The following is a 144,179-nucleotide window of genomic DNA, read 5'->3' on the forward strand; positions in this document are numbered from 1 at the left end:
TGGTGCTGAACCCAGGCCAACTTAATCCTAGTCTGCGAAGACAAGAACATACACGGGACGAGCTTACTGAGGACGTTAGTTCCCCAGGCCGAGCCTCCATTTAGATGGGTCAGTAACAGCCTAGTCTGCTTCAGGCCACAGTTACAGCAGATCCCTGTTCCATCCACCTTTCCAACAATTTTTTTTAATCTTCTGGGTGCTACTGTAAGTGCTGCACATACGAAGCCTTTGTTCTCAGGAAACTTCCGTTTACTCAGATAACCACAAGGTAATTTTGGAAGCACATCAGTGGGGCACCTAAAGGGAGTGGGGGGAAGTGAGTGGGTGGGAGGGAGGGTCAAGATTGGCTGGGCCACATGAGACAACCAGGGAGGAAGGGGGACCGAGGTGCAGTAGGGGAGAAACAGTCCAGCATGGATAATGACACACCAGCTGTGCCCTCCTTTTGGAGTAAAGTTTGAGGCTGGTGTGAAGGGAGAAGAAGGTGCATTCAGAAAAGGCTGGTTTTCTTTAGGTCCTTGGAGATCTGGTATGATTCTAATAGGCAGAGAAGAGAGAAGAAAGGACATTCCACTAGGGAGAAATGAAATGTATAAAGGTACCGAGGCAGGGATGTACAGGCTGTATTTAGGGAACAATTAAAGGGCAGTTTACCTAGAATGGCAATTTCAAACTACCTCTCCAGGCCGTTAACCATAATATCAGTGGGGCTTGAAGTACAAGAATTTTTTTCACCATTGCAGTTGGAGAAGGCATGGGTCACCCCCCAGGCACCAAAATTTACTGTATCGGTTAGTTATTGCTGTATAACAAATAGAAAACTTTGGTGGCATACAGCAGTAAAGATGTATTTTTGTTCACAAGCCTATGGGGTCAGCTGATGGGAGCTGGATGGTCTAGGATGGCCTTAGCTTGGATCCCTCTCACAGCCCTCGAAAAGGCTAGCCTGGGCACATTTTCACAGTGATGTCAGGGGTCCAAAAGGACTAGGGGAAACACATCAGTACTTTTTAAAGCTTCTACTTGCATCATGACTGCATGCCTTCTACAAGCATCCCTCAGATGAAAGCAAGACACATGGCCAAGTCCAAAAGCAAGAGATGGGTTAATGGACTCCATCTCTTTAGTGAAGGGAACAGCAAAGTGGCAAGGCAAAAGGAGAGGTAGAGAACGGGGGCCATCAATGCAATCAATCTGCTACGTGCACTGAAAAGAGAATTATTTTAGGAATAAGCATTGATCACAGAGACAATCATTGGCAATAATACAGAGGACGCTGTATTCCTGAAATACATACAACTAAGTAAATGCTATGCAAGTTCTCATTCTTGGCTGTTGCCAATTTTTTTTTTCTTTCTATTTTAGTGGCTCCATTTCTGCCAGAATTTAACATTGACAGGGTGATGTCGCTTCTTTTCTGGAGGGAAAAAAAAGCAGCTTTCTGTTATCAAGGGGAAAAGAAAAAAAGAAGAAAGAAAAAAATAGAGCCACTGAGAGAGACAGTTATTCTATTACCTTGGGAACCACTGCAGTGCATTGCAATTTTATCAGTTGAAAGGAATGTAAAAATAGAGTTCCTGATTCAGATGGAGGGAGAAGGCCAGTGCTGGACAAAGCAACACAAGGATGTACTAAAGAAAAAAAATCTTTTCTTAAGTTCCTAGAAGATTAATGAAAAGTGATGTATTTTTTTCAGGTTTGACATGCTCAAATATTAATTCCATAAAATTATATAAATTGCAAGTATCATGGATTCCTAAGCATTCAGGCCCAAGAAATATTTAAACGGGTACCTTTTACATGTCAGGTTCTGTGCAAGGCATTTTCACATATGCACTGTTATAGAATAACTCACATCACTATGTGATAGGTATTACTAATACCATTTTACAGGTGAGAAAACTGAGGCTCAGAGGAATCAACTAACCTAGCCAAGACTGTATGGCTAGGAAATGGGTGCATTCTATGGCTGCCTTCTTACTTGTGGCTCAGTGCTCTTTCTATTAGCTTGCCATTCGCAAGCTTTCAGAAGGCAGAATATGTAGGACAGTGAGTGACTGCAGGATGGAAAAGAAAACCCCGAAGGGGTCAGCAGGAAGCTGATCAGGATTTTGCCCCTTTTTCTACCTGAGCTCCTATAATTCAGGTCAAAGTGATCGATACCCCACAGGTGTGGGACTTGCCAAGGTGTAAGGAAGCCCTGGGGCTAAGCCTCGTTTCTCTATGTATGGAACACCAAGCAGTGACACCACAGGAAGGGATCACAGTGAGCTCAGTCAATCCCTCATAGAACAGTGGAAGAAACGGCGTCCTCAAGCGGGCCTGGTTACAACTTGGCCCACCAAGTTGTACTTCCCACCAGCCTGGCTGTACCAGGAGCTGACAGTTAGTTAACCAAGGCTAATAGCTTTTCCACGTGTGTGGTAACTCCTCCTGTCTGTGGGGAAAAGCCTCAACTAGATTCCTGTGGGCAGAAGCAAAGGCCAGAGCATGGGAAGAGGGGTAGAGTAGGAGGTGGGGACTAGAGGATGGTGGCAGCAGAGAAAGAGCAACAGATGGGATTCCTGGGCCATTTGCTGTTTCCGAATACTCCCTTGGGAAGAGCTACTTCTTAAATTCCCTATTAGGGAGAACTCTGATTTTAAAAAAAAGGAAGGGAGGGCTCAGAATAGGCCCCAAAGAAAAGAAGAAAGGAGAATAGGAAGTTCACTTTACCTGGGCTTCGGGTACAGGTGAACCCCTGAGATACAGTTGCCCCTTCATGGCTTCCTTGGCCCATAAAACAGCTCAGGTGCCTCCTACCCTATTAAATAGCCACACTTTCACCCTAGTTTCAAACCGCCTCCTCTTCCTTCCCCTCTTCAAATGTGTGACAGTTTCCCGGTGTTCTGTATTCTGCTTGGTTTCCTAACTTGCTGGCACTTCGGCCCACCACGATCTGGGCTTGGTTCCACCCAAACATCCAAGGTCACAGCGGCGGGCACTGCTCAGCTCTCCCTTGACTTGGTCCTTCTGGGGCACAAGGTAGGACTGACCATTGGCAAATCTGCTTGGAATTCTTTACTACCACCTCTGATACCACACTCTGGCCGGGATTTTCTCTCTCCCCTTTGGAAGTTCCTTCTTAGTCGTCTTCTCGGTGGACCCCTTCTCCAGGCTTCTGTCATCAGCCCTTTGCTCCCCTCGCTGCTTCTGCCTCTCATGCCCCACCTGTATAAGGTGGGGCATCTGTCTCCACCCCCAACTTCTCCCTTAAGCTCCAGGCCAATTATCTAGTTGTGTCGAACATTTCCTCTCGAAGGTCCTGCAGAAAACTTAAACTTGCATCCAAGGCTGAGATCACTGTTTCCTTCTTCACTGGTATTTTCCACTGTGGTGACTGCACCAGCATCCACCCAGACCCATGGCTGGCCTCCACACTCCATATCTAGTTATAAAGTCCTATCAGTTTTTCCTAAAATCCTTAATGAATTCATTCTACCTGCTGCTGTCGCAATTGAGAGCTGCGATTTTTCACCTGGATTAACGCAGTTCAGTTCATCTTCCAACCTTGTCTGCACCCCGGCCCCTTCCACCAGAGTAATCTAAAGTGCAAACAGAGCCATGCACTGTCCTGATTAAAGGTTTTCAATGGCTCCCCCAAACTTCTAGACGATCAAGTTCAAACTCCTTGACTTGACCTTTACGAGCTGACCCTTGAGAACTCTCTCCTACCACCTCACCCTTCAGACACAGAACCTCTGTATTTCTCTGAGCGTATCTTACCACCCTCTCTTTAACTTTGTATATGCTATCCCCTCTGCTTAGAGCCCGCTCTACCTGGTATATGCCTATTCATTAAAAAAGTTTTAAATCTAGGTTTGCACCTCCTATGCGAAACCTTTCTTGACACCTTAGAGAGTTCACCATTCCCTCTTCTATCTCTGTCAGTGAACTCCTATAATTTTACTTACTATATGTAATAAAATGAATTATTTACATGCCTCCCTTTCCTGCAAGACCACGAATTTCCTAAGGGCAGGGGCCAGTTCTTACTCATCTTTCTATCTCTTCAAAAAATACTGAATGGCTAAAATAGTCAGGCACTGTAGCTGGTATAGTGATTTAGAACATGTACAGACTTTGGAGTCAGAAAGACCTGCATTCAAATCTCGAGCAAATTAGTTTCTTTAAGTCTCAATTTCCTCATCTATAAGAATAGGGACAGTAACAGTAGAAACTCATAATTAGAGCTGTTAGTTGATCAATTAACAGAAAAGTCAGGTGAAGACAGGAATCATAAAAAGACACTTAAATTTCTTAACAGTTTTATTTTCACCTCAATCATATACATATATATTTGTTCACCGATCTCTTAACACAGGCCCAGGTCTTTCCTTTGAGTATAGGTCTGTTGTCTGGAGTCTCCTCACTTTTTTGCATAAAGCAAACCTATGTCTTTTGCTACAACTTTCAGGTTTGTTTTATTTTTTTAAATTTATTTATTTATTTTGCGGTACACGGGCCTCTTACTGTTGTGGCCTCTCCCATCGCGGAGCACAGGCTCTGGACACGCAGGCTCAGCGGCCGTGGCTCACGGGCCCAGCCGCTCCGCGGCATGTGGGATCCTCCCGGACCGGGGCACGAACCCGTGTCCCCTGCATCGGCAGGCGGACTCTCAACCACTGCGCCACCAGGGAAGCCCTGTTTTATTTTTTATTTTATTTTTTAAAGTCTTTATTGAATTTGTTACGATTTTGCTTCTGTTTACGTGTATTTATATTTGCTGAATGAAAACTGTGGTGTGTGCTTCGGTGAATGGAATTTCAGGCTCTCCCTGTGCACAGCCAGTGGGCGAAGGTCACCTTAAATGACTCTTTCTTCCCATTTGCCTGTTGATCCCCAAACCAGTTGCTTTTTTCCAGTTGCTTCCCAGGTGCCTGTACATAGTTTGTCTTTTTATCAGAGCACTCTGCTGTGTTCTGCTTTAACAGACAATGGCTGTATGAGGAAGACAGTATAAACAGAATACAAATTAAACTGGATTTCTATGGCCTAGGTTTTGTACATACAGAAACTGCATGGTATTTAAATTATTGTTCGTCTCCAATGATGTATGCAGTTTCTTTAAAAACAAACCCCCAAAAACGTCTTAAAAAAAACCCATTGCTTCTGTTTTACGTTTTGGTTTTTCTGCCGTGAGGCATGTGGGATCTTAGCTCCCCGACCAGGGACTGGACCCACACCCCCTGCACTGGAAGGTAAAGTCTTAACTACTGGACCGCCAGGGAAGTCCCCCAACTTTCAGGTCTGATTTCTTTAAAATGGAGTAAGAATTTTAAAAACACTTGTGAAGCCAATGGAGTACAGATCCTCCCATGTTTTCATGATTTGTCTCCCCTCAATCTTTTATAGTTGTTTTGCCTGGACCTAAACTGATAGCATTTAAAAAAAAAAATGCCTTTATCTAGTCCAGAGAATTCATCTTATTGTATCAACACCTCTTTCTTTGGCACTCATATTTCATTGGTTTGCATATTATTCAATGAAATGATGTAATCATAGTAACCAGTACTGGTGGCACAAATACGCTGGAGAATAAACAGAACAGAGAGGACCCAGATGAGCATCACCCCCCCGCCCCCCAACCCCAGTGGAGCTGAGCCACCCAGGTGTATAAGCCCCCAAGCAGTGAGTATATTAATCATGTCATTTTGTTTCTGGTTTTTGATGCTTTGACACCTAGGACCTTGCTGATCCTGGAGAGCCTGCCCCTCCCACGGCTGGCCAGTTCCTAGAGAAAGGAAATCATTCCGATTTGTCTGTAAGCACGCCTTCCATGTGCAAACCAGCCAATCTGGAGTCCACACACCCTCCACCCCCTCCATCAGGCTCTCATGCTCAGGACCACTGTTCCCTGCTCTGATCACCCCAAGGCCAGGAACCAGATGTGTTGGCGGGGTGGGGGAGAGGGGAATAGCTGGTATATTAAGAATATGCGGATTTTGACCTGCTGAACGAGGAGGCAACAGCCACCCACATGGGGTCAGCAAGCGGCTCCCTCAGCATCTGAACTCCCACCCTGAGGAAGTGAAACCCCCGGGTCATTTTGATTGAAGCCGCAATTTCAATAAACTCACACGAAGTCAAGTCACAAGATTTGTTACTTACAGATCCCAGAAACCAGGGTCGGGAGTGCCACTGAGCAGGGGGAAGGGCAGTGCTCCAACGTCCCAGGTGTCCAGCAAGCAGGAGATAAAGAGCAGGGTAACAAGCACCTATTACACATAAGATGGTTGGGGCAGAGGCTGCAGGCGCAACTCAAAGTGGTTATTTTAAAAGGTGCCCCAGGAAAAGCAAAGTGGGAACTTGGGGTGGGAATCCTAAGCTCAGGTCCTCTAAATGTCCAGGCTCTGGCTGTGAGCAGGGCTATTATACTGTAAAATCCTAGGCAGCAACTCAAAATAGCTGTTTTCTCATCACACCAGATAACTAGGGATACTCCCTATGCCCCAGAACCTGCTGAAATTATCCAAACTAGTCAATCCTAAGCCTGCTTACCCTGAGTTGCCCATTCCTTCCTGTGAAAGCCCCAACAAAGGCTATTGCCGATGCTTCACCCTTGCTCCCTCTGCTGCCTGAGGGACGCTGGTGCTTTCCCGTGTGGCCCCCTTTTGTGTGGCATGACCCTCCCTCCTGGGATCTGTGAGTGTAACAAACTGTCTTTTCAATGGCAGTCATCTCCCGATCTGCTGGCCCTGCCTCACCTAAATAACAATAAAACCTGTATTTTATTTTTTTTTTGCGGTACGCGGGCCTCTCACTGTTGTGGCCTCTCCCGTTGCGGAGCACAGGCTCCGGACGCGCAGGCCCAGCGGCCATGGCTCACGGGCCCAGCTGCTCCGCGGCATGTGGGATCTTCCCGGACTGGGACATGAACCCGTGTCCCCTGCACCGGCAGGCGGACTCTCAACCACTGCACCACCAGGGAAGCCCTAAAACCTGTATTTTAAAGCAGTGTGCCACACACACTGGTCTGTGGGTAAGAGGACATGGAGTGGCTGTTACTTGGAAGATCTAGTTACATGAAGAGCAGGTAAGAATTCTTCCGCTGTAGTCACCTCAGGGTGACCTGAGGCACGTGCCCAGGTGTACGGCACATCTAAGCATCCTAGTGTTAGTTAGCTATTATCACAGTGGTGAGGGGTCCCTGCCCTCGGGTCACTTTCAGACAACCAGAGCATCTGTCAGGGGTTCCTCTCCTAGCCTAGAGGGGCAGAAAAGGCTCCCTGGGACCTGAAGGAGAAGTAGAAGTTGGAACAGGTGGAAAGAGGTTTCTAGAACGAGCAAACAGCAGGTGCGAAGGCCTCTAGGAAAGGACATAAGTGGCAGGTTTTCTGTGCTTAGCACAATGCCTAGGCCACAGGAGGTGTGCAAGCAAATTTCTGTTTTCCTTTTAATATAAACTGAGGCAGGAACAGGCTCAGCAATAGGTATGGGACTGCTAAAGACCAGCTCTGACTGTGTCAGCATTTTGATGTGAACAGAGTCCTCCATCTTCATGGAGAAGGGTGTAGTGTCGGGCTATTCTCCCAGCAGAAGGTTAACCGTGCATTTATAAACCGCCAGTCCCTTCTATTATGCCTGGATCAGGGCCAAGGTTAGTACCCGGGACACAGACCCAGCCCCTGAAGACCTCGCAAGTGAGGTGGTCCCTGCCCGGGACACACACGGGGAAGCCCAGCCGAGGCTGAGCGGCTGCTCCAGGGGCCAGCAGGGAGGTGGGGCTCCCGGCACTTCCTCCTGTGCAAGTCCCTGAAGCCAGCCACCTGGGGAAAAAGCACTGTTTTTATATAATACGGGGACTAGCACCTTCTGGACTAGTTTGGCTCCAGACCGGGTCATGAGTCAGAAAAGCTGTTCTGTCCCAGGCACGATACGGTCACAGAACTTGGGTGTGTTTCCTCATCTGCAGAGAGGAACAACCTCTAACTTCTCTCTTTCCTGACGGGAGTCCTATAAGGTCATGGGAATTCACAGAAAGACCAAGAGACCATCCATCAGCGACAGGATCCTAGCCCTCACCTTTCCACTTGGTGGGAATCTCAATACTGATCCTGTTAAATCCATTTCTTCTTTTATCTTTGGTGAATATCTACAATGCTTTCATAGGATTCCAAGAGATCAGAAGGTGCCCGAGTTGCAACCGGAATTCAGTCACAGTCCTTCATGCGGAGGAGATAAAAGGGTAACAGAGGCGGAGATCAAGTGCCTCACACAACTTCAATTTAAATTAAACTTCGTTTAATGAAATAAAAAACAAATGGTGCATTGCATAATATTTTGTGGTCACAGTATAAAACAATACAATTAGTTCATATAACATTGGATATGGACAAAAATACACAGGACCCTTTCTTTGTCTACGTAAAATTCAGCAGATCCATATGTGCCACACTAAAAAAGAAAGAAAGTCAACTTTTTTCTCCTAGTTATCTGCACACAATATTTATCACTGAGAATTTGGTCAAACAGCGGAGGAGAACTTACCCAAATCCTAGTTCCCTTCTTCCTCTGTTGTCATCGGTGAAGCTAAAAAAAGTTTCTGAAAGTAGCAAGTTGTGTAGTATTGCTTATTATTCCTGCTAGAGAGGCTCAGTCTTTGGCTCACAGATGTCAGTGACAAAATCATGGCTGCAGGCAGTCTGCAAAGCAAGAAGCAAGAGCCACCAGGGAAAACAGACAAGGGTCTGGGCAGGAGGGGCCACCTTTACGAGGATCTTAGGGAAAGCCACGTGGATAGGAGGGGAGAAAACACACAAATAAATAAACTTCTAAATTAAGATTTAAATCCAGTTGGTGAGTCAGAGTTCCACCGTCCCAAGAAAAACCTGAAAAGTTGTTAAAAAGTCAGAGCTTGGATTTTCTTTTTTTAAAAAAGTGAGAAGTGTATGTAAACATTATAAAGTAAACAATTGAAAGTAATTTTGAGGCTTCTATCGGAACATAGCTTAGGCTCCTTCTGGGGATATTTTTATGATTAGAAAAAAAAAAAAAAGCCAAACTTTTTATCGTTTCTTTGTGTTAAGCAGTGCAATTTCATCTGTGTGAATCGTGGCTGCGTCCTTCCATTCATACCAGTGCTTCTGGCAGGAACCTTTTCCAGAAAAGCACTTATTGGGGGCCCTATTTGGAACAACAAAAGAGTACATCTCGCACTTTGAACGGGACACACATTCCAGCCAAGTTTATGCCCCTGGAAGGAAGGAGGCCCTTGGTACAATGCCCTGGGATTTCTCCCCACTTTGTACCAGCCCAGTGGACAGAGGGTGGGGCTAGGGGGGCGGTCAATGCCTTAACAGACCCAGCCTTGAACTGCAACAGCAGTTTGAAAGGAAAAGGTACAGTGTATGAGCACGTGTCACCTTTCCTGCCAATAAGTGTCAGTTGTGACCCATCCGTGGTTTTACGTACACCTGGGGCCACCTGGTCACGTCCAAAGCCAAGTACCCTTTCCTCCTACCAAGGGCCTGTACTACAACAATCCTGAATCTTCTTTTAGGAGGCATGATAACTGCAAGGGCTCAAAGGGCACTGGCTGTTCCTAACACAGCACCTGTTTCTACTTCCTGTTTGCACAATCACCTGTGACCCACCTCCTCTGGAGTGGCCCAGTTAGGAAATGACATGCAGGAAACACCCAAATCTAGTGCTATCAAGGCCTCCTTCCCTTCCTCTAGTCATCCGTGCTCTGGTGGGGCGGACCTGCTGCCCGTCTTCCCGCCACAGATGCTAGACCTGGAATTCATTTGTGCTGCTACCATTAGTGCAAAATCTAGTTTCTATTACGTGAGTGGTCCCCTCTGTGGGCAAAACTAAAAGGAAAAAATTCGGTGGAAACTTGCCTCCTGGGGGTGATTTGGTGATAAGTGCAGAATGAATCGTGGGTGACAGAGGGAGGGAAGTGGAGGGGAAGATGGTGAGCCCGAGGAGTTGGCTGTCTGGCCCATTGTGACAAAGAGCTGCACATGAATGGCCATCATTTTGTATTACTTTATTGCTCAAAACAAATGGATCTTTTTCCCCTTTGGAAGACAGAGCAGTATTAGATCCTTCAGAGCCAGGATAAAAGCACAGAGGATTGCAATGTGGGGCGTGAGTCACCAATGAGCCTCAGGAAACCCCACTGAGATGCTTCCGAAAAGCCAGCGCTGTGCAGGGGGAGACACTTCGGGGGGCGGAAGATCTCTTTGGGTCCATTGTCCTTCTGGTATGAGTGATCAGGCAAAACGGACTGTTCTCAGATCTACTTTGTAGGCTGTTCACATGGCAATATAAATTGCTGGGTTTCCTTTGTGTTCCTAATAGGAAAGCAAACATACCACAAAGCATACCCTTTCTCACTAACCCCCTGCAGGGGATTTTAAAAAGACTTGAAGGACTGAAAAGGTCATAGAAAATGCATGGTTCTTCCAGGTAATTTCTGATTCCGTGAAGTCAGTCTTGCAAGCAGCAATTCACCTCCACATTAAGGAGCCCACTCAGCCCACGAAGGTTGTGGGGTGTCCGTGGTTCCCCCTGCAGACGCACAAGGCCTTTGCCTCTCACAAAGGGCGGGACAGAGAATAGAGGTGGCTTCTTCCGCCTGACACACCCCTGGCACCACTGACCCTCCGGGCACAAGCTCCAGACATCTAACTCCCAGGATCCCCCTTCTGCAATCCCCAGGGCCCCCTGAGGCACGGTGGCCTCCGAACTACGGAAGTGACTGTCCATTCCTTTCCTTGTCCCCAACCTCCTCTTCCTTGCAGGCCTTCTTACTGCCCTGGACAGAGGTGGCTGTGCATTTTTCTTCATACGCATTCTTAAGGCTAAGGTGGCAAGATAAGGTGCTTGGTGGAGAGCCAAATTCTCGATTCCAGGGCCATTTCAGCACTCATACATAAAGCAGATATGAAAGAAATGGAAAAAGGGGGCAGAGAAGCAAAAAACCAAACCAGAACAAAATGCATCTGGGCTCGACAGGAAGTTACGGACTGCAGGTTTAGATTTCAAATGTGGTCTAAACCCCCTGAAAATAGGGGGTGGGGGAGGGTAGTAAAAGCCACACATTAGCCTTCGGCACTGGTCTGTGTTGACCCTCGGCAGGGGTGGAGGGTCGCCTTTAGCAGCTCTCTCAGCACGTGCCTCCGATTCAGAAGCCGGCCCTTCCATTCTCACCCGAGACAAAGAACTCTGAACGCCTTCACCCCTTCCTCACCACAACCCCTCGAAACAAAAGGTAGAAACACACACAAGCCAGAGATCTATAAACCAGTAGGAGAAAAAAATTAGACAGAGGTTAACCATTAAAAAGCCGCCGTCGGGAAAACACACACTCGATTGTTCTATCAGAAAGTGCCGTGGGAAGAAGAGCCGTGTGCTGGTAAACATGTCCGCGCTCAGAACTTGACATGCAGAAAAGAGAGAGCGCCGAGTCCCACCTGAGATTAGAGAGGACTGGTTTTTAGTGTAACACACATCACGTTAAAAGATCACTGTCCTCTTCTCGCCCAAACTGCTCCTCGAACGTCCCTGCATCCCGGCCTTTCCTGGCACCGGTTAGTCCATCTCCATGGACATGAGCCGGCGGCGCTCCCGCCTGGTCTCCTGGACCTCCTTCTTACAGCACCAGTGCGAGCTGCAGTACCCGATGAGGCAGGACAGGAGCCCGATGACCGTGGACAGGCCGACGCCGATCAGCAGCGGGTACTTGAAGGCGTTCAACACTGGGAGGGAAAGACCAGAGGGAACGGGTCAGTGATGCGAGGCGGGCCTCGGAGAAGACCGCCGCCTCCCCTCTCCATTGCCACGGCGTCTCCACCAGGGATCTGACCTCATGCATCCTGTACCCAGCACCTGGCATGGTGCTTGAGACAAGAGCAGCTCGGCCATACGTGTCCAAAAAATGAGCAAAAGTCTCCCCACCCAGTTCTGTGCAGGAAGGCAGCAGAAAGCCAGAAAAAAAAAAAAGATTCTCCTTCAATGTCTTTGAATGTCAACTTGCTTTTTAGGGTTTTGGCAGGAGATTGATTTTTAAAAGTCAGTATAAGGGCACCACACATTCGGCAGCAGATGCATCCTTAAAAAAACCATACATAAATCAATTCTATGCATCAGATAACTGAAGTGTACTAGGGGAGTTATTTTAAGTAACACTATAGTAAATTATCTAGCAAAGTGAATAATCACTCCCTACTTGTTTAGTAAATCTGGGTTTTCATATGGAGTGACTGCAAGCAAGACATTTCTAAGAGGCAAATATGGTATAAATGACTAAGTTGAGGGAATGTACAAATACTGTTTAGATCCCACACCCTCAAATCCCACGTCCCCATCCCCCAAAGTACCAGCACGCCTTGGGTGGAGGCTGGCACTGTGGTTGTTTGCCTGACATTTAATACAACAGCCCCAGGAGAGATTATTATCCCATTTAACAAGAGAGGAAACGAAGGATTAGAAAGGCTAAGTCACCTGTGGAAGAGCTGGGGTTCCAATTCCAGTCTCCGCCAAACTGACACATCATCAGGGGAACACACTCAAAGGCTCCTACTTAATCCTCGGTGGCACCTGGACTTGAATTCTCTCCATGAGTGTTTTCAGTTAACGTTTACTCTGACACTTTTTGCAGAGAAGACATGTTTCTCATTAACCAAGGAACAACTGCCCACACTCTGAGAGGCCAGGGAGCAGAGGCGTGGGAAGGGGGCCCGCTGACCATGGTGCTTTAGGCTGACTGTGGTGGTCAGTGTGGGCCAAGGCTGGGAGCTCCCCCTCCCATCCAGGAGGAACCCCCTTTACCAAGAAGCAGAACCGGTAGGAGGACAAGAGGGGCAGGAACCCACTTGCAGCCCCTCCTAGAGACCTGGACCCACTCTCCTGATCTGGTCTCTGCCCCTGCCTGGTAGTATCCGTGCCAACAAGAGGACACAGCAAAGTGGGTGTGTACAGAATTTAGAGAAAGCATCGAAAATCCTTCCAGTAAGTCTTAAAAATCATTTCCCGGTGGTAGCTCCAGCACACACGATACCAAAGCTGGGAAAACAGCAAGGGCTGTGTGTGCTCTTTCTGGGTACAGGCCCGGGCCAGGCTAGAGAGAAAGCAGGCACATTCCTCAAAGGGTGGGAACCTGGATACCGTCAGCAGCAGCAGAGCATGGAGAGAAGACATTCCCCAAACACCAAGAGGGTTATTTGCGTGTCATTCTTACCATCCATCTTCACAGTTATAAAGATGGGCTTGGACTGGATCTCTGCCTCTTTCTGCCAGGAACCGGTGGGTGACTTCACCCACGGAGTCACGGAACAGTAGTAGTTGCCAAAGTCCTGGTCCTCGGAGCCATGCACTTGCAGCAAGAACTCTAGCACGCTCACGCGCTCCAGGCTGAGGTCGCTCTTCCAGTCCCTCTGGGCCATGTTCACGATCCCCTTCCGATCCAGGGACGACAGGAGGACGGGAGCCTTGTCCAGGCCGAAGGAGTGCACCGCAAACCAGGCCACGTCAAAGGCCATGTCGTCTATGGATGACCAAGCCAAAACGCTGGGGTCAGTGCCACAGGCAGAAGTACCAAGTACGGCTAACATGCCTGTAACCTGACTGTGGGCCAGCACGGCTCTACGTGCCTTGGGTCTCCCCAAATCCTCTCAACAACACCCCATGATGAAGGTATTATCACACTTCCCACTCCGTGGCGGGACCAAATAACTGAGGTCACACAGCAAGGAAGTCACAGAGCACGTGGTTTAACCCAGGAGTCTAGCTCCGGAATGCACCCTCTTCACCACGCCACTGCCACTACCCAGCTGAAGGAGCACAGCCCCAAACTGTCTCCTCCAGAGAACACGGGATGAAAGGCCGGTGGTATGTGGTGACGTCGAACGCTCTGTCTCCCAAAGAAAGCAGGGTCCTTTGGCATTTTAGGCAGAAGGACCCACGACAGGAAGGACACGAAAGTCATAAGGAATGACGTGGACATAAAGCGAATCGTACAAAATGGAGAGTTGTAAACAGTTTAGATTTTATTGTTCACTGTGATTTTTTTTTCCCCCTGAAGTGCTTAAGTTCAAAACAAGAGGAAAAAAATGTCAAGCTGAGAAAATTGAACACAGTTTAACAGTCCCAGAGAGTAATGCTGCGGAATCGTAAAGTACTCTGCAAAATTAAGGTTCTAACAGCCTCACGTAAATAATATGGGCCTAAGAGAAAGACTGTTTTGGCACAAGTGGTAGTTCTCATAGAACGCGGAAATAGAGTGTACATGCTAAACCTCTGACCCCTTCTTTTGACTGCTACCAAGTGATACCAGCTGTGTCAGGTCTGAGAGTCACCCAGCAAGCAAGAAAGGACTGGGAGGCCATAAACACTGCTTTATCTTACAATCGCTTGACGGGGCTTTCTGTACACATGTTAAATAACATAATTTTTGTTAAACAAAAAGTAACATCCATTTAGTAAAAATACACTAATAACCTCAAAAAGCATATTATAAGGCAAATAAATTACATTCAGATTCTTACATATTAAAAAAAGAATATAAGCAAAACTAGAAGCAGGAATTTTTTTTTTTTGGCCACATCACATGGCTTGCGGAATCTTAGTTCCCCAAACCAGGGATCGAACCCTGCAGTGGAAACGTGGAGTCCTAACCACTGGACAGCCAGGGAATTCCCCAAAAGCAAGAATTTCTAAAAAATTATTCAAATGATAATTCCTTTTCAACTCAGTCTAAAAATGTTAAGGGCCACAGGCAAATCTCAACTCTACATATGTGATGTCAGCCCTCTACTCTGATGCACCAAAATATCATTTTTTCCTCCCCGTCGACCCACCGTGGCCCTTGAACACAACATTTGATTGTTCCGAGGGTGAGGGTCATCTCTTGCAAGAAGACCAACACCCTGGGGGCAGAGGGAGTGCGGTCAACGTCCTCACACCCTCACAGTGCCCAGGCAGAGTGGGCCCCCAGATCACTCCCAGGTTCTCAGTGAAAACTAGCTCAGTGTCGCTGTCACCTGCAGGCGCCGGGTGGTTACTGAAGGCAAAGAGTCACAGCTGTGTCCCCATTACTTGTGCCCAGACTCTGACCCCAGTCCCACTGTGCTGTACAGTGCGGTGGCCAGGCTGCAGGGTCAGGCTACCCGGGCTAGAATCCCAGCACTGGCTCTTGTTAGCCTAGTGACCTGGGTGAGTCACTTAAGTTCCCTGTGACTTAGTTTCCTCATCTGGAAAAGGAAATTACAATAGCACCCATAGTTAGCTAGCTTTATAAAATGCTTAGAACGGCACCTGGAATATAGTAAGCACTCAGTAATAGCTGGCCGCCATGAACATCCTTACCACCACAGTTCAACATACACGGTCTGTACTAAGAGATGCTGTAACAGGAAGGGTACTGCCGCCTGCAGCAGATGCTCGTGGTGCTCTGCCCCAAACAGCTGGATCGCTGGGCCCCCAGATGCTGCAGGTGCCGGCTGCTAAGCTCTCACACCGGTATCCTTCTCCAGAGGACTGGCCTTAGCTGACAGAAGCCACCTCCTGGAGAGCCACCCCCGTAGGTGAAGAAACACTACTCCTCCCCAGCCATTCCCTGTGGATAATGACTGACAAATTGGGGTGGTGGGGATATAAAAGCCCAGTCCCTTAGCTCAAGGAGGTCACACTCCGTAGTGCAACCCATGTTCTGGAGCTCCCCACAGGGAGTTAGACTTGTTTTGAAGATCTTTGCCTGGCTTCCTTCCCTGCTCTATCCTGACTCCCTCACTCCCTCATCGTTTCCTCCTGAGGGCACATCTTCAATTAATCACTCGCACGCTTGTCTCAGGCTTTGCTTCTAGGGAACCTGACCTAAGACACCACCTCTAAAGGGCCGTGGTCTCCCCCTGCCCCTCCCCCTGCCTTGGCACTCGGCCCACTTGGGCCACATGTCCTTCATAGCCCACAGGATGCGAGAGGAAAAACGAAATTACGACCTGTGTTTAATTATTCAGAATCTTCCACCCATGCAGTCTAAGAGTGCAAAGTTCTGGAAAATTGTGATCTGCAAGATAACAGCTACCTATAGCTTTTGCAATTACACTGGAGGAAAAGACTTATATTAAGGGCACAGTTGGTGACCCATCAATTTACTGAGAAAGAGCATTTAAATGATTTATTTTTGTCTATCTCTATAAATGAGCTTTTTAAATTTTTAAAAACTTTTTTTATAAATGAGCTTTAAGGGTAAAAATGGTATTACATTATTCCAACTTTTGAAAAGGATCTCCCCACCCACCCCCCCTTCCTGGCAGTCTCCACAGACGTGGTGGCTCAATCAAGACCTATAGGCTCCTCCTTCCTAAGCCCCAGGACAGAGCTGACCCCTCTGTTGTTTTGGATGGGTTGTTTTCTTTGCCTTTCCTTACATCTTCCACAAACTCTTCTCCTTTTTCCTACCTCTAAAGCTCAACCACGTTCAAGTCCCCTATGAGAGTCAATTTCGGTATCAATCAACTCGTCCAGGGGTCAGTAAACTACAGCCTGCAGGTCCAATCCAGCCTACCACGTGTTTTTGTAAATGAAGTTTCACTGGAGCACAGCCAGGCCCATCTGTTTACATTGCTAACCTTCAACTGGAGTCCCTGCAGTAGCCAGACCTCAGGGGGTGGTGGCCCGAGCCCCTCTGCTGTTGGTCACACCAGATCCAATACAGCCCAACCTCACTTCGCTGACAGCCTGCCCTTAACACAGAATGTAGACCTGCTTCCAGTTTCCACCCCAGGGCCACACATCCCGTGGGCTCTGCACAGAACTTAGTGAACCCTGCACAAGTTGGCCTTTTTGAGGCACAGATATGTGTGAGGCCACGGCTCTGCTTACGATGGGGTGGGCAGTACAAAGACACCCAAGGTCAGAGCACGGGCATCCCCCAGGCGGTGAGTCAGGGTATCCACGGGCGCTTTAGGAGAAGGCAGAGGTGAGGTACAGTCCTGCTCAGCAACAGAGACACACCTACATGCATTTAATGTTCTTTCAAACCCTGAGGGTCTACGAGTGAGAAGAACAGCACCGGGTACTAAGGGAGCCAAGGAGAAGAAGTGTAAGGCTGCTGGCCCACAACTGTTAGGTATCCTGTTGGCAGTACTAGTATTCTCTGCAAAGAAAAGATTTACAAAGATTTCCTAAGAATTTAAACTACAATAGCTCCCTGTGGTTACTTGCTACTCATTTCCTCTGCTCTGTATTTCTTCAGAGTGTTAATCGCTATCTGATATTATATCATATGGTGATTTCTTTCTTGTTTGTCTCCTTAACTAGGCTGCAAGCTCTATGAGGGCAGACATGGTGCATTTTGATCACTCCTCTATTTCCAGCAACTAGAACAGCACCTGTTTATAGGAGTTCAATAAATAGCTGAATGAATGGATGAATGAATGAAAGACAAAAAGCGAGGGAGCCAGACTCTGCCAGTGGGTTGCAAATGAGACTGAATCAGCCCCCGAAGTGGCCACTAGATCACCCTGAGAACACATTCAAATGTCTGGTTGTGTTTCCAAATCGTCAAACAGATAGTTGCATCCATTCAACACATCCTTATTAAACACCTACTGAATACTGCCGAGCTAGGCAGTTTGGGAATAAACAGCCAATCCAATCCCTGACCTCCACATCTGGGTAACATAGTGGGGATGATATGAGAAACACTCACAAAAAGAAATACGGGGAAGGGGAAGGATGGAGAAAAGTACCTGGATCCAGGGCTGCTCCTTCAACAGTGATGATACAAAACAATTTGATGAGATCTCCCCGGATGACTGATGGCGCGTCCGAGTGCACAGAGGCGTTAAATATAGGACCTGGAAGAAAGCAATGCCACTTCATGATCCTCTTTCACACTTCTGTTTAAATCCTGTTCTTGGTGTGCAAATGGGCATCTAAATGTGGGATCCCCTTCCTTGGAACTGAGCTAGAAATTCACAAAATAGGTGTCCTAAGATTGCTTTCCTTCTATTCAGAGAGACACGTGCATTAAGTATATGAGCTTCATCTTAAGATTACAACCATGGCCTCATTTGAAGGCCACCCACCTCCCACCCTGGTACAGCCTGGGCTGTTTCTGGCTGCACATGGTTCACTTCCAGGCCAGAGTGGCTCAGATGCCAGAGGGTTCAGGACTAAATCAGGGACGCTTTTGGTCCCGAAAGAGTGAGCAGCCTCATTGTATTGGGTGCTGGCGATGGGCCCTGCTATTAAGAGGCTGAAATCCAGTAATGCCAACAATGACGACATTTCTATAAAGCACGGTGGGAGCACTGAAGGCGATTCATTCCAATCTGCTGTGAGAAACTGAGGAAACGTGGAAACTCCTTTTAAAAACTACCCAGGGACTTCCCTGGTGGCGCAGTGGTTAAGAATCCACCTGCCAATGCAGGGGACACGGGTTCAAGCCCTGGCCTGGGAAGATCCCGCATGCTGCGGAGCAACTAAGCCCATGCCACAACTAATGAGCCTGCGCTCTAGAGCCTGCGAGCCACCATGACGGAGCCCGTGTGCCACAACTACTGAAGCCCGCGAGCCTAGAGCCCATGCTCTGCAACAAGAGAAGCCACCACAATGAGAAGCCCGCGCATCGCAACGAAGAGTAGCCCCCGCTCGCCGCAACCAGAGAAAGCCCGGGCACAGCAACAAAGACCCAACGCAGCCAAAAATAAAAATAAAAAATAAATAAATTTACAAAAATAAATAAGTAAAAATAAAAACTACTCAGATAGGATCTGTCTTGCATACCTTTCTGAAACTCTCCCTTGATACCCAGTTTACTTTTATAAAAGACCCCTTTCCTTCTTCCAAAGGCCAGAGGATGTTTCTACACAAACCATGCTGACTCCTCATTGTATCATCGACTCACTGCAAGGCAGAGTTGTTCCAAGTTTCTAAGTTGTAAGGCAATGAGCCTATGTATGAGCAAGAAAATGTGAAGAATTAAGTAAAAAGAATTTAGGGCTAGAAGTTAATAATGTTTACCATAGAGTCAGTTGGATGCATTTGACTGTAGGCATAATTATTATTGTGCTATTTCATAACTAGGCACAAATAAATGACTTAATAAATTAAAAAAAAAAATAGGTATGCCTTGTATGCAAGAAATCTGCAACTCCGATCCCCTCCTTAGGCAGAGAGAAGGGCTAGGTACTGCATTCTGTTTTTAACCCCTTTACAGCTCACTTTTAGGTGACAGTATTACATAGCTTTAGGCCAATCTGATCCTAAGAGCTTAATTTTTACCATATGCCAATTCCTAATGTCTAGGAATAGGCAAACCTGAAGAAGATTCCAGAACACCAACGCTAGGGGATTTCCCTTGGGTTTTCTGGAAAGCAAAGATAGATGGCCCTGGACAATGATTCTGAAACTCACTAGAAGCTAAGAATACAGGTGTAACTACCTTTAAAATCAGATTACCAGAAAGGAAAAGGTACTTTTTGTTTTAACATCCAAAAAAATGACTGTGAGAAAGAGAGTAAAAGGTCATATGAACCAATGAGGCAAAAAATTGAAAAGACTATACTTTCATTTCAACATGAGTAGTAAGATGAATTCATCAGATGGCTTTCTTAACACCGAGTCCATGAGTAATCCGTGTTTTGCTGGGAGAAGGGTGAAGGACGGTTGTAGAACATGGAAACCTTGAGGCATTAGGCAGCCCTGGGCAGGTTCTGCTGAGTACTCAGATTCAGTCTAGGGCATGGAGGACGTAACAGAATGGCAGTCCCAGGACATGGGGAAAGGGATGAAAGCAAAAAGGACAAGGAAACTTTACCTACTTCTAGACATCACATCCTTCAATTAACTCGGCTCAGCCATGGTTCCCTCAGGTCCTTACCCCCCTGGATTTGCTCTGTTTATAGCAGTGAGGTGAGAAAGGATTAAGCCAGTTGCTCTGAGTTGGCTCAGCGGTAATGACTGGGGGGACTTCATGCCATATATGGTCATCCATGAGGACAGGTTAGGAGCGACCATGGTGAGCAATGGGGACTGAATTTTTTTTCTCTGACTAGAAATTTCATGGTTATAAATAGAACTGTACTATGGGGCTTTCTTAAAGTATCCAGACCCCTTCTAAGAGAACACAGGATAATAAAACACAAGGAGATCCTCATAATGGATTTAGGTTCTTATTTACTTAATTTGAAACAGCAGAGAAATTTGGACATATTTCCTTTACCTTATTTGGACAAATTTCCTTACCTAATTTGGACAAATTTCACTTTCTTTTCTTTATATTTCCAAAAAAAATTCAAAATGCCTTCTAGGTCACAAGTTACTGTTCTCATTTCCCCTCATGGCCGTGGGAACAACAGAGCATTTGTGCCATGCTCACCATGCAGACAAGGACCAGGGAAAAAGCCTGCATTGTAAACTATTCACAGTAGTGGATTTCCTTCGAACGAAATGAACAACTCACTGTTAATGTGGGTCATTATCCCAGGCTTAGAAATATTTTTATTATGGTCAATTTCTGTGGTAATGCTGTTTTCTTGAGGGGATGTGTCTGGTTAACTTCACAGATGACAAACTACAGCACAGATAATTTAAGTGAACAACCAGAGTCACTACATGTCCCTGGATTCCTAGTCTGCAGAGTACATGGACCACTTAGCTTTTAAACACAAACATTGACACAAACCATGCTCCAACTCTCACCCCTAAAAAAAGGTTGTAAATGACAGTATTTTTGTGAAAGCCAAAACTACAGACTGTCTGCATGTCCATCAATAGGATAATGGTTAACCAAATTCTAGCAAGTGTAGTCATTAAAGTTGGTATTTACCTAGAATTTTTTATAACACAGAAAATGCTTATCTTATAATGGTGGGGGAGGGCAGAAAGCAGGTCATAAAATTGCATATACAGCCTGATTTCAAAGTTATGAAGAAAACATGCAAGGGAAAAATTCTAGGAAGACGAATACCACCAATTAACAGTCTCTGGTAAGATTATGGGTGATTCTTCCTTGTATTTTACTGTATTTTCAAACTTCTCTGTTAAGAAGAAAAACTTTATTATTATTCTTTTAAAAGGCCAAAGTCCTTCACATCATCACATTTAAACCATATTATTCCTCCTCATACTTTGAATCAGTAGAAGTTACAACTCAGTAGGACCCCTTGGGGAACACAGTCCGCATACCAAGAGGCAAGTGTCCTGAAAGCAGAGGACAGAAAGGTGGACACCAGGAAGGATCTCTTTGTTACATGCGTTTTACCGTGTGCCGCTAATTTTTAGGAAGGAAAGGCTCTCAGTATCAAGTCAATGTTTTCTTGGAGCTATTCGGGGCTATGGCATTGTGCTGGGTGCTGGATTTGATGGCAGCTCCTCTTAATTAAACTGTGAACTGGCCATGACAACTCCGTGGATTAAATAAAGCAAAAACCTGAGGCAGTCTATTCAACCTGTAAGCTACAGTGATTTCATGTTATGTTGAGATTTAAAGAACTGAGAAATAGATTCAATTTCCATTCCTCACCTAGAAATACATGCAAAAGATTTTATGTCTCCCCTCTTTCTAAAAATGGTTTTAAAGAAACATCAAATAACAAATGTAAAACAAATTGGAATAAAATCCTATAGGCAATAAAACAGATACACAGATAAAGGGCAAAAACCACACATAATCATCTGAACCTCAATAGTCACAGAAAAAGCGTTTGACAACACCCAACACTTCATCATGATAAAAACACTCAACAGATGAGGAATGAAAGAAAACTTCCTCAACTCAATATTTGGTGTCTATGAAAAACCCACAGTGACCATGATACTTAAGGGTAAAAGATACTTCATGGGGAAAGCTCCCCCTAAGATCAGGAACAAGAAAAGGATGTCCACTTGTGTCACTACTATTCACCACTGTACTAGATTCTAGCCAGGGCAATTAGGCAAGAAAAATAATTAGAAGGCATTTAGTAAAACTGAATAGAAGAAATAAAACCATCTCTATTTGTATCAATACATCACATGATCCTATATTTAAAAAGCCTAAGTAGGCCGGGGGGAAGGTGGCGGAAGAGTAAGACGCGGAGATCACCTTCCTCCCCACAGATACATCAGAAATACATCCACACGTGGAACAACTCCTACAGAACACCCACTGAACGCTGGCAGAAGACCTCAGACCTCCCAAAAGGCAAGAAACTCCCCACGTACCTGGGTAGGGCAAAAGAAAAAAGAATAAACAGAGATAAAAGAATAGGGACGGAACCTGCACCAGTGGGAAGGAGCTGTGAAGGAGAAAAGTTTCCACACGCTAGGAAGCTCCTTCGCGGGCGGAGACTGCGGGTGGCGGAGGGGGAAGCTTCAGAGCCGCGGAGGAGTGCACAGCAACAGGGGTGCGGAGGGCAAAGCGGGGAGATTCCCGCACAGAGGATCGGTGCCCACCAGCACTAACCAGCCCGAGAGGCTTGACTGCTCACCCGTCAGGGCAGGCGGGGCTGGGAGTTGGGGCTCAGGCTTCGGTCGGAGGGCCGAGAGAGGACTGGGGTTGGCGGCGTGAACACAGCCTGTAGGGGGTTAGTGCGCCACAGCTAGCTGGGAGGGAGCCCGGGGAAAAGTCTGGACCTGCCGAAGAGGCAAGAGACTTTTTCTTCCCTCTTTGTTTCCTGGTGCACGAGGAGAGGGGATTAAGAGCACCGCTTAAAGGAGCTCCAGAGACGGGCGCGAGCCGCGGCTAACAGCGGACCCCAGAGACGGGCATGAGATGCTAAGGCTGCTACTGCCGCCACCAAGAAGCCTGTGTGCGAGCACAGGTCACTATTCACACACCCCTTCCAGGGAGCCTGTGCAGCCCGCCACTGCCAGGGTCCCATGATCCAGGGACAACTTCCCCGGGAGAACGCACGGCGCACCTCAGGCTGGCGCAACGTCACGCCGGCCTCTGCCGCCGCAGGCTCGTCCCACATCGTGCCCCTCCCTCCCCCAACCTGAGTGAGCCGGAGTCCCCGAATCAGCGGCTCCTTTAACCCTGTCCTGTCTGAGCGAACAACAGACGCCCTCCGGCAACCTACACACAGAGGCAGTGCCAAATCCAAAGCTGAGCCCCTGGGAGCTGTGAGAACAAAGAAGAGAAAGGGAAATCTCTCCCAGCAGCCTCAGGAGCAGCGGATTAAAGCTCCACAATCAACTTGATGTACCCTGCATCTGTGGAACACCTGAATAGACAACGAACCATCCCAAATTGAGGAGGTGGACTTTGAGAGCAAGATTTATGATTTTTTCCCCTTTTCCTCTTTTTGTGAGTGTGTATATGTATGCTTCTGTGTGAGATTTTGTCTGTATAGCTTTGCTTTCACCATTTGTCCTAGGGGTCTATCCGTCCGATTTATTGTTGTTGTTTTTTTACTATTTAAAAAAATTTTTTCTTAATAATTATTTTTTATTTTATTTTATCTTACTTTCTTTTATTTTCTTTTATCCTCTTTCTTTCTCTCTTTCTACTTTTTCTCCCTTTTATTCTGAGCCGTGTGGATGAAAGGCTCTTGGTGCTGCAGGCAGGAGTCCGTGCTGCCTGTGCCTCTGAGGTGGGAGAGCGAGCTTCAGGACACTGGTCCACAAGAGACCTCCCAGCTCCACGTAATATCAAAGGGTGAAAATCTCCCAGAGATCTCCATCTCAACACCAGCACCCAGCTTCACTCAATGATCAGCAAGCTACAGTGCAGGACACCCTATGCCAAACAACTAGCAAGACAGGAATACAACCCCACCCATTAGCAGAGAGGCTGCCTGAAACATAATAAGTCCACAGACACCCCAAAACACAACACCAGACGTGGACCTGCCCACCAGAAAGACAAGATCCAGCCTCATCCACCAGAACACAGACACTAGTCCCCTCCACCAGGAAGCCTACACAACCCACTGAACCAACTTTTTAGCCACTGGGGACAGACACCAAAAACAACGGGAACTACGAACCTGCAGCCTGCAAAAAGGAGACCCCAAACACAGTAAGATAAGCAAAATGAGAAGACAGAGAAACACACAGCAGATGAAGGAGCAAGATAAAAACCCACCAGACCTAACTAATGAATAGGAAGTAGGCAGTCTACCTGAAAAAGAATTCAGAATAATGATAGTAAAGATGATCCAAAATCTTGGAAATAGAATAGAGAAAATACAAGAAACATTTAACAAGGACCTAGAAGAACTAAAGAGGAAACAAGCAACGATGAACAACACAATAAATGAAATTAAAAATACTCTAGAAGGGATCAATAGCAGAATAAATGAGGCAGAAGAACGGATAAGTGACCTGGAAGATAAAATAGTGGAAATAACTACTGCAGAGCAGAATAAAGAAAAAAGAATGAAGAGAACTGAGGACAGTCTCAGAGACCTCTGGGACAACATTAAACTCACCAACATTCGAATTATAGGGGTTCCAGAAGAAGAAGAGAAAAAGAAAGAGACTGAGAAAATATTTGAAGAGATTATAGTTGAAAACTTCCCTAATATGGGAAAGGAAATAGTTAATCAAGTCCAGGAAGCACAGAGAGTCCCATACAGGATAAATCCAAGGAGAAACACGCCAAGACCCATATTAATCAACATGTCAAAAATTAAATACAAAGAAAACATATTAAAAGCAGCAAGGGAAAAACAACAAATAACACACAAGGCAATCCCCATAAAGTTAACAGCTGATCTTTCAGCAGAAACTCTGCAAGCCAGAAGGGACTGGCAGGACATATTTAAAGTGATGAAGGAGAAAAACCTACAACCAAGATTACTCTACCCAGCAAGGATCTCATTCAGATTTGATAGAGAAATCAAAAGCTTTACAGACAAACAAAAGCTGAGAGAGTTCAGCACCACCAAACCAGCTTTACAACAAATACTAAAGGATCTTCTCTAGGCAAGAAACACAAGAGAAGGAAAAGACCTACAATAACAAACCCAAAACAATTAAGAAAATGGGAATAGGAACATACATATCGATAAGTACCTTAAATGTAAACGGATTAAATGCTCCCACCAAAAGACACAGATCGGCTGAATGGATATAAAAACAAGACACATATATATGCTGTCTACAAGAGACCCACTTCAGACCTAGAGACACATACAGACTGAAAGTGAGGGGATGGAAAAAGATATTCCATGCAAATGGAAACCAAAAGAAAGCTGGAGTAGCAATTCTCATATCAAACAAAATACACTTTAAAATAAAGACTATTAGAAGAGACAAAGAAGGACACTACATAATGATAAAGGGATTGATCCAAGAAGAAGATATAACAATTGTAAATATTTATGCACCCAAAATAGGAGCACCTCAATACATAAGGCAAATACTAACAGCCATAAAAGGGGAAATCGACAGTAACACAATCATAGAAGGGACTTTACCACCCCACTTTCACCAATGGACAGATCATCCAAAATGAAAATAAATAAGGAAACACAAGCTTTAAATGATACATTAAACAAGATGGCCTTAGTTGATATTTACAGGCCATTCCATCCAAAAACAACAGAACACACATTTTTTACAAGTGCTCATGGGACATTCTCCAGGAGAGATCATATCTCAGGTCACAAATCAAGCCTTGGTAAATTTAAGAAAATTGATATTGTATCAAGTATCTTTTCCAACCACAAGGCTATGAGACTAGATATCAATTACAGGAAAAGATCTGTAAAAAATACAAACACATGGAGGCTAAACAATACACTACTTAATTACTAAGTGATCACTGAAGGATTCAAAGAGGAAATAAAACAATACCTAGAAACAAATGACAATGGAGACACAACAACCCAAAACCTATGGGATGCAGCAAAAGCAGTTCTAAGAGGGAAGTTTATAGCAATACAATCCTACATTAAGAAACAGGAAACATCTCGAATAAACAACCTAAACTTGCACCTAAAGCAATTAGAGAAAGAAGAACAAAAAAACCCCAAAGTTAGCAGAAGGAAAGAAATCATAAAGATCAGATCAGAAATAAATGAAAAAGAAATGAAGGAAACGAAAGCAAAGATCAATAAAACTAAAAGCTGGTTCTTTGAGAAGATAAACAAAATTGATAAACCATTAGCCAGACTCATCAAGAAAAAAAGGGAGAAGACTCAAATCAATAGAATTAGAAATGAAAAAGGAGAAGTAACAACTGACACTGCAGAAATACAAAAGATCATGAGAGATTACTACAAGCAACTCTATGCCAATAAAATGGACAACCTGGAAGAAATGGACAAATTCTTAGAAATGCACAACCTGCCAAAACTGAATCAGGAAGAAATAGAAAGTATGAACAGACCAATCACAAGCACTGAAATTGAAACTGTGATTAAAAATCTTCCAACAAACAAAAGCCCAGGACCAGATGGCTTCACAGGCGAATTCTATGAAACATTTAGAGAAGAGCTAACACCTATCCTTCTCAAACTCTTCCAAAATATAGCAGAGGGAGGAACCCTCCCAAACTCATTCTACAAGACTACCATCACCCTGATACCAAAACCAGACAAGGATGTCACAAAGAAAGAAAACTACAGGCCAATATCACTGATGAACATAGATGCAAAACTCCTCAACAAAATACTAGCAAACAGAATCCAACAGCACATGAAGAGGATCATACATCATGATCAAGTGGGGTTTATTCCAGGAATGCAAGGATTCTTCAATATACGCAAATCAATCAATGTGATAAACCATATTAACAAATTGAAGGAGAAAAACCATATGGTCATCTCAATAGATGCAGAGAAAGCTCTCGACAAAATTCAACACCCATTTATGATAAAAACCCTCCAGAAAGTAGGCATAGAGGGAACTTTCCTCAACATAATAAAGGCCATATATGACAAACCCACAGCCAACATCGTCCTCAATGGTGAAAAACTGAAACCATTTCCACTAAGATCAGGAACAAGACAAGGTTGCCTACTCTCACCACTCTTATTCAACATAGTTTTCGAAGTCCTAGCCACAGCAATCAGAGAAGAAAAGGAAATAAAAGGAATCCAAATTGGAAAAGAAGAAGTAAAGCTGTCACTGTTTGCAGATGACATGATACTATACACAGAGAATCCTAAAGATGCTACCAGACAATTACTAGAGCTAATCAATGAATTTGGTAAAGTAGCAGGATACAAAATTAATGCACAGAAATCTCTGGCATTCCTATACACTAATGATGAAAAATCTGAAAGTGAAATCAAGAAAACACTCCCATTTACCACTGCAACAAAAAGAATAAAATATCTAGGAATACGGAGACAAAATACCTGTATGCAGAAAAGACAAGGAGACAAAAGCCCTGTATGCAGAAAATTATAAGACAATGATGAAAGAAATTAAAGATGATACAAATAGATGGAGAGATATACCATGTTCTTGGATTGGAAGAATCAACATTGTGAAAATGACTCTACTACCCAAAGCAATCTACAGATTCAATGCAACCCCTATCAAACTACCACTAGCATTTTTCACAGAACTAGAACAAAAAATTTTACTATTTGTATGGAAACACAAAAGACCCCGAATAGCCAAAGCAATCTTGAGAACAAAAAACAGAGCTGGAGGAATCAGGCTCCCTGACTTTAGACTATACTACAAAGCTACAGTAATCAAGACAGTATGGTACTGGCACAAAAACAGAAACATAGATCAATGGAACAGGATAGAAAGCCCAGAGATAAACCCACGCACATGTGGCCACCTTATCTTTGATAAATGAGGCAGGAATGTACAGTGGAGAAAGGACAGCCTCTTCAATAAGTGGTGCTGGGAAAACTGGACAGCTACATGTAAAAGTATAAGATTAGAACACTCCGTAACACCATACACAAAAATAATCTCAAAATGGATTAAAGACCTAAATGTAAGGCCAGGAACTATCAAACTCTTAGAGGAAAACATAGGCAGAACCCTCTTTGACATAAATCACAGCAAGATCCTTTTTGACCCACCTCCTAGAGAAATGGAAATAAAAACAAAAATAAACAAATGGGACCTAATGAAACTTCAAAGCTTTTGCACAGCAAAGGAACCCATAAACAAGACCAAAAGACAACCCTCAGAATGGGAGAAAATATTTGCAAATGAAGCAACTGACAAAGGATTAATCTCCAAAATTTACAAGCAGCTGAATAACAAAAAAACAAACAACCCAATCCAAAAATGGGCAGAAGACCTAAATAGACATTTTTCCAAAGAAGATACACAGACTGCCAACAAACACATGAAAGAATGCTCAACATCATTAATCATTAGAGAAATGCAAATCAAAACTACAATGAGATATCATCTTACACCGGTCAGAATGGCCATCATCAAAAAATCTAGAAACAGGGGCTTCCCTGGTGGCATAGTGGTTGAGAATCTGCCTGCCAATGCAGGGGACACGGGTTCGAGCCCTCGTCTGGGAAGATCCCACATGCCGCGGAGCAACTAGGCCCGTGAGCCACAATTACTGAGCCTGCGCGTCTGGAGCCTGTGCTCCGCAACAAGAGAGGCCGCGATAGTGAGAGGCCTGCGCACCGCGATGAAGAGTGGCCCCCACTTGCCGCAACTAGAGAAAGCCCTCGCACAGAAATGAAGACCCAACACAGCCATAAATAAATAAATAAATAATTTAAAAATATCTAGAAACAATAAATGCTGGAGAGGGTGTGGAGAAAAGGGAACACTCTTGCACTGCTGGTGGGAATGTGAATTGGTACAGCCACTATGGAGAACAGTATGGAGGTTCCTTAAAAAACTACAAATAGAACTACCATATGACCCAGCAAACCCACTACTGGGCATATACCCTGAGAAAACCATAATTCAAAAAGAGTCATGTACCAAAATGTTCACTGCAGCTCTATTTACAATAGCCAGGAGATGGAAACAACCTAAGTGTCCATCATCGGATGAATGGATAAAGAAGATGTGGCACATATATGCAATGGAATATTACTCAGCCATAAAAAGAAATGAAATTGAGTTATTTGTAGTGAGGTGGATGGACCTAGAGTCTGTCATACAGAGTGAAGTAAGTCAGAAAGAGAAAGACAAATACTGTATGCTAACACATATATATGGAATCTAAGAAAAAAAGAAAATGTCATGAAGAACCTAGGGGAAAGATGGGAATAAAGACACAGACCTACTAGAGAATGGACTTGAGGATATGGGGAGGGGGAAGGGTAAGCTGTGACAAAGTGAGAGAGTGGCATGGACATACATACACTACCAAATGTAAAATAGATAGCTAGTGGGAAGCAGCCGCATAGCACAGGGAGATCAACTCGGTGCTTTGTGACCACCTAGAGGGGTGGGATAGGGAGGGAGATGCAAGAGGGAAGAGATATGGGAACATATGTATATGTATAACTGATTCACTTTGTTATAAAGCAGAAACTAACACACCATTGTAAAAAAAAAAAAAAAAGAATACAATTACTTTAATTTAAAAAAAAAATGACCACACAAACAGTGTCCTCTGGGCTGATGGGACTCGCTATGTTTAAAAACACTGATTAGGGGACTTCCCTGGTGGCACAGTGGTTAAGAATCCACCTGCCAATGCAGGGCAAACGGGTTTGAGCCCTGGTCCGGAAGATCCCATATGCCACGGAGCAACTATGCCCGTGCGCCACAACTACTGAGCCTGCGCTGTAGAGCCCACGAGCCACAACTACTGAAGCCCACGAGCCTAGAGCCTGTGCTCCGCAACAAGGGAAGCCACCACAATGAGAAACCCTCACACCGCAACAAAGAGTAGCCCCTGCTCGCCGCAACTAGAGAAAGCCTGTGTGCAGGAACGAAGACCCAGTGCAGCCAAAAATAAATAAATAAATTTATATTTTAAAAACCCACAAGTACTAGTACTTCTAAAGAAATGTTTGAACTCCACTATAGGAGGAAGACTCCATCTAAATCTGGAGCAGACACGTGATGACTTGAGAATTTCTGAAACACCTGTCTATCTTTGAAAGAAGCACAAAATTTTAAAGTCTCAAGATTGGAAAGAATGTAATGGTCAAATACTGTGACCAATCAGCTTATGTTTTAAGTCCTTCTCTCTATATTCGCCCAATGTCACCACCAGCCTATGAGTCACGCCTCTGATGATAAGAAACTTGCTTCTTCCTCAAGCTCTAAGTGCTACACAGTCATTCCTTATAAAGACCAACTTGAATCCAAGGCTTTTTCTGTATTACAAGTGTTGTATTCATATTTGTATTCTTAGGACCTAGTAAAACATAGGAACACAAGTGCTCAGTGAAGTTGGTTGTATCAAATTGAAAAAATTTCCTTAGGTCATATATTACATTGCAGTCTAGTTAATTGTGCACAAATTTTATTTTCCCAACTGGATTGTAAACTCTGTGAGGAATGACATCTTGTTTTATACATCTTTGTATCCTCCGCATCCCCTAGTATGGTATTACGCACATAGAATGTCCCAAATAACTATTTGTTGAATTTAAAATGTGAATGAATGAATGAATAACTGAATGAATAAATCTTATTACTAAGCCATTTTCAGGGACATAGTTTTATACTGCTCTTCAAAGCTAAGGACAAACACTTATATTCCATTTCTAAGACTTAAAAGAATGACTTCAGTTACAATTTTCTTATACCTAGAAGTTTCTACACAAAGCAGCCTATTAGATTATGGAAGAAGACTGGTACTTACTCCTTGTTAATTTTTTTTTTTGCATTTTTTAAAATTGAAGTATAGTTGATTCACAATATTGTGAGTTTCAGGTGTACAACAAAGTGGTTCAGTTATATATGTTTTCTTCAGATTCTTTTCCATTATAGGTTATTACAAAATATTGAATATAGTTCCCTATGCTATATAATAAATCATTGTTGCTTATCTATTTTATGTATAATATCAATAGTTTGTATCTATTAATTGTATACTCCTAATTTATCCCTCCCCCTCTCCCTTTCCTCTTTGGTAAACATAAGTTTGTTTTCTATGTCTGTGAGTCTGTTTCTGTTTTATATATAGATTCATTTGTATTATTTTTTAGATTCCACATATAAATGATATCATAAAAAAAAAGCCTAAGTAGTCAACAACAACAAAAAACTATTAGAACTAATAAACAAGTGCAGCAAGGTTGGAGGATACAAGACCAATTTATAAAAGTCGATTGTGTTTCTATACACTTGCAATGAACAAATTGAAAAGGAAATTAGGAAAGCAATTAATTTATGATAGCATCAAAAAGAATAAAATACCTAGGATAAATTTAATGAAAGAAGTTCAACATCTGTACATTGAAAACTACAAACACCACTGACAGCAATTTTAAAAGATCCAAATAAATGGAAAGACATCTCATGCTCATGGATTAGAAAACAATACTGTTAAATAGTAATACTCTCCAAACTGATCTACAGATTCAACACAATCCCTATCAAGGTCCCAGCTGTCTTTTCTGCAGAAATTAATGAACTGATCCTAAAATTCATCTGGAAATGCAAGGGACCCAGAATAGCCAAAACAATTTTGAAAAAGAACAAAGCTGGAAGGCTCACACTGATTTCAAAACTTGCTAGAAAGCTATAGCAATTTAACAATGTGGTTCTGGTATAGGAAAAGACATAAGGATCAACAGAATAGAAGTGAGAGTCCAGGAATAAACCCTTATATTCCTGGTTAAATGATTTTTGACAAGTGTACCAAGACAAGTCAATGGGGGAAAGAACAGACTTTTCAACAAATGGTGCCAGGACAACTAGGCATTCCCACGCAAAAGAATAAAGCTGAATCCCTTCTTCATACCACACACAAAAATTAACTCAAAATGGATCACAGCCCTAAATGTAAGAGCTGAAACTGTAAAACTCTTAAAGGAAACCATAGGTATAAATCTTCACAACCTTGGGTTAGGCAATGTTTTCTTAGATATGACACCAAAAACACAAGCAACACAAAGAAAAAATAGATAAATTGGACTTCATCAAAATTAAAAACTTGGGTGCTTCAAAGGACACAATTAAGAAAGTGAAAAGACTACAGAGTAGGAGAAGATATTTTCAAATCACATATGTTGTTAAGGGACTTTTGTATTCAAACTATGAAAAGCTCTACTAGCCAACAATAAAAAGACAAATCAATTTAAAAACGGGCGAATGGTTTGAATAGACATTTCTCCAGAGAGGATACACATATGACCAATAACTATATGAAAAGCTGCTAAACATCAACAGTCTTTAAGGAAATGCAAATTAAAACCACAATGAAATACTACTTCACATCCACTAGGTTGGCTATAATAAAAATGATGGAAAATAATAACTAGTAAGAATGTGGAGAAATTGGAACCCTTACACACTGCTGGTGGGAATGTAAAATGGTGCAGCTGGTTTGGAAATCAAATTGGCAGTTCCTCAAAGAATTAAAGAGAGCTACCATATGATCCAGCATCACTCCTAGGTGAGAAATGAAAACTTATGTCCACACAAAAACTTGTACGCTAATGTTTATGTCAGCATATTATTATTCATAATCGCCAAAAGGTGGAAACAATCTAAAGGTCTATCAACTGATGAACAGCTAAAAAAAGTGTGGTATATCCTCACACTGGAATATTATTCAGCCATAAAAAGGAATGAAGGATTGATACATGATATAATGTGATGGACCTTGAAAACATTTTGCTAAGCAAAAAAGCCAGTCACAAAAGCCCACGTATATGCTTCAAATCATATGAAATGTCCAAAAAGGCAAATCTATAAAGATACAAAGGAGATTAGTGGTTGCCAGGGGCTAGGAATAGAGAGTAGAGGGAGTGACTACTAACGGGTACAGAATTTGCTTTCGGAAGTGATTAAAAAGTTCTAGAATTAGATAATACTGATGGTTGTACAATATATATCTGTGAATATACTAAAAACCACTGAATTGACACTTTAAATGGGTGAATTTTATGGTATGTTAACCATATCTCAATAAAGCTATTATTAGAAAACAAGCAGACAGATACACAACAAAAGAAGCGTGTGTTTCCTCTGCTCTTTCCAAATCTAAGGGTTTAAATCAATATTTACTCTTAATCTACACATTAAGAGATTATTAGATGCCAGAAGATTATTTCATTACACACTATGAAAAGTTATAATAATACAAAATATTAATAGAAAACAAACTTTACTAAGGTATAGTTTACCTTTAATATAAACGGTAATAATTAAATTCAACAAATATCTTGCATTCATTGTATTGATCAGTTAATACCTGAATCTTTACAGGTGAGTATGAATTTACATATTCAGAAACTTCTAACTGGAACCCAAGGCACATTTAGTGAAAACATTCAGTATTAAACTCAAAAGTGATGATCCTTCACTTTGATATTCTAAATAAGATTGGGAATCAAAACCTTTTAAATCTCTACCTGCTGAAACACAGATACACACACAGATTTGTCAAAGGAGCTTAATGAATTTCACAGATAAACATTTCCATTTCAGAATATGTATGTATGCTATTAAAAAAAAGTGGAACTTTCCACCTTATAGCATAAAAACATTTTACTTACCAAAGATAAAATCATTCAGAATGGACACCAAAATGCTCATTTTAATTAACCCTCCCATAGGTGAACACCACTAACAGTTATTCTTAAAAAAACAGGTTGACAGATATATTCACCCATACCACCACAGCTCTGGAGACTGGACTAATTGGAAATATTTTTCTAGTCCAAAAGCAAGGTAAAGCATAGCCCAAAAGGTTGGGATACTCATCCCCTGTATGGAAATACTGCTCTGATAAGTTGGGCCAAGAACAGTACCCATCACCTTCAGTCCTAGGGACCTCAAAGAGTGAAAGCCACAGGCTGGATAAGACTTGGGTCTTAGCTTTGAATCTTCCACTCTTGGCAAGTCATTTAACCCCTCTGGAGGCTCAATTCCTTCTTATCTTTATACTCCATCCACCATGTTCCTTGAAGGATTTGATACAGGTGTGTGTCAGCTGATCTATTTTTAAAAATGAGGGTAGTATGTTCACACAAAAACTTGTACACAAATGTTCACAGCAGCATTATTCATAATAGTCAAGAATTGGAAACACTCAAATGTCCATTAGCTGATGAATGGATAAATAAAATGTGGTATATCCACACAATGGAATATTATTCAGTCATAAAAATGATGTGCTAATGAGAATTTATTTTGCGTTAAATGCTACAGTACAAAAAGAAGGGGATATGTGGTTTTTTGGTGTTTGATTTTCTTAAAAAACAGTAAGTAGTACTTGTAGTTGTGAGTTACATAGGTTTATGTGGAGAGAGCACAGTTTGCTATAGCCACCAAAAAAAAAAAAAAAAAAGAAAAAAAATTGTCTTGCCAACACGTCCCAATCACTTTGGGATTCCTAAACTTATTTTCTGATATAGAAAATATGATATTTACTGGCATTTTTTTGCACTTCTCAAGACAAAAATGTCATTAAGTAAAAGTTACATGTAAATTTGATTCACAGGTACTTAAAAACTTAAAAGCTGCAACTGAAAGAAAAGGTCCCCAGTATTCAAATAATTATATTTTCTTTTTCTGACTACATTATGGAGTTTATACCTCATTTATTTCATATATGTTTTCTTTAAAGCACTGTTCCTTTTGACATTAAAGTTTTCATTGTACTACATTTTTCATGTAACACCAAATCCAGGACTACATTTTACAGTGCTTTTTCCCTCACACTGCTGCCTAAAAAAACAGCTAGCACTGTGAATTTATAACATGTCAAAGATGACACAGAAACTACATTTATTTTTGTTCTTTTTAAAACGCTGTGAGCAACATTTATCAAGATATTGTGTTAAATTACGGGCATTCTCTCGGTACTAAATAAAAGGCTGCAACTCTCTAACATTAAAGCATATATATGTATACACATGCATATATATATAACAACAAAAAATTAAAAATAAATTTAAAAAAAGAATGAAGTACTGATACATGTTGCAACATGGATAACTCTTGAAAACATCATGCTAAAGTGAAAAACGAGGGGATGTAGCAAAAGCAGTTCTAAGAGGGAAGTTTACAGCAATACAATCCTACCTCAAGAAACAAGAAACATCTCAAATAAACAATCTAACCTTACACCTGAAGCAATTAGAGAAAGAAGAACAAAAAAACCCCGGGCTTCCCTGGTGGCGCAGTGGTTGAGAGTCCGCCTGCCGATGCAGGGGACACGGGTTCGTGCCCCGGTCCGGGAAGATCCCACATGCCGCGGAGCGGCTGGGCCCGTGAGCCATGGCCGCTGAGCCTGCGCGTCCGGAGCCTGTGCTCTGCAGCGGGAGAGGCCACAACAGTGAGAGGCCCAAGCACCGCAAAAAAAAAAATAAATAAAACCCAAAGTTAGCAGAAGGAAAGAAATCATAAAGATCAGATCAGAAATAAATGAAAAAGAAATGAAGGAAACAATAGCAAAGATCAATAAAACTAAAAGCTGGTTCTTTGAGAAGATAAACAAAATTGATAAACCATTAGTCAGACTTATCAAGAAAAAAAGGGAGAAAACTCAAATCAATAGAATTAGAAATGAAAAAGGAGAAGTAACAACTGACACTGCAGAAATACAAAGGATCATGAGAGATTACTACAAGCAACTCTATGCCAATAAAATGGACAACCTGGAAGAAATGGACAAGTTCTTAGAAAAGCACAACCTTCCGAGACTGAACCAGGAAGAAATAGAAAATATAAACAGACAAATCACAAGCACTGAAGTTGAAACTGTGATTAAAAATCTTCCGACAAGGGCTTCCCTGGTGGCACAGTGGTTGAGAGTCCGCCTGCCGGTGCAGGGGACACGGGTTCGTGCCCTGGTCCAGGAAGATCCCACATGCTGCGGAGTGGCTGGGCCGGTGAGCCATGGCCACTGAGCCTGCGCGTCTGGAGCCTGTACTCCGCAACGGGAGAGGCCCGTGTACCGCAAAAAAAAAAATCTTCCAACAAACAAAAGCCCAGGACCAGATGGCTTCACAGGTGAATTCTATCAAACATTTCTAGAAGAGCTAACATCTATCCTTCTCAAACTCTTCCAAAATATAGCAGAGGGAGGAACACTCCCAAACTCATTCTACGAGACTACCATCACCCTGATACCAAAACCAGACAAAGAGTCACAAAGAAAGAAAACTACAGGCCAATATCACTGATGAACATAGATGCAAAAATCCTCAACAAAATACTAGCAAACAGAATCTAACAGCACATTAAAAGGATCATCCACCATGATCAAGTGAGGTTTATCCCAGGAATGCAAGGTTTCTTCAATATACGCAAATCAATCAATGTGATAAACCATAGTAACAAATTGAAGGAGAAAAACCATATGATCATCTCAATAGATGCAGAAAAAGCTTTTGACAAAATTGAACACCCATTTATGATAAAAACCCTCCACTAAGTTGGCACAGAGGGAACTTACCTCAACATGATAAGGGCCATATATGAGAAACCCACTCTCAATGGTGAAAAACTGAAACCATTTCCTCTAAGATCAGGAAGAAGACAAGGTTGTCCAGTCTCACCACTATTTGAAATTTTTCTTGTTTCTTGATGTAGGCTTGTATTGTTATAAACTTCTCTCTTAGAACCGCTTTTGCTGCATCCCATAGGTTTTGGATCGTTGTGTTTTTATTGTCATTTGTCTCTAGGTATTTTCTGATTTCCTCTTTGATTCCTTCAGTGATCTCTTGCTTATTTAGTAATGCACTGTTTAGCTTCCATGTGTTTGTATTTTTTACGTTTTTTTCCCTGTAACTGATTTCTAATCTCATAGCGCTGTGGTCTGAAAAGATGCTTGATATGATTTCAATTTTCTTAAATTTACTGAGGCTTGATTTGTGACCTAAGATGTGATCTATCCTGGAGAATGTTCCGTGTGCACCTGAGAACAAAGTGTAATCTGCTGTTTTGGAATGTCCTATAAATATCCATTAAATCTATCTGGTCTGTTGTGTCATTTAAAGCTTCTGTTTCCTTATTTATTTTCATTTTGGATGATCTGTCCATTGGTGTAAGTGAGGTATTAAAGTCCCCCACTATTATTGTGTTACTGTCGATTTCCTCTTTTATAGCTGTTAGCAGTTGCCTTGCGTACTGAGATACTCCTATGTTCAGAGCGTATATATTTATGATGTTATATCTTCTTCTTGGATTGATCCCTTGATCATTAAGTAGTATACTTCCTTATCTCTTGTAACATTCTTTATTTTAAAGTCTATTTTATCTGATATGAGTATTGCTACTCCAGCTTTCTTTTGATTTCCATTTGCATGAAATATCTTTTTCCATCCCCTCACTTTCAGCCTGAATGTGTACCTAGGTCTGAAGTGGGTCTCTTGTAGACAGCATATATATGGGTCTTGTTTCTGTATCCATTCAGCGAGCCTCTGTCTTTTGGTTGGAGCACTTAACCGTTCATATTTAAGGTAATTATCGATATGTATGTTCCTATTACCATTTTCTTAATTGTTATGGGTTTCTTTTTGTAGGTCTTTTTCTTCTCTTGTGTTTCCCACTTAGAGAAGTTCCTTTAGCATTTGTTGTAGAGCTGGTTTGGTGGTGCTGAATTCTCTTAGCTTTTGCTTGTCTGTAAAGCTTTTGATTTCTCCATCGAATCTGAATGATATCCTTGCTGCCTAGAGTAACCTTGGTTGTAGGTCCTTGCCTTTCGTCACTTTAAGTATATCATGCCACTCCCTTCTGGCTTGTAGAGTTTCTGCTGAGAAATCAGCTGTTAACCTTATGGGAGTTCCCTTGTATGTTATTTGTCATTTTTCCCTTGCTGCTTTCAATAGTTTTCCTTTGTCTTTAGTTTTTGCCAATTTGATTACTATGTGTCGTGGCCTGTTTCTCCTTGGGTTTATCCTGTATGGGACTCTCTGTGCTTCCTGGACTTGGGTGGCTATTTCCTTTCCCATGTTAGGGAAGTTTTTGACTATAATCTCTTCAAATATTTTCTCGGTCCTTTCTCTCTCTCTTCTCCTTCTGGGACCCCTATAATGCAAATGTTGTTGTGTTTAATGTTGTCCCAGAGGTCTCTTAGGCTGTCTTCATTTCTTTTCATTCTTTTTTCTTTATTCTGTTCCACAGCAGTGAATTCCACCATTCTGTCTTCCAGGTCACTTATCCGTTCTTCTGCCTCATTTATTCTGCTATTGATTCCTTCTAGTGTAGTTTTCATTTCAGTTTTTGTACTGTTCATCTCTGTTTGTTCGCTCTTTAATTCTTCTAGGTCCTTGTTAAACATTTCTTGCATCTTCTCGATCCTGGCCTCCATTCTTTTTCCGAGGTGCTGCATCATCTTCACTATCATTAATCTGAATTCTTTTTCTTTTCCTCCACTTCGTTTAGTTGTTTTTCTGGGGTTTTATCTTGTTCCTTCATCTGGTACATAGCCCTCTGCCTTTTCATCTTGTCTATGTTTCTGTGACTGTGGTTTTTGTTCCACAGGCTGCAGGATTGTAGTTCTTCTTGCTTCTGCTGTCTGCCCTCTGGTGGATGAGGCTATCTCCACTCTCACCACTATTATTCAGCATAGTTTTGGAAGTTTTAGCCACAGCAATCAGAGAAGAAAAAGAAATAAAAGGAATCCAAATCGGAAAAGAAGAAATAAAGCTGTCACTGTTTGCAGATGACATGATACTATACATAGAGAATCCTAAAGATGCTACCAGACAACTACTAGAGCTAATCAATGAATTTGGTAAAGTAGCACGATACAAAATTAATGCACAGAAATCTCTTGCATTCTTATACATTAATGATGAAAAATCTGAAAGATATATTAAGGAAACACTCCCATTTACCACTGCAACAAAAAGAATAAAACACCTAGGAATAAATTTACCTAAGGAGACAAAAGACCTATATGCAGAAAACTATAAGACACTGATGAAAGAAATTAAAGATGATACAAACACATGGAGAGATACACCATGTTCTTGGATTGGAAGAATCAACATTGTGAAAATGACTCTACTACCCAAAGCAATCTACAGATTCAATGCAATCCCTATTAAACTACCAATGGCATTTTTCACAGAACTAGAACAAAAAATTTCACAATTTGTATAGAAACACAAAAGACCCCGAATAGCCAAAGCAATGTTGAGAAAGAAAAACGGAGCTGGAGGAATCAGGCTACCAAACTCCAGACTATAGGACAAAGCTACAGTAATCAAGACAATATGGTACTGGCACAAAATCCGAAATATAGATCAACGGAACAGGATAGAAAGCCCAGAGATAAACCCACGCACATATGGTCACCTTATTTCTTTTTATTTATTTTTTTTGTGGTACGCGGGCCTCTCACTGTTGTGGCCTCTCCCATTGCAGAGCACAGGCTCCAGACGCACAGGCTCAGCGGCCATGGCTCATGGGCCCAGCCACTCCACGGGATCTTCCTGGACCGGGGCACGAACCCATGTCCCCTGCATCGGCAGGCGGACTCTCAACCACTGCGCCACCAGGGAAACCCTGGTCACCTGATTTTTGATAAAGCAGGCAAGAATATACAATGGAGAAAAGACAGCCTCTTCAATAAGTGGTGCTGGGAAAACTGGACAGCTACATATTAAAGAATGAAATTAGAACACTCCCTAACACCATACACAAAAATAAACTCAAAGTGGATTAAAGACTTAAATGTAAAGCCAGAAACTATCAAACTCTTAGAGGAAAACATAGGCAGAACACTCTTTGACATAAATCACAGCAAGATCCTTTTTCACCCACCTCCTAGAGAAATGGAAACAAAAATAAACAAATTGGACCTAATGAAACTTAAAAGCTTTTGCACAGCAAAGGAAAACATAAACAAGATGAAAAGACAATCCTCAGAATGGGAGAAAATATTTGCAAAGGAAGCAACTAACAGAGGATTAATCTCCAAAATTTACAAGCAGCTCATGCAGCTCAACGTCTAAAAAATAAACAACCCAATCAAAAAATGGACAGAAGACCTAAATAGACATTTCTGCAAAGAAGATATACAGACTGCCAACAAACACATGAAAGAATGCTCAACATCACTAATCATTAGAGAAATGCAAATCAAAACTACAGTGAGGTATCACCTCACACCGGTCAGTGTGGCCAACATCAAAACATCTACAAACAATAAATGCTGGAGAGGGTGTGGAGAAAAGGGAACCCTCCTGCACTGTTGGTGGGAATGTAAACTGATACAGCCACTATGGAGAACACTATGGAGGTTCCTTAAAAAACTAAAAATAGAACTACCATACGACCCAGCAATCCCATTGCTGGGCATATACCCTGAGAAAACCATAATTCAAAAAGAGTCATGTACCACAATATTCATTGCAGCTCTATTTACAATAGCCAGGGCATGGAAGCAACCTAAGTGTCCATCAACAGATGAATGAATAAAGACGACATGGCACATATATACAATGGAATATTACTCAGCCATAAAAAGAAATGAAATTGAGTTATCTGTAGTGAGGTGGATGGACCTAGAGACTGTCATACAGAGTGAAGTAAGTCAGAAAGAGAAAAAGAAATACCGTATGCTAACACATACATATGGAATCTAAAAAAAAGAACCTAGGGGTAGGTCAGGAATAAAGACGGAGACGTAGAGAATGGACTCTAGGACACGGGGAGGGGGAAGGGTGAGTTGGGATGAAGTGAGAGAGTGGCATGGACATATATACACTACCAAATGTAAAATAGCTAGCTAGTGGGAAGCAGTCGCATAGCACAGGGAGATCAGCTAGGTGCTTTGTGACCACCTAGAGGGGTGGATAGGGAGTGTGGAAGGGAGACGCAAGAGGGAGGAGATATGGGGATATATGTATATGTATAGCTGATTCACTTTGTTATAAAGCAGAAACTAACACATCATTGTAAAGCAATTATACTCCAATAAAGATGTTAAAAAAAATAAAAAATAAAGTGAGAAAAGCCAGACACAGAGGTTACATATTACATTCCATTTATGTGAAATGTCCAGAATACGCAAGTTTATAGAGACAGAAAGGAGATTAGTGGTTGCCAGGGGGTAGGAGGTTGGGGAGCTAAAGGGTGTCAGCTAAGGGTGCAGGTTTCTATTGGTTGTAATGAAAATGTTCTACAGTTAACTGTGGTGATGGTTGCACAACTCTGAATATACTGAACACTACTGAACTATATATTTAAATGGATAAATTGTATGGCATGTGAATTACATTTCAGTAAAATTGTTTAAAAACATGAAGCCATTGGATCAAAACCCTAGGGTCCCTTCCAGCTCAATCTAGGATTCAACAGGGTTCCCTGCTCACCTGAGGTTTGGAAGTCTATCTCAATAGGATTGGAGAGACTGGTTGCTGCTTCTCGCCACAGGCTGCCCCTAACAGGAGACCAGGCTGTCACCATGCAGCGGTACAGCCCTGCATCCGAGACCTGAGTCTGGTACATTCGATAGCGAAATTCATCTTCCTGCACTTTCTCTAACACAACGCCATCCACCCGCGATGCATCTGTCCAGTTCTCCAGCTTCACCACAGAATCCTGGTCCAGGGAGATGATGTACTTGGTTTCGTTAGGACTGGAGAGGTCCCCAACAGGCTTCTCAGCCATGATGAGAACCGAGTAGCGTGGCGATTTAATATTTTTGGAAGATACTTTGCAAGTCATCTCAAATGTATTTCCGGCAGCAAAGAAAGGCTTGGGCTGCCTTGCCTTCACCACAAGCACGGAATCTGCAATGAAGTACCAGAAAGACATGATTTCTAACAGGATTAGGTAAATGGATATGCATCTGGAAGCACAATGTCAGGGAAATAGGAATTTATTTGCAAATTGCCGCACAGTAGCATTTAAGAAAATCTGGAAACTCAGAAAAGAAATCACGTGTGTCAGTAAGCAGGCTGAAATCCACCACGCTGGAAGAGGTAGAGCAGTCTGATTCGATTTAATGGGTGTGAGGGAACAGGGGATGGATGGGTGAGAATTTGTTTTTAAGGATTTTCAAGTCCTTGAGAAGTTTCACCCAGAGAGAGGATTTGGGAAGCTGCTGGTGCCCCGAAGGGTGTGAGGGAAAACTCGCTTCTAGTGAACTGGGGAAGACAGGGCTCTGGGCAATGCCATTTGCCTCTCCCCTCTGAGGCTCCACTGGGTGCAGGGAAAGTACATTTAGCCTAACCAGCCTGCTTGGAAGAGCAGAGCAAGGGAGCAATGGGTTCTCTCTGTTTCATCATATGATGGTAACATTATAAAACAGATTATTACTAAAGTGACTGGAGCTTACATTTGTAGATCCAGTCATTTCCACAGAGATGCTATATTAACATTTTGAACCAGTGTCCAGGGCTACGAACTTAAAGTGTGTGACTCCCTGCCTCTCCGTCAAAAAAAAATAATCCCTAAGCATATACACATTAGAATTCATCTGTATTATAATAGCTCAGTGTCAGGCACTTGGAAGGTACTTAAATATTTGTTGAACGGATGGATAAATGAATTAAACACAACTCTTTTATCCTTTAATGAGATAATTCTACAACCCATCTGGTACCAAACAAAATTTTTATGTTGGGGTTATTTTGGGAATAGTTGTTCCACCAAACCTATCAGGAGGACATGTATGTTACAGGGTCTTTCCAGAACCACTGATTCCTGAGGTTCCACTGAGCCATTCACATTCTTTCTTGGAGTTTAAATTTGTGAGATTAGAAGAGATCACTAAAGGTTAAACAAAAAGAAAAGTCCAAGGACTATGTCCTCAGGTATCTAATGTCCGAGGATCAGGAAAATTAACAGAAATCAGCAAAGGAGGCTGAGAAGAAGACTTACGAGGTTGGAGAAAAGCCCAGAGGGTAGTATCCCACAAGCCAAGGAAAAGCCAAAGTATTTCCAAGAAGAGGGAATGATCAACTGTGTTAAGTCCTGCTAATAAGTCAAGTAAGATGACTAACAACTGGACTTTGCAATACGTCAATCACTAGTCATCTTAACAGCCGGGGCAAAAGCCAGATTAGAGCAGATTAGCAAACAGGAAGAGAGAAAATAGAGACACTGAGGACAAACGAATCAAATCCTTTGCCTATCAAAGGAAAGGAACAGAAATGAGTGGGCAAGGGGTATGGGGAACAGACAGATGGAGGGGGAAGCAAGACCAAGATGAGTTTAGTTTTAATTAAAAAAAAAAAACTCACAACAAGAGATCTAAAATAGGCCAGTGGGAAACAATGGGAGTGATGTAGAAAGATAGGTGTGTTTACAGGATAGGCTGTTTGGCACTGAGAGTACTGAGCTCTCAGTCATCAGAAGTGAGATGTCTAGTGCAGGGTGTGAGCTTGGGAGTGAATAACCAAATAGGACAGAGGTCATAATGACTAGAAAGGAGGACAGGGGACTGAGAATGAAAGGTTTCTCAACCTTAGATGCAGCTGGGAACCACCTTGGGAGCATCTGACAATTCCAATGCCCAGATTGCACGGAACCTCAGGCCAATTAAGACAGAACCTCTTGTGGGACTCAAACATCAGTATTTTTTTAAAGCTCCTCAGGTGATTCCAATGTGCAGCCAAATGTGCCCCAGCGCCCATATGGATAGTGAAACTAGCAAGACAGGAGGAAAAGTGGAGAGTGGCTGCGAGACAAAACTGAGCATCTTCAAAGAATGCGTGAGGAGGACCCAGGAGTTGATAGGTGACGGCAATGAGAAGAGGTGGAATGATCTGATGACAGGAGATCTGAAGTTGGATGTTTTTAGGGAGGAGGGAAAAGAGCCTGGAGGCTGCAGTGAGGGACGAGGAGGGCACCTGACTCATCTAGACCCAGTTACACTGTGGGAAGAAAACACCACCACTCAGGAAGGCTCCAGGGGAAATGGTGTCCTTGGGGAGAGCGAGGTGGGTCATGTTTACTGTGAGGAAGAGAAAGGACTATTCAGAGATGAGGTCAGGAAGCAGGAGATTTTGCCAAGCCCTAGAGGGCCCTGTTTGGGGTTTGGGGATCTCAGATGCGTGACAATGAGTTGACAGAAGCATGTGGTGGGCTGTACGGTGCTTCACATCCGAGGCACAAAGGAGGACCCCGGAGGCCTGGCCTTCCTGCAGTGACGGACTAGACCAGGGATAAAAGACTCGACAAGTCTGACATCCCAAGGCACACAGGGCTCTGAGCATTCGGGAGGATAAACATCAAAGAAACTGCTTCCCTTAAGTTCTTGTCAGCTCTCCCCCGGAACACTCTCTCTGAATGGGTGACTGACCGCTCCGGGGCAGGTGCAGTGGCCTGGGGCTGCCCGCTCATTCTGGGGCATCTGAAATGTGCCTGCAACCAGCGGGAACTCATGGGCCTGGATACACTCTCAGAGGCATGTGCAAAGTTTGGCTTCAGGTCACCCAGTGGGGCCACAGGTCGATGGCGTACACCAGGCACCCTGTGAGCTCCTACAAGATGATCTCCTACCACCGACCAAGCCCCAGCCCTCTTGCTGGACTTACCCTTCTCAACGTCATCATCGTAAAGGGGTTCGTGCTGAGGATAAGAGGCACAGTCACTGGAGTGTGAATTTCTTGGATCCCTAGTGTACATGGAAACCTGCAGAGTGACTGTGCATCTGAAAATGCAGTGGGATGACTTAAGCCAAAACAAAACAAAAATGTTCATGAACAAGAAGGAAGTGCCTACCTTCTGATGCCCAAAATATGCTGACAGGTTTGGAGAAGACGTCCTTGCTCTTCACCCAGCTGTTGTTACGCTGTTTGGTCCAGGCAGACACAACACAGTAGTAACTGCCCCTGTCTTCCTCTGTAGTCCTTTGGATTCGGAAATTGAACGTGTCTGTACGCTCCTTAGAAAAAATGAAGTCTCCGTCCTGGGCCCGTTGCTTGCTCTTCTCTCCATACTTCAGCGTCCAGTCCCCGTTCATGACTGCGAGGAGCTCGCTGGCCACCACGTCATCGCTGCGCCGGTTCACCCTGTAGTACCAGGACACCGTGAAACGGACACTCGCCTCGGTGCTCTCCATATCCACTATCCGGCATTCCAGCTCGGTGAGGTCATCTGAGAACTCAGGGACCTTAGAAGCATTCAGGTACACCTGATAGTCTGGTTCTAAAAGAGAGAGAGGGGCCAGGATAAAAAAAAAAAAAAAATCAAATCAGACAGAGCAATTTACCAAGAATTAGCAAAAGGAACAAGATAAGCACTATTGTTGTCCTGACAATTAAATGCCCGTTCTATTAGCTACAGTGATAGAAACGGAAGTCTTCATGTTGTATGGGAAGGATCCTCTGAGAGTCTGTTATTGCAAAACTTGCACAACACTGTCCCCACTGTCCCCCCTCGAGAAAACCTCCCAAGGCCAGAAGCCAAGTGTCCCCACTCAGAGTCTTGATCTTTCTAGAGGGTGAAGCCAGCTGTTAGTTTCCCCAGGAAGTTGGAGTCTTCTGAGAAGAATCTCTTAAGAAGTTTGGTGTCCATGCTCTACCAAGACGTTCTCTGGCATGCCAAGCAGTGCCCACAGACCTCCAAAGCCCCCACTGGCACAGCACTGGAAAACCCAACCTCAGAGTACATTCTAGCTCTTGAGGCCAGTCAACCCACCGTGTCACGGGTTCCTGCCATCCTTGGCTTTGACCCAAAGGCAAGGCCCTCAGGTCATCATTCCTCCTGTGGACGGCCATCCTCCAACTCCCCAAACAGTATTTTTTTCACTGACACATGTAACTCTCCCATTCAATTCTGCCAACCTTGAAGGCAGCTCACTGTGATCCTGGCTCTAGTAAAGCCCGCTCACTATGACCATCCTGCTTCCTGCCAGGTGCAAATTCTGATGAGGGAGGGAGGGAAGCCAGCAAGTGCTCTCCTAGTGTCCCCACTGCCACTGTCTCAGTCCTGTTATTTTTCACTTGTATAGAACCCCTCCTCCTGTGAGGTTCACTGTTTGCATTTAATCCATTTCTGCAACTCCACATTTCAAAGCCTCCCAGGAGCTGGTATGAGGACCCCCTTCACTGCTTCCTTTCCTCTACCAATACCTCCTCTGCATGTCACATCTAATCATCTGAAGTTCTCCAGTCACTGCAGTCTTGCACCACCGGGTGACCTGTTAGCGGTGGCCTCTCCTCTTGACTGCCCTGCAAACTTGCTCTCATTCTTCAGTGTCACCTCCTCTGCGCTCCCTTCCTGGACACCCTTTCTCTGTGTTCCCATAAACCGTGTAGGTACTGTTGTAAAGCAGTTATTACTCCTTGCTTGAAGGTCTTGTCCCTAAGGTTCAAACATACAGCCGTGTATAGAGTAGTCACTCAATAAATGTTTGCTGCCTTGATACTAAGACTTCTGGAAAAAAGCTACATTTTTCTCCTGTAGCGCTTTGCCTGCTAGGAGACAAATGATTCTACCTAAACAGAATTTTCCATTTGCCAACACTGTATTCACATCACCTCCATCAAACAGTTTAATTTAACGTTGCTTTTATTTATGACTCATATAAATTATAAACTGCTGAGGTCAAGGAACTGTTGTTTTGTGATTTATACTTCTAACGAAATGTATAACATCATGACTTCCCCAAGAATGACTCAGGGACCAGGAAATGGAAAGAACTCAAAATCCTAATTCCCTCAAATGTCATCTTCACAAGCACTTAATTGCAAGTGAGCCTGGACCCTGTTCCATAAAAAGCTGAACCAGGGCTTCCCTGGTGGTGCAGTGGTTGAGAGTTCGTCTGCCGATGCAGGGGACACGGGTTCATGCCCCGGTCCGGGAGGATACCACATGCCACAGAGCGGCTGGGCCCGTGAGCCATTGCCGCTGAGCCTGCGCGTCTGGAGCCTGTGCTCTGCAACGGGAGAGGCCACAACAGTGAGAGGCCCGCGTACCGCAAAAAAAAAAAAAAAAAAAAAAAAAAAAGTTGAAGCAGCGCAGCTCTGCCAGCTGATGGGAGAATGTCCTCAGTGATGTGGACATTACAGAGAAATATGCTAGAATGTCATCTGCCACCTCGTTTCACAGGTGAATGTGCCAAAGATACACAGCTTGGGGGTTTCCTGGCCCTGGGCAGCGTGCTAACACACACGCTGCCTCTCCAGTGACTGCTGACCATGGAACAAACACTGAAATGTATTTACACCATCACACGCATAAGACAAGGTATTCCCAACTTAGCCCACATCCAGGGTTTCAGACCCTTTCCTCATGTGGGACTTCGGCACAGCAACTAGAGTGAGGACAAGGACAACCAAGTTCATTTAATGTGGAAAGGACAGACTTGAACTGGTTGTGCACACAGCAAGACTGCCCTCCTCAGTCCTGTCAGGACCAAATGGGAACACCAGATCATCAAGAGCCCTCATGAAGCAGCAGCAGCTTGCTCCATTCCGAGCATAACGCGAAGACCCTTCGCATGTGTCACCACATTAACCTGAACAACAAACTGTGAAGCAGTAAAGAGCAGTGGTGAGGAGCCAGGGGTCTGGAAGTCAGACTGTATTTGAATCCTGGCTCTGCCTTCACTTGCTGTGTGACCTTAGGCAGATTACTTAACCTCTCTGGTGCCTCATCTGTAAAAATGGGGAGAATAACAGTAACCACCTCATAATGTTATCATGAGGATTAACAGTTAAAATAATACACGTGAAAGTGCTTAGACTGGTGCCTGGTCCGTGTATGTGTGGCAGGGGGTGTGGGGGGTGTACGGGCAGAGGTGTGTGTGGAGTGAGGTGAATTGGGTTGTGAATGTGTTATTCTTGAGATGCAATGGAGACACCAAGTCAAGATGCTAAGGACACAGCTCTGTGCCAGTGTTTGAACCTGGAGTGTAAGAAACAGCTGGGGCCAAAGCAGGGGAACAGACAGACAGACAGACAGACACACACACACACACAGCTGAAACCTCACTCCAAACACACACAACTGGCTCCTCCTCCTAACTTGCCAACTGCTGCTCCTGGTACCACACCCCACCGTTCACTCTCCCAGTCCCCCCTCTTGAAAGGTGTGCCATATCCCACTCTCTTCAGACGGTGCCTAAGTCTCACCATTCTCCCTCCTCAGCGTCTCTTCCACTTCTCACATTCCAGGCCTCACACACAGTAGGTGCTCTATAAATATCTGTGCACAGAAGTGAAAACCTCACGACCACCATTCCCGTCCTGGCCCTCTGCCACCAGCCAAGACTATTATAATAACCTTCCAACCTGCCTCTAGGCTCACACCACCGCCAGGTCATCTGTTCAAGAACCCTCCCAGTAGGTGGCTTTTCTCTCACCTACTGAGTGAAGAACACACTCGCCAGCCTGGCATTCAAGGCCCTGCAGGGTGTGAGTCTAAGCCCTCTGTCCAGCTCCACCGCCCACTGCCCTCTTGTACACGCTCTAGACTCTGTGCCGGTGGCGCCTGTTACCACTCCCTCATCACCTCCTCTGCTTCTTCCCGCCTGTTGCCTGGGCCTCAGCGCCCGGGACACCTGCTCAGTAAGGCGCTGAGTAAACGACTGAGCCGATTCCCCCATTCTACTCCCTCCTCTCCCCCTTGATGGATCTGTTTAAATCTATGTATCCAAATGTGCAGAAAGGAGAGTACAGGGGTTGCAGTGCGTGTGCATCTAGTTACAGGAATGCCAGCTTGGCAGAAGAGCAAAATCTCTTCATTGACTGGTTGGTCTCCTTGTTCTCTTAAAACTAAATCTTAGGCCCGCAAAAGGAGGATCCTAATGCAAAAACAAACAAACACGTGGCTTCTTGTGGACTTACAAGGCATAAGTTCCAGTGATTTAAAGGATGTGCAAAGGTCATCTGAACGATCCCCCAGCCTTGGAGGTCGCCTTCAGACTTACACTCCTAGAAAAGATATGACTCCACTACGTCAGAATGGTAGGCGTGTGAGTGGGTGCCTATTTCTTTTATGTTTTGGTGCATGTATGGAAATCTTCCTTTATTGTTGTTTCACAATTTTAAAACTTGTTGGCAGAGATTGGGCCTATTCCTCAAGGTCCGTCGTGCACAGACCTCTTCAGGTAGCCTCTCCTACTGAACAGGAAGCCTCCTGTGAACTCACCAGCCTGTCCCAAACTCTACTTCTTACTCAGCAAACATTCACAGAGACCCTACCACCCGCCAGGTTCCCTGCTCTCTGAGGACTTTACTTGAACATTCCCTTGAACTTCAGTTACAGGTCTGTCTGCCTCATGGACCTTCTATAGGGCTCTTCTCAGGGTCTGGGACCCACTATTTGATTCATCTGTGTGTGCTATGTATGCAGTGCCTTGTACATAAAAGACATTAACACACTTGCTGAACTGGACTAAATTTAATATTTTGCATAAAAATGCTCATTTTCAGCATAAGTGTTACACTACTGATTACTGCTATATTCTGCTTGATCTCATCAAGAAATCATCTAAGAATGTAATAGTGGTTATGTTTAAAAAATGCTTATCAGTTAAAGATGCATACTAAAGTATTTAATGGCAAAATGACATGATGTCTGGGATGTGTTTTACATTCTTCCAGAAGGAAAAGAAAAGAGGGGGCAGGGGAAAGAAAGAGAGAGAGAGTGTATGTGCGTGTGTGTGTCTAGGGGAGGGAAGAGAGATGAAATAAGATTAGCAAAATACTGATAACTGTTGAAGCTGGTGGTTTGTTCTACTTCTGGGTAAATTTCTACTCCAAAAGTTTAACACAAACAAACAACCCACCCACATCGTAAGCCCTTTTACAGAATACTGAGGCCAGTCTAAGGCACGACATCACTAACCTTCCAAGAAACAAGGATCTCTCCCTAATCTAGCTCCCAGGACGACCTGCTCATTTGCACACCACCTCCTGAAGCTGCGGCCTCCCATGCTGCAAGCCCCACCAAGAAAGACTTTGTTTTTTGATTATGGGTCATTAAACTCCTTTGTCATAACTTCCAAAACAATGAAAATGTTCCGAATCATTGGCTAATTTGTAAAAGCAGATATCTTGTGCCTACCACATGCAGGGACCTGAACCGGGGGATTTCACAGATTACCTCATTTACTCACTCTCACAACAATTCTGTAAGGAAGGTACAAGGATACTAATAACTGGCATTTATGGAGGGCTTCCTGTATGCCAGGGACCAGGCCATACACTTTCCTTGCATGCTGGTTTAATCTTCAGAACAACCTTATATGATAGATATTATTTTCACGTACTTTTCCTAAACCAAACCAAACCAAAACCGAAATCAAAGCCCAAAGGAGGTTAAGTTCAAAGACTAAGATCTTGCACAGCGCGTGGGGGGTGGGGGAGCAGAATCGTAGGAGAGGCTTTGGCTCCGTGGCTTGGCTCCCACTAGGGCCGAATTGCACAACCTCATTACACACCCAGTTATTCATGCTTCTCAAAGCCAGCTCCATCCCAGAAGACAAGAGGGATGATAACAGCTGAGGCACTGATCCTGAACTGTGTACAACAGGGCCATGTTCTAATGCCCCCTTTGAAGTTTAGTTAACTTGGGAGAGCTAATTAGATGAACAGGCTGCAAGCACGAGTCAGAAGAAACAGGAGGAAGAGGGCCCTTTTTTCTGCCGATGCCAGTTTTATTACCCTGAACTGGGCAGGTACTTTAGATGCAGCTGAGCGAGTTGACTAATTGTCAAAGAGTCGCCACTATCATCATTGGTATACAACAATTAAATATTCTCTGGGGGGCTTCCCCGGTGGCGCAGTGGTTGAGAGTCCGCCTGCCGATGCAGGGGACGCGGGTTCGTGCCCCGGTCCGGGAGGATCCCACATGCCGCGGAGCGGCTGGGCGCGTGAGCCATGGCCGCTGAGCCTGCGCGTCCGGAGCCTGTGCTCCGCAACGGGAGAGGTCCCAACAGTGAGAGGCCCGTGTACCGCAAAAAAAAAAGAAAAAAAAATTCTGCAGATCTAAATCTTATCTTCTGTAGACGGCAAAGAACTCTCAAGTCTCTACCAAGTACTTAGCAGATTAACAGCTCCTTTTAAAGAAAAATAATTACCTTCCTCGCTGGCACACGGCTGGAAGAGGGGACGGTCCGCAAGTGGGGAAGAATGCAAATCAGGTGCCTAAGCCCGAGCAGCACCACTCGGCTCTGCCGTTTCCTGCTCCTGTATCTGAAGCCCGTGGAACCCTCTCCAATTAACACCACAGAAGTCTGGGACTTCGGGCAGAGAACTCAACCATGAACTGATTACTATCCAACTCTTGCCAAGGGCTCATTTAAGACATCTGATAGCAGAGAGAGATGGCTTCACATGCAGATTAACCAGCCATTCCTCCCGATTCTCCGTAGTTTTCACCATATACTAAATTGGATCAACACAAAGCGACATGCGTCCTCCACGGTAACTCAGTCTCTTACAAAAACTCCTTCACACACTTAAGATTTATGCCTTCAGCTTTTATGGGGAGTGGATATAAGAAACATCCATTTAAACAATCACTTAGAGCGTTTGTAGAAGAACAGTTGAAAGCACTGTCCATTATGCTATCGAATGCCCCTTAAATAAAACAAGCGCATGATAAACTCAGTGCCAAGAAAAGGTTTGTCTCTCTTTTGTTTGTTTTCCACCATCAGAGGAGGACTGTATAATCACATCTCTTTTGCCTCAACTCTCCAAAACTTCAGAGGCAAATTCAGTGCTCAAATGCAGTCACTAATCCATCCCAACCATCTTGCAATACCTATTCTTTGATTTTTTTTTTACCCCTTTTGATCTTGATTTTATTTTTGTGCCTCCTGCTTTAAATTGGACTTCATTTTGCAACCCAACTTAAATCTTTTTGCCTTCAAAAGTAGGGCATCCATCCTAAGTAAAGAGATTTTTTTCTTACCCTCTAAAAAATTATAGTCCTCCCAGCTGCTACAAGTGCTCCTGGACTTGACAGACCCATTCACGTCATTGCCCTGATGTCTCTGGTTAACACGATGGAACGTGAGAAGACCCCAATCAGCTTCAATCCCTCATCTACTCAGTGCACCCAAGCAAATGAGGACAAGAACGACCCAGCTTTTAGGACTCTATGCTTTAGAGTTTCAGGAGTGAAGCTGATCTCCAAAGCCAAACTGTTTCCACATAGGATGACAATACTCGGGACAGACTCCCCTCAAGATGAAAATACTTGGGACAGACTTGACCTAGGGCCATAATTCTGTCCAAGCCATTCTAAACATTTCTTTGGAAATAAAAGGAACAAGGATTAACCGCTGTATAGATTCTACTTTCCAAAGATGATGCAGTAACGTTTCCCATCTCACATGCCCTTTCTGAAATGTGACCTTGCTGGTCTCCCATTAAGAGATGGCGTCTCTTTCTCTACCCCCTTGAACTTGGACAGACTCTGTGATGGCTCTGACCAATAGAAAACAGCGGAGGTGCACTGTACCAGTCCCAGGGATAGCTTTCAACTAGCCAGGCACTTCTACTTCCTGCGTCTTGGCAGCCAGCCGCCACGTAAGAAGAATGACTGTCCTGAGAAGACGGCGCCATGAGAAACCCAAGCCACATGGACAGGGCCTGGATGAGACACCACTTGGGGACAGAGAGAGATGCCCTGGAACGTGGTGACAAGTGCATGAGAAAGCCATCTGGAAGGGGATCCCCAGCCCTAGCTGTCCCAGCTGTCACCATGTGCATCAGAGATGAACCCCATTGAGTTCTTCCCTAATTCCTGACCCTCAAAATTGTGAGCAAAATGAAAATCAGTGGTTTTCAGGTGGGGATTGGGACAGTACCTCACTCGCACTGTTTGCAGGGATCAAATATTTAATGCGTGTAAAGCCCTTGGCCTAGTCCCTGGCACGCAGTAAGTGTTCAATACACGGTAGTTATTATGTTTAATATGTCAGGTAGCAAAATTGAGCATTTTGTGTAATACCTGCACAGGAAACTGGCTTTCTCAAGAGCTCTTCTGTGACAACATTCCACAGTCACACAACATAAGATGACCTATCTAAACAGACTACTTCCTGTCTTATTGCCACCTCTCAGTTAGCCTCAGCAGGCCCCAATTTACATGTGGCATGGTATCCACATGCATACGCAGACATGTTGTAGATCTAGAGAGAATCACACAGTGTCAAACCAGGCCTGATCACTGCTGAGCGGAGAATCCAATTGGGAGGTCCTGGAGAAAAAGCCTACCGCTGTACTCAGGCCCAACTCGCCTCCTGACAAGTGTCCAGGGAGCTGTAATGGTATGAGTCAGAGGCACAGGGAAGGAGGAGAGATTTAAGGGGAAGACAGGAGAAGAATACCACTTACACTCCTGACAGGTTTGCCCATGTGCAGTATCTCTGAATATTCTGAGCTGAACTTATTGCTTTCTTTGCAATTCTTCTTTTCCTATGCACATATTTTAACATATCCATGTGTTGGTGCTGGTTTATCTACCCATCAGGCCAGTGTTTACTGAGTGCCCATTACGTGCAAAGAACTGTGAGAGATGTGGGGTCTGGGGCCTTAGATCAGCCAGGGAAAAGCACACTGACAGCTTTCGCAACAACCGTGTTGGATCCTCAGAATAATAACCAAACCTTTTCCCACAATTTAGTCTCTTTATTTCTTCCCACTCTCTGGAGAACACAGCCACCAACAAATCCCTTCCAGCTAAAAGAGCCCATTCCCTCCCCGAGTTCCCCTCCTGTTTCCTGACAGCACATGAGGACTTCAAAGAGGCCATCTAAGTCGGTGGGGGAGGGGTGCGGAGCATCCGCGTTGGGAACTGACAGCACCGCACAAGGCACCGAGGATCAGGGCTGTGAGACACATTCAGCTCCAGGGCTGAAAACTCTTCTTCTGGTGCCGACAACATCTGTTTTATTTTGAAGGTTGCTAAGGAGAGGTCTAGCTGGGCTAACGTTGTTCCAGTTCAGTACTTCATGATGAGTTTCTCGCACGGGGTTCAGACGGCAGGAATAAAAGCTCGCCAGATGAACCCGCTCCTTTCACTTTGTAGATATTAAAGAATCACTTTGCTACCAGGGATGACTAACACCCCGCCCGGTCTCGCTCAGAATTGGACGGACCCTCTGCTTACTCTCTTATTACTCGTCTTCTCCCTGCCCCCTCGGTCCCCACTTGCCAACTCCCCGTCTTTGCCAAATAACAGCTTATTAGGAAGAAACAGACAGTGAATGTGCCACTAGTCCAGGAGAAGATTTCACTGCAGAGACAAGGAAGAGCTGAGAAATGAGTTGGGGCTCACGGCGGGAGGATGTTTAGCATTAGACAAAGGAGGAAATGATTTCTGAGCCTTTGAAGATCTGTTTTACCTCCTAATAGAGCAATGCCAAATGCCTTCATGCGGGCTCGGAACAGTCAGGGGACAGTAGAGAGACCAAGCTCAAAACAGGGAAGAGGCTAACCGGCAGGCCTGTCTCCATCTTTGCAGTAATGGACTTGGGAAGCGAAGCACTCCACACTCCACCCGGCCCCATCCTGCCTAAGTCCACTTGCGATTAATTACAAGATAGTAACAAAATTAGGAAAAGTCGGCCCTGGAGGGCAAGCATTCAGGAAAATAAGAGATGGGGAAGGTGAGCCTGGTAAAAAAAGAAGAGGATGTGACAATGACCTTCACATATATGACAAGTAACAATAACATAGGTGGCAAGGAGGGCAACAGTTGAGGGCCACTCTGCTCCTCCCTTGGGAATCGGACGTGGGGAGAGAGCCCTCCAAAAGAGCAGGGGAAGCAGGAAGCCCCCTGGATTTAACTGGTATCTGTAAAAAAAAAAATTCATTTGGGCATTCCAGGGCATTCGGTGAAAAAAACGTGTTCCATTAACTAAAGGAATTCTTTTTCTTCCCTGGGCTTTAGAAAAGCCCCAGCTCCTGCCAGAGAGTACCTAGGAATCTAGGCAAAGGAAAGGGAGAATGGCAGTGTTCTCCCTCCAACAAAGATCCATTTCAAAGAGCCATTCAGCAGGGCCCCCGACCCTGCAAATCTCGACAACAAAAGGAATATATATCCTCTCAGAGGAGGGTACTGAGACAACTGAGGCCACATTATCTAAACATTTCCCTTGCCTGCCAGATTCTATTTCAGCCAGTTTTGCTTTCTCCCCCAGCTTGGGATCTATGCAGGACAGAGTATGCTTGTCCTGATATCAAGAAGGCCCAAACAATGCAGAACACACAGCTCCCTTACTCCTCTCCATATCCCAGAGGAGGGATTAAGCCAGAGAGGTGAAGAGCCATCCCTCCAAACCACTCACCTAGCCAGGTCACAGCCACAGCACCTGGGGCCGACATGGCCTCTGCCACCTTATGCCAGCTCCTGTTGTGCCCGGGTGTCCAGAGCGCCACGTGGCAGAAATAGTAGCCAGCATTTTCTTTGCTAACATCTCGAACCAGTAAATGGTAGGAGCGTGCATCCACGTGACTCAAGGCCATGTGAGGAGAGCTGTGCACCAGGGAATCATGGTCCAGCCGAGCCAACACATGGGGGCCGGGCAAGGTGCTGTCAGGCGTCCTGCTGAAGTACCACGTCACCGCGGGTCGGACGTCGTCCGCTCGGTCCGTTGTAATGTTGCAGGTCAGGTCCAGCTCCTTTCCTTCAGCCACAGACACATTCCTGGCCACAGCGGCTCGAAGAACTGGAAAATTGAAAACAAGGACATCTAGATAATCTCCATCGTATTTGCTGCTTCCACCCCCGTCCCCTTAGATCATCTCCTTTTACCTTCTTATTTGCAACATTCAAGTTAGAAGCCTTTGTACAGTTTTAAGTGCTTGAGAAATGTACTGAATAAATGAATGAAACATACCATATTTCTTTTTCTTTCATTAAAACAATAACAAGCACTTATATATATATGCTTACTATATGCCAGGCACTCTTCTGAGTGCTTTATAAATTTCATCTTCAAAAAAACCCTACGAGGTAGTACAATTATCATCTCCATCTTACTGATAAGGCAGTTGAAGCACAGAGAAGTTAACTAACGTGCCCAAGGTGCCACAGCTAATATGTGACAGAGCTAAGATTCAAATCCCGGCTGTCTGCCTCTAGGGACTCTGCTCTTAAGTGTTACACTATTAGCACGTACACTATCATTGGAAAACAAGTCTGCTGAACATTACAAGACTAAAATTATACTTTCTCCATATGCACGACAGGCCTTGGGTGACTTTCAGAGAAAAGACAGCTCAGCTCTGGCCGGTACATATTATCAGTTGGGGGCCAGGAGCTGGAGGGTAGGAAGTGAGGGTGAAACCATCTTCTGGGTAAAAGGGGGCAGGGAGGATCCTAAACAGAAGGACTGGGAAAGTGAAACCAGACAATATGCCTAACGAGTCAAGTCTTCCAAAGGCTATGCACTTAGAGCATCATTTATTCTGGTCCACACACCCGCCTTAAAGTCAAGAATAAAGCATATATTCTAAAACCAAACCACAATGATTTCTGGATTACCCATGCCACTGCCCTCTCTGTGTGGATAATTAAAAGTAGACTATATTTAGACGAAGTACTGAAGGATTTGGTGTCACAGTCTCCAGGCAGATGTGGTTTCAGCATTCCCCTGTCAAAGCTTTTTACACGGAAACGTTTCAGTTTATTCAAGGGATTTTGTGCAAAGAAGTTGAACATCTGTAATCAGAGTAGAAAAACATGCAACACGTGCTAATGCTCTAGGAACAACTGCTCAGATGATAACTAGCCGACACCTCCCAGGGGATTCAAGTGGACGCACGGCACGGTCCTGGCCTTCTAGCAGGAGTCACTCAGCACCAGCTGCGGTCCCGGGTCAGCTCAGCGACAAACGCTGTCACTCAGTTCAGAAAAGACGCAACCCCAAAACCCATGCCCTTTGGAGTAAATGACTTTCATATAAATATTTCCAAAGGCTGACGATACTTCCAACAAGTGTTTCAGGCCAAGTTCAACATCTGCCTTGATGATGACAGAAAATGAGGTGGGCATAGTATTAGAAGAAGGAATTTGGAGTCTAATTTCTCACCTCCGCCCACCTTCTTCCAAATTCCTCCTCCTCCTTCAACCTTTAAACGAGCCAAAAATAATAAGAGATATCTTTTGAGAGGAGTCAGTATGGAAACTGCTACCCTGAGCCTGTGCTGCGGTTTGAACCTCCCCACGTACAAACCGTGGTCAGGGATCCCAGAATACTGCCAGAGTCCCTCTGTGCCGGCCACCACTACTGGTGGTAAAAGGCGGCTCAGGAGGGAGCCAGCTGAGGAAAGAAGAAGTGGGCAATATGCAGCTGTGGACAGTATGCATGGAGAAGACAGATTCTTGCGTTTAGAAATACTGGCAGAAACATCTCTTTAGCAGTATAGTTCACTTTCTAATTTTTTTTCCCTGCAAGTGGCTAAAAATCTTGTCACATCACTAAGCATAGTTGTCACGTGTTCTATGGGATTGGAGGGTTCACTGCTGGGACAGGATGAAGCACGGTGAAGGGAAAAAAAGAATCAGTTCTAAGGACTCGTAATGCAAGAGGGGACCTCAGACTAAGCCTGGAGTGATGCAGGCTTTCTCCTACTGGATATAACTGAACCTATAAATTAGACACCAACATCTGCATCAACCGGACCACTCCTAATATAGGGGGGTTTACTGCCACCTACATGACCTACAGCCCCACCATTTAAGTAGCTTTGTGCCATTTATCATAACAATGCCATAAGAATACTTAAGAAGCTAGCTATGGACAACATCCGTAGCAGCACTATTTACAATAGCCAAGATATGGAAGCAACCTAAGTGTCCATCAACAGATGAATGATTAAAGAAGATGTGGTACATATATACAATGGATTATTACTCAGCCATAAAAAAGAATGAAATAATGCCGTTTGCAACAAAACCTGTAGGGTATTACCATTAGTGAAGTAAGTCAGACAGAAAAAGACAAATACTGCATGTTTTCACTTATATGTGGAATCTAAAAGATGAAATAAACGAATCAATATAACAGAACAAAAACAGACTCACAGATACAGAGAACAAATTAGTGGTTACCAGTGGAGAGAGGGGGAGGGGGTGGGGCAAGATAGAGGAAGGGGATCAAGAGGTACAACTACTAAGTATAAAATAAATAAGATACAGGATGTAGTACACAGCACGGGAAATATAGCCAATGTTTTATAACTTTAATGGAGTAAAATCTATAAAACTATTGAATCACTATGTTGTACACTTGAAACTAACATAATATTGTAAATCAACTACACTTTAATTTTTAAAAAAAAGCTAGCTATGGAGAATGCAGGTGCTGAAAATGAGAGAAAGACCATCACCCTAGTGTGGTGCTTCTTAACCTGGGGTCCACAAAGAGAATTTAAGGAATCTGTGACATGGACGGGAAAAACAAATTGTCTTTGTTTTACTAACCTCTACGTGAAATATAGCAGCTCCTCTCATTATGAAACTAAGCAACAAACCAGTGTAGTATTATCTGTCCCTGGGACCTTGTTCCCAATAGAAATCACAGATATTTTCACATCACTTTACAATTGTTGCAGATATCTTAAAATATCATTTATATTCATCACGTATCAGAAATTACAGTAGTTGCTAGGCCTGCCACTATATCTTATTATTTAATGAAATAATAAAACACTATATTATTATATAACAAATTTGTCTTAAAATATTTTGATTACTATTCAATGTAATTGTTTTCCTTTGTCATCCTCCACATGGATTTTATGAATTAAAACATACTAACTCTGAGAAAAGGTTTGTGAGCTTCAAAGGACTGTCAAAGACGCCCATGGCACAAAAAGCTACGAACCCTCAGGCTCAGGTGAGAGCCAGATGCTACTGCCTGCCTAATAGACTCAGGGTGTTCAAGTCTTATAACTATACTCTGGGTTTTGTGGCTTGTTTGAAATGAAAAAAAAAAAAAAATACCTTTACAACTGAAATTCTTGTATGAAAATATAATTCGCTGCCAAGCTGAAATTCTTAACACTCCTGCCCCGTTAAAACAGTTGTTTGATGCAAGCTGAATATCCATGGTTTCTTAGGTCAGATTCCTGGCAGAATACTTCCGAAAAGGCAGGTGACCTGAATCCATCTGGAAAGTGATTTCTGCAGCCAGGAGAACCAAGACTGAGTGTGACCTGCAGCCCCTCTGGTCGGCAAGAGCACCTCCAACCTCACTGACGGCCACGGTCACTCAGTGGCCAGTCAGTGCTGCTTTTCCCAAATCCAGCTCCTGTGTTGTGGTGTAAACGCTGGGTAGAGTGCTCAGGACAATGCAGCTTGCAGAGGAAAAACACTCCCCGTGTGTATCGCTTCCTGCTTTCCTTCCAACCTCAGCAACAGAGCGACCACACACTCTTGTTTATAGTCAGGAAATGAGTCCAGCCAAGGTCTTCCCAGTTTACAAAACAGGAGGCAGCAGCAACAGCAGCAGAGTACTCTGAGATCTGGAGATGCCAGACTCTCCGCAAACCAAGTCTATCCAACCATCCACAGCAGTGACATCACCCTGAGATGGGCTCTTTACACTTTCTCTCTGCCAAGCCAGAAGCTCCGTGAGGCCTGGGAACGATCCTTAAGCATCTCTGACCCCAGAGCCCAGGACAGAACTGAGCACACAGTAGGTTCTCTACTGATGCCTGTTGGAAACTGAGTCAAAAATGGCCTGTTTTTCTTTCCTATTTGTTTTTCTTTTATTTTTATGGGTTTTCGAAAATGTATTTTGCATTTCCTTAATTACTTCTCTAGCAGGAGCAAGAAGGGTTTTGTTTGTTGTTTTTGAAAAGGCTGGTTCACAGATGACAAAAACTTCTTGCGTATAGACCCCAGGGCTGAATGCTTCTGGGGTATGTGGCATAGAGGACATAAAAAGAGGCCCAGCCCTAGGGAATCCCTCACCTACAAGGGGATGTCACATCTGAGGGGACCTGAAAGGCAGGTCTAGAGGACCCAAGTCAGACGAGAGGTTTGGGGATGAGCCAGACACGTCCCCAACAGCTGTGGGGAAGGGCAGATCCAGAGATTTAGGAAACACCAAACAAAATGAAGCCAAGGGAGCGGGCTGGGGGCAGCTCCACCCCAAAGCCCCTCTGACCACCAGGCCGGACCTCTCCTGGCACTTAAAAGGACTTAATCTTTCAGTCACAAAATTCTCATAGTATCTTATGCAACCTGCAGCTTCCCAGGGGTCTCGGCATTTCGCACAAAACAAATGCATCCTCCCCAAACCATTAACACCACCCTACTCCCTCACCCGTCAACGCGAGGCCTCCCAGGAGGAGCAGAAATCTTGTCAGAGAAGAAAAAGGCTCCCGGCCGAGTTCTTTACACCACATTGCCCTGAATAATATATAGTCTAAAACATGCAATTTCCAGAAACTCACCTGTTGGCTGGATCACCACGGTGGCCACATCCACGGCTTTTTCTTGAATTTCTTGCCAGTTACCCTGCTCTCCGATCCACTCGCTGACGATGCACCTGTAGGAACCCTGGTCGGAGGCCAGGGCCCGGGACACGGAGAGGCGGTACCCGTCGCTCCCCACGGTGTCCAGGCGCACGTCCCCGCTGCGGTAGCGCTGCTCGTAGCCGGGGCCGGGCCGCAACCTGCCCTCGTGGGTCAGGGAGAGGATGCTCCGACGGGCGGGGCCGCGCCACACCTCCCAAAGCAGCGCCAGGTGCGTGTGCAGCGGCGACGCGGTGGAGGCCGAGCAGCGCAGCTCGAAGGGCTCGCCCTCGCGCAAGCTGGGGCCCGGGGAGGGCTGCGGGCCGGCGGCCACGCGCAGAGCATCCGGCAGCACTGCGGGTAGAAAGCGGAGCCGTCAGCACACCGCCACCCCAGCCACTGCGCAAGTGCCCAGCACCGTCCGGGGCTTGCGGCACAATTTCCTCCTCCCCTCCCCTGTTCTAAAGCCCAGATGGGCACGGCTGCCCATTGCGCTTCATCTATGATCTCAACTTTCTGACTTGAAAAAAGAGGAGACACTAATAAGACCCCTGGCTAGAACTAGGCGGTGCACATTCCCTTTTGGGAGCTGTGCCTTGGAGTTCTACTTCTGCCGCCTTTAGGCAAGTCACTTTACCCCTCCGTGCCTCGTTTCCCTCAACTCTAAAAAGGGAACAACGAGACCTATCTCCGGAAGCTGACTGGGAATTAAACCAGTTATAAGGGAAGGCGCCCAGGACGGTGCTTGGCACTCAGCAGTCACAATCAAATAACCAGCCACTACTGTCCGACACTCCCTTGTTAGGACACAGGCTGGAGTAGAGAACCTGGGGGAATCTTCTAGGAGTTAAGGCAGTGTAATCCACAAAGCACAAAAGCACAGGAGAGCTTCCTGTGCCTTGAGGCCTGGGGAATGTCTAAGAATGACTAGGGTGAGCAGAGGGTATCTACAGGGTAGGAACCCATCCAGGAAAACTGACGCCTCAGCTATTTAACTATTAGGACCCACTGGGGAAAAGCTGGGCTCCTCCATAGTCTAGAAAAAAGGGGCCGGAGATCAGGGAAGTGTCGGCGACTGCTCTTGAGGAAGGGAAGCCACACGTGAAGTAACCATCGAGGAGGCCCCTACCAAAGGGCAGGGACAACCTCTCAGGCTTGCCTACGGGCTGGCTGAGAGAATCCCCAAACACCACTGGGCATCATCTCCTTGGGTTTTCCTGACATCCCACACTCAGAAACGAATTCAGTGTCCTTGAGAAGGGACTACTCTAAATAACAGAAAAAAACCTGCTACATGTTTAGAAAGACACATCACAAAGACCTATCTCTATTGCAAATGAATATAATGACCTTCTATTATACACATCAGTCTGTGAGTCCAGCTAACATGACTCAGTTCCCAAGACCAGTTATCCCTGAGGCCATGGATATATAGTTTGAAGACCCATGAAGCTGAAGGCCAGAGAGACACTAGACCACGCATGGCAGCCACGAGAGGCACTTGGCCATCCATCTGCTTTCCTGACCCCAGGAAAGCCTCTTCTTACTCCTGCCTTTCAAAGACTGGAGAACAAACAGAAAGATACTGGGCAGTGGGGGCGGAGGGGTAGGTTCCCCCCTGCTGCCTCCAACTCCTCAAGATGAGAATTACACATGGAGACGAGGGTGCATCTGACCTAGTGGAGGTGTACCGTGTGTGTGATGACTACAAAAGCAATGCATTATTTAACTCCAACGCAAGAATGTCTTATGGGACTTTTTTCTCAAAAACATATTTGGATTTTGTAGAGGAATGAGAAGAGGTTATGGAAGAGGTAGATTGGACATTTTAATACCTGCATAATGGGCATGGCTGTTTTATTCCCTCATGAGTCTAATGGGGGAACAGTATCTGGACAATATGGTAGCAGTCCATAAATCATTACAGAAGGAATGAATGCCTGAATCAACTCCTTCTTTATATATCATCGTGTACATCTTCTACTTTCCTGATGATTAATTACACTACTACTCTGATATAATTCTTTTTGGAACAAGGCAGGATACACATAAATGCATACTTAAGTCATAATAATAACAACACTAATAATGTTTCTATTTTAGCCCCAAATTAAAATTGTTTGCTCTTGCCCATTTACTAATTAGCTGTGTGATTTTAGGCAAGTCATTAACCTATGCTCTTCCATTTCCTCATGTGTAAATTAGGGAAATACCCTGCCCTCTCTTCTTCATTGGGTTGAGAATTGAATGTGTGAGTTAATCAAACAGAACTTGGAAAATGAAAAAACAAACAAACCCAATCATTCCAGATACATAAGGTGTGATTACTTGCACAGCCAGGCCAATAAGGTTGCAGTGACCACATCATTCTTTCTCCACATATGACCCCTACAACTTCTAAATCATGAAGGGTACAAAGAAAGACATGAGCTTTTAAGTATCTGTTAGTCCCATGAACCTGAACATCAGTGTCATCATGACCGTCACCTTCTCGTCCCTAACCTGTTTACTATGGCATTGCTCTGAGGCTTTACATGTCCTAACTCACCTTGACCTTTACGGAAGGTTTTCCAGAGGAGGAAGCTGAGGCATGGGACATGCCCACGGCCACAGAGCTGACAAGTGGGACAGCGAGCCATGGGACTTACTGAGCGCAGGCAAGCTGGCTCACAGCTGGAGTCGCCATCACATACCACTCTGCCTCAACTCACCAGCCACGGGAGGGCTCACAATCATAACGGAGTGAAGAGAAAGGGCCCTCAGAGGCCACCTGGCCCATCCTCTGCCTTTAATCAGGTAAGACATTATTCCTCCATCGGACAGAGGTGGGAGCAGAGACCCAGAGGACTTAAGTTTCTGGCACAGTCCCGCACAGCTGAGTGGCAAAGGAAAGTCCGGTCCCCCAGCGCAGCAACACCCCCCGTGAGGATGTACCTTTAACTTGCACTGTATCCTCATAGTTGCCCTGGACGGTGGCATCCGTGCTGGGGGTGGAACACTTGTAGTGGCCTTGGTCTGAGGGCTGGACGTTCTTTATGTGCAGTTCCACGGCGTCGTTGGCCGTCCGCCGCAGCACGATGTCACCCCTCTGCAGGCGCTCACGGTACAGCTGGGCGGGGAAGCCCACCTCCCAAGTGCTGGCGAGCTCCACGAAGCTGCTGCCCGAGGCCAAGAAGCTCCAGTCAAAGTTCTGCTCGCTGGGGCCGTCGTAGTCGCTGACGTTGCAGGGGATGACCAGTTCAGTGCCCACCACCCGCACCAGACTCCCCGCGGGGACCCTCACCACACGCCCTCGACAAAGAGCTGCAACAACAAGAGGTGAAAGGCAGGGCTTGAATCCAATAAGGTCTTCCCAGTATAAATGTGGTAAAACTGTGGGCGCTCCAGCTCCCAGGCACATGGTGGAAACGTGACATCGACCAGCTGGGGAAATGTGACACTGACCGGCGTGCTGCCAGTGTCTGTGCAGAAGAAGGCTGAGCCCACCCCAAGGACCCCAAGCCAGGAATACCCCCCCTGCGGTGAGTACCTCTCATGCAACAGTCTCCTAGGATATCCAGGGAGGAAGAGAAGCACTAAAAGTAGGCTAACCATGAACTTGAATAGCTTTCTCCCTCCTGTTACTATTTAACCTACTGTGATCACTCAACATGAGGCAGAAATACTTTAGGTTTTGTGTGAAAGAAAAGGACACAGCTAATCAAGTATTTACAGTTCTTCCCACCCAATGTCAACATTCTTCCCTAGAGACCACCCCCTGGGGGCTCCTGAGACCTGATTTACAATGATGGCTGCCAATTTTTAAATCCTAGAGCAGCCTGCTGATAAAATGATTTAACTCTGGTTATCTGACATTGCCTATAAATTAATTTTAAAATATGACGACTCTACCAAGTATTAATTTTCTATCTTCTGGCTCATTTCCTTCTCTCTACTCTTCACCCTGATCTAAATTCAGAAAGAGGATAGGGAAGCACAAAGGGAGACAGTGCCTGCTCTGGCTGGTTGCTGGGCGTTGGTAGGAATGCAGCAGCTTACTGGGGATGAGAGGCCTGGTGGACAAAGCCAAGAGTTCACCGGCATTCCCTGCCCCAAGTGCAGACCTCACAGGCCTCTGGGACGGCCCTTAGGGACCGTCACCTATGTGTCCTTTAAGATCGCTTCTTTGGGGGTGGGATAGGGAGGGTGGGAGAGAAGGAGACGCAAGAGGGAAGAGATATGGGAACATATGTATATGTATAACTGATTCACTTTGTTATGAAGCAGAAACTAACACTCCATTGTAAAGCAATTATACTCCAATAAAGATGTAAAAAAAAAAGAGAGAGAGATTGCTTCTTTGCAATGAACTTCAGCACATTTTTTTGCAGTGCGTTTATTACCTGTGTTAGCATTTCAATTCAGACCAAGTGAACTTGCACGGCTCTTTCCTGATGTTCTATGAATAGGTATAGCATTAAGAGATACAGGAGAAAGCATGGGCTCTGAAATCAAGGAGACAAGTTTAAACTGAGAGACCTCTCTTAGCTTTGGCTTCCTCCACTGTAAAATGAGGAAAGAAGGATTCACTGAGCTGATGAAATAAAATGGCTAGCTGAGACTCTGCCATGTAGTAAGAGCTCGATAATATGGAACTTCTATTATTTATTTTCAGTTCTGTGTTTCTGTCATTTGTTATGGGTTGAATTGTGTCTCCCTACCACCACCACCCACATTCATATGCTGAAGTCCTAGCCCCCAGCACCTCAGAATGTGATCTTATTTGGGAATAGGGTTGTTGCAGATGTAATTAGCTAAACCGTAAGGAGGGCATACTGGAGTAGGGTGGGCCCCTAATCCAACGACCAGTATCCTTAAAAGGGGGGAAATTTGGACAGAGACAAGCACTCAGGGAGAGTGCCATGTGAATATCAAGGCAGAGATTGGGATGATATGTCTATGATCTAAGGAATGCCCTGCACTCCCAGTCCCAGGAATGCACACTGGGGCTGAAACAAGGTCAGAGTCCTCCTTGCTCATTTTTGCTGAAGCTGCTCAGGAAGACACTTTCACCTCCTTTGGAATCAGGGTACTACAGAGCTGCTTTGCTCTGAAGCTGCATGTGGGCAGCCCTCCTGACCAGGCGAGGAAGCCATCTACAGCAGAAGAGACCCAGGTCAACAGTGGGACCAAAGAGGCACAGAGAATGTGCCCTCGTGACTAGATGGCATCATCTGAGCCACTAGGTCTGCTATACCTTCTAAATCATTCCACATGCACACACACATACACACACATATGCACACGTGCGCGCGCACACACACATACACACACACACACATACACGCACACGTCTTCCCCTGGACATTTCAATTCCTTGCAATTCCACTCACACCCACTTATATTCCTTAGGCTAATTTCTGTCACTGGAAACTCAGGGCACTGAAATAATACCCAGCAAGCAGTGAGGTCATCATCACCACATTTCACAAAGGAAACAGGCCATCCTTTTTACATTTAATTTCAGAGATGACTGGATAATTCTGACTCTCCCAGAGAGACACTTCAGAAGGAAGCTTCAGGACTTCCCTGGTGGTGCAGTGGATAAGACTCCACGCTCCCAATGCAGGGGGCCAGGGTTCGATCCCTGGCCAGGGAACTAGATCCCACATGCATGCTGCAACTAAGAGTTCACATGACACAACTAAGGAGCCCGTGTGCTGCAACTAAGACCTGGTGCAACCTAATAAATAAATAAATAAATATTTTTTAAAAAAAAAAAAGAAGAAGAAGGAAGCTTCATGGTGGAGACCCGTAAGAGGGAGCACAGCCTAACGCTTATCCTCCTTGAGCCCAGTTTCCATCTGTGAAATGGAGACACACCCTTAGGGCTGTGTAAGGATTAATTGAGCCACAGAGCACTCACAACAGTGCCCTGCACGCAGTAAGGGTCTGCGGTTACCTGCTTTGCAGGCCGCCTCTAGAATAAACCTGATCACAATCTTCACTTTGCTTCCTTGACAGGTTTACAAAGGAATTTCCTAACATGTAAACCTTTGCAATTTCTAGCCCTTGTCAAGAAGTTCAGCAGGGTTAACAACCGGCTCAACGGGGCCCTTCGGCATGAGGCTACCTTCCTTGTAAGGTGTCTGTCTTTATTCTTAGTGAGTGGAGCTCAGCAAACTGAGCCAGCTGCTTGTGTCAGCTCTCCAGTCCTGCTTCCACAGAGTCACCCAAATCATCTTTTTAACGCACAAATCATATGTCACTTCACTGGTCAGAAGTATCTCATGGTTCCTCATCACCTACAGGATACACTCGATCTTCCAGACCCCCCACTGCGATGCCCCTGGTTCATGCCACCTTCCATCTCACCTGAATTATTGCAACAGCCTCCCAACTGGCTGCCTGCCTTCCCTCTGCTCTTGCCCTCCACTCTCAACACAGCCAAGCCATCTTTTAAAAACTTAAGTGTATTACATCCTTACTCTGCTCAAAACTTTCCCATCACTCCCCATGTCACTCAGATAAAAGCCAAGTCCTCACAGAGGCCACCAAGACCTCACAGGACCTGGCCCTCTTTTCTTCTCCAAGCTCCTCCCTCCACTGCACTCCAGCCATGCTTTCCTCCTAAGACTCTCGAGCAGACAGACCTATTCCAACCTAGGGCTTCTGCACATTTTCTCGGTCCGGAGCACTCTCAGACGTAAACCCCACTCCATCACCAGCTTCACATTTCATTCTAGTGTCGTCTTATTAGTGAGGCCTTTCTTGACCACTTAAAATTGTACACACCCACCCTCATTCTTGCCAAATTTTCTTCTTATCACTTACCACTAATATTCTTTATGTGTATCCATATAGTTTTACTATTATTTATTATCTGCCTTCTCCCACCAGGATGCAAGGTCTAAATGAGCAGTGATTTTTATCTGTTTTGTTCACTGCGGAATGCCAGTGCCTGCCTAGAACTGGGCCTGGTACATAGTAGTTGTTCAATAAATACTTGCTAAATAAATGAACAAATAGAAGACACACAAGATCCTTCATAGTCTGGTCCATGGCTACCATTCCAGCTTCATCAGCTACCATTCTCCCAGCCCTTAGTCCTTAGACTTCAACAAAACAAATGGCCCTTCAGTCTCTGGAAATGCCATGCTCTCTTGGGCCTCACAGCCTGTGCTTCTGTGCCTCCTTCATCTGGAATGCCCTCCCAGCAATCTCTCAGTCTCTTGCAAGAAGCAGCTCCAGCACCACCTCCTGTGGGAAGGCTTCCCCATCTCCCCTGGGGTCACTTAGGCACTCCTGCCTCAACTCAACCTGCAGAAGTACCTTCGACTCAGGCTATGTTACAGTGCCGCTGGAAAAAGCCAAGCAGATAGGAACAGATGCTTGAAAGATCAAATTCTAATCTAAAAAATATATAAACCCGAGCAGCGTCGTACATGCAGAACTGGGATGTCCCCTCATCTGTGCAAAGCAAGATTTTGAAGTTTAGTTAACAGAATTTCAATTTGCTACCAGCAGTCTGCTGTTTAGCACATATTTCCTTTAATATTGTTAAATAACAGCTAATAATATTTAAAAAATAAACACAACTTGTAAAACATAGAGCATATGGCTCTTTCCAAATCGAAAAGAAAATCTGCAAAGCCACACATTGCCAATTTTAGTTGAAACCTCTTGTAACAGTTGACCAAGGGGAAAAAACAAAATTGTCCTCTGGTTTTCCAAATTCTACCAGTATTTCAAATGAAGAGTCCCGAACACTTTGGCACCTGAACTGTGTTAGGTTAGCTTTCTATAAAAATGTCTTTACTAAGAAACAATTTACATTTGTTTTCGGGGGTCAATATAAGAAACCATTATATGAAAAGCATTTCTTCATTAGTTTTAAAAGGACTATTGAGGCCACTATTGTGTTGTTCAATGACGCAAGAATCCATATGATAAAAGTCTCTTAAAATTTAGTACCAGAAAAAAAATACCAGTTGATGGACCATTGTGTGTTCTTTCCCCAGCAAACAAGAACTATGTAGGCGTCTCTCGCCACTCAGGTCAGTAACCACAACCCAAGTACCTTTGATACTCAACACAAATTAGGGTACCTTAAGAGCACATTTTGTGCAGTATATTAAGGCTCTGATGTTAAACCTCTCTTTCATAATCCCAATTACTAAGTGGCCCAGCACCACATCACCATGCCCTGGTGATGCCCAGACCCTCTTAGATAGGTCTCAGAACCCTGCACTGCTTCCTAATTCCTGTTTTTAAAATTTCTGCCTAAAACCTACCAAAACAAAATAAAGCAAAGAACACACAAACAACCCTGAATACAATTGTTACTGCTTCATCATCTCTTTTACCCATATTCCAACTTCCAAGTCCTGTTTTCCCCAACATATATACAATTCATGTGTCCTTTTGTACCTTAGCTTCAAGGAAGTCTAGTACGAAATATGATGGTGAAATATGGAAACCATTCACAATCTAAATTTCTAATAATTATCTCTCTCCTCTACCTCTACACCTTCCTGTGCCTCTCTGCCACCCTTGTACTTTTGATTTCTTTACCCTTAGTTTAAGGTTTATTGCATGTATGTGTGTATTTCACTGTAAATTGCCTCAAATATGTTTTTTGGGAGAAGGGGAGATAAGTGGGGTATAAATTTCAAAAGACTAATAATGGAGACGAGACACTTTCTGCTATGATGGACTAGCTTGTATCAGATCAACTCCCTGCTCCCTGCCCCCACCCCAGACCAACTACAAAAGATGGACAAAACACAAGAAACAGATCATTGAATGCACTGGTGATCAATCCAGGTATCCAGGACTAAGGGGCCAAGATCACAGAAACACCCCAAGGTGGGCCTGACAACATGCACTGCTTTTTCTCTTCAAATATTTGCCAATTTTAAGTTGTGCAGTAAAAGGTAGTAGTTCAGAACTGCCAATGCCTCATGGGGCCAAGAAGACAGCAACTGAAGTTCAGGGCCATTAAGAAAGTCATAGTCTAAAACAAGCAAACAAACACAAAAAGAAAGTCATAGTCTGAGGTGGGGGGAGTTGGTGGGGGAAGATTGGTAAGTGTCCGAGAAGTTAAACAGAAAATAAATATTAAGAGGCTAGGAGGTTAAGCAAATTTTTCGACCATCTCACAGTACTGGGGAAACAAAAATTGGAATTCCGAGTTTACTAAAGACGGCGGACTATAGTAAACACCCCAGACTGAATTACAGCCCTGGAAAGGGCTATGCCTTTGGAGTAAGAGCAAAGCTGAAGAAACAACCAGCTCTCAAGAATACTGAAATCTTGTCTCAAAACATCTCAATTCCTCACTGGATTACAGTGAGCTTCTCTTACTGTATTAGCCTGCTAGAAAGAAAAATAAAAAACTAAAACGTAAATCTCCTTGTGAAGAAGATAACATCACACAGAGCCTCTACAATTTTTCAATATTCAATCAAAACCTACCAGACATTCCGTACAACAGCACCAAATGACTGAAAACAAAAGACAACAAACCAGACAATAGAAACAGATGCACAGGGATCCAGATATTGGTGTTATCAGACGTGGACTTTAAAATAACTATGATTAATTTATTAAAGAAATAGACAACAGGATTTCACTTCTTAACTTTATTAAAATAATCAGATTAAAATCCTAGAACTAAAAAAAAATCTAAAATTAAGAACTCAATAAATGGGTTTGATATCAGATTAGATGCAACATTAGTCAGTATAAGATATCCAAACTGAAGCACAGGGTGTAAAAAAGATGAAAAATGCAGAAAAGAGTCTAAGAGACACATGAGAGACAGTAAAAAGGTCAAACGTGTGTAACAGAGTCCCAGGATGAGAAGGAATATGATAGAATTAGAATTAATTTCTGAAGATATAATGGTTAAGGTATTTCTTAAACCAACAAAAGACATCATGCCACAGATTCAAGAAGTACTATATATCTAAAGCAGCACAAACACAAAGAAAACCACACCTAGGTGCATCATTGTGAAACTGCTGAAAGGCACGGAAGGGAGCAACAATTCAACGATACCTGAATTTCAATAGAAACACTGTTCATAAGACAATGGAATGACATCTTTTTTAAAAAATATTTATTTAATTTATTTATTTACTCGGTTGTGCTGGGTCTTAGTTGCAGCAGGTGGGCTCCTCAGTTGAGGCATGCGGGCTTCTTAGTTGTGGCATGCAAACTCTTAGTTGCGGCATGCACGTGGGATCTAGTTCCCTGACCAGGGATCAAACCCGGGCCCCCTGCACTGGGAGCGGGGAGTCTTAACCACTGCACCACCAGGGAAGTCCCTGGAATGACATCTTTAAAGCGATGAAAGAAAGTAACTACCAACAGAGAATTCTACACAGAAAAGATATCGTTAACAAAGGAAGGCAAAATCAATATGCTTTCAATCAACTCTCAACCAGGGAAAGAGAATTAATAAAAAGAAATGCTAACGAAATACCAAAATGATATACTAAAGGGAGTTCTTCAAATAGGAGGAAGATGACCCCAGATGGAATCATGGAAATGTAGGGAGGCATAAAGAGCAACAGAAAGGGTAACTGTGTGGGTAAATCTACTGAATGGTGACTATGTAATACAATATTAGTAATGTCTTCTGGAATTGAAAACATATGCATAATTAAAACATATGACAACAACAGCACAAAAAGCAAGGGAAAGAGTGAAATAAGTGGAGCCTAAATGTTTTCTAAGGTCTTGCATTTGATAAAAGGATCATCAGTAGACACTAATAAGTCGACAATGTATGTTCTAAGCTTCTAGAATAACCATAAAAATGAAAGAGTGGATAACAAACTAATGAGAGGGGGATAATAAAAAATACTTGATTAATCAAAGAACCTGTAATTTCAGCTAAAATCATATAAGCTTTTCTCAAGTATTTACTTTGTAATGTGTTCACTTTGATTCATCATCAAATTTCTCTCCACAACGCTAGGATAGAGTAAGAGGAGGAATAATAACATACTGCATCTCTCTTATATGCCAGACCACCCCTATCACAGAACCAAGGAAACTGAGACTCAGAGAAGTTAAACAACTTGCTGAAGGTCATAACAGCTATGAAGTGAGGGACTCAACCCAGGTTTATCTGGCCCATGCACTGCACTGTCAAGGCAAAGATGGGCTGGGCTGGTTTTGTCTTCAACTGCATTGTTGATACTACCATGTTCTGTTGATCTTGTCTTTGCTCTGAGTAGGAAGAAGCAACGGCTTGAAATTCCCTATAAAATACTTCCAATTCTCCACGGACAATGTGAACCAGATAGGTAACAAAGTAACCAAAATGAGTTACTAAGGGAAGAAATACATATTCTTGGCATGAACTAGAGGAGAGAAATCCCGTTTTTAGAGAAACGGGATTGTTAAAAATAACTTCCAGTTTCTTCAAAAAATTTTTTCTGATAGACTGCCTTCATTATTTTAAGTGATACTAACTCTACATCTCACACTTTCATGTTCAAAAAAGGTGAAGAGAACTTCATTCTAAAAACATATGGGAAGGACTTTTGGAAGCCCACCTCTCTGACTTTTCAGCGGTGCAGTTAATTAACATGCAAGAGGTAATTGTTTCCAGATTCCTATTTGCCTACCTCTGAAGTACTCCAGAAAATAATTAAATGTCTTCAACTTTCTTCCATCATGTAGAATGGATGGAGATAGGCAAGAAAAGTCGGGCAAGTTTTTCAGTGCAATTATTCCTGCAATGTTTATTTCAACAAGCACTATTGGCAACCATGAGGAATCATTAAGAGAGACGAGCTAATGAAGATGAAACTGTATTTATCCACCCTCTTCCACCCCCTTATGATATCCATGGGAAATAGATTTTATTTCCTGGGTTATCATCAATATTATTCTAAATCAAGGCCTGTAGAGTACAGCAGATCTGCAAAGGATTTTTGCAATTGTGCCTATTATTGCTCAAATTTTATCACCTCACCGAGCTGCCTAGAAGCAAACAATCTGATTTTACAAACGGAGCCATTTGTAAGATAAGTATTGTAAGTTACCGAATCCAGTAGAACAGGTAGAACGGAAATACCGAAACCGAAGAGCTTGTGGTATTTCACTCTGCCTTGTAAAATGACAGCTAAATCCCCCTTCTCCAGTCCTTACAAGGCCTTTAAGAGAGACCAGGGGCCTATGGATTTCTATACCAAGTTCCCAGTCCACACGTGATTTAGAAGTGAATACACAAGAAGGTTAAACCTGTAAACTCTCACAGAGCCTTTATTGCAGTATCTGACTTAACGAATGCAAAACCTTTGTCTCTGCTGGACTGCCACTGAGAGGTCTGGCAGGAAGGGATCATGCCGGCTTTCATCTAGACAGTCCCTAAGTGATGAAAATGCAGCAATGTACACATTAAACAAGTTACAGCCAGCGGAGAATGTGTAATGAAGTCACATATGGCAGTACTTCAAAATCCCATCCAAACGCCAATAAGGTTCTACTAGAGCGGGCCTTAGAATCATTTTTTAAAAAAAGGTTCAGCTAAGACCTCAGAGAGATAAACTAGACAAATGCAGTATGACTCATTTAACAAACAACTACTGAGTAAGAAACCCTCGTGCTGGATGATATGTGAGAGAGGAAGGTAAATCAGCCTTGGACCTTCTTTTAAGGGACTTATGGCATGTTGAGTCATAAGGGGCACGTGAAAACTCTAACAGGAGGAAAGATATAGTAGCCAAAAAGAGGTACTAGCAAGTGCTGTGGGGTTCCTCAGAAAGTGAGGGTGCGTCCCTCCAAAGGGATTAGTGAAAAGCTTCATGCAGTGTCAACATTTAAATTGGGCCTTTGAAAAATGGCTGGGGAGTAGGGGTTGGGCAGGGGACACCGCGAGGAAGATGATCAGAGTTAAAGGGAGGAGCATAAGCAAAGGCCTAGGCGGGGACATGTGGGGAGTGGTGAAGAGTAGGGCGAGCGGAGCAGTGCAGTTTAGAGCAGGCTGGAGTGGACACACACACGCATGGTCAGTCAGGAGCCCTCTATGAGATGATGGGGCCGGGGGTTGGGGGAAAGGTTGGTACAAGAATCAAAAGACGAGCAAGGGCAGGGAGTCCCTGGTGGCGCAGTGGTTGAGAGTCCGCCTGCCGATGCAGGGGACTTGGGTTCGTGTCCCGGTCCGGGAAGATCCCACATGCCTCGGAGCGGCTGGGCCCGTGAGCCACGGCCGCTGAGCCTGCGCGTCCGGCGCCTGTGCTCTGCAACGGGAGAGGCCACAACAGTGAGAGGCCCACGTACGGCAAAAAAAAAAAAGAAAAAAAAGAGCAAGGGCAGGAACGGAAAGGCAGCAGCTCTAAGAGCCATGCTGGAAGAAGAATCCATTGATAGACCCGAGATGAGAGACATGCCAAGGGAAGCTGAGCGCTGCCAAGGAAACACAGAGGAGAAAAGTAGTCAGTGAGATTCAGACAAGCTGAAAGGTCCGCCAGGTATGGAAACCCCCCAGTCCAAAGCTATCTGAGCCCCAGATAAATGTGGAGTCACATGCTTGGAGAGGAGATCTGGTGAAGATATGGGAGATGTGGAGGTCCGTGGGGTCACCAGGGGACAGAGTACAGAGAAGAGGGAAAGGGACAAAATCACAGTGAGCTCCTATTATTTAAGACACAAGCAGAAGAAAAAAGGCAAAAAGGAATAGTAGCCAGTTAGGAAGAAAACCAGAAACGGCTTATGTCTTGGAATGCAAGAATTCCAAGAAGGAAAGGCTGGAGTGATACCTACTGTTTTACTTAAGGACATACCCATTTACTTGCTCCTGGGAGGCTGCAAGCTCCTGAGGCAAGCCCTGGTTCCTATACTACCTGCACCCTGCACAATATCTAGAGTAGAATGCTATTATGCTTCAGTTTGGAAAAAATGAGCAACCATGTCAAACCTGCAGAACAGTCGAGGCAGACAGGTGCTGTGAAAAGACTTCTGCACTGATGACCACGCAACCACTGGTAACCTCCACAGAAGCGCATTTGCAGTAATGTGGTATGGGACTTGGAGTGTAACAGCCAGGAGAAAGGAATAATCAAGATGTAAGTAAGAGAGCGTACAACCATGAAAAGACCCCAAAGCAGGCAAGAGGAGATGAAGGGCACAAGTGGGCAGTTTATCCTGGAAAGTCAGCCAGTTGGTTCCTCTCAGCACCTTCTAGGCACTGCGGACATTCGGCCAAGAGTCCCTGCTCAAAAGAAGCTTGTGTTCCAGTTAAGGGGAGAGTGGGGAAACAAGCCCAGAGCGCTGATAAATGCTATCAAGATAAAATAGGCCAACGTGCTGGTGACTGGGGATGGGGGAGGGCTGCTTTTAGCCAGCGTGGTCAGGAAAGACCCCTCTGAGCAGGTCACCTATGAGTTCAGACCAGAATGAGAAGGAGGCAGGGGTAGAACTCTGGGGTAAGACTGCTTCAGGCAGAGAGACCCGCAAATATAAAAGCACTAAGATGGAGCAAGCCTGGTGTTCAAGGGATAGAAGAAGAGATCAGTGTGACTGGATTATAATGAACGAGGGCGCAGAGGCCTTGGACTCTGGTTGAAATAGGAAGCACATAAAATTAGGGAATGATAGAGCCTGCTTTATTGTAGAAAGCCCTCTGGTTGCTGTGTGGAAGACGGATTACTGTGGGACCAATTTGGAAGCAAGGACACCAGAATGGAAGAAGTTACGGCAGACCAAGCAAAAGATGACGGACGTTTGGCCTCAGCTTGTAGTGGTGGTGATTCTCAGGAGTAGTCAGATCCAGGATATATTTTGGATATAAAATGAAAAGACACACTGCCATTTTGAATGTGGAAAGTGAGGAACACAGGAACTGGTATGATACAGGCTCTGGCTTGAGCACCTGGGTGCATAGTGAAGCCACTAACTGAGAGGGGAACGTAACTGACAGGAAGGAATTTGTATCAGGCAAGGCTAGAGTTTTCTTCCAGCCCTTTGAAGTCTGAGATGCCTGCTGGGCATGCGAGTGGGGGTACAGTGGAGTAGGCAGTAAATTTATGTGTCTGGCGCTCGGGGGGAGGTCCAAGCAGAGACATTCATTGGGGAGTCATCAGCACATAAATGGTATTCAAAGCCACAAGTGGCATGGGATCACATAGGGACAGAGTGTATACATGCAAAGGAAAAAAGAGCCAAAGGTGGAGCCCTTACCTTTTTCAGAATTTAGGTTTAAAGGATGGGTAAAAATATAGCAAGGTTTTGAGGCAAAAAGCTTGAGGAACCTTAGGTTGGTCTCCAGTGTCTCAGTGAAGTAGCAGAGAGGGGTTTAGATCCTGGAGATTGTGGACAAGGTTTAGAATAAGAATTAGAAGGAATATAGTGGAAAACCATCACAAAACTAACACAAGGTTCACTGAGGCAGTAAAGACACCCTAACCGGTAGGAAACTCAGGTGGGCAGGTTGTAGGATTTTCCCCAGCAAGATGATAAAGCTCAGACTTAGAGACTACGGTTGGTGTGGGTTACTCAACTACAATATGAGGACTGGCAAAGAAATGCGGCAGAGGGTCCTTAGGATGTTAACAAGCTCACTGCTGGCATGCTGACCACCAGGATGAGAGCCCAGGAAGTGAAAGTGGCTTTGGAAAAAAGGTCAGGGGGATCACAGTGAGGATGAAGAATAGGTTCAACACATACAAGGGAATCTGAAAGGAGGAAGGCAAAGCACTTGTGGTCACACAGGGAAATATCAGAGTTGACAATCAAAAGGTGATAAAAAATTTTTTTAATTTTTAAGAATTTTTAAAAAATTAAAAAAATAAAAAAGTAAAAAAAGTTAAAAAAAATTAAAAATTTAAAAATTTAAAAAAATAAAAAAAATTTTTTAAAGTAAAAAAATTTAAAATATAAATAAATATTTTAAAAATAATAATAAAAATTAAAATATAAAAAAATTAAAAAACTAAAAAAAAAGGTGAAAGAATTCAGAGTGATGACATGGTCCAGGTGTGGCCATTAAATCTCACAAAGTGTGTTATTTTCTCAGGAGCTAAGATGACCATAGAAGGCACTTCCTGAGTCCTTGCTGACCTAAGCTGGCTGCAGAAACACAAGGAAGGGACAATATGACTAACAGACCATGGGGGTGAAGAAGGGAGGTACAGAGATCTAAACCTTGCTCTCACTTAACATTTACACGACAGTTTCTGGCTCTGGTCTGCAGTCATTCATATCTGCAAATCTTCTTTTAGCCTTCATACCAGGAGAGGAGGGAGAGTAAGCACCTGTTTCCCCAGGTCAAACAGGACCTTGGTGATAGAAGGCTTCGCGCTCCATGGGAACTGACAGGCTCTTCAGTCAATGCAACTTTCCTTAGCTTTTGCTGCTGAGATAACCATGCCCTCTGGCACTACAGACAGGAAAGGCAAGGAAGACAGGAGATGCAACTGAGGAACACAGCTGCAAGTCACTTCTTAAAGACTGGATCATTAACTAAGTGAACTTCTTACCACTGAAGCACTAGATCACCTAACCAGGATGTCGCTCCAGTTCCATGGCCTTTGAGAGATCCCAGGAGGCCAGTCATGCCAAATCCTTAATTCCACATTATGAAATTGTGCAGGTTTGTATTGAGTCAACATGGCTAAGTTGGAACTACACTTCCTGGAAACCTTCTCCCTGTGCAGTTCTGGGTTAGAGTTGGACAAAAGAGACGTTAAGTGTGTGTGAGATTTGGGAGGTGCAAAGGAAGCAACAGCCATTATGCTCTGGTGGTCGTCAGGGTTCAAGGCAGCAAGAGACAGATGCACAGGTGTTGGTGGGCTCCAGTTTGCTCTAGCTCTTCTTTCTGCTCTGGGTTTCTTCCCAAATGCTATCTTTACTGACCAACTTGGCTCCAAGACCACCAGATGCTTGATTGAAAACTCATAGGTGGTAGCTATAAATAGGCAACTACCCTTACACAGACTCTTATACCAGACCCCCCCCAAGTCCCGTGTGCCCCACTCGCAGTCCCACTCTGCCTGGCTTCCCGATTCCTCTGCCGGAAACAGCCTGTCCACCCCCACTAGTGCTTCGGGGGGATGACTAGTGGCTTTTCCTTGATCCCTTTTCAGACCTTCATTTCCCCAGCTCCTCCCAAAATTGTGTAGTCTAATTCCTCTACTAAATGGCTTATTCCATAATATTCACAGTGGCTCTGCTCCTCTGATGGAACACTGATACATAAGCCAAGTACGGAGCAGAAAGCTTCGCCCTCAAGGACTCAGTAACTGACAAAACCCACCTTACATTTATAGCATGGCTTTAGAGCTTTTAAGTCCTGTTCACATGATTTAATACTCAACCTTGAGAGGATTAAATAAGGAAACTGAGGTTCCGAGAAGTTAGGTGACCAAAGAACAACACAAAGACGCAAAAGCCACTTCGAGCCAATCTGTACCAGTGGGTAACCAAAATAACTCAACAAAACATGAAATGATTCAAACAATTCTCTGTCCAAGGATCAGAGACAGAAAAAGCTGAGGCAAGATCTAGCCACAAGGATTATTTTAGAGTGTTCTATAAAATTAACAGCTGCTAGAGGCCCCAGCACTGCCTAGCACCCCTCACTACTCAGCCATTTTCAATCCTCCCCATGTTTGAACAGGCCAGCAGAGTCTGCCAAGTTCTGTGTGAACACCTGGTCCTCCTTTCAGTCTAGGTTAAGGAGAATGGGAGCTTCACATGAGTTTAAACTTGCATCTGGGCATGAACGCACCTGAGCTGTTAGTAAAATTCTCCCCGACTCCTTCCCTTGAGGAACTTTGTCCTCTTTCCCCCAATTTTACTGTTTTCTATGCCCATTTTCTGCTCTTCCTTTGCCTTGTCCATCCTTTCTCCCCAACAAGGCCTTAAGCCTGCCCTTGATATTTACAGACACACTGCCAGATGTCATGGGTGGTACAGAGGTCTATGCCAGCTTCCCCAGTGAGGCCCAGTGAGGAGGACAGTTTGGTAGTTAGACTTGAACAAAAAAAGACTCTGAGTTCACATGCCCTTTAAGGAACAGACCCTTGACTCCATTGATCCAATATTTCATTCCTTCACTCAGCAGCTCTTTATAGCACACCTACTGGGTGCAGAACCACATCATCAGGTGAGTCGATGAGCCAACACCTAGCCAAGTGTCAGAGTTAAGGACGATGGAACAGCGTGGCAGCCTCATAGAAAAGTGGGGGGAGGGATAACTTAGGAGTCTGCGATTAACAGCTACGAACTACCATATATAAAACAGATAAACAACCGAGTCCTACTGTATAGCACAGGGAACTATAGTCAATATTTTGTAATAACTTATAATAAAGAATGTGAAAAAGTTATATATGTATAACTGAATCACTTTTCTGTACACCAGAAACTAACGCAACACTGTAAATTAACTATACTCCAATAGAAAAAGAAAAAAGAGGGCTTCCCTGGTGGTGCAGTGGTTGAGAGTCCGCCTGCCGATGCAGGGGACACGGGTTCGTGCCCCGGTCCGGGAAGATCCCACATGCCGCGGAGCGGCTGGGCCCGTGAGCCATGGCCGCTGACCCTGCGCGTCCGGAGCCTGTGCTGTGCAATGGGAGAGGCCACAACAGTGAGAGGCCCGCGTACCGCAAAAAAAAAAAAAAAAGAAGAAGAAAAGCTGGGAGGAGATGAGTCCTCCAACAATGAGAATCTTTTAAAATATTAAGTTAATAAATGACATGAGGGACTTAGGGAAGGCAGAACCAGAAAAAATAGACATTCACTCAGGACATCAGGCTTAAACTCCTTTAGGTGACATTCCAGGCTCTTCACAATCTTACGACTCTCTCTCCAGCCTCAACCCTTTCCCTCTGAAGCCCCTACGACTTAACCCTCCATTCCAGCCACCAAAAAGTTTTCTTCACACGCAAGCTTTTGTAAACAGGTGTATTTACTCACGCTCTTCCCTCTGCCTGAAACAAATAACCCGTGCTTTCTCTACCAGACAAAGCCTACCGACGGCTCAGACTTAATGAAGGCCATCTTGTGGAAACCTTTCCTGATCCGCCCCCAGCCCCAGCCTCCAGCCCCAAGCAGAGTTCAGAATGTGCCTACTGAGGGTCGACTCGGCATGGACACCGTGACCATCCCAGGCTCATTTGCTTGTCCGCCGCCCTCGCGGGACTGCGAGCTCCACGGCGGGGCAGAGGGCTCTCTGCTCATCACCACATTCCTAGCCCAGCAACATGCTTGCGGATGCAATGGCTGGGATCACTCCTATCTCAATGAACTTCTGCAAACTGGAATTTTAGAGCCAGAACTAATCTTTGGACCATCATCTAAGTGGGTTAACAGGAGTTACTTAAATCTCATTTGTATCAGAAATTGCCCCTCATTGATGAATTTTCAAAAAAGCTCTTCGATAAGCTCATCACAGAAAGTGAAAAGCATGCGGTTTGAGCAACCATAACGCACAGCATCATCAACCAAGAGACCAGTTCTCAGCACCCCAGGAAGTGATATCATCTCAATATTCCAAACCCCAAATTTTGCCACATCCATTTTATTATCACTCTTTGGGGCTAGAGAAGCCAACAACTTGGGTGCTTTGGATCCTTACAAAAGTTTCCCAATCCAGACATAGCACTAAAGCCTAAAAAAAAAATGCATATACAGGTAGAGAGGATACAAGTAGTGATACAAACAGGTATGGAGGATTGTGTCAGCTGTCCCACCTTTTCTGCAAGAGCACCTCTGTCTAAACTAGCCCAGAATGCTCTCCCTTTTCATTAAACTTTCAGCATTTTTTTTTTCTCACGATCCTTAGACGCTTCTGGGTTTTTTTGTTTTTTTTGTCTGTGCTGCGCAGCCTGCAGTATCTTAGTTCCCCGACCAGGGATCGCACCTGTGCCCCCTGCAGTGGAAGCTGGACCGCCAGGGGATTCCCCTTAGACACTTCTTCGAGCCACCTCTTTTCCTGGGTATATGTCCTGCCTCCACATAGAGACTGGCAGCTACAGGAGTCGGGTCTGTGACTATGTCCTCATATGCCCGGAGCTCGAGACTAAAGCCTGGCACAGGGTAGTTAATAAGGAGTAGTTACGACCCAGGCCAACGGTGAGACAAGGCACACGCTGCAGGCAGCAGCCCCTGCCCCTTCCCGCAGACGTGGCCAGAGCTGGCCACTTAGGGGAACAGAGATGGCAAGAAGGCAGCCTGTGGTTTGGACTAACCCAGCCACCAGGCACGTGAAGCCTGCACTGGAACCGAAGAAGTACGCTTCCCCACGCTGTGAGCCACTGACACGAAGCCCAGGAAGGAGCAGATGCCAGTCGGGGATGGGAGAGGCTGTGACAACCCCACAAAGGGAGGAACGGGTGGAGGGGGTAGAGAGAGAACAGTGAGAACCATGAGTCGTTTGTCTTCCACACGAGCTGCCAAGGAGAAAATGGAGAAAATCACATGAGGAAGAATGAGGACTTTCTCATCCCTGCCTTTTCACGTGTGGACTCCATTTCTCCTCCCCTACCCCATCCCACCAACCTGTCTTAGAAATGAAGGCACCTGCCATTACTTCGGAAATACTACGGTAGTAACAGAAAAAGATAGTACGCACACAAACGAAAGATAGTGAGGACACACAGATAACCTCTGTCCCCTTTATGACTTAAGGCCCACAATACAGACTTTATATATGTATTTCATACATGCGTTGTATATGTCATATACATTATACATGTACACATGAGATATATAGGTGTTTTCTAAACACATCATTTAATCATTCAATAACTCAAAGTCCTAAGACACTGGGGTAAACAAAAACAGACCTGGCCCTGCTTTCATGGTGATTACAGTCTGGGGTGAGACAGACACTCAACCTAGTAAACAGAGCATTATAAATCGATGGCCAGGCTCTGAAAGAATGGGTCCAGCGAGAGCCCAGGACAAAGGAACGGACACAGCTGTGTGCTTACTTTACAGGCAGCCTCCCCCCGGGTCAGAATGCGTGCTCACCTCTCCCAGGAAGTGAGGCTTGAACTGGGCTCCAAAGAATCAAACAAATTGAAGGAACTCCAAGACAATATATAAACACAAGAGGGGCAACGTGTACGCAGATCACATAGTTGTTTCTAAGGGCATGGAGTGAGGGATGCTTGGGAAGACTTCAAGCGGAGTCATCGAAACTTAATTATGGGCTTCTTTACTCTGAGGTCCAAATGGTGTCAATGAACGCACTGGAGAGAACACAGAGCTTGCTTTACCATTGCCATTTCCGTAGGACCAAACATACCTTGCTGTGGGATAATTCCTGTTAGGCCTGTACAGGGGGGTACAACTGGGCAGTATATACCACCACGCTGCCTCTGTGACACCCCCGAGCTGTGGTAACAGAAGCACTGTCCCCAGTTCCTTACAAGCCGGGTTCAACACTAAGCTTTCTGGGACTCATATTGATGTTCGGAAAAAACTTGTTTGCGGAATAAACTGTTATTAAAGTGGGACTCTGATGAATAGACCACATGATTCCATAAACCTTGTTTCCACAGAAGAAATCCCCCATCCTTCCTCTAAAACTTATGCGTCTCTTATCTGGTGAGTCTTTTGAAGAGATGCTCTGATAAACTACCTAAGGGGAACATCAGCAATGGTTTTGTGAGCCATTTTCCTCTTAACAAACAACCAAAAATAGGATTATGGCCTGACTTATCACCTTAATTTAGCGGGCTAGCTTCCTGTGGGCCCCAGCAGACCCCGCCAGCCTCACGCATGTGGGTTCTTAGCTTCTCTGTGGGTGCCGACAATGCTGCTGACAACTTTCAGGGTGATTCTGATCCCGTTCTTCCAACCTCCCTGACCCAGAGTTTAATATCCACACTCCCTGAGGTCTCTCTTACTGTTCCAGCTTAAGTCAGCTAATCCCCAAATGGAACACCATCCTGCGCACGCTGATTTACGCCCGCCTCTGAGAAACGGTGCCGGTCATTTTCCTACCTGAAACGCTTTTCCTGCCCTTGGCTCAAACAGCCTTCCAGACCCACGTGCTCCACGGAGCCTCACGATAAAGCAGCTCCCGGCCTGTTCTATCCCTATAATTCTGACAGCTCCATACGCAGAGCTATCCCATAATGCATCCACTTAGATGTTTAAAAAAGCACCAACAATCCATCCTGCTGTTCAGTTGTAACTGGTTCGGTTTCCATTTTGGACTCCATTTCCTAATTCCTTTGTCATCTTTCACAGTGTCAGAAACATGGTAAAGGGTCTCTAAATGCTGCTGAAGTACTAAAAAATAAGGCCACAAGGAAAAGCAGGAACGTCATATATCAATAGCTGGGCACAATGTATTTATTCGCGACTGTGTTCACTTCGACCAACGTGACCGAGTGCCTGCCACGGTACTATGGTCTTAACTTGGAACATACTGTATGGATTTCCCAATCAAAGATGATGGACTATAATGCCTTCTAATAAATAAGAAAACATATGGATGTGCCAGCCTTCAGAAAATGGAAAAAATGAACAGCTGCGCCAAAAGTGGTTTGGTTTTGCTTTTTTTAAACTCCTCACTGCAGCATAAGCCAATAGCAGCACACTGGACAGACACCAGATCGGCTAACATTCTGTTCTGAGGACATCCTAGAGGGGCAGTGCATTTATAAAGCACTATCCACCCCTTTGCCCCCAGAATAGCATATGACAGCAAGCCACCTCAAATGCAGTGGAGAATTCACTCCCAGAGTGTTCTCGGTGAGCCCCCAAAAGACCCATGTCCAAGACATGGGTCAAAACCAGCATCCACAGGTGCACCTCAAAGTAGCCAGAGGGCTGGGTAGCAGCCGGCATGCAGTAAGGACTGAGCTCATAACACATAACCAACAGCGTGGAGGGTTCCAGAATGTTTCCTTTTCACTGTTAATGTATCCAACGTCACTTGCGCCCTCCCCTTTCGGGCTAAGAGAATGAAAAGGAAGAAAGTCCCCAAATGCTAGAACACATCGCTTAGCCGATTAAGGCTACTGATTGGCAACGTCGGAATTTCAACTCTCCTACTCTACAGGAAGATGGAAAATCCAAAGTGGTGTCAGCGTTTGGACCCAGCTAAAGGTGTCCGTGTCTCTTCTCGCTGTGGTTTGGGGTGTCAGGAAAAGGAGAACCGTGGTGCATAACTGTCTACTGGTTCGACGTGAGAGCTAAATGGGGAAGAAAACACAAATCACATTGCTGAGGGCTGAAACTTGATTACTCAACCGCAACTTACTTGTGGCTGATAGCCTCAACGAAACTTATTTAAAAAAAAAAAAAAATCAGTAATAAGGAACAGTCTGCCATCTAGAAACGCTTTATTGGTTTTACTGTTTTTGTGATTTTTCCCAGAGGTCCATCAACAAATGCAGTTAGTGGTGGGGATACCTCGGTAACCTAGAGCACCGTGAGGAAAGATGCCAGTTTCACCACACAGGATGGGCTAGGAGGAGGAAGTAGTTGCTGCCGCAGTGACAGAACAGCAAACAGCTCCCAGAGCCCTCAGAGGCACCAAAGCCCCGTTGCAGAGAGGTGCCAGGCAGATGAGATAAAAGGCGCAGGCTGCACACAGGAGTGCTGGGCAAGATGGGCGAGGAGCCAGGGCTGGACCAAGCGGCCCATCTGGACCACAGCAGGGGTCAGCATGAACTCAAAGAATTCTGGAGATGGAAGGGGGCCTTGGGATCAGCTAGCCCAGCCCCTTACCTTACAGAGGCTAAGAGCTATTCAGCAACTTGTTCAAGGTCACAAAACTAGTGAGTGGAAGATCAAGGGCCAGAATCCCAGCCTCCTGTTTTAAAAGACAAGGACACAAATGTTATCACATCTTAACTAACTGTATCAATCCCTTTCTATGTTTTCCAACATGTGTTCGACTCTGAATATCTGTACTAAGACAGAGAGCAGTATAGTGTATTGTGGTTATGAGCCCAGACTCTGCAACCAGGCCATCTGGGCTTGAACCCAAGCAGCTGGACCACTTGTGTGACTTTGAACAAGTTACTTCACCTCTCTGTGACTCAGTTTTCTCTTCTATCAAATGGAGGTCCTAACAGTACCTACCTCATGGGGTTATGAAGCCTACTAAATGAGTTAATATATAGAAAATGCAGGGCCTGGCACAAAATAAGTGTTATATAAAAGATAGGAAGAAATTTTTTTTTTATTTATTTTTGGCTGCGTTGGGTCTTCGTCGTTGGGTCTTCATTGCTGTGTGCAGGCTTTCTCTAGCTGCAGCAAGTGGGGTCTACCCTTCATTGCGGTGCCCGGGCTTCTCATTGCCATGGCTTCTCTTGTTGCGAAGCACAGGCTCTAGGTGCGAGGGCTTCAGCAGTTGTGGCACACGGGCTGAGTAGTTGTGGCTCGCGGGCTCTAGAGCTCAGGCTCAGTAGTTGTGGTGCACGGGCTTAGTTGCTCTGCGGCATGTGGGATCTTCCCAGACCAGGGATCAAATCCGTGTCCCCTGCATTGGCAGGCGGGTTCTTAACCACTGTGCCACCAGAAAGTCCCAGGAAGGAATTTCTTAAGGAGGAAATAATCCTCATGTTGGCTCCTCCCTGGCCTACCTGCTCCCAACTCCCATTCATCCTAGTCACAGGTTAAGACCTTTTCCCTACAACACCTGGGACTAATGCTTCTAAAACGTCACTGCTTAGTCTCCTAATCCCTTCGGCCAGACCCAGTCAGATGTTAAATTGGCCAAAATGACATGAGAGGTGAAAACTTTGGCTACTACTCACCCAGCCTACTACCCCTCGGATAGGCACTTCCAAGACCCTGGACTCAGAAGTTACCTCTTTTGACCCTCACCTCCTACCTTTCTGGCCCACCCACTCCCTTGTGCCTCTGAATCTGCTTTTTTACCCTCATCCTGTCCTCCAGGCCCTCAAACCTTCTGCAACTCACCAGGCCTTCCAGCCTCTCAGCTGCCTGTCCCACCTGGACTCCTTGGCCAACTGTCTCCATGATGCTGTCAGAGCTTTCTACAGATTCCCGCACCCCTCCTCTCACGGCAAGATCACACCATGTCCCTGCCTTGTTCCCCGGATGCTGAACCTGGTGGAAGAAAGTCAAGAAACCAGGCTGAGTGCCTCCACTACAGACCTAAGCTAGCCCCACCCTTCATGACTAACTGACCGCCTACCACATTCCCACAGAGCCCAGCCCGTCCCACTCTCCTCTAGCTCTGACGCTCTGAATGTGGCCTTTGCCTCAGAATTCACCAAGGAAGCCCAGGCCACCACATAACCCATGTGTGAAGCACTCTACCAGACAAGCGTTTCTCAAAATTTAGCACTCGAATCCCCTGGGGATATGGTTAAACCACAGACTCTGATTCAGCAGACTGGACTGGGCCCTGAGATTTTTCCCAGGTGCTGCCGACGATGTTAGTCCCCAGACCCCACTTTGAGTAGCAAAGTTCGAGGGATTTACATACGTGAAGTTCAATGTGTGCATTTTCCTAGACACATTATTATTAGTCTTCATGACAAAGCTGCAAGACAGGTAGCAGTCCCTTTTTACATGTGTAGAAAATGAGGTTCCAAGAGGTTAAGAAACCTGTCCAGTTTCACAGTGCTGAAGGGTAGGATTCAAATGGAGGGCTGATTCCAAAGCCTGAGCCCTATTTTTTCTCTCCATATGTGATTTTGAAGAGCAGAAACAGTTTAGAAACACACATGTCATGGTTTATTTGTAATATAAACTACTGAAATCTTAGCTGATGAAGATGGGAGAAAGATGGGTTATAATACTGCCCCGGAGTCCCCGTGCTGGAGATTCCAACTGACAGCTGAAGGCCTCAATGCAGCTGTCAGAGAGAAGGTTAATTCCACCAATCAACGTGGACGAAGACACCCAGAGGAACATGGGGGAAACTTTCAAAAATTTATACAGAGAATGAAAGGGAACATATAGATGACCTCTAGCTGATATGTCTGGGGATTCTGTGGCCACTCGCAGGGCTAAAAAGGCTGAGAGCACTGCAGAAACCATGTGTCCTACAGCACACAGCTCCTGCCCTATCCCCCTCCACCTCTCCCTTCCATCCTCTCCACAGCCTCCAAATCCAAGGCTTCTCTTTCTCTCTCTGGTTTTCGTGCAGCATTTGACTATTCCCTCTTTAACAAATCTACCTACATCCATCTCTGCTTGGCTTCTGATAGAGTGATCTCCTGGTTCTTCTGCCATCCCTGTGACTACTCCTTCTAGAACTCTCCCATTTCCTGTCCCCCAACTACAGGCATTCCCATGAACTTGCTCTTGACCCTCGCCTCCATCATCCAGGTGGTGCTGCACCTTCCGGGGATACCATCCACCACACATCTAGTGCATCCTGTCCCACCGTTGGAGGGCAGATCTGAGTTGGCTCTGTTCGCTGCAGAATCCCCAGTGCTCAGAACAATGCTTGGCCTGGAGCTGCAGGCACTCTCTCAATATTTGCTGAATAAATAGATGAGCTACTTACTCGCCATGTCACTGAGCTTCTCATCTTCCATCTTCAAACTGCCCATCCTAAGGCCAGGCTGGGGTTCAGGGGCTGTGGTTCCCCAAGTAAGAGACAGAAATGTCGATTTCCATCCAATCACAGCACACATAGGAAATGGGACTAGCTGTATGGCTCTCAGGGTAGACAGGGCTTCAGGTTTCGAGGCTGCTCTGATCTGTGGGCTCCAGGGGCTGAGGGTGTCAGTTGTCACAGTCAGTGCTTTTGAGATCTTGGAAAATTTTCCTCCACACCAACTGTAGTCTTTGTGAAGCAACAGAATGAGACCCAGTAATGAGACCCACCTACAACCCACCTGAGCCCCATGTGGATCCCTTACCATGGCCCACAAGCTGGGAGGTTCTAGCCCAGTCCAGCCCTAAGTAAGAACAAGGAAGTAACAAGATTATTAGTACGTTCTTGGCTTGGTGTCACTTTTAAGGTCTGAGAAGTGACCCATCTGTCCGCATTACTGCCTCTGTTTCAGTAGGATTCCAAGGTAGCACCCATCCTGAAATGTGCCTTGAACCCTTACGCTCAATTCTGTTCTCCACGGTTCTAAGCCAAATTTATCCTAGACAGTGCAACAGTGGCCGAACACTGTTTCCCCATTCCCCTGAAATATCCCGAGGGATGCAAATGCTTTCACATTCGGCACTTATAAAGGTGCAAAGCAGGATGCAATTAAGGTCCCCAAACATCATACTTAAACTTGAATCAGGCTGCTTAGTGACTGCATAATCCTGCACAAACACATAGGGAGTGTTGTGGAGAAATCAGCCTTTGAAGAACACAAATGTGCCCACAGCGCCAGCATCTCTAGTCTCCTGGAAATAGCATTGCTGGTCCACGACAGTGTTAACTACTGGGTCTAATTCTGTTGCTTCGCAAAGACTACAGTTGGTGTGGAGGAAAATATTCCAAGATCTCAAAAGCACTGACTGTGCCAACAGCAGCGCTTTGCCTTTTCCAGAAGATAAACTACAGAGAGTTTTTGCCGGTTCAAGTTATTTTCCCAAAGCGAAGAGTCAAAGGGCCTTGCTACCCTGCCTTTAAGAAACCAAGGCAATTAAACAGAATAGCTATGAACTGCCCTGACAGCTCCCCCCAACTTCATTCGATAAAGTGAGACGCAGACACGCTGACAGACAAGCACACACCTTATTTAACTGCCAGACACTGCACTAGTATGGAAATGTACATTCAACCTATGGGGTAGAAATCAGCTCAGCAGCTCGACACAGAAACAAAATAGACATATAAATGCCGACTAGCACGACTACCTTGTAAGGAATGATCACTGACAACTAGAGTTCCTATTCAGCAGGCTAATAAGAATAATTACAGCCGGGGCAGGCATTAATCAGCTTGGCAGATACAGGAATTCTGTTAACAAGGCTACAATGAGAGCCGAGCACTCTCTGAAGTCCACAGCACTTCAAAGACCGTTGCGCTGGATGGATTGACTAGGGTTCCTCCTGCCAGCCTTTCTCCTCCAGCGCTTTCTGGAGGAAGCTGCAATTTGGTCCCTTTCCTCAGAGCAGGGGTGGTGACGCCTTAGGGGTTGCGGAGCTGTCACATCTATGAGGTGCATCCTGGCACTGCCTCTCCCTTCCGGAATCGTGCCTGGGCTGCACTCGCCCCAGACCTTCCTCTTTTTAACCGCACTTTTGCTTTCAAACCAGTATTATACTTTTTCGTCTAAACTCATCTTGAGTGATACACAAAATAAGATTATGGTGAACATCGGTCAATCTTTCCTTAGTTGAGACCAAATTTGGGTCCTGTGATCAAATTCTGGCTCAGCCATGCAGTAGCTGTATGATTATGGACAAGTTATTTAACTTTTCTGGGTGTCGGTTTCCTCATCTGTAATATGGAGAAAATAGCAGTACCTTTCTCAAAATGTTGCCGTGAGAATTCAATAAGAAAATGTCCGTAAGAGCCTGACGCTTGGTATGCACGCTATAAATAGCAGCTATTATTACTCTGTACCTGTTAGGTGCAGAGCCCTGTGTAGAAGCTATGAGAAAAGACCAAACAAAATATTCAGTATACGGACACATGTACCTTATATATGAGTGGCTATGCCTGGGCAGTGGGAGGGTGGGCACATTCATCCTTCTACCTTATATCCTTTATAAGTGACACCGAGACTGCAAGCTGTCCCCCAAATCTGTTCTTCTCTTCTTCCACAGTAGCCAGCACACGGCTCCCACATTCCTCTGCATTTCCCGGCTTCCCTTGCAGTTAGTGTGGCCTGGACTAAATCCTCTGCCATGGAATGTGTGCAGAAGTGATGGGGGCCACTGCCGGGCTTAGCCCAGGAAGACTACATGCTTTTTCCCCTTTACAGGGCTGGAAGGGCAATGGTGACAACCCTTTCTAAGTGATCTTAGAAACTAGGGGCTGGGGCTTCCCTGGTGGCGCAATCTGCCTGCCAATGCAGGGGACGTGGGTTCGAGCCCTGGTCTGGGAAGATCCCACATGCCATGGAGCAACTGGGCCCGTGAGCCACAACTACTGAGCCTGCGCATCTGGAGCCTGTGCTCCGCAACAAGAGAGGCCGCGATGGTGAGAGGCCCGCGCACCGCGATGAAGAGTGGCCCCCGCTCGCCGCAACTGGAGAAAGCCCTCGCACAGAAACGAAGACCCAACACAGCCAAAAATAAATAAATAAATAAATAAATAAATTTAAGGAAAAAAAAAAAAAAGAAACTAGGGGCTGAAGACAGCAGAACTGCCCATCAGCCTGGGAGCCAGAATGCCTGTGTGCAACAGCGATCAGACCCAACCATTTCATCCAAAACATCCCCAAGAAGAGTTAGGAAAGACACTTCCATTGTTTGAACCCCTGTTCTTTGATTCCATTTGTTAGAGCAATTTAGCCTACCTAATACAATAATACATTACCCTTCTATGTTATTTGGATCTTAAAATATAGATGTAATGTTTTTGTTGTTTAAAAACTACTTCGATGGATTTGCAAGTATTTTTTTTAAAAGACACACATTAAGAGAGTATCTTAGTGACTTCCCTGGTGGTCCAGTGGTTAAGATTCCACGCTCCCAACGCAGGGGGCCCGGGTTCGATCCCTGTTCAGGGAACTAGATCCCACATGCCGCAACTAAAGATCCTGCATGCTGCAACAAAGATCCCACATGCCGCAACTAAGACCCGGCACAGCCAAATAAATAAATAAATATTTTTTTTAAAAAAGAGAGAGAGAGTATCTTAATCCCCCTCCACAATTTTCATACCTTCCTCTCTAATTCATGCTCCATGCTAGGACTGGCCTCCTCAAACACATCACCACGTTGTATCAATCTCACACTGCAAATTTTCAATGGCAACCCATGACCCACAGAAAAATGATATACACGTGCACTCATTCAGTCAGCCAATATTTATGAAACACGTACTCTGTGCCAGACACTCGATTAGTAAGAGGAATACTATAGTGAACAACACCAACCTGGTCCCTGCCCCACGGGATATAATCAGGGTGAGGAGTTAGACCAGGAACAGATAATCATATACAGTGAGATAAAGAAGTGCTCTGATGGGAGAAGCACAGGCTGTGTGGCAGCACCCACAGGCCAACAAGCCCACCCACATAGTGAAGACTTCAGCACTGCAAGAATAGCCTTCAGAATCCATCCCAGACCCACTTTTCCAGTTTGCCCTCCTAGTATCCCTCCTCCCACCTTCAGTTACATGGAACTTACATGCCCTTTTTGAATGAACCAGGCACTTTCACTCATCCACACTGGATGCCTTTCCCCAGAGCCTGGAAGCCTCTTCCATCCTTTCTTTCAAAATACTAATTATCCTCAAGGCTCAGCTTAAATGTCATCTCTTCAGCAAAGTCAACCCTGACCCCAAGTCAAAATTAATCATGCTCTTCCTTGCTTCCTACCAGCGCTTGGTTTCTATGCCAGGTATTTCATTCTGGCTTGTAGTTGGCTGCTTTATTAACTGTCTGCCCACCCCCACTGACCACTCAGTGAGACACTGTGTCTTGATCATTTGTCTGGGACACTCTTACGGACACACTGGGCATTCAAGAAATGCTGTATTAAATGGATGGATGAGACGAGTCAGACATGGGCAATGGAAGTGAAAACCTGCTTTATGAAGCTGAGTGGGTTCTTTGTGATTGTGATAGGTACACTCATTTAGGGAAGCTTTATGGAGGAAGTAGTTTTAGGGGGAAAAGTAAATACACAGGTAAGAGGAGAGAAGCAGGAGAGGCATTCCCAGGTCATGGGAAATGGAAAGGCCAGAAGATTCACATACATTCTATGTAAAGGATAGCAAACAGGTTCCTTAGAATGAAGCATCTGAATCAGACAGAAGACTAGAGGGGAGAGAATACAAGGGGCAGAACATCCTCAGAAGGAAATCATAAGGGACTAATGAGCTAAGGTGGGACCTCCAGAAACGATCCTTCAGGAAAACGATGAACTTAGAAGGGAGGCTGGAGGAAAAAGTCAAACAGGTACAGATGTCAGATCTGTGTGGGGAGCTGTCAGAACCCGAGCTAGGACAGTAACTTTAGATACAGGAAGGACAGGGAAGACGCTCGAGTCTGCACTATGGGAAAAGGAACAGAGTTGGGCGACAGTGTGAACGTAGAGGTCAAAGAGAGTGACAGCAAGATTATGCCCAGGTTGCAATACAAGAGCAAAGATGATCTAGCATATCATCATATTGGGTTTCAGGAATCAGTACAGTGCTAGAGTAGTAGTACCACAGGGAGGGCCTCCCGGAGGTCACACGGAAGCCACACCAAGTGAGATTCGGTACAGCAAGCTATCAGGTGAACATGAAGTTCAGGGACTGTTAGGGGACAAGGCATTGGCTGGTGACACCACACACACTGCCTGTGTGTAGTTGACATGAGATGTCCAGCCAGGGCAGGATATACTGGAATACCTCCGAGACTTCCCCAAGCTGTACTTTCCCCACTTCTATTTTTGCTTTTGCTGGTCTCTCTTTGCCCCCTCTCCCTTTTTCTCCCTCACCATAGTTACTCACGGACATTCTTTTCAAATTTCTACCTGGCCTCACCCTCTTAACTAGTACAGGGGCTGTGAATTGCACAACTTTGGGGAGGGCCATTCACACAGAGGACGAAGTGAACAGCAGCTCCTAGAGTTGTGCACTCAGTGCACGATCTGTGCAACCAGTAGCCGTGGCCCTGCTTGACCCAGACACATCAGCCAATTATGTAATGGGTGTGGACTACCACCAGCAGTGTGCAACAAACGGAAAACTTACAAGGGTCCCAGAGTGAAAGGAAGAGAATAAAAGCACTAGGACCACAGGCCACAGAAGAGATGCTACAAAATTAGGTGAAAGATCTGGAAGCTTTCTGCACCTGGTTGCAGCTAAAGCAATGTGGCTGGGTGAGCTCTTTTAGGGGCGGAGTTCCAGAAAACCCCTCAGACATGAAGGAAAAAAACACAGTAGCAGCTAGAAAGCCTGCCCCCCCCCCCCCCCCCAGCAGCAGGAGTCATGGGAGTTGGGACAGTGTGGAGCCTGGTGCCAGCTGGACGGGAGTGGCTGTGGAAGGTCTCCACTGGGACCCTCTGACCGTAAGTGCAGAGTAGTCATTTACCCTGGGTGCAGCTGGGACAGACACCACACACCATGTGCTTTATAAAAGATTCAGCTCTGCCTTCTCTAGCGGTGTGGAAGAGAACCCCTGGTCGGGTCACAGAATTCCTTCTGTTCTGGTTGACAGTGACCAAAGGGCTTCAGGAATAGCAAAGCTTTTAAGAGTCAGCCTTCCTGATCCGTGCTGGGCACTTAATCAGCAGATTATTTCTGTGGCTGATAACTACTTGGTTAGATTAATATAACCATATTACACGATGTGAAGATGGTGTCTGTGTGTATGGGTGAATGGAAGATGGAGAGGGGAAAAAAAAAATCACACCAAAGATTCCTTGGGTTGGGGGAGGGCGCTGGGCCAAATAATCAAGAGGCACCAAGGTTGAGAGAGGGTGGAAAACAGGGGACAGTAAGGGAGAAAAAGTAACAGGTAGGAAAAGTTGAAGAAACCAAGGTTCCCAGGTCTTTGTGTGCAAATATGCAGCGAGGCAGCTTCAGAGGAGCTGAAGGAGAAGACTGAGGCAGAAGAGCTAGCCACAACTAACATGACAGAGGGACCCGCGCACCGATTTTTACTGTAGCGCTCGGGGCCACCCGGTGACCTTCGCAGAAGGAAGTTGGCGGATCCTCTCGCTTCCCTGGAAAGGCAGCCCGGCGCGGGGGAGTGTGTGTGGAGTGCGGTTCGGCCGGTCTCGGCCATGGCGGGGCAGATCAAAGCCGCGGATTTCCGCTCCCGAGCCGGGGACGCGGGCCGGGACCGCAGGCACCTTCCGGGCCGGGAGTTCAAGGTGAGCCGGCCGCGGGCGGCTAACAGGTAGGGAGGGCCCGGGGAAGCCGGCCTGGGGCCACTCCCCCCCGCACATGTGCGGGCGAGGCTCGGCCTGGAGCACGGCGACTCGCACCCCGCGCGATTCGCGCCCGCTCCCCGCCGGGCCCCGCCGCCCGCGGATCCCGGCCCGCTCTCCCGGGAGTGGCCCCGGCACCGTCGGCGCCCCAGGCCGCGCGCGGCAGCCGCGCCCCACCGGTCCCCCCGCGCCTGGCCGAGCCCCCGCGCCCCGCCGGGCCCCGCGCGCACTCACCCAGCGACAGGAGCGCCAGCAGCAGAGGCCTCGGCGCCAGGCGCCCCATGCTCGCCGGGCGGGAGCGACTCTCCCCCTCCTCCTCCTTTCCCGCCGCCTCTCCTCCTCCTCCTCCTCCAGCTCCGGCTGCTCCAGAGTCAGCGCTCCTCCGCCTGGGCCGCGCGCCTGCTCCGCTCTCCTCGCAAGCCGAGAAATCCCAGCGCTGGGGCCGACGTGCGCCCCTCGCTCCGCTCCCGCCCGCCCGCCTCCGCCCTCCTCCGCCCTCCTCCTCCAGCCGGCCGGGCACCGGGAGCCGGGCGCCAGGGCCGCCCCGCCGAGCCGAGCGTGTAGCCGCGACCGCTTCCCGAAAGCAGGAGGGAGGAACCGCAGCGCTCGCCCGCCCGCGCCTCCCATCCGGCGCTTTGCCAGCAACAAACACAAACTTTCCCAAGCCCCTCCCCGCTCCAGGTAACAGAGGCAGGGCCGGGGCCACCCGCTTAAAGGGGAGGAGACGTCGAAGCCCACCCAGCTCCCCCCTCGGGGCCCCCGCCCCGCGGCAAACTTTCCTCCGACCTTTAAAAGTTGGCCTTAGAAAGACTCATCTGGAAATTCCATCGCTTGAGCTCCATTCCGAGCCACCCCGCGTTCCACCACTCTGGAGTCACCCACGCGGGGCTCCAATTCCCTCAGCTAACTCCCCGCACCTTCACCCACTTGTCCTGAACTAAGCACCCCACCAACCAGCCGCTTGGGCCTGGCTAAATATTATTCAGATATGACTGAAAGAGATGTAAGGACTTTCTTTGTTTTTAAATATTTCTTTTAGTTATTTATTTGGTTGCACCAGGTCTTAGTTGCAGCAGGCAGGCTTCTTAGTTGAGGCATGCATGTGGGATCTAGTTCCCTCACCAGGGACTGAACCTGGGTCCCCTGCATCGGCAGTGCGGAGTCTTAACCCCTGTGCCACCAGGGAAGTCCTGAGAGGAAAGGACTTTAAAGGCTGCGGATTCTCGCCTCCAAGGTGCAGAGGCCTTATTAAGTGTTTGGTGCCTTGCCCTGGGATTCACATCGAAGTGTCAAGACCAGAACCCAGATCTCACAGGCTCTGCTCACTGCCCTGAGGCTGGGTGGGCCTGCCTCGCCTCTCCTCACCCACCTCCTTCCTTCTCAGGGGTGCCTATGGCACTGATTAACACTCCCCACGAATAGACCCATGGGGGGAGGGGGGCAGACCCTGGGAACCCAAGTGTATTAATAGCTACAGTACTTCATATGGAATGTGCTCTTTAGACTTTTTATTTATTGCTTTAAGTGGACACAACTGTTTGCCAATAAAGATTCTTTTTTTCCCCCCATAATGGGGCTTTGTGCTTTTGATTTGAATACAAAAGGCCCAGTATTGGGGGAAAAAAATTAGTGTTCATTGTTTAAAACTTCACAAGGATAATTCAAACATACAGGGAGCAGAACTGGTGCCCCCGCCCCCCAATACCACAGCCTTTCATTAATATATGCAAAACAAATCACAGATGTTAATGGGAAACTGCCCCAATTGGGGAGAGGAACATTGCTTTTACTCTGATAATCATTATTTCCACTAACAAGTGTTTCTTATTTCCACTAACAAAAGTGCCTAAATTTAGCCAGGTATGAACCCTTCTGCAAGACTCTTAAAAATTCATACCTGGTGGGACAATAATGTGAAGGTACTTAACGCCATTGAACTGTACACTTTAAAAACAGTCAAAATGGTAGATTCTATGTTATATATATTTTAACACGATAAAAAATTTTATTTTTTATTATTTTATTTTATTTTATTTTTGTTGGGGGGGCTGCATTGGGTCTTCACTGATGCGTGCAGGTGCGCTGGCTTCTCATTGCAGTGGCTTCTTTGGCGGAGCACTGGCTCTAGGCGCACGGGCTTCAGTAGTTGTGGCGTGCAGGCTCAGTAGTTGTGGCTCTCAGGCTCTAGAGTGCAGGCTCAGTAGTTGTGGCACACGGCCTTAGTTGCTGGCCTGTGGGATCTTCCCGGACCAGGGATCGAACCCATGTCCCCTGCATTGGCAGGCGGATTCTTAACCGCTGCGGATTCTTAACTGCTGCGCCACCAGGGAAATCCAAAAAAAATTTTTTTCAATTCATTTTTGTCACCAAGCCTTTTTTCATGCCATTTACCCACCCTACAATTCCTTTCCATTTCCCATCCCATAGAATTTTTCAGGCAAATTTTTCAATTTAATTCAATCAACCTTAAATGCAAGCCTAATATTAGGCCTTGGGGGATGGTGGAACTGCAGAGAAGAGTAAGGCCTGGCTTCTCCAGAAGCTCAAATCTTTCCCTTTCTTAACTATGCACAGTGCTTAATGTCTGAAGCACACATTCTGGCACTTGGTCACGATTGGTTTAGCACATGCTATGGACCGAATGTCTGTGGACCACCCAAATTCATATATTGAAGCCCTAATCCCCAATGGTGTTTGGAAGTGGGGACTTTGGAGAGTAATTAGGTCCTGAGGATGGAGCCCTCATGCATGGGATTAGTGCCCTTATAAGAAGAGACATGAGAGATTATATCTATGCTACGTGATGATATAGCAAGAGGGCATCTGTCTGCAAACAAGGAAGAGATGCCCTCACCGGGTACTAAATGGACCAGCACCTTGATCTTGGCCTTCACAGCCTCCAGAACTGTGAGACATAAATGTCTGTTGTTTTAAGCCACCCAGTTTATGATATTTGTTATATCAGCCCAAGCTAACAACATACACATTGCTCCCATCTCTGTCTAATAATGGAAGGGCCGAAGAGACTGTCACATGCTCATTTTACATCTCTCACATCACTGCAGAGTCGATGTTTGCTAAAAACTCTTCTGTTTAGCAAACAAAGTGCAAGTCTGGGTGTGTGCCTGGCATATGGTAGGTCTTTAGTAAATATTTGTAGAATGAATTAATGCTAGGCACTGGGCTAGAGCCTGGGAATACAGGGGTAAATATAACAGTTCCTGCCCTTGAGGTGCTTACAGTCTGTGCATCCTGACTTAGTAGGTGTGACAGCATTTGCAGTTGTGACACAAGGGAGTGGCCAGTCCTGGGGAAGCTTGTCCAAAAAAGCTCAGAGGGGATGACTGTGAACCAAGTCTTGAATGATCAGCAGGTCTTTAGCTGTGAGGTGGAGGGGTGATCTTACAATAGATGTTGTATATTTAATGTGATAGTGATTCTTCTCCCCTCCCTTCCCCACACCTAGATGTTATTAAATTAATGGTGCATCTTACAATCATGGAAACAGCAGTGGTTAGTTGAAATGGAAAGAAGAAATAAGGCTTTCCAGGCAGGGCCAGTAGACTGAGGACTAAAAATGGGTGGCCTGTTAGTGGTGGGCAGTTAACTGTGTCATGAAAGTCAGCCCAAGACAGCTGTTGTTGTAGCAGAAAATGAGGCTAAGTTAATAACTCCAGATGCTTGGTCGTAACACCACACCCTTTGCATAGCCCTGACTACCAAAGGATAAAATATGTTTCGAACTAGAGGAACATAGCACCTGAAGTGACCAGCACAGCTTGTTAAGTCATGACTCTGGAATCTGATGATGCTTTTATTATGAAAGATGTTTTTTTGCCAGAGCGAGTAACCCCCTATCCAGGTAAGGCTTCTGCCCCAACGAACTGTTCTCAGTTTGCTTAGTCTGTAAACTTGCCTGGGGCAGGAAGGCTCACTCTCCAGCAACTCTGACCCACACCCATCCCCAAGGAGGTGAGTCCCACCTCCATGAGTTTCATGCCAGATCACAGAGACCCTCAGAGGCTCTGGTCACAACAGCCAGCCATTACTGTCTCTTGATTACACGGATCTGTCTGCAGACATTACCCCTGAAAACTCCATGAGGGTCCCACAGACTCACTCCTAACAGGTTTTCCTGCTGAGATCAGTAAAATCACATTGTTTAAAGTTGAACATGGAAACGTTAAAAGGTCCCATGGAATGAATTTGCCGATTTTGCCGATTGTCCTAAGATTCACCCAGACCTTATGTGTTAGCTTTGCCGCCTCCACCAGCCCATACTCCCTCTCTCTCTCTCTCTCTCTCTCTTTCTGTTTCTCTCTCTGTCTCTCCAGATGACCTGGACGCTACTTTAGCAGAATGGCCAGCAAAGGCGTGTGTTCAATGGCGACATTTCATTACACTAATCAATTTCATTAAGTTGTCCTTGAATTGTTTCCAGGTGTCTATTTCCCCTATTGAAGTTAAACAGGGGATTACTAAAAGTAATTACTAAGTAATTACTAAATTTCAAAAAGAAATTTAAGATTTAATCATGGAATTAGAGAATGGAATTAAGAGTTAAAAAGGGAGGGGTGGTGAGAGGAAGCCTTCATTTCCTGATGAGTGAGAGTCATTCGGTGCTGGTGAAGCCGTGAGGGAAGTTGTGGAATGCCCATCTGACAAGCTTCAAAAACAGTAAGGGGCCTTATCTGTTTGAAATGGGTTAAGCGTGGTCCTGCCGAGGGCTGTGCTCTGTGACCTCTGGCCTCAAAGACCAAAATGGGAGATAATGAGGAAAGTGTCCTGAGATGCCTGGAACTGCCCCTGATTCCAGGCCAGAAGTGACTTCCAAGCACTTACTCCTGCAGGGACACTGGGGTGAAAATGTGAGAAGAAAAGTAAGAAAATGGAATGAGACAAGTCTTGCAATAAAAGCTTTCTACAAAAGTGAGGCATTATGACTATATTACGCGTATGCATAGCCCTTGCCCTAGAGGAGTTTATAATCTAGTTTAATGTATCAAAAGACCTGGACTGCTGTAAAGGAAGGGGAGAAGATTGATGCCAGAAGAGCAAAGGAAATTGAAAGGGAGGCAAGTAGATTAGAGAGGCACCGGTTATTGTGTGTAGTATTGTGCCAAAACACTATCATCTGGGCTGAAAATACCTCCGACGATGAATAGAGACAGCAGAGTCCATTACAAGAAGGAAGTGCAGCCACATCGCAGAAGTTGGAAATAGTTAGAGGGAGCTCGGGATGTTGGGGGAGATGATTTACCGAAAGCTAGGGCTGCCGAATGTGATGGTACCCAAAGGTGCCCACCTGGCCTGAACTTGTGCCCTGGCCCCGAGCTGGTGTGCCGGGGAGGGGGCTTTCTGCCTTTCCTGGAAGGTACTTTACCCCGGTCTTCACACAGAAGCATGGGTGGGGGTGGGAGTGTCCCCCTTCCTTCCCCTGACCATTCCTCCACCAGCCTTTCTCACCCAACTTGAGCTCTGCTTGAGGGTTCAAATGGAACAATGCCTTAAGTTCTAGGCACTACATCTTAAAAACACTTGCAAACTAAAATGCATCCAGAGTAGAGCTACTAGCTAAAATACAAGATGCCCAGTTGAACCTGAGTTTCAGATAAACAAAGAATACTTTTTCAGTATAAATACGTCCCATATATCATATGAAGCATACTTAAACTGAAAAAGTATTCCTTGTTTATCTGCAACACAAATTCAGCTGGACATTCTACATTTTTATTTGCTAAGTCTGGCAACCCTCATCCAGAGAGGAGTTACCTTATATGGAAATAGGTTCTTCTGGAAGACTTGGAGAAGACAACAGGGAGCTCTGAATAGTTATCTTCAGATTATGGTGAAGTTTTGCGTTTCAAAGGAGGAATAGACTTGCTTCGGGTGTTATGTTGAGTCACTGGGTAAAAGTTGCTAAGAGACTGAATTGGCCTCATTTGTCATTACCAGTTAGTCATCAGTGATGAGAGGAGCTATGTTATTTGGTGTTATCCTCTCCTCTCTAAAAAGCATTCAGTGAAAGGTTACATGCCTACCTGTAAGGGGGGCCATGGGGGAATTACTGTGTTGGGTGAGGCACTAGACTAGCTGCCTTCAAAGGAAGTCCTTTCCAACCTCAAGACTGTGTGATTTAACTAAATCCAGGCAACTCTCTTTTCTAGTTCCTCTTCCAAAGTTAAGTCTTTGTCTCTGCTGTTTCCTTTTCTTGCACTTCCACCCGTTTGGGCTGGGCTGGTGTGTGCCCTTGCAGCATTAGAGAACAGGGCACGGTCAGATGTCAAAGCTGTATGGAAAACTAGGATAATACCCCTGGTACCTACCTACTCTACTGCTAGGGACTCAAGATTAATGATTGCGAAACCAAGCTACCATTTTTGGTAGATATCTCCCCATTTTTATCCATTTTGTAGCTCATAATGGCCCTCAGCAAGTCACTGAGCAGAGAGATACATTTTTGCAACCTTGTCTCTCCTGGAAGGTACTTGGGGTTTTGCAAGCCAGCCACTTCAGGGATACTTTACTGAATGGCTTTCCTTTCCCTGGGGCAGAGGCCGGTTTGTAGCCCCTGCTCCAGTAATTCTTTCTGGCCTAAAATTGTTGTATCCGTGCTTTATGACATAAAGCCTCTGCGGCTGGCCTGGATCACCCATTTGCCTCTAAGTTAGAAAGAATGCAAAGTTACTTTCCGAGGAGAATCTTGGCGGCCTGCCCACGAAAACCCTGGCGGTCTGCTTCCCAGCCGTGGTGGGTGTGCTCGTGTGGCCCCAGCCTCTCACAGGAGGATGTCAGAGCTGCTCCAGGTGGGCTGATTGATGGCTAGCGCAGTATTTATGGAAGATTACCGGCGTCAATGCAGTCGGTACGTTTCTTTAGGTACCCTGAGATCTACCCCTGAATTATGAATTAAGCAGACCATCAGTGAGCTTGATATCTGGCTATATCCTATCGGCACCCCCATAAAGTTGCTTTCATGGAATTGCATTTTGTCACGATGTGCCATCAGTCTGTACTGAGGGATGTCCTAAGGAACAGTCCTAAGGACAGGTTTACAGATCCTCTTCATCACATTAGGCAACAGCCTCTCTACTTAGGACCCAGCGAGAAATTTTACTCTGGTCTCAGTACTACAAAGAGTTGTGCTTTTCCTTAGCGACTGGTTTCTTTTTACCTAGTGGACTTTGTAAATATTATAACTGGCAGTTTTCCTTTTCATGGTAGTGGTTAGAAAGCTTATGGTCAAATCTGTGGCCTTCCTCTAGCAGAAAGGAATAGGACTTCCAGCATAATTTTTTTTTTTTTTTTTTTGCAGTACACGGGCCTCTCACTGTTGTGGCCTCTCCCGTTGCGGAGCACAGGCTCTGGACGTGCAGGCTCAGCGGCCATGGCTCACGGGCCTAGTCGCTCCACGGCATGTGGGATCCTCCCAGACCGGGGCACGAACCCATGTCCCCTGCATCGGCAGGCAGACTCTCAACCACTGCGCCACCAGAGAAGCCCCAGCATAAATTTTGAATTACCTCACTTCCAGCTCCTCCTTCCCTTGCCACCATAATTTTCCCTTTCCCTCATTTTATCTTTTTTCATTTGCATTTCTTTTATTCTGTTCAGGCAGTGACACAATGTAGGAAGCAGTTTCCTATCCTCCCTACTGTAAAATTCTATTCTACACCTCCTGCCCTTCAAGAGACATTTTAAATTCTAACTCCTCATTTGCAGATTAAATACAATGAGGTAATAATCACAAGAAACGAACTCTGCTTCCAGGCAAAGGCTGGAAGGTGATTCGCCTGTGTCAGCCACCCTTGAACTCGGAGTACTGTTGGGATGAAGAGGGCACTGAAACCCATCAGAGTCTTCGGAGTTCCTGAGAAAGCACATCGTTTCCAAGAGCAGCAGGCAGCGGCCTCTCCTCCGCTAACCCTTGAAAAGTGTGCTGTTCCTTCGTCTTCACTGATTAGCAAATATGAGAAAGAGCTCGCTCTCTCCAAGCACACAAGGGTTGGAGGGTTGGAGTGGTCTGCGAGTGTCCTGGGCAGATGGATGGTAAGTGACCCCAGATTCTATGCAGGCAACCGCTCAACCGCTCAGTGTGACGGTCCTGCCAGCCCTGAACTGCTCTGCTGCTTCTCACTTCTTAGCGTCTGCTGCCATCCTGTCCTCCCTCTGCAGTGCCTCTCACACTGCTACATGTAGCCACCCCTTAGGTTAGGTTCCCTTGAAAGCAAAACCTGAGACCCTGACTTGGGTGTGAGTGGCTGATTTGGCAAGTGATCTCAGAAAGCAGTACTGAGGGAGCGGGGGGGCAAGTCGGGGAAGGAAAGAGAGAGAATAAAGAGTGTGTTCTCCAGGGGGACATCTGTGTCCCATGTGCCTCAGAACTGTCCCCCAGGAACAGAAGCCTCAGGCATTGGCCCTCTGACTGTCATGTCTCAACAGCTGGGGTTGGCCCCCAGTGACATTAACTCCTCCACGCCTCTGTCTGCAGCTTCTGGGCCCAGAGTCCTGATGCAGGCAGGTGGAAAAACACGGGTGTGCTTGGGCTGGGCCACTGACAGCATGCACTGAACTGTCACCCTTGGCTGCGTGGAAACCATGGGAAGGGCCCAGGGCTGTGTCTCGGGGCATCTACTATGGCTACAGCCCTCCCTGTTTCCCCAGGCTGCTGTCCTCACCATGCCTTGTGCATATCTCTAGCTCTGTATTTAATGCATGTGCCTTATAGTTGCACAACTGTCCTGTATTTACATCTGTCTCCCCCACCAGAATGAGAGTAGAAGCTGTGTTCCACTCACCCAGCACCCAGCACGGTGTTCGACACATAGCAGGCCTGCTTAGTAAATGCTTCCGCTCCAACTGTTAGTGTAATTTTATCCCTTATCTATTGAAGTGCCATATAAAATTTTATTTGAGGAAAAAATAATCCAAAACCACTATCTACTCTAACCCCCTCATTTTACAGATGAGGCATCTGAGGCCCAGAGAGCCCAAGTAACTTGTCCACGATATCACAGTATATTAAAGTGATTACGGAGTATTAAAATGATTTCACCAAGTAGGCCAAATGCAGACAAGGGAGCCAACTGGAGTTACAGTGTGAATTATTAGCACTTCAAACGGAGGGTATGACCACCTCTCTTCTGGGTTTCCAGGAGGAAATTGCTTAAAATAAATTTACTTGGAACGTTCTTGAGATCTGATTAAAGAGGTGAATGGCTCGAGTGAGGCTCTCTCTTCTAGGAGAAGAAATTCATCCTCTGTAAACACATTTGCAGGTAACGTACCAAGGACTTTGAATCAGAAGGAACTCATTTAGCATTTCCTTCCACCAGGCTGTTCATCTGACAGTGGCAGCTATAGGAAGAATGTTGTGTTTGTTTTTAATAAAAAATGAGGTGTGAATGGTACTACTATCTTAATAAACTGGAAAAGCCTTCTGCCAGCCCTTGCCTTTGCCCATGCTCCCTTCCTACCTCTAGACCATCCTTCTATTGCTGTCTTGGGCACATGTTCGATATGCAGAATGCCACGGGTGGTCAAAGATTATGATGAAAACAAGAAAAATAAGATTTGACCACTTCTCACTGCATGCTAGTATTAAAGACAAAACAAAACAAAAAAACCTGAAACCCCTTATTTTGTGGGGAGGGGGGTTGTCATGTGAGTCGTGAGAACTAGTCATTCCTGCCAAATAAGAGAGTTAGGGGGCTTCCCTGGTGGCACAGTGGTTGAGAGTCCGCCTGCCGATGCAGGGGACACGGGTTCGTGCCCCTGTCCGGGAGGATCCCACATGCTGCGGAGCGGCTGGGCCCGTGAGCCATGGCCGCTGAGCCTGCGCGTCCGGAGCCTGTGCTCCACAGCGGGAGAGGCCGCAGCAGTGAGAGGCCCGCGTAACGCAAAAAAACAAAACAAACAAACAAACAAACAGAGAGTTAGGATTTATGTGGACAGACCTACTCGTACTAAACTTTTATTTGCCCAGACATTGGTCAACATTATTCTAGAAAAGAGGGGCTGGTGTAGCATTTCCATGGTCCATGACACTGTGACAAAAACAAAAAAGAACTTGGTGAGTGTAAGGCAGACACCTTCTCCTCATCTGTGTGGCCCATTCTTAAAAGTTTTCCTTTGGACACTCATCTAAGCCAGAAGCACCAAAAATCAAATGATGAAGAAAGCAACAGTGCTGTTTTTCTTCAGGCGATGTACGATAAAAGTTAAGAGACCTGAACTGGAGTCACACAACATAGGTAAACGTTCAGGCTCTGCCACTGACAAAAGCTCTCTGACCTGACCCAAGTGATTTAAACTCTCTGGGTCTTTTTCCACATCAGTAAAGTGGGGACAAAAATACTATTGTTTGTGGGATAACTGAGCAATGGTAAATTACACATTTCTGTGGTAGAAGTTGTTGGTTTGTCACTCAACAGTGAGTGCCCCCACCTCTACCTCCACCATGACAGACACCCAGATGCCACCAGAATGTGTGTCCCATTCCACCGTGTGGAGTTATCACTGAGAATCAACTCTCCTGCAGGGAACTGTATTTCTACTCCCTTTCCATCTAGATGTGAGTAAGTATGAGCAGAAATTCCATATGTAACTTTGAGGGGAGCAGGTTAAGAAGTAGTTCTGTGGCTTCTTTATAGTCTCTTTCCCCCATCTGCTCAGTGGAAGCAGACACCTAAGGTGACAGAACCACGAGATGGGGAAGAAACCTGAGTCCCCGAATCTCTACATGAAGGAAAGCTGCCCGCAACCAGGAGCACCTGCCTTGTCCTGTCATGCTAGGGAGAAATTAGCTTGGAAGGTGTTCGGTCACTGAAATGTGAGGGTTTACTTGTTACAGCTGCTACAGTTACTCTAAGTAATATACCTCCCTTCCTCTTTTCTAACAGAACATCACTGTTGCTGAGAATTCCACCCACTTCTATTGAACCGTATAGCTCAAGGGAGACTGCCTCCATCCCCTGGCCCAGCGGGTAGTTCCTGATCGTTCTACAACATGAGCTCTCTAAAGCTCCAAGGCTAAGCTTCATAAATTCTATTCCCTTGTCAGTGATTAGTTTAAGCATGAACATGTGAGCAAATTCTGGCCAATGAGAGGTTAAAGGAGGTCTTCTGGGAGGGGTTCTTGGAAAGGTCTTCTTTTTCTTATATAAATATAGCTACTCTAGCTTTCTTACCATTACTGGGTTTTTGTTTTGTTTTGATTTTCTTTTAATTATTATTTTTAAGTTTTATTGAGGTGTTATTTACATATAATAAAATTCACCAATTTAAATATACAGTTTGATGAGTTTTTACTAATCTAGACAGTCATATAATCACAACCACCACAATCATAATAAAAAATATTTCTACCTCCCCAAAAGTTTCCCATGCTCCTTTGAGGTCAGTCTCCTCCCTCTATACCCTGTCCCTGGCAACCACTGATCTGGTTTCTATCACTATAGTTTTGCCTTCTCTAAAATGTCATATAAATTGAATCATACAGATATAGTCTTGTATGTCTGGATTCTTTCACATAGCTTTTGAGATTCATCCATGTTATTATATGTATCAGCAGTTCATCCATTTTTATTGCTGAGCAGTATTCCATTATAGATATAACACAATTTGTTATCCATCAGTTGATGCATACTTGTGTTCTTTTAAGTTTTTTTCTATTATGAATATAGGTACTATGAACATTTGCAAGCAAGTATTTATGTGGACATACATTTTTTTCTCTTGGAAAAATGCCTGGGAGTGGTATTACTGGATCATATGTTAGGTTTATGTTTAAATTTATAAAGCACTGCCAAACTGTTTTCCAGATAACATTTTGGAATATATTATTTGACATTCTTACCAGAAACATATGAGAGTTTCAGTTCTTCTACACCCTTGTCAACACTTGGTATTGTCAGACATTTTTAACTTAAGCTATCCTAGTGGGTCTGTAGTATAATTTTAACGGGTTTTTAATCTGCATATCTCTAGTGACTAATCATGTGGAGTATCTTTTCACGTGTTTATTTGCCATCTGAATATCTTCTTTGGTGAAGTGTCTATTCAAATGGTTTGCCCATTTTTAATTGGGTCGTTTCTCTTCTTATGAATAGCTTATAGAAGTTCAATATGTGTTTTGAAAACAAGTCCTTTACCATATACATGTTTTGCAGATATTTTTTTCGGATTCATGTTTGCATGGTATATCTTTTTCACCTCTTACCTTTACCTATCTGTGACTTTTTACTTAAAGTGCAAGTTTAGTAGATTGTATCTAGTTGGGTTGTGCTTTTTATTCTGTCCTGACAATCTCTGCCTTGTAATTGGATTGTTTGAAACATTTACATTTAATGTAACTTCAATATGGTTGAGTTTAATTCTATGATCCTGTTTGTTTGCTATTCATCTCAACTGATCTTTTCTTTTCCTGCCTTTATTTGGATTGAGTTTTATTTTGTTTTTAAGTATTCCATTTTATCTTTTCTTTTGGCTTTTAGGTATACCTCTTTGCTATTCTTTTTAAAAGTGGTTTCTCTGTTTACAGTCTGCATCTTTAACTTGTCACAGCCTACCTCATATAAATAGAAGAGGTTACAACACTACTTCCATTTCCCTTTCCCCTCCCTTGTGCTATTGTTTTCATTAATTTTCTTCTACATTTGTTATAAATCTCAGACTACATTATTGTTATTTTTGGGTTACACAGTCAATTACCTTTTAAAGTAATTTAAAAATAAGGAAAAATGTCTCATATTAATCCACATGCTTACATTTCCAGAGCTCTTCATTTCCTTGTGTGGTTCCCAATTTCTATCTGGTATTGTTTTCCTTCCACTTGAAAAACTTCCTTAATATTTCTTGTAAGTGTACTACTGCAGGTGATAAATTCTCCAGTTTTTATTTGCCTGAAAATGTCTTTATTTTGTCTTCATTTTTTGAAGGAACAATTTCCCCTGGATGTAGAATTCTAGGTTGTAAGTTTTCATTTTCTTTCAGCACTTTAAAGATGTCATTCATTGTTTTCTGGCTTCCTTGACAAAAACTCAGCCTTGTCAGCCTTATTTTTGTTTTCCTGTACACTGTATATCTCTTTCTGTGGCTACTTTAAAGATTTCCTCATTATCATTGGTTTTCAAAAATTTTATTAAGATGTGTTTTGCTGAGATTTTCTTTGTATTTATCCTCTCTTGGGTTTATTAAAATATTTAAGATCTGTGGCTTATAGTTTTCATCAAATTTTGAAAAAATTTGGCCACTATTTTTTCAAATGTATTTTTTGCCCCTGCTACCCTTTTTGTCTTTCTGAACTCCAATTATATGTATGTTAGTCACGATATTACCCCATAGGTCACTTTGGCTCTGCCCATGGTTTGAAAAACATTATTCTGTCTGTGCTTCAATTTGGATAGCTTTTATTGCTATCTCTTCAAGTTCATTGATCATTTCTTTTGCAGTATTGATTTTGCTGGTAAGCCCATCCAGCAAATTTTTCATTTCAGATATTGTATTTTCAGCTCTAGAGATTTCTTTTCATTATTTTTGCAGTTTCCATTTATTGCTTCATTATCTTCGTGTTCTATCTTGAATTCTTCGACATATTTATAACAGCCGTTTAAATTATTGTTTGTTTGTGTTTTCTTTTGGCCACACCACATGGCTTGCAGGATCTTAGTTCCCTGACCAGGGACTGAACCCAGGCCCCAGCAGTGAAAGCATGGAGTCCTAACCACTGGACTGCCAGGGAAGTCCCTAAAATTCCTTTTTTGAAAATTCCACCTTGATGTCATTTTTAATCTGTTTCTACAGACTGTTTTTTCTTCTGGTTAAGAGGCACATTTCTCTGCTTCTTTGCATGTTCAGTAGCACTTGGATGCTAGTCATTGTGGGTATTATATTGTTGAGTATCTGGATTTTGTCATCTTCCTTTAAGGATTGATAGGCTTTATATGGGCAGGCAGTTAAGTTACCTTCAGATAAGCTTGATTCTTTTTTTTTTTAACTATTAAAAACTTTTTTTTATTCTTAGAAGTAATGTATGCTTATTATACAAAAGTTGGAAGTCTAAAAAGTATAAAAACAGAAAATAAAACAACACAGAATATAATTATCCAGCAATAACCACTATTAATATTTGTATATTTCCTTTCAATGTTTTTTACCCCTTAAGGATAAATTTCATTAAAAAAATACATAAACAATATTATAATGAATAAACAGCTCTGTTTCCTGCGGGTTTTTTTCTCTTTTTTTTTTGTGGTACGCGGGCCTCTCACTGTTGTGGCCTCTCTCGTTGCAGAGCACAGGCTCCGGACGCGCAGGTTCAGCGGCCATGGCTCACAGGCCCAGCCGCTCTGCGGCATGTGGGATCTTCCCGGACCGGGGCACGAACCCGTGTCCCCTGCATCGGCAGGTGGACTCTCAACCACTGCGCCACCAGGGGAGCCCTCCTGTGTTTTTTACATTACATTTTCTCATGTTATTAAAAGTCTTTTATAAACTTTTTTAGCCTTTTATTTTGAAATAATTTCAGATTTACAGAAGAGTTGCAAAGGTAGCACAGAGTTCCTGTGTCTCCTTCTTCCAGCTTCCCTTGATATTAACACCTTCCATAACCACAATACAGGCATACCTCACTTTATTGCACTTCAATTTACTGCACTTCACAGATATTGCATTTTTTTACATACTGAAGTTTTGTGGCAACCCTGCATTGAGCAAGTGTATGGGTGCCATTTTTCCGACAGCATTTTCTCACTTTGTGTCTCTGTGTCACATTCTGGTAATTCTCACAATATTTCAAAAGTTTTCATTATTATTATATTTGTTACAGTGATCTGTGATCAGTAGTCTTTGATGTTACTATTGCAAAAAGATTGCAAATTGCTAAAGACTCAGATAATAGCATTTTTTAGCAATAAAGCATTTTAAATTAAGCTATGTATATATATATTTTTAGACATGACATTATTGCACACTTAACAGACTACAGAATAGTGTAAACATAACTTTTATATGGGCTGAGAAACAAAAATTTCATGTGACTTGCTTTATTGTGATAGTCGCCTTATTTCAGTGGTCTGCAACTTAACCTGAAATATCGCTGATGTATGCATGTACATTTTATCTTGAGTTGCCAGCCAGATTTAGCAAATAAAAACACAGAACACGTAGTTAATCTTGAATCTCAGACAAACAGTGAGCAATTTCTTAGAACAAGTATGTCCTAAATATTGCATGAGGCATGTGTGTATATGTATACACACACACACACATATATATTTTTACAAAACAGATTGATTCTTTTGAGGATTTTTTAACCTTTGCTAAGGCAGGTAGCCTTTAGGGTTAGTTTAGCCTTACTATTAGCCTTACTACTAAGGCATGACCCTTCTGGAATCTCTACTAAATGCTCAGGTATACAGAGAAGACTCCATTCTAGCTGGCTTGAATACAAACAGCTGTCATTCCTGTGTGAACAATGGGAGTTGTGCTGCTTCATGGGTTGTTTTATTGTCCAGTCTTGTACAGTTTTACTCTTGAGTTTATACAGCTTAGTATTCGACCAAAGACCAAAGTTTCCCCTTAAACAGATCACGGGGGGTTCTTTCTCTCTGTAGCTTTAGTCTCTCTAGCACTCTGCCCCCCATTCCAAACTCCACATCCCCAAATTCTGATTGTGTCTCCCAAGCTCAGAGTGGCTGCCTGCTCTGCATGGGTCCTCTTCCTGCTCTGTAATCCAGAAATGTCTGCAGGAAGAAAGCCAAAGCAATGGTAGGGCTCATCTAATTTTTTTCCCCTTATCTTGGGGCTCACCCTGCACTGCTTGTGAACAATGATGGAAAACAGTTTTTTCATATATTTTATCCAGCTTGCTAGCTGTTTATGACAGAAGGCAATTCCAGTATCGGCTACAGCTTGATGGCCAGAAATGGAAAAGTCTCTTTTTTCTTATTAAAAAAACAAAGCAAAACACATACACACATGGTGTCTTCTTTCTTGGATGCTGCCGTGCTTGGTTATGATGATGGTTGTGTTAGCCAGGTTATAGGTGTGAGAAAACCTGGCTTGCAGACAAAGCCAGTATGATAAGAATGGTAGGGACAAAGTGGGAAATTACCTGGGTCCTTGGTGACGTTGTTGATCCACTGAACTAATCAACCCAGGAAACACTTCCCTGCCTCCTTGGAGACATACTGCTATGTGAAAAAACTTTTTTTCTTAATTTTTAAGCCAGTCGGTTTGCAATTTCTGTTATTTGATGTCAAAAGTATCCTAATTAATACAAATTAATGTACTAATAAAATAGCTAATGTTCAGTAATTGTTAGTAATTTGAAAAATACAGTTGTAAAGCTAACTAGCTCATGTGCTGAGAGATTTATGTGTATTATCTCACTTAATATCATGGTCAACCTAGCAGGTAGTTAGTACGAACCCCATTTTACAGATGCAGAACTTGAGGCTGAGAGAAAAGCACATTTTTCAAGCTTACAGATTTAATCTGTGGCACTGCCAGGATCTAATCACAGGCCTCTCTGACTTCAAAGTTACACTGTTAGTCTTTCTAATATTGGTTTTCAAGTCCCTGAACTTAATCTAGACCATAGTTCTTTTCATTAAAAAGGAGAAAACCAATCAATGATAAAAGTACCTTTCAGGGCTTCCCTGGTGGCGCAGTGGTTGAGAGTCTGCCTGCCGATGCAGGGGACACGGGTTCGTGCCCCGGTCCGGGAAGATCCCACATGCCGCGGAGCGGCTGGGTCCGTGAGCCATGGACGCTGGGCCTGCGTGTCCGCAGCCTGTGCTCCGCAACGGGAGAGGCCACAACAGTGAGAGGCCCGCGTATCGCCAAAAAAAAAAAAAAAAAAAAAAGTACCTTTCAAGATGGGAATCCAGGACACCCAAATGTTAGCTCAGTTGGGGGAGAGAAAGTTCTAATCTAGTCTTGGGTCCTAAATTCCCCTGCCTGCCCGTTTCTGAGGATAAAGTTTTGGCTGCTTTCTGCTAAGTCAGCACAGCTGGCTTAATCTGAATAAAGGCCACCTGAAGCAAGCAAGCACCTGGGGATTAGAGTTCGGTCCCCAGCAGCTAGAGATCCAGATGTACAGCAAGGCTGAAACAGCAGCCAGGGAGTATCATCAGGGCCACCTGAGTTGAGGGAAGTTTTCAAGTCAGAGTCAGGGCCACAGCAGGTGGGAAACAGAAGTTGCTGGGAGAAAGCCAAGTCCCATGTCATGGCCCTGCTATCAGGAACCTGAATTGGTGCTAATTTAGAGATGCTGGAAAGAGCCACAATCCTTAAAGCTTACTCTGTCTGTGCTAGGAATGCCAAAGTCATAGTTTTAAAACTTTGAGGGATGCAAAAAAATGGACTGCATTCTGGTGGTATACAAATAGAGTAAATCCTTTAGGAAACTCTTTCCTAAGTCACTTAGTGTAAATGAAGTTTCTGAGAGCTGCTATCAGCAGAGAGGAAGAAAGAGATAGAGAGAGAGAGAAAAACTCAGGAGCAGGGCAAGAAGATGGACAATACTGAAGCAGGGAAGCAAGACTAGAGCTGGTCTCCAGTGGGTCAACGGCACTGAATCCAGTCAATCCTTCTGCAATGATCGACTCTAGGCAGACTCAAGACAAGAACAGGGGGTGGGGGACTTCCCTGGTGGTGCAGTGGTTAAGAATCCGCCTGCCAAGGCAGGGGACACGGGTTTGATCCCTGGTTCAGGAAGAGCCCACATACCGCGGAGCAACTAAGCCCCTGCACCACAACAACTGAGCCTGTGCTCTAGAGCCCACGTGCCACAACTAAGGAGCCCGCCATGTGCATGCCGCAGCTAAACGTGCTGCAGTGAAGATCCCGTGTGTCGCAACTAAGACTCGGCACAGCCAAAATACGTAAATACATAAACAAATATTAAAAAAAAAAAAAAGAACGGGCATGAGGCTGAAAAAGCACATTTCTGTTCCTAACTAGTGCCTTTTCCAAAAGAGTTGGGCAATAAACTGGGGTGAGTCATGGAGTCATCAGTAGAAAGGAGGGCACTTGGAGGGTTGGAGGGAGTGTGTGTGTGTGTGTGTGTGTGTGTGTGTGTGTGTGTTGAGGGGAGTGAGCCACAAGACAGAGAGAAGGACGGAGACTCACCCTTCTCCCCAATCCCAAGAAACCTGAACATGATAATAATTTGGGTAGAACTGCCTTCAGAAGTGAGGAGGAAACAAGAGACATCTAGGCATGACAGACTGAGTAAAAAGAGCAATAAAAATTGCATTAGCTATGCAGGAGAACATGGAAAAATGAAAACAGTGAATTTGCTGGTGGGGGAGGGTAGGATTATGGATGATTTTTTTAAAGTCTGTTATTTCAATAAATAGCTTTTTTTAAATGGCATCCTCTGTTTGAGAGTCAGGATTTGGTCTGGAGTCCCTGTCTTGGAATTTACTCCCTGCCGGAGGGGCTGGTAGCACTTTAAATTGATCCTGAGAACAAAGAAGGGAGCCTTTGCCACATTTTAATGGCCTCCAGCTGCCAGACCAGCCCCACCCAGGCCTTAGCCTTAGCCACACCCTCAGAACGCTCTGCTCTTGGGCAGTCTGTGCTCCCTGAGGTTTGGCTGTCTCTGACGGAGTTAGATCGGCTCCCTGGAAAATGTTACTGCCAGTGTCACCAGCTGTGGCCGACATCTTGCCTTTGGCATGAGGACCCTTGCTGGCTTCACCTTCCCGGGCTCTCCCACAGCGAGGTAGTGGGCCTCTCTTCTCTGCAGCTGCAGGGTGGGCAGGGAGACTTGCTGGAAGGCCTGGGCTGGTCGATCAAGGAGTACAAAGGCCTGACGGTCCCCATGCCAAGTGGTCCATCCAGCCCAGGTAAAACGATGTGACATGTAGCCTGTCGTCCAGCTCCACCTTCACAGCATCTCATGGGGGAGGTTCAGCAAGCTAACCCATTTTACAAATCACCAGATTGGAAGGTCCCTCCCCCTTTCTCCCAGCAATTTAGATGCTTAAATTGCTTATCTCCTGTATTAATTAAATTTTTTAACTTTTAAATTAAATGAAATGACTTTGATTTTTCTCAAAAAATTAAAAATTACCATACCACCCAGCAATTCCACTTCTGGGTATTTACCCAAAAAAATTGAAAGCAAGTACTCTTACAGATGTTTGTGTACCTGCATTACAGCAGCATTATTCACAATAGCCAAAATGTGGAAACAACCCACACGTCCATTGACAGGTGGATGGATAAAAAAACATGTTATATACAAACAACGGAATATTATTTAGCCTTAAAAAGGAAAGAAATCCTGACATAAGCTTCAACATGGATGGACCTTGACGATATCATGCTCAGTGAAAGAAGACAACTCAAAAGGACAAATATTGGGTGGGCCAAAATGTTCATTCAGCTTTTTCTGTAAGATGGCCCTAGTAGCACTTATTTGTCTTTAACTTCATTTGAAACAATTTTATTAGATTGTATGTGACAGCTTTCTTATCGGCGTGCATTTTAAAAAAGACATCAAAATTGGTGAATTTTTGTGTAGCCATCTTAATACTGAAGATGGAAGAAAAAAGCAACGGTTTCGGCATATTATGCTTTATTATTTCAAGAAAGGTAAAAACGCAACTGAAACACACAAAAAGATTTGTGCAGTGTATGGAGAAGGTGCTGTGACTGATCGAACGTGTCAAAAGTGGTTTGCAAAATTTCGAGCTGGAGATTTCTCAGTGGACGTTGTTCCACGGTTGGGTGGACCAATTGAAGTTGATAGCGATCAAATCAAAACAACAATTGAGAACAATCAACGCTATACCACGTGGGAGACAGCCGACATACTCAAAATATCCAAATCAAGCGTTGAAAATCATTTGCACCAGCTTGGTTACGTTCACCACTTTGATGTTTGAGTTCCACATAAGTTACGCGAAAGAAACCTTCTTGACCATATTTCCACATGCGATTCTCTACTGAAACGTAAAGAAAACATTTCGTTTTTAAAACAAATTGTGATGGGCGATGAAAAGTGGATACTGTACAACAATGTGGAATGGAAGAGATTGTGGTGGAAATGAAATGAACCACCACCAACCACACCAAAGGTCAGTCTTCATCCAAAGAAGGTGATGTTGCATATATGGTGGGATTGGAAGGGAGCTCTATTATGAGCTCCTTCCAGAAAACCAAATGATTAATTCCAACAAGTACTGCTCCCAGTTAGACCAACTGAAAGCAGCACTTGATGAAAAGCATCCGGAATTAGTCAACAGAAAATGCATAATCTTCCATCATGATAACCCAAGACCGCATGTTTCTTTGATGACCAGGCAAAAACTGTTACAACTTGGCTGGGAAGTTCTGATTCATCTGCCGTATTCACCAGACGTTGCACCTTTAGATTCCCACTTATTTCGGTCTTTACAAAACTCTTTTAATGGAAAAAATTTCAATTCCCTGGAAGACTGTAATAGGCACCTGGAACAGTTCTTTGCTCAAAAAGATAAAAAGCTTTGGGAAGATGGAATTATGAAGTTGCCTGGAAAATGGCGGAAGGTAGTGGAACAAAAGGGTGAATACGTAGACTGTAAAAGGCACCTGGAACAGTTCTTTGCTCAAAAAGATAAAAAGCTTTGGGAAGATGGAATTATGAAGTTGCCTGGAAAATGGCGGAAGGTAGTGGAACAAAAGGGTGAATACGTTGTTCAATAAAGCTCTTGGTGAAAATGAAAACTGTGTCTTTTATTTTTACTTAAAAAACTGAAGGAACTTTTTGGCCCACCCAATATCTTATGATCCTACTTATATGAGGTTCCTAGAGTAGTCAAAGTGATAGAGACAGAGAGAAGAATGGTGGTTGCCAGGGGAAGTGGGGATGGAGAGTTAATAAATCCACAGTGTCAGCTGCGATGATGAAAATGTTCTGGAATGGATATTAGTGCTGATTGCACAACAATGTGAGTGTGCTTAATGCCACTGAATTGTCCACCTAAAATGGTTGAGACGGTAAACTCATGTCTATTTTACTACAACAAAAATTAAATGAAACGTATTAAGTAATTCATTTAGTCAACGAGCATTTATGAGGAACTTATATGCCAGTGTTGTACTAGACAGAATACAAAAAGAGAGTAAAGAACTTTACTGCTCCCAGGGAGGTCACCATCCAAAGTGCCAAATACAGTCTTGCCAAACCAGACTCATTTCCTTCCTAGACACTGTTAAGGGAATCCATAGATAGAAATCCATCTATTTCTGCCAGAACTTTTCTTTTCTCAAGTCTTAGTCCCCTCTACTCAGTCCCTTTCTCCCCTGTACTTATACATTCCTATGTACCTTTACTAACACTTATAGCATCATAATGTAATCACTGGCGTGTATGTCTGTCTCATCTTCTAGACTCTGAGCTCCCTGAATCACCCTGTACCTAGACCCTAACATCAGAAATGCTGTATTCATGTGTCAGACGGAGAATGTGGGATAAGAGTCTTGCTACTCTCAAAGTGTGGTCTGAGGACCAGCTGCGTCAGCATCACTTGGAAGCTTATTAGCAGTGTAGACTCTCAGACCCCATCCCAGACCTATTTAATCAGAATCTGCATTTCTATAGGACCCCCAGTTGATCTGGGTGCACATTCCATTTGAGAAACCTGGGGTTAGAGGTTAATATATGTGGAAGGTGAGCATGTATTTGGGTGTGTGTGTTCACACACACTTTTTATGGGGTCTGACCACCCCCTAAGGAGACCCTAATTGGTAGCCTCTGGAAGCATCCCCTCTGATTATTCAGTCTGTCTCTAGTCTCACCCACAACTTTCCTCCTAAACAGTGGCTGAACTGGATTTAAATAAGAAGCAGAAGAAAATGAGCTGTAATAGAGAGGATTCCAGCCAGCCTGGGTAAGGTTCCTCTCAGCACAATTACTCAGAACAGTTACTGCTTCCTCATGTCAAATCTTATTACCACAGCAAAACTGACATGGCAAAGTCCCTCGCATAGTAAAGATTTCTGCTTTCCAGCTGATTCTCTACTTCTTTCAAGGAAGAACTTCAAAGATTCATAGTATTTTTTTAACATCTTTATTGGAGTATAGTTGCTTTACAGTGGTGTGTTAGTTTCTGCTGTATAACAAAGTGAATCAGCTATACGTATACATATATCCCCTTATCCTCTCCCTCTTGCGTCTCCCTCCCTCCCACCCTCCCTATCCCACCCCTCTAGGTGGTCACAAAGCACGGAGCTGATCTCCCCGTGCTATGCGGCTGCTTCCCACTAAGCTATCTGTTTTACATTTGGTAGTGTATATATGTCAATGCTACTCTCGCACTATGATTTTAAAGGTACTCAGTTAACGAGCATTTGTTAAGCTTCTGCGTTAATTCCTTCATCTCACAGCAGAGCAAACCAAATGCCGAGTGAGATTGGAGAAGTTTGAGCTGATTTGGCCCTTAGGATCAAGGCTAGACAGAAACTGTGAGCACCTGGCAGATTAGTGAGTTGGTAACCCATCAAATTGTTATTTTTTAAATATTTATTCAACACTTATATGGGATTCCAAGAATTAACTGATCTTCTGTTAATAAAAATTGCATATAGAAACAGATCTTCTTGTTAATTTATTCCTACTGGCCAAAACAGAGTCTGGGTACCAAAAAAAACCTGGAAAAATATTTTCCATTTTCTGATGTTCTTATTCTCACTTCCATTTTCTTTTACAATTTTCTAAACAAGACAACTTCATGGTGGGAATATGAAAGGGTTTACAATTTAATTAAGCACTATGTTGCCCTCATTTAGGTTCAGAAGTCATCTAATTGTGACTTCTAGCTTCAGGTATGGTTGCATCAAGCACCTGTATGTGGCACTTCTGCATACAATCCCCAGAGACAGGTCAATTTAGCAGAGTGTTTTGTTTTGTTTTTTTAATTGAAGTATAGTTGATTTACAATGTTATATTAGTTTCTGGTGTACAGCAAAGTGATTCAGTTATATATATTTATATATGTATATTCTTTTTCATATTATTTTCCATTACTGTTTATTACAGGATATTGAATATAGTTCTCTGTGCTATACAGTAGGACCTTGTTGTTTATCTATTTTGACAGTGTTTTTCAATTTACTACTCAAGGGTGCTGTGTGTTTTGTGGAGACAGACCAAAGCATATCCTATGCTCATGACTTTAGGGGAAATCTAAATTAAGTGACAATCGTTCCCATTTATAATAGTGGTGTTCTGTTACCCTGGGCAGTTGCTTGGCTGGATCTTATTAATCCAGTTCTGACTGAAATCTAGATACATCTAGGCATATCTTGAGGATTAAAGGGACAAGCTGCCAGGAGACTATTTGCATGAAGGGTCAAGGAGTGTCAGGGAAGAAGGGACTATTGGGAAAAAGAGGCATCCTAAAGTCTCAGCCCCACAAACTTGTCTCAGCACTTCCCATTCTCTCGTGGCAGCTCCATTTGCCCTAGGACAACAGCAGGGCCTTTGGAATGTTTCCTGGCTTCTCCCCCTTCCTCTTCTCACTGTGTAAGGGTGGACCTGATCCAGAATGTGGCTCTGGCACTGCGGAGTAGCAAGCTCAGTGTTCCTCACTGCAGGCACCAGCAGCAGAGCATCAGGGGACCAATGGGGACCAGAGAAGGAGAGAGGAGGATGGAGGATGTCACATGGCAGTTGGAAGGGCTTGTCCATGAGCACAAGTGAGCCTTCCTGGGGTCCCCAAAATAAGATCAGAGAGCCAGCAATAACGCTATTAGGGTAAGTCTATTTATATCCTATGCTCATTTGTTCTGATGAAATGAACAATAAACTAGGAGTCAGGACCTTTGCTTTTTCCTACTCAGGTGACCATTGGCATTCAGTGACCTCTCTGATCCTCAGTTTCCTCATTTGTAAAACAGGACAATAATAACTGCCTAACCCCCACCCAAGAGTATTGAGTTTCGTGTGATATAAAGTACTTGAAAATGTTTTGTTAGCTATAAACGAAGTAAGGTATTAACCAGAAGAGCGTCAACCCCCAAGGTCACAGCCTAAGAGAAAGGGCTGTAGACTAGGATGAGAGAGGCACCTAGGAACCCAAAGTGAGAGATTTTACATTTGTGCCAAGAGAACAAAGAAATGCTATGAGATAGCCAACTCCAGCTTGTTGGCGGAGAAGCTGAGTGTGAAGGGTGCTCCTTGGAATTGTGTGACAGAGAGCTCAGGTTCTTTGCCCCCACACCATGTCTCTTCGTGTTGTACTAAAACTTGACTGTGTGTTTGAATCACCTGTACTAGACTTGATTGGACAGGACTGTCAGCGCTGGTATCTTCTGGGGGGAAAGAAACTAAGTAAGAGTTAGAAGCAATGGGCATAGTCTCTGAGCGGACATGCCTATCTCCGTATTATCCTGGGTGGTGGCAGAAAAAAAATTAATACAAGATTTCCCAGACCAGCATGTCATATCCTGTCTAAAAGAGGGCTTTCCCAGGCAGAGAGGAGGCTCACTCAGCATTCTGTAGTTATTGCCATCATGGCATTGTCTTGGGTTCGTTGATAATAGTCAACATACAGAGAAGCACAGGTTATAGCATGCAGTGCTCCAACAGGTTCTGGCCACACAAACCAAGCTGGTGACTTGAATGGTAGAAAGCCTTCCGTAAGAAATTAAAGTGGCCTCGATTATGTTAGAAATCACCGTTAGCCTCACCGGGGTGGATCCTATCACAGTGGAAAATTTGGGTGTTTTTCCAGGTTAGGTAGGGTGTGCTTTCCTTGGGAAGGAATACTACAGAATGCTGTGCTAATCACATTTGGACAAAAAGCGTTGCAGATATTTCCGTGTTCCACACAGAAAGCCTCAGCAGTGAAACCAGAAAATGCAATCTTGGCAGGGACTGCTGGGGTTCCTGGAAAGCCATTCGGTGCAGACACCTGGGGCCAGATCCTTGGAGCAAAAGAGGTATTCCCTTCTTCTCCTGGGCAGTGATAGCTGTCTTGTGGTCCACTCCCCAAGGTCTAAACGGTTCAGCTGTCAATCAAACAACCTTCAGTCAGTCATCAAGATCCCTTTCTGCTCTAAATTTCTATGAGTCTGTAATCAAATACCCATTACGCAAGTAAGTATTCAAGGCTCTATTCCTGGCACTGTGGAAGTTACGTGGTCTCTTCTTCCCATCCCCCATCCTCCCAAGAGCTTATCTATTTAAAAAACAGGTGAATAAAACTGTTCACATCTATTTAACATCTTCTGTTAAAGCATTGCAAGCAAATTATTTTTCCAGATAGTTGAAGCTTGCTTACTCCATAAGTGCCAAGGATTTATTTGAATCTGTTTTGATGGAAACCTTTTCAAAATGTATTATACAGCTCTCTATTTTCTTAAAATGATAGTCTGAACATTATGTAGCCTTTCTTTAAGTTACTATTCATTTGCAACCATTTGTTCAACAAGTGTTTTGTATGTAACTAGTATTGGTTAGACACTCCTAACCCCTGGGAATATAACAGTGAGCAGTACGTAAATCCTGTCCTCCAAGTGCTTCCAGGTGATGGGGAGACAGACAAATTAGCAGGCAGGTGTTTTACAGAAAGCTACCACCATGATAGGGTAGGGGGAGAGGAGGACTTTATCTAATCTTGAGGTCAAGAAAGGCTTCCAAAGGGGCGCTCTTGTAGTTGAGAACAGAAGTACCAGCAAAAATTAGTTGAAACAGAAATGAGAAATTGAAAGGCATCTTTAAAGAAGAGAGAATTGCAAAAGCATATGTCAAGACATGCTATGGAGGCTTGAGGCAAAATGCAGAGAAGATGGGGGGGCGGGTTGCGGGGGGGGGGAATAGTAGGGGAGGGGATGTGACGTGATGAGGCCCACAGGGCACCTGATGCAAAGAAGGCTTGAGTCTAGAGACAATAACAGAACCAGGACACGCACCAGGAGCTTTCTATGTCTTTGGATAGGAATTGCATCTTCATCTTTTCAGTCTGTGCACAACGCAATTTGATTAATTGGTGGACAAATGTTAATTGGCCACCTACTAAATGCCAGGTGTTGATAATAATAATGGCTAATCATGAGTGCTTACTATATACCAGGCATATCACTAAGCACTTTAGAGGTTGCCTTTTTTAATCCTCATGAAATAGGCATTAATATTACTCTCATTCTATGGACGAGGAAATTGAGGTTCCAAGAACTTAGGCAGCTTGTCCACAACCACACAGCTCATCTGGCCCATACCATGGCAGGTTCCACAGATCATGAAGAAATATCTAGGGAGATTTTTGCAGAAGTGCATGGCATTTTAAAATGACCTCCACCATCATTTCTGTCCTAGTCTATAGATCAAAGCAGTCCCAAAGATCTCCAAGTAAAGGGAGAGGAACTTGACCTCACCAGTGGATGGGAGGAGAGTATAATGTCACATGGTCAGAAGAGCATGAGGGGTGGGAGATATTGTGGCTGCCATGTTTGGAAAAGGCAATCTGCCTGGGGGTACCTTGGGAAAAGGTCCACAGATTGAAGGCTTTACCCACTGCATGGCTGGGCCCATCGTGCAGTGCATGAACTACAGAAACACATGCAGCAACCTCGGCCCCATCAGTTTTGCTTTGGGGGGGCCCTGACTGAGTGAATTACAGAGGGAGGGAGTGTTTTCTGGATCTCCATACTGAACCACCTGGAATAATTTTTACCTTGCATTGCTAAGGTCTTATCACCAAGGCTTGTGTGCACAGCTGGGTGCACAGCTAGTAATCATTCCAGTGATGTGATGGTCTCCAGTCTACCAAGCATTGTGGGAAGCTGTAAGTGGGGACAACTATGAGGGGGGCAGTAGTTATAGTGTTTGTTCATGAGACTTGATTACACCGGAGTCACTACCTCACCCCAGTAGGCTGTGTTTCATCGCGAACTACGAACATAGGAAATAGTTACTCTTGAAGAGCCTATTTAGGAAGGAGTATCCTGGAAAGGACTGGAATTTCTCTTAGTAAAGTGGTTGGAGGCTCAGTGTATCGAGGTATACATGACATCATTTGCTGGTTTTCTACCAGCCGAGACAAAGAAGCAAGAAAGTGTTACAAAGCAAAACCAAACAAACAAAAAAATACCAAAATAATCCCAGGACTCTCTGGATGACCAAATCCATTTTATTGCAGCAGGTGGCCAGAGAAGTGAAATAGTGGGACGAGAGCTCAGATAGGTAAATTGCAGAGGACCTTGAACATCAGGCTAAGGGGTTCCATCTTCTTATTTAGACTAGTCGCTTCCGAACATTTTTGATCATGCGATACATTAGTAGGACATTTTTTTTTTGAGCACTCCTTGAAATGATTACTCATCACGTCTGCACTAATATACAATGTACATTATACAGCCTTTTCAAGGATAGAATTAAGGCAGAGACCAGATAATTATTAATGATACTTCTAATATTTTTTTTCTGTACCCTGACAGATCAGCACGCACATCTCATGTTGGAGGCCACTGGCTCAGACAACGGGAAATCTTTGAAGGGTCTCCTTGCTGCCGGCAGAGGCATGGTCAAGCCAGCACAGGAGGAAATCTAAGCTGCTGGAGACTCAAGCAAGAGGTGCTTGTTATCTCTAGACCTGGGCAGGCCCTAGCCCTCTCTGTGGTTTTGTTACCAAGAGAATCTATTTATTATTCACGAGGGGACTCACCAGGTTCCCTCCTCACTTTTCCCATCTCTCTCCTTTCCCAGCTGTTCAGGGTTGGAATACTCATTGCATTGTTCCAGCCACTGAACAAATTGCACGGAGATCTGTAGACCTGCAACATTTCAAATGAAGGAAAGTTATGTCTCATTCTGTCAAAGCTTTTTCTTGACCCAGCCTGAAAAGATATCCGGTCTGCCTTCCTCTGTTACCATGTGATACAATTTCTCTCATCACCAAAATCTTGATAGCTCCCTTTCTCTGGCGGCTTGTGTTGGAACTTTGTGAATCACCCAGTGGGCCAATACTGCTGCTCTGCGTAGGAGAATATCGGATAATATTGTGTAATAAACATTCAGCAGTGTGAATACGCACAGCTATCAAATGTTAATTCTCTTGGCAGGCTTTAAAACAAGTACCAGGGACTTCCCTGGTGGCGCAGTGGATAAGAATCTGCCTGCCAATGCAGGGGACATGGGTTCAATCCCTGGTTCGGGAAGATCCCGCATGCTGCGGAGCAACTGAGCCCATGTGCCACAACTACAGAGCCTGAGCTCTAGAGCCCGCGAGCCGCAACTACTGAAGCCCGCATGTCTAGAGCCGGTGCTCCGCAACAGTAGAAGCCACACAATGAGAAGCCCGTGCACCGCAGCGAAGAGTAGCCCCCGCTTTTTGCAACTAGAGAAAGCCCTCGCAGCAACGAAGACCAAATGCAGCCAAAAATAAATAAAATTAAATCTTTAAAAAAAAAAAAGTACCAGTGTGCACTGAGGTCATGCTTTGGGCTGTCTGGTCCTCTTGTTTGTCAGTAACCCTGGGCTGGCTGTTGGTTGGAGTCCATGGGCTTGCACTTTCCAACTGGTCATGGAAAGCCTGTCAGCCTCTCCCCTTCCATTACTGCTACCTTTCAGTGGATGTGGCCTATTTATTTATTTACTTTTACTGGCTGAGTTTGGGAACCCAGGTTTAACTAGCTTTTCAGTCTAATGGGGAAGTGGGCTTGAGATGGGTGGCAATGATCAAGCCAGAGCCTTGCTGTGACTCTAGGGCCAGACTAGGGTGAGACAAGTGAGGTACCCAGGGCACACAGCTTGAGGAGGTATCAGTCTCAGTATCACCCACGTGCAGGGCCAGCGCCTGAGAGGGATGCCTCCTCAAATGTTGCCTTGCTCTAGGGGCCCCCTTTCCTCTCTAGACTGACTTAGTGCCCAGGATTGAGCTTTTGAGATATGGGGAGATGGATCATTTTTACCAGGGATTAAGCTGAATCCCATCTGGTCTAAGTGTATACCAGATTCTGAGGTTTTCCCATTAGTCCAGAAGGGCTGAGCCCAGATGGAGTTGGGAATGTAGCCCATCGTGATTCAGAGTTTTGAAAGTCTCTATCTAGGCTAGGAAAATGAAATAGCAGAGACTGGGGGAGGAGAAATAATCCATGTCTCTTGCATTTGCACACGTCGTCATGGCCCTTGGTAAGTGGACCGTGGCAGTTCCTCTGCTTCTGGGAGCATTTGAGTCATATGTTTGCATCCTGTTGGTTTAAGGAGCCTTAGTCTTTTGAGCTCTGACCAGTGGGCCATCTGTTACCGAGTTAAAAATGTTGCTTCTGCAAATTGGCTGCTCTGCCTGCCTGCTCAGCTTCTAGCCCATTGGCAGCAACAGTTTGAGTGTAATTCCATTCGCTCTTTCATTCCTTCCAGGTCCTTCAGTAAAGAATAGCACCTCCTGAAATTCTTCCAGCTCACACACTTCTAACCTTTGAGTCAACCTTGAGGGTAGGTCAAAGGGTATCAAAATGGCTCCAAATGCACAGATTAAGCAGCTCTCTGTCTGAACACAGTTGAAGTATTCAATAAAAGGAAAAACTGGAAGCAAGGATTGTTTTGTTTTGTTTCTTCCTTTTGAAATGGTGACAAGTTGGAAACAATCTAAATACCCTAAAAAAGGGACTGGCTAAGTCAGTTACGGTACAGCAACCTGAAGGAATGCTATACAGCAATTAAAATAAGAAAATAACCTATGGAAGTATCCTTGTAATGTAGTGTGACACTTTACAAAAGCAGAATACAAAATTGTATGTTCACTATGTGAAATATGTGAGTGCATGGACAGAAGAAACACGCGTATGTAAAACTGCTTGCATGGGGGTGGTGAGTTTACTGGTGACTTTTCTTTCTCATTTAAACATGCTTTTTATGATGTTATTTATATAATGATATTGGCATTCAAAAAATTCCTAAACACTTTGAAGAAAATGAAGCTGATCTGATGAAGGTTGGAGATTTGTGTCATTCAGTGAATGCATAGATCCCCCTCTGACAGGCTGGAGTGTGGGCCCTGGCTTCTAACTGTCTGGGTTGAGACCAGACTTTGCCACTTTCTAGCTACGTGACCTTGAGCATATTCTTATCTCACCTGTCAAGTGGAGTTAAGAATCGTGTCTATTTCACAGGCGATTACAAGTCTCCGTGAGTTAGTGTATGTATAGTGCTTAGAAAAAAAATTCCTGGCCCAGAGCAAGCATTCAGTAAATATTAGCTCTCGTGATTATATTGTGGATCTAACCCACATCAACCTGGGCAGAAAGCGTAAGTCAGAGGAATTCCTCTGGCTTGACCATGACCCATACTCATAGGTCTTCTCTGATTTTCTCCAGGATGCTTCAAGGGTATTTGGCAAGTGAGGGGGTCCTCGCTGCCTCAGCTGGCTGGCAAAAAGGCAACCACGCTAGCTGGAGGCCCGCTGCCTCTATGGAGGGGCTGGTTATCCCTCCTAAAGTCGGAGGGGCACCCGCTGCTGAAGGTGCAGGGCTGGCGGTCAAGGTGGCCACTACTGCAGATGCCGCAGCTGGTACCGATTCCTGTGGATGCCCAGAGTCACACGCCAGCTGCCCCACGTCAATCTCCTCTGTGCCCTGCCACCTGTCCTGGAGAGAGCATGGCTCTCCCTTTTCACATGTATACAGACCACGCACCCTCAGTCCATGGGGACAGGGACAAGTCTGAGTGACAACAACACTGGGCTGCTCTTCACACTGTCCCTCCTTCCACCACTGGGTCAGGGCCCGAGCTGAAGACTGTGTGTGTCTGGCTGACTCGCCCCTCTTTCCCAGGAGGCCCCAGCAGTCTTCTTGCCACCCGCCTCCCACTTGCCAGTGGGACAACCCCAGATTTGACTGTATCCTCACGTGAGGATGATTCTGCTCCAGCTGGGACCCCATGCAACGCAAAGCCAGACAGACATCCAACCTGGAGAAAACACTTGGTTTCAGGAATGAGGACAGATGCCCAGACAGCCAAGGGCAGGGATGGCTGGAGTGTGGGGGGCAGGTGCCTGAGGCTGCTGCTGACTGGACACCGAGGCTGGAGGGAGAAGGAAGGACAGGGAAGGCAGCTGCTGGAAAGGAAGAAGGGAGGTCCCTAGCAGATGCTAAGAAAACCCTCAAGCTCATTTGCACAAATCAGCTTCAATCTCCCCAGAGGATCTCCCTCAACCCCTACCACTCCACACCCCCTATTCTTTTCTGGCTTCTAATCTTTACAGAAAAGAGTGTTTGAGGTTGGCGGGAGGGGCTGTTCACACGTGTGATTGTCTCACATACCTTGTTCTGGAGACAGACCTATTATCTCAAGTAATGCTTCCTTTCCCTTTCACCAGAGTGGGATTAGAAACGGGGACAAGTTTCCTTAATAAAGGGGAGGGGGTGTGTCTGAGGAAACCTGGATGTTGTGAAAAGGGAAAAAGAGACAACGTAAAAAGCCCTGGTGGAAATAAAGTGCTCAACCAGTCCTGTATCCATTAAAGTAATAACATCATTGCATGGCAGGTTTATCACTCCCTTGCAGCTCCTCAGCATAGGAGCTGTGGCTTTTTTAAAAAATGAGAACAGAGTTGCGAGCTGCTGCTCCAGTGTGGAAGGGCAGGTCTCCCTGTCCCTCCCCTCAGCGATCCTACCTCACCACCCCTCCCCCCAACCTTGGACTTCTCCCAGCCTCTAGACCCGTCACTAAAATTCATTTCACTCTTTAATTAGATTTCATGGAGTAAGGGATTGGGAGGGGTGCTGGGAAAGGCATTCATATGACCTCTTTCTGTAGAGAGGGGTAATGCTGTTGATAGGGAGGTGGGACAATGGTTGCTATGGAGACATATTCCCAGACATACAGACACACTCATTTAAATGCCTTTTTTTTTTTTTTTTTTTTCCAGCAGGGAAAGGATCCGGTGCCCTATTTTTAGTGTCAGATTTCAGGAAAACAATTCACTTTCGTTTCATCACACACACACTGCTGGGTTTTAAAGTAGGTCACATTTTCTAAACATATCAAGAGCTCAGATCTGTCTTGCTTGAGTAGTGCAAGGTTCCACAGAAGATTTTACTGATTGAGACGAAGATCTCAGACTTGCCTTGGTACAGTTTTCTTTCATCTCTGTTTGACAGGCATTAGAATAGGCAGAATGAATAGCTGTAGGTAAATTTACATTTTAAAGACTAATGCAAAATGTCTGGGCAGTGATAATGGTAAGGGGAGGTATAGAAATTAAAAATGACAAACTGGTCTGTTATTCTGTTATCAGATTATCACTGATTATCATAAAAAATAGTCCTCTAGTGGGAATTCTACATAGCCCATTGGGGAAGAAATAAGTCCTGACTGGTAGCTGTCCAGTTTAAATCTGGGATCTTTGTTCCAGTTTGACTGGGAATGTCAGAATATGTGAGTCCAGTGTTTGGGGTTTTATTTCTGCCCCATGCCAAATAGTAATTTTTTAAGTGTTTCTGTCTACATTTCTTGCTTTGTGCTCTTCACCAAATTTCACAACCCCTCTGTGACGAGAATATCCTATTGACTGGAATGAGCACTGGACATTCCCCAGCAGAATTAGCCTGAGGCGAGATTGTGAATTGGCCCATAATTTCCAGCAGCCCTAGACTCACCCACTCCCCTGGATCATCCCAGGACCTCCTGCTCCCTAGGTTTGGTTCTTTCTGAGGTGGCAACAAATCCCGAGTAATTTAGGAAGGATTACCCTCTCCTCCCTTGAAACACATTATATATTAAGTGAGTCCTTTTTTTTTCTAATGGGGGAGCTATTTTTACACTGGTGGAGACTTCTGACTTCCCTTTCATAGCATGGAGCGGGAAACTTCCTGTGTGTAGAATCAAAGGTACCCTGTGGTCCACAGCCTTAAAAATAATAGTCTGATAGAAAAACAAATGAAATCATCAAGATAGAATACTGACAGTGGTATCCTAAGTAGTGGGAGTTCAGCTGACTAATTTTCTCCTTCCTAACTTTTCGTATTTTCTAAACTTAGTTGAGCATACATTGCCTTATTAATCAGAAAGTAATAAAAAATAAAAACAAAACTGATAAACTCAGGCAGACACTGGCTCCAGGACCCCCAGGTTATGCAGCCAGCTATGCCAAGACCCAGTCCTGCCAACCAGTGGACCAACAGCTCTTGTACCAGGCAAGGCCTGGCAGCCAACAGGGCCAGGGCCAGCCCCACCTACCAGCATACACACAGTAGTCAGACCTTCCACAAGAGAAGGGCACACACACCCCACATAGAGGGGATCCTTAGAGCATATAGCTCTGGTGACCAGAGGGGAGTGTTCTGCTGGGCCCCACAGAACATCAACATAAGCCCAATTCTCCAAGATCAGAAAATGTAACCAACCTACACAATACACACAAATAAACACAGGCAAAATGAGGTGATGAGGGAATATGTTCCAAATGAAGGAACAAGATAAAATTCAAGAAACAGAACTAAGTGAAGTGGAAATAAGCAATCCACCTGAAAAAGAGTTCAAGGCAATGATCATAAAGATGCTAAATAAGCTGGGGAGAAGAATGGATGAGCACAGTGAGAAGTTTAACAAAGAGAAAATATAAAGAAGACCCAAATAAAGCTGAAGAATACAAAAACTGAAATAAAAAATAGACTAGAAGGAATAAACAATAGATTAGATGAAACACAGGAAAGGATCAGCAAACTGGAAGACAGAGTAGTGGAAATCACACAAGCTTTGGACTTTAAAACAAAAACTGCAACAAGAGACAAAGATGGGAGCACAAGCAAGAAGAACTACAATCCTACAGCCTGTGGAACAAAAACCACAGTCACAGAAACATAGACAAGATGAAAAGACAGAGGGCTATGTTCCAGATGAAGGAACAAGATAAAACCCCAGAAAAACAACTAAATGAAGTGGAGATAGGTAACTTTCCAGAAAAAGAATTCAGAATAATGATAGTGAAGATGATCCAGGACCTCGGAAAAAGAATGGAGGCAAAGATCGAGAAGATGCAAGAAATGCTTAACAAAGACATAGAAGAATTAAAGAACAAACAAACAGAGATGCACAATAAAAAAACTGAAATGAAAACTACACTAGAAGGAATCAATAGCAGAATAACTGCAGCAGAAGAACGGATAAGTGACCTGGAAGACAGAATGGTGGAATTCACTGCTGAGGAACAGAATAAAGAAAAAAGAATGAAAAGAAATGAAGACAGCCTAAGAGACCTCAGGGACAACATTAAACGCAACAACATTCGCATTATAGGGGTCCCAGAAGGAGAAGAGAGAGAGAAAGGACCGAGAAAATATTTGAAGAGATTATAGTCAAAAACTTCCCTAACATGGGAAAGGAAATAGCCACCCAAGTCCAGGAAGCACAGAGAGTCCCATACAGGATAAACCCAAGGAGAAACAGGCCGAGACACATAGTAATCAAATTGGCAAAAACTAAAGACAAAGAAAAACTATTGAAAGCACCAAGGGAAAAATGACAAATAACATACAAGGGAACTCCCATCAGGTTAACAGCTGATTTCTCAGCAGAAGCTCTACAAACCAGAAGGGAGTGGCATGACATATTTAAAGTGATGAAAGGGAAGAACCTACAACCAAGATTACTCTAGGCGGCAAGGGTCTCATTCAGATTCGATGGAGAAATCAAAAGCTTTACAGACAAGCAAAAGCTAAGAGAATTCAGCACCACCAAACTAGCTCTACAACAAATGCTGAAGGAACTTCTCTAAGTGGGAAACACAAGAGAAGAAAAAGACCTACAAAACAAATCCAAAACAGTTAAGGAAATGGTCATAGGAACATACATATCGATAATTACCTTAAACGTGAATGGATTAAATGCTCCACCCAAAAGACACAGGCTTGCTGAATGGATACAGAAACAAGACCCATATATATGCTGTCTACAGGAGACCCACTTCAGACCTAGGGACACATTCAGGCTGAAAGTGAGGGGATAGAAAAAGATATTTCATGCAAATGGAAATCAAAAGAAAGCTGGAGTAGCAATACTCATATCAGATAAAATAGACTTTAAAATAAAGAACGCTACAAGAGACAAGGAAGGACACTACATAATGATCAAGGGATCAATCCAAGAAGAAGATATAACAATTATAGATATGTAAGCTCCCAACGTAGGAGCACCTCAATACATAAGGCGACTACTAACAGCTCTAAAAGAGGAAATCGACAGTAACACAATAATACTGGGGGACTTTAACACCTCACTTACACCAATGGACAGATCATCCAAAATGAAAATAAATAAGGAAACAGAAGCTTTAAATGACACAATAGACCAGATAGATTTAATTGGTATTTATAGGACATTCCATCCAAAAACAGCAGATTACACTTTGTTCTCCAGTGTGCATGGAACATTCTCCAGGATAGATCACATCTTGGGTCACAAATCAATCCTCAGTAAATTTAAGAAAATTGAAATCATATCCAGCATCTTTTCTGACCACAACGTTATGAGATTAATAATGAATTACAGGGGAAAAAAACGTAAAAAACACAAACACATGGAGGCTAAACAATACGTTACTCAATAAGCAAGAGATCACTGAAGAAATTAAAGAGGAAATCAAAAAATACCTAGAGAAAAATGACAATGAAAACACGATGATCCACAACCTATGGGATGCAACAAAAGCTGTTCTAAGAGGTTATACAGGCCTACCTCAAGAAACAAGAAATATCTCAAATAAACAATCTAACCTTACACCTAAAGGAGCTAGAGAAAGAAGAACAAACAAAACCCAAAGTTAGCAGAAGGAAAGAAATAGTAAAGATCAGAGCAGAAATAAATGAAATAGAAACAAGGAAAACAATAGCAAAGATCAATAAAACTAAAAGCTGGTTCTTTGAGAAGAGAAACAAAATTGATAAACCATTAGCCAGACTCATCAAGAAAAAGAGGGAGAAGACTCAAATCAATAAAATTAGAAATGAAAAAGGAGAAGTTACAACAGACACTGCAGGAATACAAAGCATCCTAAGAGACTACTACAAGCAACACTATGCCAATAAAATGGACAACCTGGAAGAAATGGACAAATTCATAGAAAGGTATAACCTTCAAAGACTGAACCAGGAAGAAATAGAAAATATGAACAAACCAATCACAAGTAAAGAAATTGAAACTGTGATTAAAAATCTTCCAACAAACAAAAGTCCAGGGCCAGATGGCTTCACAGGTGCATTATATCAAGCATTTAGAAAAGAACTAACAACTATCCTTCTTAAACTCTTCCAAAAAATTACAGAGGAAGGAACACTCCCAAACTCATTCTATGAGGCCACCATCACCCTGATAGCAAAACCAGACAAAGATACTACAAAAAAAGAAAATTACAGACCAATATCACTGATGAATATAGATGCAAAATCCTCAACAAAATACTAGCAAACAGTATCCAACAACACTTTAAAAGGATCACACACCATGATCAAGTGAGATTTATCCCAGGGATGCAAGGATTCTTCAATATGTGCAAATCAATCAATGTGATACACCATATTAACAAATTGAAGAATAAAAACCATATGATCATCTCAATAGATGCAGAAAAAGCTTTTGACAAAATTCAACACCGATTTATGATAAAAACTCTCCAGAAAGTGGGCATAGAGGGAACCTACCTCAACATAATAAAGGCCATATATGACAAAACCACAGCCAACATCATTCTCAATGGTTAAAAACTGAAAGCATTTCCTCTAAGATCAGAAACAAGACAAGGATGTCCACTGTCACCACTACTATTCAACATAGTTTTCGAAGTCCTAGCCACGGCAATCAGAGAAGAAAAAGAAATAAAAGGAATACAAATTGGAAAAGAAGAAGTCAAACTGTCACTGTTTGCAGATGACATGATACTACACATAGAGAATCCTAAAGATGCACCAGAAAACTACTAGAGCTAATCAATGAATTTGGTAAAGTAGCAGGATACAAAATTAATACACAGAAATCTCTTGCATTCTTATACACTAATGATGAAAAATCTGAAAGAGAAATTAAGGAAACACTCCCATTTACCATTGCAAAAAAAGAATAAAATACCTAGGAATAAACTTACCTAGGGAGACAAAAGACCTGTATGCAGAAAACTATAAGACACTGAGGAAAGATATTAAAGATGATAACAACAAATGGAGAGATATACCATGTTCTTGGATTGGAAGAATCAATATTGTGAAAATGGCTATACTACCCAAAGCAATCTAGAGATTCAATGCAATCCCTATCAAATTACCAATGGCATTTTTTACGGAACTAGAACAAAAAATCTTAGTTTGTATGGAGACACAATAGACCCCGAATAGCCAACGCAGTCTTGAGGGAAAAAAACGGAGCTGGAGGAATTAGACTCCCTGACTCAGACTATACTATAAAGCTACAGTAATCAAGACAAAATGGTACTGGTACAAAAACAGAAACATAGGTCAAAGGGACAAGATAGAAAGCCCAGACATAAACCCAGGCACCTACGGTCAACTAATCTATGACAAAGGAGACAAGGATATACAATGGAGAAAAGACAGCCTCTTCAATAAGTGGTGCTGGGAAAACTGGACAGCTACATGTAATAGAATGAAATTAGAACACTCCCTCTCCTTGACAGCATACACACAAAAAAATCAAAATGGATTAGAGACCTAAATGTAAGACCAGACACTATAAAACTCTTAGAGGAAAACATAGGAAGAACACTCTTTGACATAAATCACAGCAAGATCCTTTTTCACCCACCTCCTAGAGTAATGGAAATAAAAACAAAAATAAACAAATGGGACCTAATGAAATTTCAAAGCTTTTGCACAGCAAAGGAAACCATAAACAAGACGAAAAGACAACCCTCAAAATGGGAGAAAATATTTGCAAACGAATCAACGGACAAAAGATTAATCTCCAAAATATATAAACAGCTCATGCAGCTCAATATTAAAAAACAAACAACCCAATCCAAAAATGGGCAGAATACCTAAATAGACATTTCTCCAAAGAAGACATACAGATGGCCAAGAAGCCCATGAAAAGCTGCCCATCACTAATTATTAGAGAAATGCAAATTAAAACTACAGTGAGGTATCACCTCACACCAGTTAGAATGGGCATCTTCAGAAAATCTACAAAGAGTAAATGCTGGAGAGGGTGTGGAGAAAAGGGGAAACCCTCTTGCCCTGTTGGTGGGAATGTAAATTGATACAGCCACTATGGAGAACAGTATGGAGGTTCCTTAAAAAACTAAAACAAATTACCATATGATTCAGCAATCTGACTACTGGATATATACCCAGAGAAGACCATAATTCAAAAAGACACATGCACCCCAATGTCCATTGCAGCACTATTTACAATAGCCAGGTCATGGAAGCAACCTAAATGCCCATCGACAGACAAATGGTTAAAGAAGATGTGGTACATATATACAATGGAATATCACTCGGCCATAAAAAGGAATGAAACTGGGTCTTTTGTTGAGACGTGGATGGATCTAGAGACTGTCATACAGAGTGAAGTAAGCCAGAAAGAGAAAAACAAATATTGTATATTAACGCATATATGTGGAACCTAGAAAAATGGTACAGATGAACCAGTTTGCAGGGCAGAAATTGAGACACAGATGTAGAGAACAAATGTATGGACACCAAGCGGGGAAAGTGGTGGGGTGGTGGTGGTGGTGGTGTGATGAATTGGGTTATTGGGATTGACATGTATACACTGATGTGTATAAAATTGATGACTAATAAGAACCTGGTGTATAAAAATATAAATAAAATGAAATTCAAAGCTAAAAAATAGAGAAAAAGAGACAAAGAAGGACATTACATAATTATAAGAGGATCAATCCAGCAAGAAGATATAACAATTGAGAATATATATGTGCACAACATAGGAGAACCTAAAGACATAAAGCAAATATTAACAAACATTAAAGAGATAAATTGACAGTAATGCAATAATAGTAGGGGACTTTAACCCTCCACTTACATCAATGAACACATCATTGAGAATATCAATAAGGAAACACTCTCCTTTGATGATATCAATAAGGAAACACTCTCCTTTGATGACACATTAGATCATATGAATATATGAATACCTATATGAATTCCACCAAACATTTAAAGAAGAGTTAACACCTATCCTCCTCAAATTATTCCAAAAATTTGAAGAGGAAGGAACACTTCCAAACTTATCCTGTGAGGTCAGCATTACCCTGATACCAAAACCAGACAAAGATACAACAAAAAAAGAAAATTACAGGCCAATATTACTGATGAACATATATGCGAAATTCCTCAACAAAATATTGGCAAACTGAATTCAACAACACATTGAAAGGATCGTATGCCATGACCAAGTGGGATTTATCCCAGGGATGCAAGGATAGTTCAATATTTGCAAATTAATCACTGTGATGCACCACATTAACAAATTGAAGAATAAAAATCATATGATTATCTCAACAAATGCAGGAAAAGGTTTTGACAAAAGTCAATATCCTCTTATGATAAAAACTCTCAACAAAGTAGGTATACAGGGAACATACCTCAACAGAATAAAGACTATATATGACAAGCCTGTAGCTAACATCATAGTCAACAATGAAAAGATGAAAGCATTCCCTCAAAGATCAGGAACAAGACAAGGATGCCCACTCTCACCATTTTTATTCAACATAGTATCGAAAGCCCTAGCCACAGCACTCAGACAAGAAAATGAAATAAAAGGAATCCAAATTGGAAAGGAAGTTGTAAAGGTGTCACTGTTTGCAGATGACATGATACCATATATAAAAAACTAAAAATGCTACTAAAAAACTATTAGAACTAATAAATGAATTCAGTAAAATTTCTGGATACAAAATCAATATACAGAAATCTGTTATGTTTTATACACTAACAATGAACTATCAGAAAAGAAATTAAGAAAACAATCCCATTTACAGTTGCATCAAAAATAATAAAATACCTAGGAATATATCTAACTAAGGAGGTAAAAGCCCTGAACTCGGAAAGCTATAAGACATTGATGAAAGAAATTAAAGATGACACAAACAAATGGAAAGATATACCATGCTCATGGATTGGAAGAATTAATATTGTTAAAATAACCATACTACCCAAGGCCATCTACAGATTCAATGCAATCCCTATCAAAATACCGATGGCATCTTAACACAGAACTAGAACAAATAATTCTAAAATTCTTGTGGAAACACAAAAGATCCTGACTAGCCAAAACAAACTTGAGAAAGAACAAAGCAGGAGGTATCACACTCCCTGATTTCAAACAATACCACAGAGCTACAATAATCAAAAGTGTATGGTACTGGCACAAAGATCCATAGTTCAGTGGAACAGAATGGAGAGCCCAGAAACGAACCCACACTTACATGTGGACTAACTAGTCTACAACAAAGAAGTGAAGAATAGACAATGGGGAAAAGACAACCTCTTCAATAAATGGTGTTGGGAAAACTGGACAGCTACATGCAAAAGAATCAGACTGAACTACTTTCTCACCCCACATAAAAAAAATAATTCAAAATGGATTACAGACTTAAATATGAGACCTGAAACCACACAACTCAGAAAGAAACATAGGCAGTACACTCTTTGACATTAGTCTTAGCAATATTTTTTTGAATCTGTCTCCTTAGGCAAGGGCAACAAAAGCAAAAATAAGCAAATGAAACTACATCAAACTAAAAAGCTTTTGAGCAGCATGGGAAATTATCAACAAAACAAAAAGGCAGCCTCCTAAAAGGAAAAGACATTTGTCAATGGTATATCTATTAAAGGTTTTATATCCAAAATGTACAAAAACTCATAGAACTCAACATCAAAAAAAAAAAAGAAAGAAAGAAAGAAAAAGAACTTGATTAAAAATGAGCAGAGGAACAGAAAAGTCATTTTTCCAAAGAAGACATACAGATGGCCGACAGGCATATAAGATACTCAACATCATTAATCATCAGGGAAATGCAAATCAAAACCACAATGAGATATCACCTCACACCTGTCATAATAGCTATCATCAAAAGGACAACAAATAGCAAGTGTTGGTGAGGATGTGGAGAAAAGGAAACCCTCGTGCACATGCACTGCTGGTGGGAATGTAAATTGGTACAGCCACTATGGAGAACAATAGGGAATTTCCTCAAAAAATTAAAAACAGAACTACCATATGATCCAGCAATCCCAATTCTGGGTATTTTTCCAAAGGGAAAAAACCCACTAATTTGAAAAGATATATGCACCCCTATGTTCGTTGCAGCATTATTTACAATAGCCAATATAAAAGCAACATATGTGTCCACTGATAGATGAATGGGTAAAGAAGATGTGGTATATATAAATACAGTGAAATATTACTCAGCCATAAAAAGGAATGAAATCTTGCCATTTGTAACAATGTGGGTGGACCTAGAGGGTATTATGCTAAGTGAACTAAGTCAGAAAAAGACAAGTACCATAGGGTTTCACTTATATGTGGAATCTAAAAAAACAAAACTAATGAACAAACATACCATAACAAAACAGAAACAGACTCATAGATACAGAGAATAAACAGGTGGCTGCCAGAGGAGAGAGGGTTGGAGGGATGAGTGAAATAAGTGAGTGAGATTTAGAAGTACCAACTTCCAGTTACAAAATAAATGTTATGGGGATGAATTGTACAGCATGGGGAATATAGTCAATAATATTATAATAACTTTGGGGATAGATAGTAACTAGATTTATTATGGTGATCATTTTGTAACGTATAGAAACATCAAATCACTATGTTGTGCACCTGGGGGAAAACGATGTAACATTATTATTACAAAATGTAATATAATGAATATTATTTAGAGGCAGGAAGGTAGTGCCGATGTAATAAACTAAACTGGTTTCTTTGCGGGGTGGGAGGGGATGATAAGAAACTGCTGGTTTTCACAACATCCTTTGTAAAACCGTGAGACTCTTTAGTCTATCTGCATGTATAACTTTGATAAAAATAAATATTTTTAATAACGATAGCTTCATATTAAATGACATATGCTAATTACTATGCTATGTGCTGATTGTTCTTTTGTGTATAATTCACACACCACACTCTGAGATAGGTATTATGATCCTCATTTCACTGAAGAGGAAACTGACAAGGAGAGAGTTTGCCCCTGGTGACACAACTTGCAAGGCGCCAAGTGAGGATCCAAACCCAGATCTGTCCAAATTAAGACCTAGGGTTTCCCTGGTGGCGCAGTGGTTGAGAGTCCGCCTGCCGATGCAGGGGACATGGGTTCGAGTCCCGGTCCGGGAGGATCCCACATGCCGCGGAGTGGCTGGGCCCGTGAGCCATGGCTGCTGAGCCTGTGCGTCTGGAGCCTGTGCTCCGCAAAGGGAGAGGCCACAACAGTGAGAGGCCCGCGTACCGCACAAAAAACCAAAAAACAGAAAACAAAACAAATTAAGACCTAAGTTCTAACATCCTAAGCACATGCTCCTAAATAAGTACAGCTACCATTTAGTAAACACTTATTAAATGCCAAACATTTTATGTGTGTGTGTGTATATATATATATATATATATATACACACACACATTATAAAATTATTATACACATTATATACATATATATGTATATTTGTATATATAGTCATATCTGTACAACAGGTAGTTTTGTTTTGTTTTGTTTTGTTTTTTTTGCGGTACACGGGCCTCTCCCGTTGCGGAGCACAGGCTCCGGACGCGCAGGCTCAGCGGCCATGGCTCACGGGCCTAGCCGCTCCGCGGCATGTGGGATCTTCCCGGATCGGGGCACGAACCCGTGTCCCCTGCATCGGCAGGCGGACTCTCAACCACTGCGCCACCAGGGAAGCCCGGTAGTTTTGTTTTTTAATTTGTATTCTACAGTTAAGAAAACTGAGGTTCAGAAAGGTGAAGCAATTTTCCCAACGTCATAGGGGTAGTAAATAACGGGAGTAGGGGATATTTGAACCCAGGTTTGTGCAAAGCTCATAGTAGCTCCCAGGGGTTGTGGGGTCAGATTGGGGGATTGAGGGAAGCTAATCTCTCAATTAGGGAATGGACATTATCTAATAGAGATGTCCTACTGTCACACATACAAAACTCTATTCATTGAAAACTTCGAGTTTTAACTACCTAGCAAAATGTATTTTCTTGCTGTGTAGATTTCAGGTAGGCTCTGTGAACACTCTTCACAGGAAAAGGTCCTATCCTATAGGAGCCCCAGCCTACTCACGGTAATGGCTGCTTTGTTTATAAAGACAGCCTCAGGTGGTCAGGGACCCTGAATCACTGGGGTACCAGCCTGGACAGTTGCATAAAACGAAAGTTCATTTCTTTTGTAGTAGCATGACTAAATTCTTAGGTTTATTTTTGGTAGCAATTTTGCCTATCTCAGCTAAAATATAAATTGGTACCAGGATTTGGGGTTGGAGGGTAGGGTTAAAAGATCCTAAAATCCTTAGGCAGCAGGAAGAGTAGGAAACGAAAACTAAATCTATTCAACTTTTAAGATGTTAGGAAAAGTGGTAAGGGATGTGTTTTCTGCCTTTGGCCTGCCATCTAAATTGACCAGCAGTCCAGTGGTTTGGGAATTTAAAAGTGAAAAAGGCAACTTATCTGATGCCTCCCAAAGACACATTTATAGGCAGTGGCTCTAAAGCTGCAGTAAGTTCCATTCAGGTAAGTGCCAGTAAAAGTTCTCTGCCAGACAGCGGCGATAGCTTAGCTGTTAATATCCAATTAAAAGTGTTGCTTTCATTCCAAAATTTACAGTTTCAAATAGCCTCAACTAACTGCCATTAAACTCGGGGAGGAGTGGGCAGAGGACAAAGGTCTACAATTCAAAGACCTTAGTCTTCAGGTTTGAAAACTATTTTTAGGCATGATCTTTGGCTGTTGTTACTTATACGTGGAACTAATAAAAGGCACGTGGACGAGATGCCTACTGAGTTTTTGAGGGAATTGCATTGCCAAAGACACCATAAGCCTAACCTGCAAAAGACTGTGACTATTCAATGTCTAAAGCAGCCCTTGTTCTTCCAAATCTTCATCAGCAGGAAATAGGCTCTGAAAGCCATGCAGTCCTCTAAGGGCACACTCACTGCTTCCTGCCCCAGCTATGGCCATGGAGGGTAATGGACACAAAAGTACCTCCCAGAGGACAGTTGGCTGACCTCTTCTGTTTCAGAAGACAGTCTCCTCTATTCTTGCTCAGCAGGATTTGAGTATTGTTTTAGACTGTGATTTCTGAGGGTTTCCCATTTTCTGAATGGCGGTTTAAATTACGGTTCTCCTACTCTCACTCCGACGCTTTATATGGAGTGTGGTAGGGGGCAGCTAAGTAGTCTTTTAGTTTGTGGTTTGCAAGATCCTATAACATCACATCTGGACTCAAACAGGGTGACTACATATCACCCAAAGATCTTGATTTTGAGCTGGAGACAGTCCCAAGATAAGATTTGGGTGTTCCTTCTTTTGGGGACAAAGTGTGTTCTATTAGGGGAAAGAAGGGTGCACATATACTTTTAGGAGGTCAAAGGGGTAAACTATGGTAGAGACTGCTTAATTGTCCCAAAGCATTAGTTTTCTTCAACTTTATAGCATTAGAACCCTTAATATTTAGCCAGGGGAGGAGATGTTCTCTTCTCTTTGTCTTTGTCTTCTTTCTCCTGGCTGGAATGGGGATGTGAGGGCTGGAGCTAAAGCAGCCATTTTGGATCATGAGATGATTTGAGAACTGGAGATTATGCAAGGCAGAAGATTAAGGAAAAAGAATCGGAGTCCCTCATACTGTGGAGCACTTTACAATCTGTGAACTACTTACCCAACTTTATATGAAAGAGAAATAAACTTCTGCTGAAGACCAAAAATGGTTCAGAGAGGCCATGAATTGAAGTAAATATAATGCCACCTTGTACTATGATACATAAGTTAGAGGAGGATCCCATGCTCAGGGTGTTCATATTCTGTTATACCACAATTTACAACATCATCAGTATCTCCAGGAGACACTAATACAGGTATCCCTTGGTCTCAAAAATTCTCTTTACACCACTTTACTTTTAAGAAAGACCTACATTAGTACCTGTTTTCACTAACCAAAAGAAATCTGAAGATGATTTTTGCTTTTATGAAAAGTTATTTTGCGTTGAGCTGTTTTAGAGGCAGTGTGCACCTGTAGCAGCAAGAGTGGTGCCACCAAGCTCCTTCCCTGGGAATTATGCTCAGCATCAAGCCACCATGGATGTGAACTATGTTTGTGAGCACCTGTGCTGTATCTCAACTCATTTTGTGCATCCATTAGCAAGATGTGTCATAAAGTAATTTTTGCTTCACACCATTTTGACTTAGGAAGGCTTCTAAGAACTCTCTACTTCCAGATAGTAGGGGAGAACTGTACCTATCCCTCTGTATTGAGACACTGGAGCTTCGGAAACCAGATTCATTTACTTCTCTGGGTTTTAGCCAGAGAGCTTGTCTGCAAAGCCCCCTTTTTAGACAACTGTCTGCCAGGTTGGTTTAGGAAAAATTGCCCAAATGGCAAAGAATATCTGTGGCTATGGAAAATGACTCAACTATTCCTAACTGTTTAAAAAGTAAATCCATTCTTAATATCCCAACAACTGTTTAAATTTTGTTCCATCTAGTTTGGTATAAATCTATTTTTACTTCTTAACTCTTAATATCTCCATTGACTTCAGTTTTTGTGTGGAAATTTTAATATTTGATTTCTTCAAAATTCTATTTTATTAACTTGATGCAGTTGCAAACTCCTCTGATGTCACATCATTATTTAATCACTTCAGTATAACATTGATTCAATGATTTTGCTATTGGTTACCTAAATATTATTAGTTCCCTTCCATTTCCTCTCTTATACAATAATAGTGCTTCTTTATAAAACTGCTTTGAAATTACTAAGGGGAAAGAGCTACATCAAGATAAAGTGCTGTGTTGTTCTTCCCTTGGAAATATGCCTGGGCTCAAATTTGAACTTGGGGTATAAATTGTAAAAGATCCTGCCAAGAGTACTCCAGTTCTGATATGCAGTGTTAGATGAATTTCTGCTTCCAAGCCAGGTCACTGTGCAACTTGAGAGAGATGGGAAAGGAGAGTTAGGCAGGAGAAGGACGGGTTTTATTCTATTGTGCAGAAATGGAAGCTGAGTTCCATTTTTCCCCCTCTCTCTCCTTTCCTTCCCCCTCCTTCCCTTCCTCATTTCCTTCTTTCTAAAGCTTCTAATTTCTTCCCTCCCACCATCTCCCCTCCCTTCATGCCTTCCTTCCTCCCACAAATACTTATTGAATCCTGTGGCAGCTAATCTTCAGAGATGTTGATGAACTCGGAGAGCTCATGTGTAGGCACTCAGGACCCCAGACACAGCTGAACTCCTAACCAGCAGACAGCATCACGTGTCAGTCATGTCTTTCAGATGACACCAGCCCCAGATGCCATTTGACTGCAAACGTGAAAGATTCCCACTGAAGAACCACCCAGCTGAGCCCAGTCAGCCCATGGGATAGTGAAATTATAATGAACTGTTGTTTTAAGTCACTACATTTTAGGATGGTTTATGATACATCAATGGACCATTGAAATGAGATTTACCATAAGCCAGGTACTGTTCTAGAATATGGAGGTGAACAAAACAGATAAAATCTGTTCCCTCATGAATCCACAGGCTACTGGGAGAGATAGGCAATGAAAAAGATCAATATACAAATAATAATAAAATCCAATAAGATAAAATAATGTAGTAAAGGAGAGTATGAAGTATGGGGGATAGGAAGGTTTGATTCGGGTTGCCAGGGAAGGCTCACTGAGAAAATGATTTTTGAGTCATGAACTAAGAGCAGGGGGGAGTAGCTATGTGGCTTCCTGGGGAAGAGTGTCCCGTGGAGCAAACATCACTGCAAAGGCCCTGAAGTGGGAGCGTGTCTGGGAAAGTCAAGAACCATAGAGGCAAGAGTAGCTGGGACAGAGTGAACCAGGGCAAAGTGTCTGGTGATGAGGTTAAAGAGGGTGGGTGGTACACAAGCATGCAGGAGAAACATGATTGTGGCTTGGATCTGGGTGGTGGCCATGGTAAATGGTGAGGAAGAGGTTGAATTCTGGGTTATTCTGAAAGTATGTGATGATGGACTGAATTTGGGCTGGGAGAGAAAGAGAGGAATCAAGCATGATACCAAGGTCTGAGCCACTGGAAAATGAAGATACTATGAATTGAGATGGAGGATACTATGGAAGGAGCTGTCTAAGGGAGAATATTTGGTGCCCTTTATTAATTTTCTAATTTTTGCCCTCCCTCTCTCCCTTCCTTTCCCCCTTCCTCCCCTCCTTCCTTTATTCCTTCCTATTGAAGTGGGATGTCTCTCTACCTAGTTTGAGATGCAAATAATGTGCCCAGTCCGTTCCCAGAGCACCTCACTCCATATACTGGCAATAGCAGGAAGTCCAAAGGGAGAAACCAGTCTTTCCCCCTACAAATCTGTAGCCACCATTTTATGTCTAGGGATCTCAGAGTGCAAACAAGTGTCCAGTCCAGTCTGGGCCTCTCTTAGTATCCCCTACAAATCTGTAGCCACCATTTTATGTCTAGGGATCTCAGAGTACAAACAAGTGTCCAGTCCAGTCTGGGCCTCTCTTAGTATGCTCTCTGGGCAGAGAGATGCTGGCAGCTGAGTAGAGCTTGGCCAACATGAGTCATATTCAAAACATGGAAGATGTGCAAAGTCCTTTCCTCTCGTATCAGCCACTGGTTCTAGGATGGCCTGCCTTGTCTTGCAAAAGCATCTTTCCGAGGGCTAGCCCACTCACCAGAGTAATGCTCAGTGATGGATACTTTCAACCAAACTGCCAGGACTGCTCAGAAGAGAGATCCTGGGGTCTCTCATTCTGTTGCTTCCCCAAGAGGTAGTAGGCATCTCATGGACACACAACAGCAGAGATTTGGGCTAAGGAGCGATATTTCCACATGGTGACTTTTCAACTTGGTAGAAGAAAAGTTGGATCAGTGGTTGAGTCTCTCTGATGGAAGGTAAGAATTTCAGAAATTTGAAGCAATTCCAGAATCATTCAAGCCTGGAGAATAGTGGTAGTACCTGAGCCTGCTGCTCTGGATCCTCCAGTGTGTGCTCTCTGGGTGTGCTCAGTCATGAGGACCTCATGTGCTTCAGCCAGTAAAGACAGAATGAATGAATAAGTCTCGGGCTTCCCTGGTGGCGCAGTGGTTGAGAGTCCGCCTGCCGATGCAGAGGACACGGGTTCATGCCCCGGTCCGGGAAGATCCCACATGCCGCTGGGCCCATGAGCCATGGCTGCTGAGCTTGTGCGTCCAGAGCCTGTTGCTCCGCAACGGGAGAGGCCACAACAGTGAGAGGCCCGCGTACCGCAAAACAAAAACAAAAACAAACAAACAAACAAAAAACAATAAGTCTCAAGGGTTACAGTGAGGGGTGTGCTGCTAAATGTTTAACAAAATCTCCCTCAGGGGGTGGGGTGTGGAAAGAAGCACTGATTAATAGAGTTTGCCAATTCGCGTGGTATAAATACTCTCACCACGACTGATTTCAAGCTACCGATGTAACATCACTGAATGCAGAGCTGGGAATGCACAGTAGCTCACCGTTATGTACAAAATTCCCACCATACAGCTACAATGGTTGTAAATAACCTCCAGAGCATAGATAATAGTGAAATGTGAGAAAATAATTAGTAAGTGATGAGTTTTGAGAATTTATTATCTTTGTTTTTAATATAATTATTTAATTAAAGGTTTACATAATTTAATATTTAATAATGGCTGTATTTAACAACTGGTTGGAACATTCCTGAAAAATTAACCATCAATTCTGTCAGTTCCAGAACACCACTGGTTTCCAGCTCTTGCCAGCCAATTCTTTTGTATACACACACACGCACACACACACACACACACAGCCACTTCCCTGGTGTCAAGCTGGCACCAGGTAAATTTAGGACTGACTTCATGAGGATCTGGACATCTGGTAAAGCTTTCTACCAAGCGCTAGGAATGCCAGTTGCTCTCTTGCCTCCTGGGAACTTTATTGCCTCCTGGGAACTTTATTGCCCAGCCTCTGAGTCATGCCACCATGGGATACATTCCAGACTTTGAACCTCAGGGATCAGGGACTTAAACTTTAATCCTTCCCCTCCCAGGGGGCATTGAACTCTCAGGTAAACAGGTCCTCTACTTCCAGAAGGTCCAAATCTGCATATGAAAGAATGGGGAAGGTTTTTACCAGGAAGGAGGTAAGAGAAGGGAGGGGGGAAAAAACCAACCTACTAAAACTTCTCCCAAGACAAAGTTTGTCCTACATTTATACAACTAAGGGAGATTGTGAGTGACTTGTCACTGAGCAAGGAGTATCTGCTTCAGGACAATTCTTCTAGAAGACAATGGGTCCAACACTCCTACATTTATGGAAGCAAATGCAGGAAGCCACTTAGAGGTTCTTCACAGAACAAGGAAGACACACACTTCAGTGCAATTTTCTGTCCTTGACTATAGAGAGAAGCAACTCCTACTGCAGAAAAAGGAAAGCACAAGTTTAATCTATGGTGTATCCCTCTGGGGAAGCCTTCCCCCCCCCCCCGCCCCCCGCCTCTTTTTGTCTTCTCCCCTCCACCACTTCCTTCCTTCTCTAAACATTTACTTAATGCCTTTCTCAATGCATGCTACCAGATACTAGGAATGCCAAGAGGGGTAAGAGGAGAATCCATTCTTGTTCCCCTTTCAATTCTTTCTCTACAAATCTGCCCAAGTGCTCTTTTAAAAATGCAAATCAAAAGGTAACCCAGCTCTTTTCCTTCTCATTTGTATTCCATTCCCTTCCCATCCCTTCTCTTCTTTTCTCTTCCTGTCTTTGGAAAATATTTATTGGCTTCCTTCCTTTCTTTCTTTACCAAAAAGTCTGAACGAGGGAGGTAGCCAGTTTGGAGGATGCAAACTGGAGAAGGGATGAGGCAGGGGCCATGATCCAGTGGGATAAGAAATTGGCTACATAGAGGTATATTGAGATGGTGGGAACAGGGTTACCGCTGTTGGAGAGGAAGGCACAAATAAGGCAAGGGGGAAACAAAATTAAACCTCATGCTGTTGGATTGAAACCGGAGCTATCAGCGTAAATTATGGTTTAGGTACATAGATCGATAGATAGATGAAAAGAGATGTAAATGTATGTGTATATACATACACATATATATTTTCTAGCTCTGTCCAGTGAAAGAACCTAAAATGACTGACACCCCAAGTAGCAACAAGTAGACTTAGTGCTCAGATCTTGGTTGTCAACACCACTCCCCACACAAGGAACCCTGGCTTCCTTAGACAAACGGCTGATTCCAGGGCTGGGGCTGGGAAAGAACAAGATGGCCCTGAAACATCTTGTACCAGAATGAAAGGAATTTCTCCAAGAATGATGAGCACATGTCAAAAGGACACAGAAACAATCTTGAAGGGGCTTCTATTGGCCAAATCTGGGACAATTTGAGGATCAAAATGAATAATGGTAACTCATTGAATAAAATAGAAGCCTATGAGTCCCTATAGATAGTCATAGAAATGAACATATAAATGTGAAGAAATTATTTCTTACAGTGGAAAGTCAATCAATAAATGCAGAAGAAATAATCGCATTAGAAAGTCACCATTTGGTAATCATCAGTGTAATAATTTAGGCAAGAAACATCAAAGCGTGGTGGTGAATATTGGTAACATTGGGGTGAGGAAAGGGCCCAGGGTGCACCCCGCATCTCCTGGGCATTCCTGGATCAGTGTGGGTGGCAGTGCTCAGGCAAGGGTCCCTCAG

General features: G+C 44.1%; 1 protein-coding gene across 1 annotated transcript; it reads right to left on the reverse strand.

Moving 5' to 3' along the window:
- Window positions 1-8,261: 8,261 nt before the first annotated feature.
- On the reverse strand, window positions 8,262-93,708 carry PTGFRN (prostaglandin F2 receptor inhibitor). The gene is made up of 9 exons (XM_029231072.1): window positions 93,564-93,708; window positions 63,333-63,701; window positions 60,339-60,752; window positions 55,220-55,600; window positions 44,692-45,117; window positions 41,334-41,753; window positions 17,742-17,849; window positions 13,229-13,534; window positions 8,262-11,747 (listed from the first exon to the last, which is right to left on the reverse strand). The coding sequence occupies exons 1-9, from the start codon at window positions 93,610-93,612 to the stop codon at window positions 11,581-11,583; spliced, it is 2,640 nt and encodes an 879-aa protein (XP_029086905.1). The 5' UTR covers window positions 93,613-93,708; the 3' UTR covers window positions 8,262-11,580.
- Between the last annotated feature and the right edge of the window lie 50,471 nt (window positions 93,709-144,179).

Source organism: Monodon monoceros, unplaced genomic scaffold (assembly GCF_005190385.1).
Source record: "Monodon monoceros isolate NGI ecotype Baffin Bay Population unplaced genomic scaffold, NGI_Narwhal_1 Super_Scaffold_18, whole genome shotgun sequence".
Taxonomy (NCBI): Eukaryota; Metazoa; Chordata; class Mammalia; order Artiodactyla; family Monodontidae; genus Monodon; species Monodon monoceros.

Coding starts and splice junctions, on each gene's coding strand:
- PTGFRN (XM_029231072.1), bottom strand. CDS start 93,612: ATGGGGCGCCTGGCGCCGAGGCCTCTGCTGCTGGCGCTCCTGTCGCTG. Junction 60,753..63,332: donor GGATACAGTGCAAGTTAAAG/GTACATCCTCAC, acceptor TTCTACCCGCAG/TGCTGCCGGATGCTCTGCGC. Junction 41,754..44,691: donor CATATTTTGGGCATCAGAAG/GTAGGCACTTCC, acceptor ACTTCATTGCAG/ATTCCGTGCTTGTGGTGAAG.